General features: G+C 44.9%; 23 non-coding genes across 23 annotated transcripts; all 23 read left to right on the top strand.

Annotated features, from left to right (window-relative positions):
• The first annotated feature begins 21,762 nt into the window (after positions 1 to 21,762).
• Positions 21,763 to 21,835, top strand: trnak-uuu (transfer RNA lysine (anticodon UUU)). Its single transcript has one exon. It is a non-coding gene; the product is annotated as a tRNA-Lys (tRNA).
• A 7,604-nt stretch (positions 21,836 to 29,439) lies between these two features.
• On the top strand, positions 29,440 to 29,513 carry trnat-ugu (transfer RNA threonine (anticodon UGU)). The gene has a single exon. It is a non-coding gene; the product is annotated as a tRNA-Thr (tRNA).
• Positions 29,514 to 30,587: 1,074 nt separating this feature from the next.
• trnak-uuu (transfer RNA lysine (anticodon UUU)) lies at positions 30,588 to 30,660 on the top strand. The gene has a single exon. It is a non-coding gene; the product is annotated as a tRNA-Lys (tRNA).
• A 443-nt stretch (positions 30,661 to 31,103) lies between these two features.
• trnat-ugu (transfer RNA threonine (anticodon UGU)) lies at positions 31,104 to 31,177 on the top strand. Its single transcript has one exon. It is a non-coding gene; the product is annotated as a tRNA-Thr (tRNA).
• A 1,056-nt stretch (positions 31,178 to 32,233) lies between these two features.
• trnai-uau (transfer RNA isoleucine (anticodon UAU)) lies at positions 32,234 to 32,306 on the top strand. The gene has a single exon. It is a non-coding gene; the product is annotated as a tRNA-Ile (tRNA).
• A 444-nt stretch (positions 32,307 to 32,750) lies between these two features.
• Positions 32,751 to 32,824, top strand: trnat-ugu (transfer RNA threonine (anticodon UGU)). Its single transcript has one exon. It is a non-coding gene; the product is annotated as a tRNA-Thr (tRNA).
• Positions 32,825 to 34,413: 1,589 nt separating this feature from the next.
• trnar-ucu (transfer RNA arginine (anticodon UCU)) lies at positions 34,414 to 34,487 on the top strand. The gene has a single exon. It is a non-coding gene; the product is annotated as a tRNA-Arg (tRNA).
• A 1,075-nt stretch (positions 34,488 to 35,562) lies between these two features.
• Positions 35,563 to 35,635, top strand: trnai-uau (transfer RNA isoleucine (anticodon UAU)). Its single transcript has one exon. It is a non-coding gene; the product is annotated as a tRNA-Ile (tRNA).
• Positions 35,636 to 36,079: 444 nt separating this feature from the next.
• Positions 36,080 to 36,153, top strand: trnat-ugu (transfer RNA threonine (anticodon UGU)). Its single transcript has one exon. It is a non-coding gene; the product is annotated as a tRNA-Thr (tRNA).
• Positions 36,154 to 37,743: 1,590 nt separating this feature from the next.
• On the top strand, positions 37,744 to 37,817 carry trnat-ugu (transfer RNA threonine (anticodon UGU)). Its single transcript has one exon. It is a non-coding gene; the product is annotated as a tRNA-Thr (tRNA).
• Positions 37,818 to 39,281: 1,464 nt separating this feature from the next.
• trnat-ugu (transfer RNA threonine (anticodon UGU)) lies at positions 39,282 to 39,355 on the top strand. The gene has a single exon. It is a non-coding gene; the product is annotated as a tRNA-Thr (tRNA).
• A 1,585-nt stretch (positions 39,356 to 40,940) lies between these two features.
• On the top strand, positions 40,941 to 41,014 carry trnat-ugu (transfer RNA threonine (anticodon UGU)). Its single transcript has one exon. It is a non-coding gene; the product is annotated as a tRNA-Thr (tRNA).
• Positions 41,015 to 42,478: 1,464 nt separating this feature from the next.
• On the top strand, positions 42,479 to 42,552 carry trnat-ugu (transfer RNA threonine (anticodon UGU)). The gene has a single exon. It is a non-coding gene; the product is annotated as a tRNA-Thr (tRNA).
• A 1,060-nt stretch (positions 42,553 to 43,612) lies between these two features.
• trnak-uuu (transfer RNA lysine (anticodon UUU)) lies at positions 43,613 to 43,685 on the top strand. The gene has a single exon. It is a non-coding gene; the product is annotated as a tRNA-Lys (tRNA).
• Positions 43,686 to 45,691: 2,006 nt separating this feature from the next.
• On the top strand, positions 45,692 to 45,765 carry trnat-ugu (transfer RNA threonine (anticodon UGU)). Its single transcript has one exon. It is a non-coding gene; the product is annotated as a tRNA-Thr (tRNA).
• A 961-nt stretch (positions 45,766 to 46,726) lies between these two features.
• Positions 46,727 to 46,799, top strand: trnak-uuu (transfer RNA lysine (anticodon UUU)). The gene has a single exon. It is a non-coding gene; the product is annotated as a tRNA-Lys (tRNA).
• A 21,433-nt stretch (positions 46,800 to 68,232) lies between these two features.
• On the top strand, positions 68,233 to 68,305 carry trnak-uuu (transfer RNA lysine (anticodon UUU)). The gene has a single exon. It is a non-coding gene; the product is annotated as a tRNA-Lys (tRNA).
• A 1,601-nt stretch (positions 68,306 to 69,906) lies between these two features.
• On the top strand, positions 69,907 to 69,982 carry trnak-uuu (transfer RNA lysine (anticodon UUU)). The gene has a single exon. It is a non-coding gene; the product is annotated as a tRNA-Lys (tRNA).
• A 1,597-nt stretch (positions 69,983 to 71,579) lies between these two features.
• trnak-uuu (transfer RNA lysine (anticodon UUU)) lies at positions 71,580 to 71,652 on the top strand. Its single transcript has one exon. It is a non-coding gene; the product is annotated as a tRNA-Lys (tRNA).
• Positions 71,653 to 72,106: 454 nt separating this feature from the next.
• trnat-ugu (transfer RNA threonine (anticodon UGU)) lies at positions 72,107 to 72,180 on the top strand. Its single transcript has one exon. It is a non-coding gene; the product is annotated as a tRNA-Thr (tRNA).
• Positions 72,181 to 73,409: 1,229 nt separating this feature from the next.
• trnak-uuu (transfer RNA lysine (anticodon UUU)) lies at positions 73,410 to 73,482 on the top strand. Its single transcript has one exon. It is a non-coding gene; the product is annotated as a tRNA-Lys (tRNA).
• Positions 73,483 to 73,937: 455 nt separating this feature from the next.
• trnat-ugu (transfer RNA threonine (anticodon UGU)) lies at positions 73,938 to 74,011 on the top strand. Its single transcript has one exon. It is a non-coding gene; the product is annotated as a tRNA-Thr (tRNA).
• A 2,229-nt stretch (positions 74,012 to 76,240) lies between these two features.
• trnak-uuu (transfer RNA lysine (anticodon UUU)) lies at positions 76,241 to 76,313 on the top strand. Its single transcript has one exon. It is a non-coding gene; the product is annotated as a tRNA-Lys (tRNA).
• Positions 76,314 to 116,288: the final 39,975 nt, after the last annotated feature.

The raw sequence follows: 116,288 nt of genomic DNA on the forward strand, positions 1-116,288 counted from the left end.
TACTTGCGTTCACACTCTGCCACAACAAACACCAGATGACACCCTTTATTCCCTCTTTTAAAATACAATCTGTATCTCTGTAGCTTCCCACTCATATCTCAGCGAACTAACCTTAATCGTCAATGTCTTGAAGTCCCAGTGCATTGTCCCTGCGCAACAACAGTTGCCACATCGCAGGTCATTGGTAAAGTGCGAGTCCAAGTTGAAGAATTTGGGAAAGGAAACCAAAGGGAGGCTGCCGATCTGCTTGTGACGAATGTGATATAAAATAGTTACTTTAGAGATATTAGTTAATGTAATGTAGAAATAAGCCACTTCGATTCTGGCAAGTAGAGACAAAGGATTTTAGACCGCATGGAAAAAAGCAGGAAGAGGTGTGTCTATGAGAGTGATGCTGCATTGATAGGGGCCGGAGAAAGGGATTGGAAGTGAGCCAATCAGAATAGATCAAACAAGTCAGGAGCGACATAGGATGACCTCTGGGTGTCAAGTATGTGAAACTTGATGCCATTTGAATGTATCAGTACTGATCTCTTTGTCTGGGACATTCACTTAGCTCCCGGGGCTGCAGAGAGCAACATGTTATCTGTATCACTGTGGACTAGGTAGCTTGCAAGCTGAATAAAATAACTAATGTTATACCTGCAAATCCATCTCGACTTTTATTGAGGCCAGACTGACGGATAAAGAAATTTGGGATTCAACATTTGGTGCCGAAAACCGGGATTTCTCAGGGCGATCCTGGTCCAACTGCGAAATCAGAATTTGACTGATATTGAACAGGAGGATGGGGAACGAGGGCCCTCAATGTAGAACTGGAAAATGAACGCGCATTGATTGTTCCGCTCTTCTTATCGTCTGATTAATCTGGTCACTCGCGGTTGGCAGAGAAAGACCGCCTCGACGAAATCACAGGTCAGTCTGGGGATTAGCATTTTAATTGATGGGATTTCATTTGTGAGTTAATTCGGCTGGGGTAGGCTATATTGTTGATGGGACATTTAAAACTATAAATGGTTCAACTTCATTTGTGAGTTAATTCGGCTGGGGAAGGCTATATTGTTGATGGGACATTTAAAACTATAAATGGTTCAACTTCATTTGTGAGTTAATTCGGTTGGGTTAGGTTATGGGAGGTCGATGCGACATTTGAAATTGAAAATGGTTCACCTCCATGTGTGTGTGTGTTAAAAATATAGTTGATTAAGCTAAAATTATCTCCTTGGACTGTAGTGGCGAAAAACGCAGTTCCGAGGACTAGTTGAGATTATGGGGAATTCCTTGGATAGCACAAATGATCCAGGCATGCCACTGCAAATATTATGTGATAAGTATCCGGACAAAGCGAAGGATTTTAGAAAATTGTCAGCACAGTTACGAACTAAAATGGGAGATGAATGGCCACTAGGGGGCAGCAAAGACCTAGAAATGGTTAAGAAAATCCAGGGACAAATTTGGAGAAAAAATCAAAGTATGAAAGCTAAAGAATTAATTGGATTATGGAGGCAATATTGTCAAGAGGAAAGAGATAAGATTATGTTGTCTAGCTGGCAGGACAATGCCCTTGAAATGGGGATTCCAATTAGTGAACAGGGTAACCTAAAAACATTACAGATCTTGAAAAAGGAATGTGCATTTAAAAAAAGAGCAAGTAGAGACAGGAAAGACGCGGGTCAAACAAGAGATGAGGTACGTAGTTCAATGGCTGGCCTTGAATTGACAGAAAAAGAAAAATTCAATAATTTGGAAAAGTCAGTAAAAGTTCTGTCTACACCCGTAGCATGGACTGCGCTCATTCCAGAACCACCAGAGTACAATAATATATACCCAGTCATTGCTCCCCAGATTCCAAATATGCCAGAAACTCAAGCCCTTTTGGATGATAGTGTGGGTGATAGTGTGGGTCCTGATTTACCAACTTCACGACCAGAAGAGCAAAAGAAACTCTGTCCCACAAGCCCAGTTAGCTCTAGGACAAGATCTCGGACAGCGAGAGAGGGGCTTGACCCTCACCAGAAACAATTAAGCATATCACCTAAGTCTCTCCAAACTAAGGAGAAACCACAAGATTCGGGAACAAAGGAAGCTGAAACAACTTCTTTTGAAGAGAAAGAACTCCCCCTAGTGACAGGGAGAGATGTTGAAGTCTTGGAACAGCCAGGGGAAATAGCTAGAGTGCCCCCTGGTGACATTCGGAGACAGTTACCGATTAGGAAGATGCGAAACCCCGACGCAGTGACTGCGGGAGCGAACCCCACGATAGACGTTTACTTCCCATGGACACCCAGTGAGATGATGGCTATTATGGCTACAATCCCAGATAGAAAAAAATCTCCTGCTGCCTTCGTGGATTCCTTGAGAACTACCATCTCAATTTATCAAGCTGATTCAAGGGACCTCTGGGCCCTAGTCCAGCAGATTTTAACCCCAGCAGAGTACCGCAATTATCTTAACCACCTGAATTATGCTAGTCATGCCGCACTTCAGCAGGCCTATGCGTTAGACGACGATGGAAGGACACAGATCTTGAATGCGTTGAATACACATTTCAAAGGCCCATAAATCTTTCTGTTATCTTAGACTTAAAACCTAAGAAGACTGAAGAGCCAGAGGAATTTCTGGAGCGTTTTAATGAAATCTACCGGGGGCAGTCAGGCGATTTGCTGTATCAAAATGGTCAGAATTCCCCTCAATATTGTGCTATGTTAATGCATTGCCTACCACCTTCTGTGGTTACTGCTGTGAAATGTAGTAACATGAATTGGACAGAGAACGACCCTTCCCAGATGGCAAGGGTAGTCAGATTTTATTGGAAGGAGGGTGTAGGCCAAGAAGGTGGCTCAGTTACAAAGCTTAAGACTGAGTATGTAATGAAAAAGGATGATTGGCGATCCCAACAAGCGGCAGAAATGGCAGTTTACCAGCAGGAGCCCCAATATAGTGACTTTGGGTGGGTGGATCAGCGAAGAGGAGGATACCAAACCCACCCAAAGGGACCCTCACCCCCTTTTTATGGCCCACCGAACGAATCAACATCTCTACAACCGCAGCCCCCTCTGAGGGCCCATTGGTCTACTGGAAGAAGAGGACGGGGCAGAAATAGAGGGAGCAATGCATGTTTTAATTGCGGCCATGTAGATCACTGGCAACAGGAATGCCCCTTTAAAAGACAGGCAGTAGAAGGAGATTATCCGACCCAAAGGAGAGGGTACCCACCAAGGGGAGGACAGACGAGATACACTGACTTCTCCCAGGAAAACCCTTTCCCAACACAGGATTGACTAGCTAATTTAGCCATAAGGACTCTCCAATCGGACAGGGAACCTATTATCTCTCTGCAGATAGGAGATCAACATCACTCATTTGTAATCGACACCGGGGCAGCCATGTCTTCTGTGCAATCAGCACTTAAATTACCATTATCCGACCACACGCAGCAATTGTCAGGGTTCCAAGGACAGGTGTGTGAGTATCCTATTTCTGAACCTATGACAGTCACTTACGAGAATAAGTCTGCAGAGCATCAGTTTGTAGTGACTACTGGATTGGACTGTAACTTGTTGGCCCGAGATTTACTGTGTATCTTCCAGCTACAGCTAGAATGCGGAGATGAGGGGGTAACGGTTACATCATGGAGGATGAGACAACAGTGCTATGTTTCTATCACCCCCCAGTGGTGGACGTTAGATGTTGAACAGTCACTGCATCACGTTACCATGGCCTATGACAGAACTGGACGAAACAGGGAGTTGGAGGACAAATACCGGCCATTACTTGAGACCGAATGGCCAGTCAAGGTTACACCCACAGTCACGGGAAAAGAAGGTACAGCCGATTTTGTTACAATATCACCACATTTATGGCCACAGTCAGATTCGGTAAGCCCTCATATTACACGTCAGGTCCATGACCAGTACCATGCCAGGGATATGGGGCGAATGGTCAGGAGGGCGGTGGATCATTCGGATCCAACAGACTACGCACTTCAAGTCATGCCGGACGGCACTACCATAAAATATTTTGAGGTCCCTGAAACGATTAACACTCGACTGCAGCATCACAGGGGACATGATGTGTTGGAATATGTCAATCCACAGGTCTGGGCGGAATACCCATCACAAGTGGGAAAGACAAATGTTACACCTATTAAGGTGATGATTAAGGATCATGTAAAGCTACCTTCCATTCGACTATACCCCCTGAAATCTCAAGCTGCTCCATCAATAGATAAATTAATCCGAGAGCTGTTGAAACAGGGTATTTTGGTCCCTTGCCAATCAGAATGTAACACCCCCATACTTGCTGTGCCTAAACCAGCCAAACCAGACCAGTACCGATTAGTACAGGATTTACGTTCAATTAATGCCATCGTACAGCCGTTACATGCTTTCGTCCCTAACCCTGCCCACATACTGGCTCAAATTCCAGCTCAAGCCCGGGTCTTCGCCGTAATTGACCTTCAGCACGCCTTCTTTGCCCTCCCACTTGCGACTGAAAGTCAATATTTGTTTGCCTTCACTTCCAATGGACAGCAGTATACCTGGACCCGACTGCCACAGGGGTTCGTCAATTCACCTACACTCTTCTCCAGATGTCTGCAGACCCAACTCCAGGCCTTGACATTGGAGCATGGTTCCACTCTGGTGCAGTGTGTACATGACATATTGGTGGCAAGTCCTGACGAGCCCAGTAATAGGGATGATGTGATCCAATTATTGAACCACCTATCCTCGTTGGGTTATGTTGTTTCACAAGCAAAGGTCTTGGTGGCTCAGAGAAAAGTTAAGTTCTTAGGAGTTTTACTTACAGCCACAGAAAGAAGTCTCGAACCCAGTAGGATTGAACCAATATGCCAATTCCCCGCCCCTACAATAGCCAAGGAGGTTCGTCATTGGCTGGGTATGATGAATTATTGTCGGCAGTGGATACCAAACATCGCTGTCTATACAAAGCTGCTGACGCCTTACACTAGTGAAGGGGGGAATTTTACTCTCACCACCGAGGCACTCGAGGCCTTCCGTTGCCTGAAGCAGGCCTTGCTACAAGCACCGGCCCTCGGTAGGCCCCTATACGACCGACCATTCCAGATATACTGTACTGTTCTGGAAGGATGTTCAACAGCGGTACTCACCCAGCAACATGGGGACAAGCACCGGCCCGTAGCATATTACTCTTCCAAACTCGACCCAGTGGCGTTGGGCCACCCTGTTTGCACCCAGATCTTGGCAGCGATATACAATAGTTTTCAGGCTGCTGCCAACATCGCTCTCCAACAGGATATTACGGTGTATAGCTCCCACTCGGTAATCGCACTATTGGGGCAACTGCAGACTCAGCATCTTACCGCAGCTCGTCAGAATAGGTATGAGATATACCTTTTGAACAATCCACGTCTGACATTTAAATACTGTACCACTATCAATCCAGCCTGTTTTCTCAGTGGTCCCCCTGTCAATGAGGACGCGCCTGGTCACGACTGTTTAGCCTTGATTCAGGAAACTACAACAATAAGGGACGATCTGAGTGATATTCCGTTAGAACAACCTGACATGATTATGTATGTTGATGGCAGTGCATTAGTAAGCCCCACTGGCCGGAGACTGTCGGGTTATGCAATCATAGATCAGGATGGTCTGATTCTAGAAGCGGCAGCTTTCCAGACCCCTTACTCAGCACAACAAGTCGAACTTTTTGCCCTCACCCGTGCATGTATACTGGGGGGAGATCGCCGGGTAAATATCTACACTGACTCCCGATATGCTTTTGGGGTAGTTCATGACTTCGGACAACTCTGGAAGAATAGGGGATTCCTTACCTCGGCAGGCACAGAAATATCCAACCGGGGTTTAGTTAATGACCTACTGCAGGCCCTCCTTATGCCCGCGCAGATTTCCGTTATTAAATGCGCTGCCCACACGAATGGTACAACCCCAGTTGACGTTGGTAATGAACGAGCAGATTGTGCAGCGCGAACAGCCGTGCAAATTCAGCAAGTGATGGTGTAGAAGACAGATATGAAAGTGTATAACTGAAAAGTTTCTCCCGGCCATTTTAGGTGAGGTTTGGTTTTAGTGTTTAGTTTAGTCAGTTTTGTCCTTTATAGTCTCCATTTTAGAGATGTCTTTTGGGCGTTCTGTCAGTCTAACAGTCTGTGTCAGTGATGTTAGTCCACTTTTGACTTTGAGTTTGAGTTTAGCTGAAGATTAGCTCTCTCTCTCTCTTCATGTTTCATTGCCAGACTTTGACCTTTAAAAAGTTACTTTCGAGCTGTCTGCCTAAGCAAAGAAAGATAATGTCTGTAATTCTCTGAAAGCTTTGAATTGTTTACGAATTGCCTTTTAAATGACTTTCAAATTGTAATCAAGCGACTACAAATAAAACAATTCTTTTTGGCACCTGAGGAGTTTATACTGCAAATTTCTGCTGAGTTCCAGTATTCGCAAAGTGCTACTGATAACCGAATAGCAGAGATTATATAAATTCCTTCAACTATACACAGTCGAATAATACAAGGAATCGAACAACTTAACACAGTCTACAAATATTATAAATCTTACAACTTGTCGTATTGCGCCAGGACTTGATTCATCAACTAAGCTTCCCCCAAACTTGGCGTAGTTCGACAGGTTAAGAATCTCTATAAATTATAGTTTCCTTTAATTGGCGAGCCAGCCAGGAGTCGAACCTAGAATCTTCTGATTGCAAGTCATTCGTTTTGGCGTAGTCAGGCAGTGGGGGGGAGTACTGAGGACGACCTTCGGAGGCCCAGGTGACGCCGGAAAGCTTCGAAGATAATCGGAGGAGGTCGGGAACCTTCGGGAAGCTTCGGAGACAATCGGAGGAGGCCCAGAAGACAGCCGGAACCCACGGCTAGACTAGGGTAAGAAATATCTTTTTCACCCATTAAAAGTCTTAAAGCCGCATCAATCAGTACTTCGACCCTTGAAAAGAACATTTTTTATAAACTGTGTTAAATAAATCAAGTGCCAGTCGGTCAGACTATCAGACGTGACTGGAAGATGAGTCACTGCAGTAACTAAAATAAAACGGCAGTCAGCGATCAAGAAAAGTTATGGCTGATCCTAATCAAAGTGTAGATTCAGAGACTTTAGAAGGCAGAAAATTACTCCCCACTACATCCAAGGGGGGTGCTGGAATACCAGATGTTTCTGTTGAAGATACGTTGGGGGATTGTAGATCTTTCACTCGTAGATATTTTAACCTATGTGAAACCTCAAAGAAAATTGAATCAAAGTATGATATCCCCAGAGGACAGTGGTCCTTCAATAATATCAAGAGTGCATGGGGAAAATGCACACGATTACACGGTGCAGAACGTGTAAAATGGTCCTTGGTAATTACGGGACAGATACACAGTCAGCAAGAGATCATTGTTAAAAATAAAAGTGATCATCAGCTTCAGTCCACTAAAGACCAACTAAGTGCAGTTCTTGAAGATTTGCAAGATGCAAAATCCAAACTTGAGCATTATGATGAAATTAGAACAGATTTGCAAAATAAAACCTCTGAACTCCAGCAGTTGTCTGTTCAAATCGGAGAATTTCAAAATCAAGTTTTTAAAGTGGAGTCAAAATACCAACAGTTACAATTAAATACTGAACGAAATGATGATAAGTATAGGTCTACTAAAAGGCAACTAATTACAGTTGTTGAAGAATTGCAAGATGCAAAATCCAAACTTGAAAGAGATTTGCAAGATGCAAAATCCAAACTTGAGCATTCTGATGAAATTAAAACAGATTTGCAAGTTGCAAAATCCAAACTTGAGCATTATGATGAAATTAAAACAGATTTGCAAGATGCAAAATCCAAACTTGAAACAGAATTGCAAGTTGCAAAATCCAAACTTGAGCATTATGATGAAATTAAAACAGAATTGCAAGATGCAAAATCCAAACTTGAAACAGAATTGCAAGATGCAAAATCCAAACTTGAGCATTATGATGAAATTAAAACAGAATTGCAAGATGCAAAATCCAAACTTGAAACAGATTTGTAAGATGCAAAATCCAAACTTGAGCATTCTGATGAAATTAAAACAGATTTGCAAGTTGCAAAATCCAAACTTGAGCATTATGATGAAATTAAAACAGATTTGCAAGATGCAAAATCCAAACTTGAAACAGAATTGCAAGTTGCAAAATCCAAACTTGAGCATTCTGATGAAATTAAAACAGATTTGCAAGATGCAAAATCCAAACTTGAAACAGAATTGCAAGATGCAAAATTGAAACTTGAGCATTCTGATGAAATTAAAACAGAATTGCAAGATGCAAAATCCAAACTTGAAACAGATTTGCAAGATGCATAATCCAAACTTGAGCATTCTGATGAAATTAAAATAGGTTTGCAAGTTGCAAAATCCAAACTTGAGCATTATGATGAAATTAAAACAGAATTGCAAGATGCAAAGTCCAAACTTGAGCATTATGATGAAATTAAAATAGATTGCAAGATGCAAAATCCAAACTTGAAACATAATTGCAAGTTGCAAAATCCAAACTTGAGCATTATGATGAAATTAAAACAGAATTGCAAGATGCAAAATCCAAACTTGAAACAGATTTGCAAGATGCAAAATCCAAACTTGAGCATTCTGATGAAATTAAAACAGATTTGCAAGTTGCAAAATCCAAACTTGAGCATTATGATGAAATTAGAACAGATTTGCAAAACAAAACCTCTGAACTCCAGCAATTTCAAATCCAAGTTTTTAAAGTGGAGTCAAAATACCAACAGTTGCAATTAACTACTGAGCGAAGCGATGATGAGTATAGGTCCACTAAAAAGCAACTAATTGCAGTTGTTGAAGAATTGCAAGATGCAAAATCCAAACTTGAGCATTATGATGAAATTAAAACAGATTTGCGAAACAAAACCTCTGAACTCCAGCAGTTATCTTTTCAAATAACAGAATTCCAAAATCAAGTCTTTGAAGTGGAGTCAAAATACCGACAATTGCAATTAAAAACTGAGCGAATTGAACTTGAAAATTGCAAGTTAGTGAAAGAAAGATGTGTTTTAGAAAGGAATATAACCAGCGTGACTGAACATTGCAATTCTTTGACAAACATGCTTTCTGTACAAAAGATTGAACAAACTCAGAAAGCAGTCCAAGCCACCCACCTAGTGGCACAATCGGCAATTGCACAGCCGAGATCAATTGTTAAACATAAATCATTTTCTCTGTCGGATGAATCAGACGAAGATAGTGTTCCTACAATACAAAATACTAAAGCAATTCGACTAGCCCCTTTAAAACACAAACGGGTTAGGGTTGGAAGCAAAAAAATAGAAGAAGATGGTGAAACTATCACTAGAAACATATTTGACCACCAATGGGTTCATGAACAAATTGATCCTTCTAAAATTGACGAATGGTCCAAGGGTCTTCCACACCCTAAAAAGGGTGGTATGACCACATGGGATGGAATTCACAGATTACAAGCCATTTACAGTCTCCACCCACTTGATGGAGTACAAATTCTGACTATCATGCTAGGTACTCGTATAAGTTTAACCCTTAAAAATGAAGTAGAAGTTCCCTTTGGAGACGATTTGCAAAATTTAGAAGCTGGTTGGCAAGCAGTCAAGAATTGGCTATTAAAATTCCGTCCCCCGAGGACCAATTGGTCTAAGATCACAGCTTGCATTCAAAAAAATGATGAAGATATTCAGGATTTTGAGGAAAGATTTTTACATACTTGGATGGAATATTCAGGGATGACACTCGACCAGGAAAATGACACATGGGATGCAAGCACTTTAAGTCCATTAAAAACGGCTTTTATAGCCGGTGTTAAACCTGGAATTTCTGCTGCCTTGAATTTGGTTTTACCAGCTTGGGCCACAGCTGGCACATACCGAGACATAGTTGACCGATGCATTCAGATAGATCGTGGTTTGTACAATCAGGCAACTTTTAACACTGCAGCTGCTCAAATGCAGCCTATTGCTCAAATCCAGCCCATGTTACCTGCTGCTCCAGCGGCGGCTGTTGCAGCACCTGCAGGAATATCAGCAGGAACTACAATTTCACCACCGGCGCCAGGGCAAACATGTACCCTTGCTCCATTAAAATCACGTAAGGAAATACAACAATGTCTTTTCTGTGGTAGAGTAGGACACTGGATGGCAAAATGCTATCAAAAACAACGGATGGATTCAAGAGATGATAATGAAGTAGAAAATATTAATTACAATACATACCCACCTCGTGGTCAATTACGTAACTCACACAAACAAGATGCACCTAGGGTTACGTTCCAACAAGACACACCCAGACTTGCGTACAGGGATTCTAGACCCTCCCAGCCGTACCCACGTAGGGAGGAACCGTACCCACGTAGGGACGAGCTGTACCCACGTAGGGAGGAACCGTACCCACGTAGGGACGAGCTGTACCCACGTAGGAATCTATACGATGATGATAATGCTATGAATGAAATGTTAAACAGCTGTCCTCCAGCTCAAAGAAGTTCTCTGTATGATAATTCAAAAAACTACTAGAACCCACTCTTGATGATTCTCTCCATTTCTCTCTACATGCACTTGTGGAACAAAAAAATGATGGACTATATATTTCATTAAGAGTGGGAGGCATTTATATCGATTTTTTATTCGACACTGGAGCTGAACTTACCTGTGTTACTGAACAGAGTGCTGCTTTCTTTCCCCTAACTGTAGAAACAATTGAAGCTTTTGCTGCAGGAGGAGGCTCGGTCACTCTTCGGAAGACTAAACCACTGCTTTTAGAATTTGGACCACATCAACTGATGACATCAATATGGGTAGGTCCGGTAACACAAGCACTTCTAGGTATGGACATCTTATCACAACTAAATTCTTCACTCAATTTCAATAATGGAAAAATCACCTGGTCCATTAGACACATCAAAAAAGATGAAATACAAAGCCATCCAATTTGGGCAATTGACAAAAATGATTGTGGCCTTTTAAAAATGGAACCAGTCACTTTTATGGGATCCGCTCCACCTTGTGCCAAACAATACCCTATTAATAAAACTTCAATTCAAGGCATTCTACCTATAATAAAACAACTTGAAGAGAGGGGTATTTTAATGCGCATTCACAGTTCATCAAACAGCCCTGTATGGCCTGTAAAAAAGGCTAATGGCACATGGCGCCTCACTATTGACTATAGAAAGGCAAATCAATTCATTGTCAGAAAAGCTCCTTTAGTGGCAGATCCATCTACAATCTTTAACTCTTTAACTCCTGACCTTCAATGGTTTTCAGTTATTGACATGGCAAATGGCTTCTGGTCAGTACCACTGGCTAAACATGTACAACCATGGTTTGCTTTTACAGTCAATCAGCAACAGCACACATGGACTAGACTACCGCAAGGTTTTCATAATAGCCCAACTGTTTACCACATGGCTCTGCAGAATCATCTCAGGCAACTGCCTGATCTGCCTTCCACCATTATTCAGTATGTAGATGATGTTCTAATAGCCTCCATCAATAAAGATGATCATGACAAAGACTTACGGGTGGTCTTGAACCACCTCAGTACAAATGGTCACAAAGCTAGCTTTGCCAAAGCACAAAAGCACAAATTGCCCAGGAAGAAGTTGTTTACTTGGGTCAGAAAATTTCCAAAGGCAAAAGGGAACTTACTCAGAACAGAACAATTGCCATCAAAGCAGCTAAAGAACCCTCAACTGTACAGGAAGTCAGATCTTTCTTGGGCCTCTGTAATTTTAACAGAAATTGGATTGATTCTTATACTCAGTTATGTCAGCCATTAAATGATCTTTTAAAAGGAAACAGAAAATCAAAAGATCAAGTTAAACTCAATTCAGAACAAAAACAATCATTTCTGAATTTGAAAAAGGTCTTGTGTTCGGCACCAGCCTTAGGTATTCCAAACAACGGAAAACCTTTTACCATGTTTGTTCATGAAAGAGATGGTTACATGACTGCATTTCTAGCTCAAGAACATGGTGATCAGTTAAGACCAGTTGGGTACTATTCCCTTAAACTTGACAATGAGGCACTAGCATTTGGCAGTTGTTTACGAGCCATGGAAGCCACATGTCGAGCTGTAATGATGACATCAGGCCTTGTTCTAGACCAAAAATTAACCATTAAATGTCCACACTCAGTCCATTCTCTACTATCCATGAACAGAGTGTCACAAGTTACATCAGCGAGATGGACTAGGTGGACAGCAGTACTGGAAGCTCCCAACCTATGTTTTCACAAAGCTAGTCCTATAAACCCATCATCCTTGCTCCCGCTTCCCGAGGAACAAAAGGGAGAGGAGGGAGAAGGGCATGACTGTGTGAAAATAATAGAGGAAATGGAAGAAGTACGCTTAGTAGAAGAAGAGCCACTACAGAACCCAGATTTAATCCTATTCACTGATGGTTCCTCTTTTATTGACAAGGGTATCAGAAAAGCTGGGTGGGCAGTCACAAGCCCATACGAAGTATTAGCTGAAGGAAGCTTGCCCCCAGGTACATCAGCTCAGCAGGCCGAATTAAAGGCACTAACAGAAGCATGTCATGTGGCAAGAGATAAAACTGCTAACATCTATACTGACTCCAGATATGGTTTTGGAGTAGCACATGATTTTGGCCATCTGTGGAGAAAAAGAGGATTTTTCACAACGGCAGGTACACCTATCCGAAATGGACAGGAAGTACAAAATCTTCTTGAAGCTATGGTTTTACCAAAAGAAGTATCAGTTCTAAAATGCAAAGCCCATACTCATGGGGACTCTATGGAAGCAAGAGGAAATGCTCTTGCTGACCAAGCAGCAAGGGAAGCTGCCTCCCTTTGTGCCTCTCAGTGGCATCAGGAATCCAGTCACATTTACAAATTGGGAGTAACTACCTTATTACATGATTTACGTGAAATGCAGAATGATTGTACAAAGGAAGAAAAATGGACATGGTTAGAATCAGGTATTCAACCAGGTGATGATGATGACATTTGGAGAGAAGTTCAAACTTGTAAACCAGTTGCACCACAATCGCTAATGCCTTTTTTAGCTCAACAAATTCATTCATGGGGACACATATCACCTCAACAAATGATGGATCGATTCCATAGAAGTTGGTGTGGTAAAGGATTCAAAAAACATGCACAATTGGTAGCAAACCGCTGTGTAACCTGTCAAAAGAATAACTTGGGACCCATAACATCAATGCCTCAATTAAGAGCTCCTGCTCCTGCAGGTCCATTCCAGGATATACAGGTAGATTACATCAGCCTTCCTAAATGTCAAAAGTACAATGACGTCCTTGTAATAGTGGATAAATTCTCCAGATGGGTGGAAGCTGCTCCAGCTAGAAGAGGGACAGCTGCCCATACAGCCAAAGTGCTATGCAAAGACTTTATCCCTAGATGGGGAGTTCCAGCTAGCATTGACTCAGACAATGGATCCCACTTCACAGGTGCTGTTTGTAAGGAAGTCGGTAAACTACTGAACATTAACTGGAATTTACACGGTCCTTACATCCACAATCATCGGGACAAGTGGAACGTATGAATCGAACTTTGAAAGAAAGACTGTCTAAGTACAGCCAGGAAGGCATGAACTGGGTCCAAGCTTTGCCAATAGTGTTATGCAGTATTAGAGCTACACCAAACAGAACAACAGGCCTGAGTCCATTTGAAATCATCACAGGCAGACCAATGTCTCTGCCAGGAACTATTGACTTGTGGAAAGCAGACTGTCATTTAATGAGTGATACTTTGTTGTCTTACTGTCAAGATCTAACAAATGCAGTTAGCTCTGCTTCTCAACAGGTGTTAGCTGCTTGGGGAGATCCTCCAGAAGGTGGGCACGACCTGGTGCCTGGTGAAGAAGTGTACGTTAAAAAGCTGCAAAAGGAACCCTTAGGATCAAAGTGGGAAGGTCCTTTCGTAATCCTTCTCACCACCCAATCCGCTGTGAAGTTAAAAGGAAAGAAAAGTTGGATTCACGCATCACACGTGAAGCGCGCATACAAGTAAAATGTTTGCCGCAATTTTAATTTTCAGTTCTGTGATTGGCTTTGTGAACGTTGTATCAGAACTGAATAAGAACACATTCCTTTCCACATCTACGATATATGCTAAAAACTTTAATATTTCCAATTGTTGGGTATGCATTGCAACCCCTACTAACTCAGGGGAGGGTATTCCCTTTCTAACTATTCCCTTTAATGCTTCAGAAACGGCAGAATGGCACATCTATCAAAGTGTCCCTCACTCTGTGGTAATCCGTTCTGGAGCATATTCATGTGAAAAAGGAAGGTTCCAGGTTCGCATCCAAAAATATATTAAACTATGGAAATCTGCAGGTTATCCACTAAATACCTTTTTAGGATGGCACCAACTTAAATATAACCCTAACCAAAAACCTCAACATCTCAACCTCCCAACTAATGGTAAACAAAACTGATCAATTTGCTTCATGAGTAAGAACCCTAAAGGGATACAAATGGGTAATAGTATTTGTACTAATTATGTAGATGTTAACACAGCTTATAAATGTACAAACGATCTCTTACAAAGAGTTCTGCGGTCCTCAAAGATAACAGGCATACCTAATCTCAAAAATAATAAAACATTCGAAGACCGATGGTTCTTAGAAAATATTTACTTATATTCTGCTTATAATGGAACTTATTTTATTTGTGGTAATAAAGCATATCCCTGGCTCCCAACATCCTGGTCAGGATCTTGCTATTTAGGATACATTGTACCGGCCATTCGTCATGTGATTAATCTTCCTCATGCTTCAGAAGCAGTTGCTCGAAGGAACAAACGTTCCATTTTCTTAAAAGATGCAATTTTTGATAGAATGATTCCTTTCTATCAGGAAATGAGGATGGAGAATAAATTGAATAAAATAACAACCATCATACAAAACGTAGCAGATTACACCGCCACTGCCCTAGATAAAATTTCTGACGAAATGCGAGCAATTCGAACCATGGTATTACAAAATCGAATGGCACTTGACTATGTGCTAGCTGAAAAAGGTGGCACCTGCGCCCTGATTGGTGCAGAATGTTGCACTTTCATTCCCGATAACTCGAAAGAAGTTAAAGATTTGGCATTACATATCCAAAGCGAAATCAAAAAACTTGATCCACCCCAATTTATCTCTCTCTGGGATAAAATTTGTGGGTGGCTTGGACCCACTGGAATGTCCACAATAAGAATAATCTCATTCTCCTGTGTAGCTGTATTCACCATTTACATAACATACCAATGTGCTAAGTGCATAAAAAACCTATTCGCTAAACGCAGGGGACCAACTATCAGAATGATTCAAACTAACCCAACGGTACCCGTAATTGATGAACTTGAGCTGAAATACTATTATTGAAATATTACTGATCAATCAACTATTTGACTATTATTAACATATTGTATAATTTATTAATACTGAATCAGTAGGATCAAATTTGATTAATTCATTAATTATAATAATTATTTTGACTGTATTATTAACATTGTATAATTTATTAATACTGAATCAGTAGGGTCAAATTTGATTAATCCATTAATTATAATAATTATTTTGAAATGCCTGTTGTATTTTAAGTGTCAATTTTATTGTTTAAAACTGCAATGATTCTTTGCGCTTTTACCTATCCTATCGCATTAATGATGTATTTTAATCTTTTCTGATATATCTCAATTTTTCGATTTATCAAAGGGCCGACTGTAGAAGCCAGGTATTTCGAATACAACTAGTATAGGTAAAAGATAGCTGTTTAAGCATAAATGTTGAGCCCCAGTTTTAATACCCATTTATACAGCATAATTCACTTTTACTGAAGTCCGTTGTTCTGGCAAATGCATATTTTCAAAGACAGTGTGACATTAAAACAGCAAGATAATTTGACACTGCTTGTGCTAATTGTCAAGGACAGGGACTGAATACACAGCACCATTGTTCACAATGCCGATAACAGTTAGGTCAGAAAAGCTGATGTTGCACATTGAAGATGGACGGCTTGCCATCAAATCAAATGTGTTTGAGTCTAACCCAAACCAATTAGGATTATATTGGGGTGTAATTAGACGACTTAAGACAGATATGAAAGTGTATAACTGAAAAGTTTCTCCCGGCCATTTTAGGTTAGGTTTGGTTTTAGTGTTTAGTTTAGTCAGTTTTGTCCTTTATAGTCTCCATTTTAGAGATGTCTTTTGAGCGTTCTGTCAGTCTAACAGTCTGTGTCAGTGATGTTAGTCCACTTTTGACTTTGAGTTTGAGTTTAGCTGAAGATTAGCTCTCTCTCTCTCTTCATGTTTCATTGCCAGACTTTGACCTTTAAAAAGTTACTTTCGAGCTGTCTGCCTAAGCAAAGAAAGATAATGTCAGTAATTCTCTGAAAGCTTCGAATTGTCTACGAATTGCCTTTTAAATGACTTTCAAATTGTAATCAAGCGACTACAAATAAAACAATTCTTTTTGGCACCTGAGGAGTTTATACTGCAAATTTCTGCTGAGTTCCAGTATTCGCAAAGTGCTACTGATAACCGAATAGCAGAGATGATATAAATTCCTTCAACTATACACAGTCGAATAATACAAGGAATCGAACAACTTAACACAGTCTACAAATAGTACAAATCTTATAACTTGTCGTATTGCGCCAGGACTTGATTCATCAACTAAGCTTCCCCCAAACTTGGCGTGGTTCGACAGGTTAAGATCCTATAAATTAAAGATTCCTTCAGATGTTAAGATGCCTAAGATGTTAAGTCAGACTAAACGATCTACTATAAATATGTCTGCTTCTGACAAGTCAATGCCAACCATCCAAGACGTCATAAGATTACAGGAGGACGCTCCTGAGAGTGATAAACAAATGTGGAAACGGTTAGGTTGTACATATGATTCTGTTTCCTCTTTATGGACCACGCCTGCACATCAGACTTGTATGTCTGATGTGCTGGCTTTATGGGTCATTGAATGTGTACACTTTGCAACTCATTGTGGGGCTCGAGGGACTAGTGATTTGTTGCTGGACACTTGGTGGCACCCTAAAATGCAGGGGTTGGCCCAAAGTATCAGTAATCGGTGTTTGATTTGTCAGCAATATAACACCGGAAAAGGTATCTCTTGTGGGATGGGGCAAACCCCGTTGCCCAGTGGTCCCTTTGAGACGCTCCAAATGGATTACATTGAGTTGGAAAGGTGTCAATGTTATAAATATGTTTTGGTCATTGTGGATGTGTTCAGCAGATGGGTCGAGGCGTATCCGACTATCGATAATAAAGTTGCTACTGTGGTTAAAGTCTTGATGAGGGAATTCATTCCCCGGTACGGTATACCAGCTCAGTTAAGTTCTGATAATGGGCCTCATTTAATTGGACAAATTAACAAGGAGTTTTGCTCACAGTTGGGCATACGCCAGCAGTTACACTGTGCTTATAGACCGCAGGCGGCCGGGTTGGTTGAGAGACACAATCAGACCCTCAAAACTAAATTGGCTAAATTAAGAGCAGACACGGGACTGACATGGCTTAAGTTGCTCCCCGTTGCCCTCTTCCAGCTGCGGGTTACACCTGCGGGACCGGCCCGGCTCTCTCCCGCCGAGATTCTTTATGGCAGGCCTCTTAGAACTCCCTGGAGCCTGCAGGTTCCCAGACTGGTTCAGTTTCATCAGATGACTGAAGAGATGACCACCTATGTTCTAGCCCTCACGCAAGTGCTCAAGGAACTCCATGGCCAGGTCCACGCGGCTCACCAGCCATCGCCCCCAGTACTTAGCTCACTTTCAGTCCAGCCCGGTAGTTATGTCATGGTCAAAAATTGGACTAGGAAGGGATCGGAGCCGCGATGGGACAGGCCCTTCCAAGTTCTCCTTACCACCCCCACAGCAGTTAAAGTGGAGGGGCGAAGTGCTTGGGTCCACCTACATCACTGTAAATTGAGTCCATCTCCACTACTGTAAAAGGTCGGATACTAAACTGCCTCCCTTCTCCAGTGCTATTTTACAGGTGTGGAGCATGATGGAGTGGCTACGCATCGTCTGTATGATATTTGGCCTCACTTCGCTTGGCGTGTTATTGGCGATGGACATGGAAAAGGGGAATATTATGTATCTGTGTAGCCCCAACCAATCTACAAGGTGGTCCATTGTCAGCATTCCGAACCACTGCCTGAGCAAGTCACTCTTCCTTACGATCCGGATTCAGCACCACCGGCTATTTGCCTTCCCCTTCCTCGGGATAATTCCCATTCACAGTACGATAGGCTGCGACGGTGGAGGGATTACATACCTAGCCACTTCACTCCCAATAGGGATTCCCGGTCGTACGAGAATTGCTTCAGCAGTGAAGGATATGGCTGTTTGCTGGTAGAGGTGGACACAAATATAACATGTCTGTTTCCCACCTGTACGGACAGGAGGTGCCATATCACCCAGGCGTCTGGCCAATGCGTTTGTTACAACACCACTTGCGTTCCATTGAACGCCGGCCTCCAGCTCCTTTGTGGCTGGGCGAATGTCTCTCATATCACTGTTGGGACTAGGGCTTTCTGCATTTCTAGGCGGCCCGAATGGGCGTTTCAAAGTTGGATAAACTGTGCTACTGGAGGGTCCTTACGCAACCGATATGCTGATTGTGATGCTAGCCTGCACACGGAGCAAGGATACTACTTTTTATTTAATGGTACAGCGACCAATGTTTTGTCACCCCCATTTCCCCGCCGAATTGCTATAGGGACTCTAGTCCCTACCACAGTCCCCTGCCCTTCGGCGTGGAACCTGCATAATCAGTTAGCACGCCGGGCAGTCTCTGCTGAATTTTGCGAGAACTGGAAAAAACCTCAGGTTCTTGCACCCAACCGGGGCCACTCAGCCGGGTGGGGCATTCTGGGCGTATTGACACTGGGAGGTGTGGGGGGTTCCTTGGCTGTCAGTGATCGGAATTATTTTATTTGCGGCCTTACCATCTTGGGAAATGAAACCTTGGGAGCCCTCGGGGCAATAACCAAGGAGTTGTCTCAGCTACGGTTGTTTGCAATGCAGAACCGGTATGCTCTTGACTATCTTCTGGCCCGTGAGGGTGGGGTATGCGCCATAGTGCAGGGCAAGTGTATCGTGGGAGTTCAAGACTTGACCGCTAACATCACTAAATTTATGGATCGCATACGGGATCACTTGGACGGGATGCAGGATCCTGGCTCTTGGGGTAACTGGGGATTTGGAGGTTGGAAGGACTGGTTGATAAATATGGCCATGTATCGAGTGGTAGCTATCGGCTGCATCTTTGTGGGCCTGGCCATCCTTAAATGTGTGATGGGTAGAATGCGGGGTGCACTGGATCAGATCACCGCCCCAAGAAATTTAACTGTTAAAATCCATGAGGGTGAAGCAGATGAAGGGGGGCTAAGACAGGAATTGGAAATGCAGCGACAGGTCTTTTTAGATGAGGAACCGTAGCTATGGATTGGATAGTTCGGTTATCATGGAATGATAAAAGGAGGGAATGACGAATGTGATGTAAAATAGTTACTTTAGAGATATTAGTTAATGTAATGTAGAAATAAGCCACTTTGATTCTGGCAAGTAGAGACAAAGGATTTTAGACCGCATGGAAAAAAGCAGGAAGAGGTGTGTCTTTGAGAGCGATGTTGAATTGATAGGGGCCGGAGAAAGGGATTGGAAGTGAGCCAATCAGAATAGATCAAACAAGTCAGGAGGGACATAGGATGACCTATGGGTGTCGAGTATGTGAAACTTGATGCCATTTGAATGTATCAGTACTGATCTCTTTGTCTGGGACATTCACTTAGTTCCCGGGGCTGCAGAGAGCAACATGTTATCTGTATCACTGTGGACTAGGTAGCTTGCAAGCTGAATAAAATAACTAATGTTATACCTGCAAATCCATCTCGACTTTTATTGAGGCCAGACTGACGGATAAAGAAATTTGCGATTCAACATTTGGTGCCGAAAACCTGGATTTCTCAGGGCGATCCTGGTTTCAACTGCAAAATCAGAATTAGACTGATTATGAACAGGAGGATGGGGAACGAGTGCCCTCAATGTAGAACTGGAAAATGACCGCACATTGATTGTTCCCCTCTTCTTATCGTCTGATTAGTCTGGTCACTCGCGGTTGGCACAGAAAGACCGCCTCGACGAAATCACAGGTCAGTCTGGGGATTAGCATTTTAATTGATGGGATTTCATTTGTGAGTTAATTCGGCTGGGGTAGGCTATATTGTTGATGGGACATTTAAAACTATAAATGGTTCAACTTCAATTGTGAGTTAATTCGGCTGGGGTAGGCTATATTGTTGATGGGACATTTAAAACTATAAATGGTTCAACTTCATTTGTGAGTTAATTCGGTTGGCTCAAGGCGTTTGCTTCCCAATGAACGGTCGGAAATAAAAATAAAGAATGCAGGATGCTTTATGGAAAGTGGAAGAACCGTGACAACGTCGTGTTTGCCAAATTGCAACAGCCGTCCAGAATTTTCAAGAATTTTTGCTAGATTTTCAGTGAATGTATAAACTCTCTCCTGGTCTTGTCCTGCATTATACCATTGTAGTTTTCTGGCCATGTTTAATCACTTCCCAATTCGTAAAATATTTCCTGTTTGTATACTTCTTTCCTGCAGAACTGCTTTTAAATGAATAACTTTCAGAATAACTGCAATTTTTACAGTTTCAAAAGCCCAGTGCCGATGAATATTTTAATTTGCACTCTCAAAGTCAGAAGGAGAAATCAACAATACTGATGTTTAATCAAAACAATTGAAATCTGTTCTACCCTTGCAAAGCTTCTTTGCAGATTGGTGCTGTGGCTTAGATGGTTAAAGCGCCTGTCTTGTAAACAGGAGAGCCTGAGTTCAAATGGTACCTCAGCAATACCTTAATACATTCAGGTCGAAGTATGTATTCTGTGAAGCATGCTCCTTGTTTAATGGTGAACACAGAAAATGTTGACATCATTTCTGTGGTACTGACCTTCAAAATTGTTTTCGCTTGTTTTATGTCAAACTTGATTCAAACTTCCATATCTCCCATTTTTCACGCAACTTCCATTTTCCCAGTACCAACATTTTGAATGTCTGTCAGCGATGTCTGTGGGCAAAGATTGAATGATTGAATTATTTACTCTGATGAAGTGTGACCCAACTTCGAAACGTTAGCTCGGTTCTCTCTTCACAGATGCTCCCAGACCCACTGAGATTTTCCATCATTTCCTGTTTTAATTCAGATTTCACATCCGCAGTAATTTGCCTTTTTATTGGACGATATATGTTGCTGCATGTTTGCAAGAACGATTTGGGCGGGATAAATTGTTGGGCATTTTCCATGAAGATGTGGCGTTGACAGATCTATTTACACCCTGAAACTTTGCGATTTGCATAATTTGCTACTTTACTCGATGAGCTTACTTGCGTTCACACTCTGCCACAACAAACAACAGATGACACGCTTTATTCCCTCTCTCAAAATACAATCTGTATCTCTGCAGCTTCCCACTGATATCTCAGCGACCTAAACGTAATCTTCAATGTCTTGAAGTCCCAGTGCATGTCCCTGGGTAACAACAGTTGTCACATCACAGGTCATTGGTAAAATGCGAGTACAAGCTGAAGAATTTGAGAAAGAAAGCCGAAGGGAGGCTGCCGGTCTGCTTGTGAGGGAAATGAGCTGGAGAGGCTGAATGACCAGTGAAGGAAATTCAAAAGATACAATATGAGACTTTGAAGTGAGCTCTGAAAACATTTGTGCAATGGGCCCTGGTAGCTCAGTCGGTGGAGCATCAGACTTTTAATCTGAGGGTCCAGGGTTCAAGTTCCTGTCAGGGCTTTGATTTTGGCTCAAGGCGTTTGCTTCCCAATGAACGGAAATAAAAATAAAGAATGCAGGATGCTTTATGGAAAGTGGAAGAACCGTGACAACGTCGTGTTTGCCAAATTGCAAGAGCCGTCCAGAATTTTCAAGAATTTTTGCTAGATTTTCAGTGAATGTAAAAACTCTCTCCTGGTCTTATCCAGCATTATACCACTATAGTTTTCTGGCCATGTTTAATCACTTCCCAATTCGCAAAATATTTTCTGTTTGTATACTTCTTTCCTGCAGAACTGCTTTTAAATTAATAACTTTCAGAAATAACAGCAATTTTTACAGTTTCAAAAGCCCAGTGCCGATGAATATTTTAGTCTGCACTCTGTGGCGCACAAAGACTCCGTGAGACAAATAGAGTGAAGTCGATGAGGCTTTATTAAGCGTGTCTGTTCCCCAGCAGCCCGATAGTAAACTGGCATGCGGGGGAAGGCACCGGCTTCTTATACTTCGCCTTCAGGGCGGAGCTTGAGGTCGACGGCCAACCAGGGCCCGGGATCTGTCAGCCAATGACATTAGGGCTTCCAGTCCCACATGACCCCCAATACAAATTACCACATTCACCCCTTGTCAAAAATGAACCCGGCGGCGTGATGCTTCGTATGGTGGTAAGGGTTTACAGTACTGGTCCTGGGAGGATAGAACAGTTACATGGTAGTACCGTATTGGACAGTATCGTCCTGTTACAACTATTTACAGAGGATATAGGAAAAACAAAATGTTTATTGGACAGTCCATCTTTGTTTTACATCGACGCCACGAGTCGGTCGGGCGGTCTGGTCGTCCGTGTCGATCGCCTCGGCCCCGGCGGTGGTGGTGGTGCTTGTACCAGCGTTGTCGCCTCCGGGAGCCGCACGGTTTCAGCTGTCGGTGCAAAGGGGAGGGGGACTGATCCTCCTGGGAAGGGGGCGGTCGCGGGGTGCAGCGGTGGCAGGAAGGGGGGCGGTTGGGTTGATGGTGCCGGGGGGGTGTGCGTGGTGCCGGCGGGCGCCAGATCCCGCATGGAGACCGTGTCCTGTCGGCCGTCGGGGTACTCCACGTAGGCGTACTGGGGGTTTGCGTGGAGGAGGTGAACCCTTTCGACCAACGGGTCCGCCTTATGTGCCCGCACGTGCTTTCGGAGCAGGATGGGTCCTGTGGCCGCCAGCCAGGTCGGCAGCGACGTTCCAGAGGAGGACCTCCTAGGGAAGACAAGGAGACGCTCGTGAGGCGTTTGATTAGTGCTCGTACATAATAACGACCGGATGGAATGGAGAGCGTCCGGGAGGACCTCCTGCCACCGTGAAACTGGGAGATCCCTGGACCGTAGGGCCAGTAGGACGGCCTTCCAGACCGTGCCGTTCTCCCTTTCTACTTGCCCGTTCCCCCGGGGGTTGTAGCTGGTCGTCCTGCTTGAAGCTATACCCTTGCTGAGCAGGAACTGGCGCAGCTCGTCATTCATGAAAGAGGACTCCCTGTCGCTGTGGACGTATGCGGGGTAACCGAACAGTGTGAATATGCTGTTCAGGGCTTTAATGACTGTGGCCGCGGTCATGTCGGAGCAGGGAATGGCAAAAGGGAAGCGGGAGTATTCGTCCACTACATTAAGGAAATACGCGTTGCGGTCGGTGGAGGGGAGGGGCCCTTTGAAATCGAGACTGAGGCGTTCAAAGGGGCGGGAAGCCTTAATCAGGTGCGCTCCATCTGGCCTGAAAAAATGCGGTTTGCATTCTACGCAGATGTGGCAGTCTCTTGTGACTGTACGGACCTCCTCTAAGGAGTATGGGAGATTGCGGGACTTGATGAAGTGGTAAAACCGAGTGACCCCCGGGTGGCAGAGGTCCTCGTGGAGGGCTTGGAGGCGGTCAATTTGTGCATTGGCACATGTCCCGCGGGATAGGGCATCAGACGGCTCGTTCAGCTTTCCGGGCCGGTACAAGATCTCATAGTTGAAGGTGGAGAGTTCGATCCTCCACCGCAAGATCTTGTCGTTCTTGATCTTGCCCCGCTGTGCATTATCGAACATGAAGGCTACCGACCGTTGGTCAGTGAGGAGAGTGAATCTCCTGCCGGCCAGGTAATGCCTCCAATGTCGCACAGCTTCCACTATGGCTTGGGCTTCCTTTTCCACTGAGGAGTGGCGGATTTCTGAGGCGTGGAGGGTTCGGGAGAAGAAGGCCACGGGTCTGCCCGCTTGGTTAAGGGTAGCCGCTAGAGCTACGTCAGAGGCGTCGCTCTCGACCTGGAAGGGGAGGGACTCGTCAATGGCGCGCATCGTGGCCTTTGCGATGTCCGCTTTGATGCGGCTGAAAGCCTGGCAAGCCTCTGTCGACAGCGGGAAAGTCGTGGTCTGTATTAGGGGGCGGGCCTTGTCTGCGTACTGGGGGACCCACTGGGCGTAGTATGAAAAGAACCCCAGGCAGCGTTTCAGGGCTTTTGGGCAGTGCGGGAGGGGAAATTCCATGAGTGCGCGCATACGTTCGGGGTCGGTGCCTATTATCCCATTGCGCACTATGTAGCCCAGAATGGCTAGCCGATCGGTGCTAAAAACGCACTTGTCCTCGTTGTACGTGAGGTTCAAGGCTTTGGCAGTCTGGAGGAATTTTTGGAGGTTGGCGTCGTGGTCCTGCTGATCGTGGCCGCAGATGGTTACATTGTCGAGGTACGGGAACGTGGCCCGTAACCCATGTTGATCAACCATTCGGTCCATTTCCCGTTGGAAGACCGAGACGCCGTTTGTGACGCCAAAAGGGACCCTTAGGAAGTGGTATAATCGCCCGTCTGCCTCGAAGGCTGTGTACCTGCGGTCACTTGGGCGGATGGGGAGCTGATGGTAGGCGGACTTGAGGTCCACGGTGGAGAAGACTTTATACTGGGCAATCCGATTGACCATGTCGGATATGCGGGGGAGAGGGTACGCGTCTAGTTGTGTGTACCTGTTGATGGTCTGGCTATAGTCAATGACCATCCTTTGTTTCTCCCCTGTCTTCACTACTACCACCTGCGCTCTCCAGGGACTATTGCTGGCCTGGATTATGCCCTCCTTTAGTAGCCGCTGGACTTCGGAGCGAATGAAGGTCCGGTCCTGGGCGCTGTACCGTCTGCTCCTAGTGGCGACGGGTTTGCAATCCGGGGTGAGGTTCGCAAACAAGGACGGGGGTTGCACCTTGAGGGTGGCGAGGCCGCAGATAGTGAGTGGGGGTATGGGGCCGCCGAATTTAAACGTAAGGCTCTGTAGGTTACATTGGAAGTCTAAGCCCAGCAAGGTGGGGACACAGAGTTGGGGAAGGACGTTAAGTTTGTAGTTTTTGAATTCCCTCCCCTGTACCGTTAGGGTAACTATGCAGAATCCCTGGATCTGTACGGAGTGGGATCCTGCAGCTAGGCAAATCTTTTGTGCGCTGGGGAAGGTAGTTAAGGAACAGCGTCTTACCGTGTCGGGATGTATAAAACTTTCCGTGCTCCCGGAGTTGACTAGGCATGGCGTCTCGTGGCCGTTAATTAGGACCGTTGTCGTCATCATCTGGAGAGTCCCGGGCCGAGCCTGATCGAGTGTAACCGAAGCGAGCCGTGGTTGTAGTAGTGGGGTGGGGTCCGTTGTTGCCGTCCAAGATGGCGTCGGGGATGGACAAAATGGCCACCCCCATACCTCGCCCGTAGCTGAGGGGTCACAAGATGGCGTCGGGGTGGACAAAATGGCCGCCCCATGCGTCGTACAGGTCGGGGGCGGTCCAAGATGGCGGGGCCCCTCCTCCCCTCGTGGTGATCGGGACCCAAAATGGCGGCGTCTGCGGGTCGCACATTGAGTGCTGGGGGGGTCTGGGGGGCGCTAGGACCGCGCGGAGTTCCTGCATTGCGAGCGCCCGGGCCGCGGGCGCTAGGACCGCGCGGAGTTCCTTGGCTGCGAGCGCCAGGGCCGCGGGCGCTAGGACCGCGCGGAGCTCCCTCGACGGGGACAGCGGTGGTCGGGGCCAAGGCCGGCGGGTCAGTACTGCGAGCGCTGGGACCGTGAGGAGGTCCCTCGCCGGGGACGGAGATCGGGGTCCAGGTAAGTTGTATTGCCGGCGGGTCAGGCGTGGGGCGCGGGACGGGGGTGAGGGCCCAGGTCGGCGGCGCTGGCGGGTCAGGCGTGGGGCGCGGGACGGGGTGAGGGCCCAGGTCGGCGGCGCTGGTGGGTCAGGCGTGGGGCGCGGGACGGGGGTGAGGGCCCAGGTCGGCGGCGCCGGCGGGTCAGTCGTGGGCCGCGAGCGCTGGCACCGCGCGGAGCTCCCTCGCCGGGGACAGCGGTGGTCGGTGCCCAGGCCGGCGGGTCAGGCGTGGGGCGCGGGACGGGGGTGAGGGCCCAGGTCGGCGGCTCCGGCGGGTCAGTCGTGGGGCGCGGGACGGGCGTGAGGGCCCAGGTCGGCGGCGCCGGCGGGTCAGGCGTGGGGCCGCGAGCGCTGGCACCGCGCGGAGCTCCCTCGCCGGGGACATCGGTGGTCGGGGTCAAGGTAGGTGGCGCCGGCGGGTCAGGCGTGGGGCGCGGGACGGGGGTGAGGGTGGCGTTAGGGATGCGAAAAACCCCCTCCTCTCCGTGGAGAGTGTTGGCCGGCACCCAAATCGGGAGCGCCGGCGGCGGGTCGTACATGGGCTGCGGGGAGGGGGGTTGGGGAGCGTAGGCGGCGTGCAGGGCTCCCAGATCTCCCGGGGCCGCGGTGATCGGGACCCAAAATGGCGGCGCCTGCGGGTCGCACATGGCGTGCTGGGGGGGTTGGGAGGCATAGACTGCCTGTAGGGCTCCCTGTTCTCCCGGGACGGCGGCGACCACGCGGGATCGGCACACCACCGCATACTGGCCCTTTTTCCCGCAGCTTTTGCAGATGGCTGCGCGGGCCGGACAGCGTTGTCGGGGGTGCTTCGCCTGGCCGCAGAAATAACAGCGGGCGCCCCCGGTGCGACTCGGCGTTTGGACTGCGCAAGCCTGTGGGGTGTCCGGGGGGGGGGGTAGGGGGTTTGCCGCGGCGGGTACGTACGGGGCCCAATGGCCTGCCGCGCGGTCGGGGCCGTAGGCGCGGGTATTACGCGCGGCTACGTCCAGCGAGGCTGCCAGGGCCCGTGCCTCTGAGAGTCCTAGTGACTCTTTTTCTAGAAGTCTTTGGCGGATTTGGGAGGATTGCATACCTGCAACAAAAGCATCGCGCATTAACATGTCCATGTGTTCGTTTGCGTTCACCGACGGGCAGCTGCAGGCTCGTCCCAAAATCAGCAGCGCGGCGTAGAACTCGTCCATCGATTCTCCGGGAGCTTGCCGTCTTGTCGCGAGCTGGTAGCGAGCGTAGATTTGGTTAACTGGGCGAACATAGAGACTTCTCAGTGCTGTGAAGGCCGTCTGGAAATCGCGGGTGTCTTCAATGAGGGTGAAAATCTCCGTGCTCACCCTCGAGTGCAGGACCTGCAGTTTTTGTTCGTCTGAGACGCGGCCTGTGGTCGATGTGATGTAGGCCTCAAAGCAAGTCTGCCAGTGTTTGAAGGCTGCTGCCGCATTCACTGCGTGGGGGCAGATCCTCAGGCATTCTGGAATGATCCTGAGCTCCATAGTCCTTTTTAGGCACGCTTAATAAATTGTGGCGCACAAAGACTCCGTGAGACAAATAGAGTGAAGTCGATGAGACTTTATTTAGCGTGTCTGTTCCCCAGCAGCCCGATAGTAAACTGGCCTGCGGGGGAAGGCACCGGCTTCTTATACTTCGCCTTCAGGGCGGAGTATGAGGTCAACGGCCAACCAGGACCCGGGATCTGTCAGCCAATGACATTAGGGCTTCCAGTCCCACATGACCCCCAATACATACTACCACACACTCTCAAAGTCAGCAGGAGAAATCAACAATACTGATGTTTAATCAAAACAATTGAAATCTGTTCTACACATGCAAATGTGTCTTGCAGGTTGGTGCTGTGGCTCAGATGGTTAAAGCGCCTGTCTTATAAACAGGAGATTCTGAGTTCTAATCTCAACTGTACCTTTACCTGTTCAGATGAAAGCATGTAGCCTGTGAAAAATCCAACTCATCTAATGGTGATCACAGAAAATGTTGACAACATTTCTGAGGTACTGACCTTCAAGATTGCTTTCCTTTGCTTTATGTCAAACTTCCATATCTCCCATTATTCACGCAACTTCCATTTTCCTCATCTACTCCATTGCATGTAACCTCGCTTCAGCTCTGAATAAGGATCACACGGATTTGAAACATTAACTTTGTGTCTGGCTCCACAGACATCCTCAAATTTTATGAGCTTTAATCCAATCATTTTTAGTTTGTCATGCACATTCACAACATGTGCAGTATTTTCCTTTGAATGCACGACAGAATTGACCTCAGGAAATCCAGTAGGAACATTTTGAATGTCTGTCAGCGATGTCTGTGAGCAAAGATTGAACGATTAAATGATTTACTCTGATGAAGAGTGACCCAGCCTCGAAGCGTTAGCTCGGTTCTCTCTTCACAGATGCTGCCAGACCCACTGAGATTTTCCATCATTTCCTATTTTAATTCAGATTTCACATCCGCAGTAATTTGCTTTTTTATTGGACGATATATGTTGCTGCATGTTAGCAAGAACGATTCGGGCGGGATAAATTATTGGGCGTTTTCCATGAAGATGAGGCGTTGACATATCTATTTACACCCTGAAACTTTGCGATTTGCATAATTTGCTACTTTACTAGATGAGCTTACTTGCGTTCACTCTCTGCCACAACAAACAACAGATGACACCCTTTATTCCCTCTCTCAAAATACAATCTGTATCTCTGCAGCTTCCCACTGATATCTCAGCGAACTAAACGTAATCTTCAATGTCTTGAAGTCCCAGTGCATGTCCCTGGGTAACAACAGTTGTCACATCACAGGTCATTGGTAAAATGCGAGTCCAAGTTGAAGAATTTGAGAAAGAAAGCCGAAGGGAGGCTGCCGGTCTGCTTGCGAGGGAAATGAGCTGGAGAGGCTGAATTACCAGTGAAGGAAATTCAAAAGATACAATATGAGACCTTGAAGTGAACCATGAGAACATTTTTATATTGGGCCCTGGTACCTCAGTCGGAAGAGCGTCAGCCTTTTAATCTGAGGGTCCAGGGTTCAAGTCCCTCTCAGGGTTTTGATTTTGGCTCAAGGCGTTTGCTTCCCAATGAACGGTAGGAATTAAAAATAAAGAATGCAGGATGCTTTATGGAAAGTGGAAGAACCGTGACAACGTCGTGTTTGCCAAATTGCAACAGCCGTCCAGAATTTTCAAGAATTTTTGCTAGATTTTCAGTGAATGGAGAAGCTCTCTCCTGGTCTTGTCCTGCATTATACCACTGTAGTTTTCTGGCCATGTTTAATCACTTCCCAATTCGCAAAATATTTCCTGTTTGTATGCTCCTTTCCTGCAGAACGTCTTTTAAATTAATAACTTTCAGAAATAACTGCAATTTTTCAGTTTCAAAAGCCCAGTGCCGATGAATATTTTAGTTTGCACACTCAAAGTCAGCAGGAGATATCAACAATACAAAATTTAATCAAAACAATTGAAATCTGTTCTACACTTGCAAAGTTGCTTTGCAGATTGGTGCTGTGGCTTAGATGGTTAAAGCGCCTGTCTTGTAAACAGGAGATCCTGAGTTCAAATCTCAGCAGTACCTTTATACATTCAGGTCAAAGCATGTATCCTGTGAAGAATGCTCCTTGTTTAATGGTGAACACAGATAATGTTGACAACATTTCTATGGTACTGACCTTCAAGATTGTTTTCGCATGTTTTATGTCAAACTTGATTCAAATTTCCATAATCTCCCGTTTTTCATGCAACTACCATTTTCCTCATCTACTCCATTGCATGTAACCTCGCTTCAGCTCTGAATAAGGATCACACGGATTTGAAACATTAACTTTGTGTCTGGCTCCACAGACATCCTCAAATTTTATGAGCTTTAATCCAATCATTTTTAATTTCTCATGCAGATTCACAACATGTGCAGTATTTTCCTTTGAATGCACGACAGGATTGACCTCAGGAAATTCAGTAGGAACATTTTGAATGTCTGTCAGCGATGTCTGTGAGCAAAGATTGAATGATTGAATGATTTACTCTGATGAAGAGTGACCCAGCCTCGAAACGTGAGCTTGGTTCTCTCTTCACAGATGCTGCCAGACCCACTGAGATTTTCCATCATTTCCTGTTTTTTTTCAGATTTCACATCCGCAGTAATTTGCCTTTTTATTGGACGATATATGTTGCTGCGTGTCAGCAAGAACGATTTGGGCGGGATAAAGGATGGGGCGTTTTCCATGAAGATGTGGCATTTGCAGATCTATTTACACCCTGAAAATTTGCGATTTGCATAATTTGTTACTTTACTAGATGAGCTTACTTGCGTTCACTCTCTGCCATAACAAACAACAGATGACACCCTTTATTCCCTCTCTCAAAATACAATCTGTATCTCTGCAGCTTCCCACTGATATCTCAGCGAACTAAACGTAATCTTCAATGTCTTGAAGTCCCAGTGCATGTCCCTGGGTAACAACAGTTGTCACATCACAGGTCATTGGTAAAATGCGAGTCCAAGTTGTTGAATTTGAGAAAGAAAGCCGAAGGGAGGCTGCCGGTCTACTTGCGAGGGAAATGAGCTGGAGAGGCTGAATGACCAGTGAAGGAAATTCAAATGATACAATATGAGACTTTGAAGTGAGCTATGAGAACATTTTTATAATGGGCCCTGGTAGCTCAGTTGGTCGAGCATCAGACTTTTAATCTGAGGGTCCAGGGTTCAAGTCCCTGTCAGGGTTTTGATTTTGGCTCAAGGCGTTTGCTTCCCAATGAACGGTAGGAAATAAAAATAAAGAATTTAATGGAAAGTGGAAGAACCGTGACAACGTCGTGTTTGCCAAATTGCAACAGCCGTCCAGAATTTTCAAGAATTTTTGCTAGATTTTCAGTGAATGTATAAACCCTCTCCTGATCTTGTCCTGCATTATACCATTGTAATTTTCTGGCCATGTTTAATCACTTCCCAATTCGCAAAATACTTCCTGTTTGTATACTTCTTTCCTGCAGAACTGCTTTTAAATTAATAACTTTCAGAATAACTGCAATTTTTCAGTTTCAAAAGCCCAGTGCCGATGAATATTTTAATTTGCACTCTCAAAGTCAGCAGGAGAAATCAACAATACTGATGTTTAATCAAAACAATTGAAATCTGTTCTACACTTGCAAAGCTGCCTTGCAGATTGGTGCTGTGGCTTAGATGGTTAAAGCGCCTGTCTTGTAAACAGGAGATCCTGAGTTCAAATCTCAGCAGTACCTATATACGTTCAGGTCAAAGCATGTAGACTGTGAAGAATGTTTAATGGTGAACACAGAAAATGTTGACAACATTTCTGTGGTACTGACCTTCAAGATTGCTTTCCCTCAAACTTGATTCAAACTTCCATATCTCCCATTTTTCACGCAACTTCCATTTTCCTCATCTACTCCATTGCATCTAACCTCGCTTCAGCTCTGAATAAGGATCACACGGATTTGAAACATTAACTTTGTGTTTGGCTCCACAGACATCCTCAAATTTTATGATCTTTAATCCAATCATTTTTAATTTCTCATGCAGATTCACAACATGTGCAGTATTTTCCTTTGAATGCACGACAGGATTGACCTCAGGAAATCCAGTAGGAACATTTTGAATGTCTGTCAGCGATGTCTGTGAGCAAAGATTGAATGATTAAATGATTTACTCTGATGAAGAGTGACCCAGCCTCGAAACGTTAGCTCGGTTCTCTCTTCACAGATGCTCCCAGACCCACTGAGATTTTCCATCATTTCCTGTTTTTTTTCAGATTTCACATCTGCAGTAATTTGCCTTTTTATTGGACGATATATGTTGCTGCATGTCAGCAAGAACGATTTGGGCGGTATAAAGGATGGGGCGTTTTCCATGAAGATGTGGCATTGACAGATCTATTTACACCCTGAAACTTTGCGATTTGCATAATTTGCTACTTTACTAGATGAGCTTACTTGCGTTCACACTCTGCCGCAACAAACAACAGATGACACGCTTTATTCCCTCTCTGAAAATACAATCTGTATCTCTGCAGCTTCCCACTGATATCTCAGCGAACTAAACGTAATCTTCAATGTCTTGAAGTCCCAGTGCATGTCCCTGGGTAACAACAGTTGTCACATCACAGGTCATTGGTAAAATGCGAGTCCACGTTGAAGAATTTGAGAAAGAAAGCCGAAGGGAGGCTGCCGGTCTGCTTGCGAGGGAAATGAGCTGGAGAGGCTGAATCACCAGTGAAGGAAATTCAAAAGATACAATATGAGACTTTGAAGTGAGCGATGAGAACATTTTTATAATGGGCCCTGGTAGCTCAGTTGGTCGAGCATCAGATTTATAATCTGAGGGTCCAGGATTCAAGTCCCTGTCAGGGTTTTGATTTTGGCTCAAGGCGTTTGCTTCCCAATGAACGGTAGGAAATAAAAATAAAGAATTTAATGGAAAGTGGAAGAACCGTGACAATGTCGTGTTTGCCAAATTGCAACAGCCGTCCAGAATTTTCAAGAAGTTTTGCTAGATTTTCAGTGAATGTATAAACTCTCTCCTGGTCTTGTCCTGCATTATACCACTGTAGTTTTCTGGTCATGTTTAATCACTTCCCAATTCGCAAAATATTTCCTGTTTGTATACTTCTTTCCTGCAGAACTGCTTTTAAATTAACAACTTTCAGAATCACTGCAATTTTTACAGTTTCAAAAGCCCAGTGCCGATGAATATTTTAATTTGCACTCTCAAAGTCAGCAGGAGAAATCAACAATACTGATGTTTAATCAAAACAATTGAAATCTGTTCTACACTTGCAAAGCTGTCGTGCAGATTGGTGCTGTGGCTTAGATGGTTAAAGCGCCTGTCTTGTAAACAGGAGATCCTGAGTTCAAATCTCAGCAGTACCTATATACATTCAGCTCAAAGCATGTAGCCTGTGAAGAATGTTTAATGGTGAACACAGATAATGTTGACAACATTTCTATGGTACTGACCTTCAAGATTGTTTTCGCTTGTTTTATGTCAAACTTGATTCAAATTTCCATAATCTCCCGTTTTTCATGCAACTTCCATTTTCCTCATCTACTCCATTGCATGTAACCTCGCTTCAGCTCTGAATAAGGATCACACGGATTTGAAACATTAACTTTGTGTCTGGCTCCACAGACATCCTCAAATTTTATGAGCTTTAATCCAATCATTTTTAGTTTCTCATGCAGATTCACAACATGTGCAGTATTTTCCTTTGAATGCACGACAGGATTGACCTCAGGAAATTCAGTAGGAACATTTTGAATCTGTCAGCGATGTCTGTGAGCAAAGATTGAATGATTGAATGATTTACTCTGATGAAGAGTGACCCAGCCTCGAAACGTGAGCTCGGTTCTCTCTTCACAGATGCTGCCAGACCCACTGAGATTTTCCATCATTTCCTTTTTTTTTCAGATTTCACATCCGCAGTAATTTGCCTTTTTATTGGACGATATATGTTGCTGCATGTCAGCAAGAACGATTTGGGCGGTATAAAGAATGGGGCGTTTTCCATGAAGATGTGGCATTGACAGATCTATTTACACCCTGAAACTTTGCGATTTGCATAATTTGTTACTTTTCTAGATGAGCTTACTTGCGTTCACTCGCTGCCACAACAAACAACAGATGACACGCTTTATTCCCTCTCTGAAAATACAATCTGTATCTCTGTAGCTTCCCACTGATATCTCAGCGAACTAAACGTAATCTTCAATGTCTTGAAGTCCCAGTGCATGTACCTGGGTAACAACAGTTGTCACATCACAGTTCATTGGTAAAATGCGAGTCCAAGTTGAAGAATTTGAGAAAGAAAGCCGAAGGGAGGCTGCCGGTCTGCTTGCGAGGGAAATGAGCTGGAGAGGCTGAATGACCAGTGAAGGAAATTCAAAAGATACAATATGAGACTTTGAAGTGAGCGATGAGAACATTTTTGTGATGGGCCCTGATAGCTCAGTCGAGAGAACATCAGGCTTTTAATCTGAGTGTCAAGGGTTCAAGTCTCTGCCAACGTTTGATTTTAGCTCAAGGCGTTTGCTTCCCAATGAACGGTAGGAAATAAAAATAAAGAATGCAGGATGCTTTATGGAAAGTGGAAGAACCGTGACAACGTCGTGTTTGCCAAATTGCAACAGCCGTCCAGAATTTTCAAGAATTTTTGCTAGATTTTCAGTGAATGTATAAACTCTCTCCTGGTCTTGTCCTGCATTATACCACTGTAGTTTTCTGGTCATGTTTAATCACTTCCCAATTCGCAAAATATTTCCTGTTTGTATACTTCTTTCCTGCAGAACTGCTTTTAAATTAACAACTTTCAGAATCACTGCAATTTTTACAGTTTCAAAAGCCCAGTGCCGATGAATATTTTAATTTGCACTCTCAAAGTCAGCAGGAGAAATCAACAATACTGATGTTTAATCAAAAGAATTGAAATCTGTTCTACACTTGCAAAGCTGTCTTGCAGATTGGTGCTATGGCTTAGATGGTTAAAGCACCTGTCTTCTAAACAGGAGATCCTGAGTTCAAATCTCAGCAGTACCTTTATACATTCAGGTCAACGCATGTATCCTGTGAAGAATGCTCCTTGTTTAATGGTGAACACAGATAATGTTGACAACATTTCTATGGTACTGACCTTCAAGATTGTTTTCGCTTGTTTTATGTCAAACTTGATTCAAATTTCCATAATCTCCCGTTTTTCATGCAACTTCCATTTTCCTCATCTACTCCATTGCATGTAACCTCGCTTCAGCTCTGAATAAGGATCATACGGATTTGAAACATTAACTTTGTGTCTGGCTCCACAGACATCCTCAAATTTAATGAGCTTTAATCCAATCATTTTTAGTTTCTCATGCAGATTCACAACATGTGCAGTATTTTCCTTTGAATGCACTACAGGATTGACCTCAGGAAATTCAGTAGGAACATTTTGAATGTCTGTCAGCGATGTCTGTGAGCAAAGATTGAATGATTGAATGATTTACTCTGATGAAAAGTGACCCAGCCTCGAAACGTGAGCTCGGTTCTCTCTTCACAGATGCTGCCAGACCCACTGAGATTTTCCATCATTTCCTGTTTTTTTTCAGATTTCACATCCGCAGTAATTTGCCTTTTTATTGGACGATATATGTTGCTGCATGTCAGCAAGAACGATTTGGGCGGGATAAAGGATGGGGCGTTTCCCATGAAGATGTGGCATTTGCAGATCTATTTACACCCTGAAACTTTGCGATTTGCATAATTTGTTACTTTACTCGATGAGCTTACTTGCGTTCACACTCTGCCACAACAAACAACAGATGACACGCTTTATTCCCTCTCTCAAAATACAATCTGTATCTCTGCAGCTTCCCACTGATATCTCAGCGAACTAAACGTAATCTTCAATGTCTTGAAGTCCCAGTGCATGTCCCTGGGTAACAACAGTTGTCACATCACAGGTCATTGGATAAAATGCGAGTCCAAGTTGAAGAATTTGAGAAAGAAAGCCGAATGGAGGCTGCCGGTCTGCTTGCGAGGGAAATGAGCTGGAGAGGCTGAATGACCAGTGAAGGAAATTCAAAAGATACAATATGAGACTTTGAAGTGAGCTATGAGAAGATTTTTATAATGGGCCCTGGTAGCTCAGTTGGTCGAGCATCAGACTTATAATCTGAGGGTCCAGGATTCAAGTCCCTGTCAGGGTTTTGATTTTGGCTCAAGGCGTTTGCTTCCCAATGAACGGTAGGAAATAAAAATAAAGAATTTAATGGAAAGTGGAAGAACCGTGACAATGTCGTGTTTGCCAAATTGCAACAGCCGTCCAGAATTTTCAAGACGTTTTGCTAGATTTTCAGTGAATGTATAAACTCTCTCCTGGTCTTGTCCTGCATTATACCACTGTAGTTTTCTGGTCATGTTTAATCACTTCCCAATTCGCAAAATATTTCCTGTTTGTATACTTCTTTCCTGCAGAACTGCTTTTAAATTAACAACTTTCAGAATCACTGCAATTTTTACAGTTTCAAAAGCCCAGTGCCGATGAATATTTTAATTTGCACTCTCAAAGTCAGCAGGAGAAATCAACAATACTGATGTTTAATCAAAACAATTGAAATCTGTTCTACACTTGCAAAGCTGTCGTGCAGATTGGTGCTGTGGCTTAGATGGTTAAAGCGCCTGTCTTGTAAACAGGAGATACTGAGTTCAAATCTCAGCAGTACCTATATACATTCAGCTCAAAGCATGTAGCCTGTGAAAAATGTTTAATGGTGAACACTGATAATGTTGACAACATTTCTGTGGAACTGACCTTCACGATTGTTTTCGCTTGTTTTATGTCAAACTTGATTCAAACTTCCATATCTCCCATTTTTCACGCAACTTCCATTTTCCTCATCTACTCCATTGCATCTAACCTCGCTTCAGCTCTGAATAAGGATCACACGGATTTGAAACATTAACTTTGTGTCTGGCTCCACAGACATCCTCAAATTTTATGAGCTTTAATCCAATCATTTTTAGTTTCTCATGCAGATTCACAACATGTGCAGTATTTTCCTTTGAATGCACGACAGGATTGACCTCAGGAAATTCAGTAGGAACATTTTGAATGTCTGTCAGCGATGTCTGTGAGCAAAGATTGAATGATTGAATGATTTACTCTGATGAAGAGTGACCCAGCCTCGAAACGTGAGCTCGGTTCTCTCTTCACAGATGCTGCCAGACCCACTGAGATTTTCCATCATTTCCTGTTTTTTTTCAGATTTCACATCTGCAGTAATTTGCCTTTTTATTGGACGATATATGTTGCTGCATGTCAGCAAGAACGATTTGGGCGGTATAAAGGATGGGGCGTTTTCCATGAAGATGTGGCGTTGACAGATCTAATTACACCCTGAAACTTTGCGATTTGCATAATTTGTTACTTTTCTAGATGAGCTTACTTGCGTTCACACTCTGCCACAACAAACAACAGATGACACGCTTTAGTCCCTCTCTGAAAATACAATCTGTATCTCTGTAGCTTCCCACTGATATCTCAGCGAACTAAACGTAATCTTCAATGTCTTGAAGTCCCAGTGCATGTCCCTGGGTAACAACAGTTGTCACATCACAGGTCACTGGTAAAATGCGAGTCCAAGTTGAAGAATTTGAGAAAGAAAGCCGAAGGGAGGCTGCCGGTCTGCTTGCGAGGGAAATGAGCTGGAGAGGCTGAATTACCAGTGAAGGAAATTCAAAAGATACAATATGAGACTTTGAAGTGAGCTATGAGAACATTTTTGTGATGGGCCCTGATAGCTCAGTCGAGAGAACATCAGGCTTTTAATCTGAGTGTCAAAGGTTCAAGTCCCTGCCAACATTTGATTTTAGCTCAAGGCGTTTGCTTCCCAATGAACGGTAGGAAATAAAAATAAAGAATGCAGGATGCTTTATGGAAAGTGGAAGAACCGTGACAACGTCGTGTTTGCCAAATTGCAACAGCCGTCCAGAATTTTCAAGAATTTTTGCTAGGTTTTCAGTGAATGGAATAACTCTCTCCTGGTCTTGTCCTGCATTATACCACTGTAGTTTTCTGGCCATGTTTAATCACTTCCCAATTCGCAAAATATTTCCTGTTTGTATACTTCTTTCCTGCAGAACTGCTTTTAAATTAATAACTTTCAGAATAAATGCAATTTTTCAGTTTCAAAAGCCCAGTGCCGATGAATATTTTAATTTGCACTCTCAAAGTCAGCAGGAGAAATCAACAATACTGATGTTTAATCAAAAGAATTGAAATCTGTTCTACACTTGCAAAGCTGTCTAACAGATTGGTGCTGTGGCTTAGATGGTTAAAGTGCCTGTCTTGTAAACAGGCGATCCTGAGTTCAAATCTCAGCAGTACCTTAATACATTCAGGGCAAAGCATGTAGACTGTGAAGAATGTTTAATGGTGAACACAGAAAATGTTGACAACATTTCTGTGGTACTGACCTTCAAGATTGCTTCCCCTTGATTTATGTCAAACTTCCATATCTCCCATTTTTCACGCAACTTCCATTTTCCTCATCTACTCCATTGCATCTAACCTCGCTTCAGCTCTGAATAAGGATCACACGGATTTGAAACATTAACTTTGTGTCTGGTTCCACAGACGTCCTCAAATTTGATGAGCTTTAATCCAATCATTTTTAGTTTCTCATGCAGATTCACAGATTTACTCTGATGAAGAGTGACCCAGCCTCGAAACGTTAGCTCGGTTCTCTCTTCACAGATGCTGCCAGACCCACTGAGATTTTCCATCATTTCCTGTTTTTTTTCAGATTTCACATCTGCAGTAATTTGCATTATTATTGGACGATATATGTTGCTGCATGTCATCAAGAACGATTTGGGTAGGATAAAGGATGGGGCGTTTTCCATGAAGATGTGGCGTTGACAGATCTATTTACACCCTGAAACTTTGCGATTTGCATAATTTGCTACTTTACTCGATGAGCTTACTTGCGTTCACACTCTGCCACAACAAACAACAGATGACACGCTTTATTCCCTCTCTCAAAATACAATCTGTATCTCTGCAGCTTCCCACTGATATCTCAGTGAACTAAACGTAATCTTCAATGTATTAAAGTCCCAGTGCATGTCCCTGGGTAACAACAGTTGTCACATCACAGGTCATTAGTAAAATGTGAGTCCAAGTTGAAGAATTTGCGAAAGAAAGCCGAAGGGAGGCTGCCGGTCTGCTTGCGAGGGAAATGAGCTGGAGAGGCTGAATGACCAGTGAAGGAAATTCAAAAGATACAATATGAGACTTTGAACTGAGCTGTGAGAAAGTTTTTGAAATGTACCTTGGTAGCTCAGTTGGTAGAGCATCAGACTTTTAATTTGAGGGTCCAGGGTTCAAGTAGCTGTCAGGGCTTTGATTTTGGCTCAAGGCGTTTGCTTCCCAATGAACGGAAATAAAAATAAAGAATGCAGGATGCTTTATGGAAAGTGGAAGAACCGTGACAACGTCGTGTTTGCCAAATTGCAAGAGCCGTCCAGAATTTTCAAGAATTTTTGCTAGATTTTCAGTGAATGGAATAACTCTCTCCTGGTCTTGTCCTGCATTATACCACTGTAGTATTCTGGCCATTTTTAATCACTTCCCAATTCGCAAAATATTTCCTGTTTGTATACTTCTTTCCTGCAGAACTGCTTTTCAATTAATAACTTTCAGAATAACTGCAGTTTTTACAGTTTCAAAAGCCCAGTGCCGATGAATATTTTAATTTGCACTCTCAAAGTCAGCAGGAGAAATCAACAATACTGATGTTTAATCAAAACAATTGAAATCTGTTCCACACTTGCAAAGCTGTTTTGTAGATTGGTGCTGTGGCTTAGATGGTTAAAGTGCTTGTCTTGTGAACAGGAGATCCTGAGTTCAAATCTCAGCAGTACCTTTGTACATTCAGATTTAGCATGTAGCCTGTGAAGAATGCTTCTCATTCAATGGTGGACACAGGAAATGGTGACAACGTTTCTGTGGTGCTGACCTTCAACATTGCTTTCCGTTGATTTATGTCAAACTTCCATATCTCCCACTTTTCACGCAACTTCCATTTTCCTCATCTACTCCATTGCATGTAACCTCGCTTCAGCTCTGAATAAGGATCACACGGATTTGAAACATTAACTTTGTGTCTGGCTCCACAGACATCCTCAAATTTTATGAGCTTTAATCCAATCATTTTTAGTTTCTCATGCACATTCACAACATGTGCAGTATATTCCTTTGAATGCACGACAGGATTGACCTCAGGAAATCCAGTAGGAACATTCTGAATGTCTGTCAGCGATGTCTGTGGGCAAAGATTGAATGATTGAATGATTTACTCTGATGAAGAGTGACCCAGCCTCGAAACGTGAGCTCGGTTCTCTCTTCACAGATGCTGCCAGACCCACTGAGATTTTCCATCATTTCCTGTTTTTTTTCAGATTTCACATCTGCAGTAATTTGCCTTTTTATTGGACGATATATGTTGCTGCATGTCAGCAAGAACGATTTGGGCGGTATAAAGGATGGGGCGTTTTCCATGAAGATGTGGCGTTGACAGATCTAATTACACCCTGAAACTTTGCGATTTGCATAATTTGTTACTTTTCTAGATGAGCTTACTTGCGTTCACACTCTGCCACAACAAACAACAGATGACACGCTTTAGTCCCTCTCTGAAAATACAATCTGTATCTCTGTAGCTTCCCACTGATATCTCAGCGAACTAAACGTAATCTTCAATGTCTTGAAGTCCCAGTGCATGTCCCTGGGTAACAACAGTTGTCACATCACAGGTCACTGGTAAAATGCGAGTCCAAGTTGAAGAATTTGAGAAAGAAAGCCGAAGGGAGGCTGCCGGTCTGCTTGCGAGGGAAATGAGCTGGAGAGGCTGAATGACCAGTGAAGGAAATTCAAAAGATACAATATGAGACTTTGAAGTGAGCTATGAGAACATTTTTGTGATGGGCCCTGATAGCTCAGTCGAGAGAACATCAGGCTTTTAATCTGAGTGTCAAAGGTTCAAGTCCCTGCCAACATTTGATTTTAGCTCAAGGCGTTTGCTTCCCAATGAACGGTAGGAAATAAAAATAAAGAATGCAGGATGCTTTATGGAAAGTGGAAGAACCGTGACAACGTCGTGTTTGCCAAATTGCAACAGCCGTCCAGAATTTTCAAGAATTTTTGCTAGGTTTTCAGTGAATGGAATAACTCTCTCCTGGTCTTGTCCTGCATTATACAACTGTAGTTTTCTGGCCATGTTTAATCACTTCCCAATTCGCAAAATATTTCCTGTTTGTATACTTCTTTCCTGCAGAACTGCTTTTAAATTAATAACTTTCAGAATAAATGCAATTTTTCAGTTTCAAAAGCCCAGTGCCGATGAATATTTTAATTTGCACTCTCAAAGTCAGCAGGAGAAATCAACAATACTGATGTTTAATCAAAAGAATTGAAATCTGTTCTACACTTGCAAAGCTGTCTAACAGATTGGTGCTGTGGCTTAGATGGTTAAAGTGCCTGTCTTGTAAACAGGCGATCCTGAGTTCAAATCTCAGCAGTACCTTAATACATTCAGGACAAAGCATGTAGACTGTGAAGAATGTTTAATGGTGAACACAGAAAATGTTGACAACATTTCTGTGGTACTGACCTTCAAGATTGCTTCCCCTTGATTTATGTCAAACTTCCATATCTCCCATTTTTCACGCAACTTCCATTTTCCTCATCTACTCCATTGCATCTAACCTCGCTTCAGCTCTGAATAAGGATCACACGGATTTGAAACATTAACTTTGTGTCTGGTTCCACAGACGTCCTCAAATTTGATGAGCTTTAATCCAATCATTTTTAGTTTCTCATGCAGATTCACAGATTTACTCTGATGAAGAGTGACCCAGCCTCGAAACGTTAGCTCGGTTCTCTCTTCACAGATGCTGCCAGACCCACTGAGATTTTCCATCATTTCCTGTTTTTTTTCAGATTTCACATCTGCAGTAATTTGCATTATTATTGGACGATATATGTTGCTGCATGTCATCAAGAACGATTTGGGTAGGATAAAGGATGGGGCGTTTTCCATGAAGATGTGGCGTTGACAGATCTATTTACACCCTGAAACTTTGCGATTTGCATAATTTGCTACTTTACTCGATGAGCTTACTTGCGTTCACACTCTGCCACAACAAACAACAGATGACACGCTTTATTCCCTCTCTCAAAATACAATCTGTATCTCTGCAGCTTCCCACTGATATCTCAGTGAACTAAACGTAATCTTCAATGTATTAAAGTCCCAGTGCATGTCCCTGGGTAACAACAGTTGTCACATCACAGGTCATTTGTAAAATGTGAGTCCAAGTTGAAGAATTTGCGAAAGAAAGCCGAAGGGAGGCTGCCGGTCTGCTTGCGAGGGAAATGAGCTGGAGAGGCTGAATGACCAGTGAAGGAAATTCAAAAGATACAATATGAGACTTTGAACTGAGCTGTGAGAAAGTTTTTGAAATGTACCTTGGTAGCTCAGTCGGTAAAGCATCAGACTTTTAATTTGAGGGTCCAGGGTTCAAGTAGCTGTCAGGGCTTTGATTTTGGCTCAAGGCGTTTGCTTCCCAATGAACGGAAATAAAAATAAAGAATGCAGGATGCTTTATGGAAAGTGGAAGAACCGTGACAACGTCGTGTTTGCCAAATTGCAAGAGCCGTCCAGAATTTTCAAGAATTTTTGCTAGATTTTCAGTGAATGGAATAACTCTCTCCTGGTCTTGTCCTGCATTATACCACTGTAGTATTCTGGCCATTTTTAATCACTTCCCAATTCGCAAAATATTTCCTGTTTGTATACTTCTTTCCTGCAGAACTGTTTTTCAATTAATAACTTTCAGAATAACTGCAGTTTTTACAGTTTCAAAAGCCCAGTGCCGATGAATATTTTAATTTGCACTCTCAAAGTCAGCAGGAGAAATCAACAATACTGATGTTTAATCAAAACAATTGAAATCTGTTCCACACTTGCAAAGCTATTTTGTAGATTGGTGCTGTGGCTTAGATGGTTAAAGTGCTTGTCTTGTAAACAGGAGATCCTGAGTTCAAATCTCAGCAGTACCTTTGTACATTCAGATTTAGCATGTAGCCTGTGAAGAATGCTTCTCATTCAATGGTGGACACAGGAAATGGTGACAACGTTTCTGTGGTGCTGACCTTCAACATTGCTTTCCGTTGATTTATGTCAAACTTCCATATCTCCCACTTTTCACGCAACTTCCATTTTCCTCATCTACTCCATTGCATGTAACCTCGCTTCAGCTCTGAATAAGGATCACACGGATTTGAAACATTAACTTTGTGTCTGGCTCCACAGACATCCTCAAATTTTATGAGCTTTAATCCAATCATTTTTAGTTTCTCATGCACATTCACAACATGTGCAGTATATTCCTTTGAATGCACGACAGGATTGACCTCAGGAAATCCAGTAGGAACATTCTGAATGTCTGTCAGCGATGTCTGTGGGCAAAGATTGAATGATTAAATGATTTACTCTGATGAAGAGTGACGCAGCCTCGAAACGTTAGCTCGGTTCTCTCTTCACAGATGCTGCCAGACCCACTGAGATTTTCCATCATTTCCTGTTTTTTTTCAGATTTCACATCTGCAGTGATTTGCCTTTTTATTGGACGATATATGTTGCTGCATGTCAGCAAGAACGATTTGGGCGGTATAAAGGATGGGGAGTTTTCCATGAAGATGTGGCGTTGACAGATCTATTTACACCCTGAAGCTTTGCGATTTGCATAATTTGTTACTTTACTAGATGAGTTTACTTGCGTTCAAATTCTGCCACAAAAGACAACAGATGACACGCTTTATTCCCTCTTTCAAAATACAATCTGTATCTCTGCAGCTTCCCACTGATATCTCAACGAACTAGTGTAATCTTCAATGTCTTGAAGTCCCAGTGCATGTCCCTGGGTAACAACAGTTGTCACATCACAGGTCATTGGTAAAATGCGAGTCCAAGTTGAAGAATTTGAGAAAGAAAGCCGAAGGGAGGCTGCCGGTCTGCTTGCGAGGGAAATGAGCTGGAGAGGCTGAATCACCAGTGAAGGAAATTCAAAAGATACAATATGAGACTTTGAACTGAACTATGAGAACATTTTTGTAATGGGCCCTGGTAGCTCAGTCGGTAGAGCATCAGACTTTTAATCTGAGGGCCCAGGGTTCAAGTCCCTGTCAGGGTTTTGATTTTGGCTCAAGGAGTTTGCTTCCCAATGAACGGAAATAATAATCAAGAATGCAGGATGCTTCAAGGAAAGTGGAAGAACCGTGACAACGTCGTGTTTACCAAATTGCAACAGCCGTCCAGAATTTTCAAGAATTTTTGCTAGGTTTTCAGTGAATGGAATAACTCTCTCCTGGTCTTGTCCAGCATTATACCACTGGAGTTTTCTGGCCATGTTTAATCACTTCCCAATTCACAAAATATTTCCTGTTTGTATACTTCTTTCCTGCAGAACTGCTTTTAAATTAATAACTTTCAGAAATAACTGCAATTTTTACAGTTTCAAAAGGCCAGTGCTGATGAATATTTTAGTTTGCACTCTCAAAGTCAGCAGGAGAAATCAACAATACTGATGTTTAATCAAAACAATTGAAATCTGTTCTACACTTGCAAACTTTCTTTGCAGATTGGTGCTGTGGATTAGATGGTTAAAGCACCTGTCGTGTAAACAGGAGATCCTGAGTTCAAATCTCAGCAGTGCCTTTATACAGTCGGGTCAAAGCATGTAGCTTGTGAAGAATGCTCCTCATTTAATGGTGAACACACAAAATGTTGACATCATTTCTGTGGTACTGACCTTGAAAATTGTTTTCGCTTGTTTTATGTCAAACTTGATTCAAACTTCCATATCTCCCATTTTTCACGCAACTTCCATTTTCCTCATCTACTCCATTGCATGTAACTTCGATTCAGCTCTGAATAAGGATCACACGGATTTGAAACATTAACTTTGTGTCTGGTTCCACAGACGTCCTCAAATTTGATGAGCTTTAATCCAATCATTTTTAGTTTCTCATGCAGATTCACAGATTTACTCTGATGAAGAGTGACCCAGCCTCGAAACGTTAGCTCGGTTCTCTCTTCACAGATGCTGCCAGACCCACTGAGATTTTCCATCATTTCCTGTTTTTTTTCAGATTTCACTTCTGCAGTAATTTGCATTATTATTGGACGATATATGTTGCTGCATGTCAGCAAGAACGATTTGGGCGGGATAAAGGATGGGGCGTTTTCCATGAAGATGTGGCGTTGACAGATCTATTTACACCCTGAAGCTTTGCGATTTTCATAATTTGTTACTTTACTAGATGAGCTTACTTGCGTTCACACTCTGCCACAACAGACAACAGATGACACGCTTTATTCCCTCTCTCAAAATACAATCTGTATCTCTGCAGCTTCCCACTGATATCTCAACGAACTAGTGTAATCTTCAATGTCTTGAAGTCCCAGTGCATGTCCCTGGGTAACAACAGTTGTCACATCACAGGTCATTGGTAAAATGCGAGTCCAAGTTGAAGAATTTGAGAAAGAAAGCCGAAGGGAGGCTGCCGGTCTGCTTGCGAGGGAAATGAGCTGGAGAGGCTGAATGACCAGTGAAGGAAATTCAAAAGATACAATATGAGACTTTGAACTGAACTATGAGAACATTTTTGTAGTGGGTCCTGGTAGCTCAGTCGGTAGAGCATCAGACTTTTAAACTGAGGGTCCAGGGTTCAAGTGCCTGTCAGGGTTTTGATTTTGGCTCAAGGCGTTTGCTTCCCAATGAACGGAAATAAAAATCAAGAATGCAGGATGCTTCAAGGAAAGTGGAAGAACCGTGACAACGTCGTGTTTGCCAAATTGCAACAGCCGTCCAGAATTTTCAAGAATTTTTGCTAGATTTTCAGTGAATGTAAAAACTCTCTCCTGGTCTTATCCAGCATTATACCACTGTAGTTTTCTGGCCATGTTTAATCACTTCCCAATTCGCAAAATATTTCCTGTTTGTATACTTCTTTCCTGCAGAACTGCTTTTAAATTAATAACTTTCAGAAATAACTGCAATTTTTACAGTTTCAAAAGGCCAGTGCTGATGAATATTTTAGTTTGCACTCTCAAAGTCTACAGGAGAAATCAACAATACTGATGTTTAATCAAAACAATTGAAATCTGTTCTACACTTGCAAAGTTTCTTTGCAGATTGGTGCTGTGGCTTAGATGGTTAAAGCACCTGTCTTGTAAACAGGAGATCCTGAGTTCAAATCTCAGCAGTGCCTTTATACATTCAGGTCGAAGCATGTAGCTTGTGAAGAATGCTCCTCATTTAATGGTGAACACAGAAAATGTTGACATCGTTTCTGTGGTACTGACCTTCAAAATTGTTTTCGCTTGTTTTATGTCAAACTTGATTCAAACTTCCATATCTCCCATTTTTCACGCAACTTCCATTTTCCTCATCTACTCCATTGCATGTAACTTCGATTCAGCTCTGAATAAGGATCACACGGATTTGAAACATTAACTTTGTGTCTGGTTCCACAGACGTCCTCAAATTTGATGAGCTTTAATCCAATCATTTTTACTTTCTCATGCAGATTCACAGATTTACTCTGATGAAGAGTGACCCAGCCTCGAAACGTTAGCTTGGTTCTCTCTTCACAGATGCTGCCAGACCCACTGAGATTTTCCATCATTTCCTGTTTTTTTTTCAGATTTCACATCTGCAGTAATTTGCATTATTATTGGACGATATATGTTGCTGCATGTCAGCAAGAACGATTTGGGTGGGATAAAGGATGGGGCATTTTCCATGAAGATGTGGCGTTGACAGATCTATTTACACCCTGAAACTTTGCGATTTGCATAATTTGCTACTTTACTCGATGAGCTTACTTGCGTTCACACTCTGCCACAACAAACAACAGATGACACGCTTTATTCCCTCTCTCAAAATCGAATCTGTATCTCTGCAGCTTCCCACTGATATCTCAGCGAACTAAACGTAATCTTCAATGTCTTGAAGTTCCAGTGCATGTCCCTGGGTAACAACAGTTGTCACATCACAGTTCATTGGTAAAATGCGAGTCCAAGTTGAAGAATTTGAGAAAGAAAGCCGAAGGGAGGCTGCCGGTCTGCTTGCGAGGGAAATGAGCTGGAGAGGCTGAATTCCCAGTGAAGGAAATTCAAAAGGTACAATATGAGACTTTGAAGTGAGCTGTGAGAATGTTTTTGAAATGTGCCTTGGCAGCTCAGTCGGTAGAGCATCAGACTTTTAATCTGAGGGTCCAGGGTTCAAGTCCCTGTCAGGGTTTTGATTTTGGCTTAAGGCGTTTGCTTCCCAATGAACGGAAATAAAAATAAAGAATGCAGGATGCTTTATGGAAAGTTGAAGAACCGTGACAACGTCGTGTTTGCCAAATTGCAACAGCCGTCCAGAATTTTCAAGAATTTTTGCTAGATTTTCAGTGAATGTAAAAACTCTCTCCTGGTCTTATCCAGCATTATACCACTGTAGTTTTCTGGCCATGTTTAATCACTTCCCAATTCGCAAAATATTTCCTGTTTGTATACTTCTTTCCTGCAGAACTGCTTTTCAATTAATAACTTTCAGAATAACTGCAGTTTTTACAGTTTCAAAAGCCCAGTGCCGATGAATATTTTAATTTGCACTCTCAAAGTCAGCAGGAGAAATCAACAATACTGATGTTTAATCAAAACAATTGAAATCTGTTCTAAACTTGCAAAGCTGTCTTGCAGATTGGTGCTGTGGCTTAGATGGTTAAAGAGCCTGTCTTGTAAACAGAAGATCCTGAGTTCAACTCTCAGCAGTACTTTTATACATTCCGGTTTAAGCATGTAGCCTGTGAAGGATGCTCCTCATTTAATGGTGGACACAGGAAATGTTGACAACATTTCTGTGGTATTGACCTTCAACATTGCTTTCCCTTGATTTATGTCAAACTTGATTCAAACTTCCATATCTCCCACTTTTCACGCAACTTCCATTTTCCTCATCTACTCCATTGCATGTAACCTCGCTTCAGCTCTGAATAAGGATCACACGGATTTGAAACATTAACTTTGTGTCTGGCTCCACAGACATCCTCTAATTTTCTGAGCTTTAATCCAATCATATTTAGCTTCTCATGCAGGTTCACAACATCTGCAGTATTTTCCTTTGAATGCACGACAGAATTGACCTCAGGAAATAGAGTAGGAACATTTTGAATGTCTGTCAGCGATGTCTGTGAGCAAAGATTGAATGATCAAATGATTTACTCTGATGAAGAGTGACGCAGCCTCGAAACGTTAGCTCGGTTCTCTCTTCACAGATGCTGCCAGACCCACTGAGATTTTCCATCATTTCCTGTTTTTTTTCAGATTTCACATCTGCAGTCATTTGCATTTTTATTGGACGATATATGTTGCTGCATGCTAGCAAGAACGATTCGGGCGGGATAAAGGATGGGGCGTTTTCCATGAAGATGTGGCGTTGACAGATCTATTTACACCCTGAAATTTGCGATTTGCATAATTTGCTACTTTACTAGATGAGCTTACTTGCGTTCACACTCTGCCACAACAATCACCAGATGACACCCTTTATTCCCTCTCTTAAAATACAATCTGTATCTCTGTAGCTTCCCACTCATATCTCAGAGAACTAACCTTACTCGTCAATGTCTTGAAGTCCCAGTGCATTGTCCCTGCGCAACAACAGTTGCCACATCGCAAGTCATTGGGAAAATGCGAGTCCAAGTTGAAGAATTTGGGAAAGGAAACCAAAGGGATGCTGCCGGTCTGCTTGTGATGAATGTGATTTAAAATAGTTACTTTAGAGATATTAGTTAATGTAATGTAGAAATAAGCCACTTTGATTCTGGCAAGTAGAAACAAAGGATTTTAGACCGCATGGAAAAAAGCAGGAAGAGGTGTGTCTATGAGAGTGATGCTGCATTGATAGGGGCCGGAGAAAGGGATTGGAAGTGAGCCAATCAGAATAGATCAAACAAGTCAGGCGCGACATAGGATGACCTCTGGGTGTCGAGTATGTGAAACTTGATGCCATTTGAATGTGTCAGTACTGATCTCTTTGTGTGGGACATTCACTTAGCTCCCGGGGCTGCAGAGAGCAACATGTTATCTGTATCACTGTGGGCTAGGTAGCTTGCAAGCTGAATAAAATAACTAATGTTATACCTGCAAATCCATCTCGACTTTTATTGAGGCCAGACTGACGGATAAAGAAATTTGGGATTCAACATTTGGTGCCGAAAACCTTGATTTCTCAGGGCGATCCTGGTTTCAACTGCGAAATCAGAATTAGACTGATTATGAACAGGAGGATGGGGAACGAGGGCCCTCAATGTAGAACTGGAAAATGACCGCACATTGATTGTTCCCCTCTTCTTATCGTCTGATTAGTCTGGTCACTCGCGGTTGGCACAGAAAGACCGCCACGACGAAATCACAGGTCAGTCTGGGGATTAGCATTTTAATTGATGGGATTTCATTTGTGAGTTAATTCGGCTGGGGTAGGTTATATTGTTGATGGGATATTTAAAACTATAAATGGTTCAACTTCATTTGTGAGTTAATTCGGCTGGGGAAGGCTATATTGTTGATGGGACATTTAAAACTATAAATGGTTCAACTTCATTTGTGAGTTAATTCGGTTGGGTTAGATTATGGGAGGTCGATGCGACATTTGAAATTGAAAATGGTTCACCTCCATGTGTGTGTGTGTTAAAAATATAGTTGATTCAGCTAAAATTGTCTCCTTCGACTGTAGTGGCGAAAAACGCAGTTCCGAGGACTAGTTGAGATTATGGGGAATTCCTTGGATAGCACAAATGATCCAGGCATGCCACTGCAAATATTATGTGATAAGTATCCGGACAAAGCGAAGGATTTTAGAAAATTGTCAGCACAGTTAAGAACTAAAATGGGAGATGAATGGCCACTAGGGGGCACCAAAGACCTAGAAATGGTTAAGAAAATCCAGGGACAAATTTGGAGAAAAAAATCAAAGTATGAAAGCTAAAGAATTAATTGGATTATGGAGGCAATATTGTCAAGAGGAAAGAGATAAGATTATGTTGTCTAGCTGGCAGGACAATGCCCTTAAAATGGGGATTCCAATTAGTGAACAGGGTAACCTAAAAACATTACAGATCTTGAAAAAGGAATGTGCATTTAAAAAAAGAGCAAGTAGAGACAGGAAAGACGCGGGTCAAACAAGAGATGAGCTACGTAGTTCAATGGCTGGCCTTGAATTGACAGAAAAAGAAAAATTCAATAATTTGGAAAAGTCAGTAAAAGTTCCGTCTGCACCTGTAGCATGGTCTGCGTTCATTCCAGAACCACCAGAGTGCAATAATATATACCCAGTCATTGCTCCCCAGATTCCAAATATGCCAGAAACTCAAGCCCTTTTGGATGATAGTGTGGGTGATAGTGTGGGTCCTGATTTACCAACTTCACGACCAGAAGAGCAAAAGGAACTCTGTCCCACAAGCCCAGTTAGCTCTAGGACAAGATCTCGGACAGCGAGAGAGGGGCTTGACCCTCACCTGAAACAATTAAGCATATCACCTAAGTCTCTCCAAACTAAGGAGAAACCACAAGATTTGGGAACAAAGGAAGCTGAAACAACTTCTTTTGAAGAGAAAGAACTCCCCCTAGTGACAGGGAGAGACGTTGAAGTCTTGGAACAACCAGGGGAAATAGCTAGAGTGCCCCCTGGTGACATTCGGAGACAGTTACCGATTAGGAAGATGCGAAACCCCGACGCAGTGACTGCGGGAGCGAACCCCACGATAGACGTTTACTTCCCATGGACACCCAGTGAGATGATGGCTATTATGGCTACAATCCCAGATAGAAAAAAATCTCCTGCTGCCTTCGTGGATTCCTTGAGAACTACCATCTCAATTTATCAAGCTGATTCAAGGGCCCTCTGGGCCCTAGTCCAGCAGATTTTAACCCCAGCAGAGTACCGCAATTATCTTAACCACCTGAATTATGCTAGTCATGCCGCACTTCAGCAGGCCTATGCGTTAGACAACGATAGAAGGACACAGATCTTGAATGCATTGAATACACATTTCAAAGGCCCATAAATCTTTCTGTTATCTTAGACCTAAAACCTAAGAAGACTGAAGAGCCAGAGGAATTTCTGGAGCGTTTTAATGAAATCTACCGGGGGCAGTCAGGCGATTTGCTGTATCAAAATGGTCAGAATTCCCCTCAATATTGTGCTATGTTAATGCATTGCCTACCACCTTCTGTGGTTACTGCTGTGAAATGTAATAACATGAATTGGACAGAGAACGACCCTTCCCAGATGGCAAGGGTAGTCAGATTTTATTGGAAGGAGGGTGTAGGCCAAGAAGGAGGCTCAGTTACAAAGCTTAAGACTGAGTATGTAATGAAAAAGGATGATTGGCGATCCCAACAAGCGGCAGAAATGGTAGTTTACCAGCAGGAGCCCCAATATAGTGACTTTGGGTGGGTGGATCAGCGAAGAGGAGGATACCAAACCCACCCAAAGGGACCCTCACCCCCTTTTTATGGCCCACCGAACAAATCAACAGCTCTACAACCGCAGCCCCCTCTGAGGGGCCATTGGTCTACTGGAAGAAGAGGACGGGGCAGAAATAGAGGGAGCAATGCATGTTTTAATTGCGGCTGTGTAGATCACTGGCAACAGGGATGCCCCTTTAAAAGACAGGCAGTAGAAGGAGATTATCCGACCCAAAGGAGAGGGTACCCACCAAGGGGAGGACAGACGAGATACACTGACTTCTCCCAGGAAAACCCTTTCCCAACACAGGATTGACTAGCTAATTTAGCCATAAGGACTCTCCAATCGGACAGGGAACCTATTATCTCTCTGCAGATAGGAGATCAACATCACTCATTTGTAATCGACACCGGGGCAGCCATGTCTTCTGTGCAATCAGCACTTAAATTACCATTATCCGACCACACGCAGCAATTGTCAGGGTTCCAAGGACAGGTGTGTGAGTATCCTATTTCTGAACCTGTGACAGTCACTTACGAGAATAAGTCTGCAGAGCATCAGTTTGTAGTGACTACTGGATTGGACTGTAACTTGTTGGCCCGAGATTTACTGTGTATCTTGCAGCTACAGCTAGAATGCGGAGATGAGGGGGTAACGGTTACATCATGGAGGATGAGACAACAGTGCTATATTTGTATCACCCCCCAGTGGTGGACGTTAGACGTTGAACAGTCACTGCATCACGTTACCCTGGCCTATGACAGAACTGGACGAAACAGGGAGTTGGAGGACAAATACCGGCCATTACTTGAGACCGAATGGCCAGTCAAGGTTACAGCCACAGTCACGGGAAAAGAAGGTACAGCCGATTTTGTTACAATATCACCACATTTATGGCCACAGTCAGCTTCGGTAAGCCCTCATATTACACGTCAGGTCCGTGACCAGTACCATGCCAGGGATATGGGGCGAATGGTCAGGAGGGCGGTGGATCATTCGGATCCAACAGACTACGCACTTCAAGTCATGCCGGACGGCACTACCATAAAATATTTTGAGGTCCCTGAAACGATTAACACTCGACTGCAGCATCACAGGGGACATGATGTGTTGGAATATGTCAATCCACAGGTCTGGGCGGAATACCCATCACAAGTGGAAAAGACAAATGTTACACCTATTAAGGTGATGATTAAGGATCATGTAAAGCTACCTTCCATTCGACTATACCCCCTGAAATCTCAAGCTGCTCCATCAATAGATAAATTAATTCAAGAGCTGTTGAAACAGGGTATTTTGGTCCCTTGCCAATCAGAATGTAACACCCCCATACTTGCTGTGCCTAAACCAGCCAAACCAGACCAGTACCGATTAGTACAGGATTTACGTTCAATTAATGCCATCGCACAGCCGTTACATGCTCTCGTCCCTAACCCTGCCCACATACTGGCTCAAATTCCAGCTCAAGCCCGGGTCTTCGCCGTAATTGACCTTCAGCACGCCTTCTTTGCCCTCCCACTTGCGACTGAAAGTCAATATTTGTTTGCCTTCACTTACAATGGACAGCAGTATACCTGGACCCGACTGCCACAGGGGTTCGCCAATTCACCTACACTCTCCTCCAGATGTCTGCAGACCCAACTCCAGGCCTTGACATTGGAGCATGGTTCCACTCTGGTGCAGTATGTAGATGACATATTGGTGGCAAGTCCTGACGAGCCCAGTAATAGGGATGATGTGATCCAATTATTGAACCATCTATCTTCGTTGGGTTATGTTGTTTCACAAGCAAAGGTCTTGGTGGCTCAGAGAAAAGTTAAGTTCTTAGGAGTTTTACTTACAGCCACAGAAAGAGGTCTCGAACCCAGTAGGATTGAACCAATATGCCAATTCCCCGCCCCTACAATAGCCAAGGAGGTTCGTCATTGGCTGGGTATGATGAATTATTGTCGGCAGTGGATACCAAACATCGCTGTCTATACAAAGCTGCTGACGCCTTACACTAGTGAAGGGGGGAATTTTACTCTCACCACCGAGGCACTCGAGGCCTTCCGTTGCCTGAAGCAGGCCTTGCTACAAGCACCGGCCCTCGGTAGGCCCCTATACGACCGACCATTCCAGATATACTGCACTGTTCTGGAAGGATGTTCAACAGCGGTACTCACCCAGCAACATGGGGACAAGCACCGGCCCGTAGCATATTACTCTTCCAAACTCGACCCAGTGGCGTTGGGCCACCCTGTTTGCACCCAGATCTTGGCAGCGATATACAATAGTTTGCAGGCTGCTGCCAACATCACTCTCCAACAGGATATTACGGTGTATAGCTCCCACTCGGTAATCGCACTATTGGGGCAACTGCAGACTCAGCATCTTACCGCAGCTCGTCAGAATAGGTATGAGATATACCTTTTGAACAATCCACGTCTGACATTTAAATACTGTACCACTATCAATCCAGCCTGTTTTCTCAGTGGTCCCCCTGTCAATGAGGACGCGCCTGGTCACGACTGTTTAGCCTTGATTCAGGAAACTACAACAATAAGGGACGATCTGAGTGATATTCCGTTAGAACAACCTGACATGATTATGTATGTTGATGGCAGTGCATTAGTAAGCCCCACTGGCCGGAGACTGTCGGGTTATGCAATCATAGATCAGGATGGTCTGATTCTAGAAGCGGCAGCTTTCCAGACCCCTTACTCAGCACAACAAGCCGAACTTTTTGCCCTCACCCGTGCATGTATACTGGGGGGAGATCGCCGGGTTAATATCTACACTGACTCCCGATATGCTTTCGGGGTAGTTCATGACTTCGGACATCTCTGGAAGAATAGTGGATTCCTTACCTCGGCAGGCACAGAAATATCCAACCGGGGTTTAGTTAATGACCTACTGCAGGCCCTCCTTATGCCCGCGCAGATTTCCGTTATTAAATGCGCTGCCCACACGAATGGTACAACCCCAGTTGACGTTGGTAATGAACGAGCAGATTGTGCAGCGCGAACAGCCGCGCAAATTCAGCAAGTGATGGTGTAGAAGACAGATATGAAAGTGTATAACTGAAAAGGTTCTCCCGGCCATTTTAGGTTAGGTTTGGTTTTAGTGTTTAGTTTAGTCAGTTTTGTCCTTTGCAGTCTCCATTTTAGAGATGTCTTTTGGGCATTCTGTCAGTCTAACAGTCTGTGTCAGTGATGTTAGTCCACTTTTGACTTTGAGTTTGAGTTTAGCTGAAGATTAGCTCTCTCTCTCTCTTCATGTTTCATTGCCAGACTTTGACCTTTAAAAAGTTACTTTCGAGCTGTCTGCCTAAGCAAAGAAAGATAATGTCTGTAATTCTCTGAAAGCTTCGAATTGTCTACGAATTGCCTTTTAAATGACTTTCAAATTGTAATCAAGCGACTACAAATAAAACAATTCTTTTTGGCACCTGAGGAGTTTATACTGCAAATTTCTGCTGAGTTCCAGTATTCGCAAAGTGCTACTGATAACCGAATAGCAGAGATGATATAAATTCCTTCAACTATACACAGTCGAATAATACAAGGAATCGAACAACTTAACACAGTCTACAAATATTATAAATCTTACAACTTGTCGTATTGCGCCAGGACTTGATTCATCAACTAAGCTTCCCCCAAACTTGGCGTAGTTCGACAGGTTAAGAATCTCTATAAATTATAGTTTCCTTTAATTGGCGAGCCAGCCAGGAGTCGAACCTAGAATCTTCTGATTACAAGTCATTCGTTTTGGCGTAGTCAGGCAGTGGGGGGGAGTACTGAGGACGACCTTCGGAGGCCCAGGTGACGACGGAAAGCTTCGAAGATAATCGGAGGAGGTCGGGAACCTTCGGGAAGCTTCGGAGATAATCGGAGGAGGCCCAGAAGACAGCCGGAACCCACGGCTAGACTAGGGTAAGAAATATCTTTTTCACCCATTAAAAGTCTTAAAGCCGCATCAATCAGCACTTCGACCCTTGAAAAGAACATTTTTTATAAACTGTGTTAAATAAATCAAGTGCCAGTCGGTCAGACTATCAGACGTGACTGGAAGATGAGTCACTGCAGTAACTAAAATAAAACGGCAGTCAGCGATCAAGAAAAGTTATGGCTGATCCTAATCAAAGTGTAGATTCAGAGCCTTTAGCAGGCAGAAAATTACTCCCCACTACATCCAAGGGGGGTGCTGGAATACCAGATGTTTCTGTTGAAGATATGTTGGGGGATTGTAGATCTTTCACTCGTAGACATTTTAACCTATGTGAAACCTCAAAGAAAATTGAATCAAAGTATGATATCCCCAGAGGACAGTGGTCCTTCAATAATATCAAGAGAGCATGGGGAAAATGCACACGATTACACGGTGCAGAACGTGTAAAATGGTCCTTGGTAATTACGGGACAGATACACAGTCAGCAAGAGATCATTGTTAAAAATAAAAGTGATCATCAGCTTCAGTCCACTAAAGACCAACTAAGTGCAGTTCTTGAAGATTTGCAAGATGCAAAATCCAAACTTGAGCATTATGATGAAATTAGAACAAAATAAAACCTCTGAACTCCAGCAGTTAAATGTTCAAATCGGAGAATTTCAAAATCAAGTTTTTAAAGTGGTGTCAAAATACCAACAGTTACAATTAAATACTGAACAAAGTGATGATGAGTATAGGACTACTAAAAGGCAACTAATTACAGTTGTTGAAGAATTGCAAGATGCAAAATCCAAACTTGAAACAGATTTGCAAGATGCAAAATCCAAACTTGAGCATTCTGATGAAATTAAAACAGATTTGCAAGTTGCAAAATCCAAACTTGAGCATTATGATGAAATTAGAACAGATTTGCAAGATACAAAATCCAAACTTGAAACAGAATTGCAAGTTGCAAAATCCAAACTTGAAACAGAATTGCAAGATGCAAAATCCAAACTTGAGCATTATGATGAAATTAAAACAGAATTGCAAGATGCAAAATCCAAACTTGAAACAGATTTGCAAGATGCAAAATCCAAACTTGAGCATTCTGATGAAATTAAAACAGGTTTGCAAGTTGCAAAATCCAAACTTGAGCATTATGATGAAATTAAAACAGAATTGCAAGATGCAAAGTCCAAACTTGAGCATTATGATGAAATTAAAATAGATTTGCAAGATGCAAAATCCTTGAAACAGAATTGCAAGTTGCAAAATCCAAACTTGAGCATTATGATGAAATTAAAACAGAATTGCAAGATGCAAAATCCAAACTTGAAACAGATTTGCAAGATGCAAAATCCAAACTTGAGCATTCTGATGAAATTAAAACAGATTTGCAAGTTGCAAAATCCAAACTTGTGCATTATGATGAAATTAGAACAGATTTGCAAAACAAAACCTCTGAACTCCAGCAATTTCAAATCCAAGTTTTTAAAGTGGAGTCAAAATACCAACAGTTGCAATTAACTACTGAGCGAAGCGATGATGAGTATAGGTCCACTAAAAAGCAACTAATTGCAGTTGTTGAAGAATTGCAAGATGCAAAATCCAAACTTGAGCATTCTGATGAAATTAAAACAGATCTGCAAAACAAAACCTCTGAACTCCAGCAGTTATCTTTTCAACTAACAGAATTCCAAAATCAAGTCTTTGAAGTGGAGTCAAAATACCGACAATTGCAATTAAAAACTGAGCGAATTGAACTTGAAAATTGCAAGTTAGTGAAAGAAAGATGTGTTTTAGAAAGGAATATAACCAGCGTGACTGAACATTGCAATTCTTTGACAAACATGCTTTCTGTACAAAAGATTGAACAAACTCAGAAAGCAGTCCAAGCCACCCACCTAGTGGCACAATCGGCAATTGCACAGCTGAGATCAATTGTTAAACATAAATCATTTTCTCTGTCGGATGAATCAGACGAAGATAGTGTTCCTACAATACAAAATGCTAAAGCAATTCGACTAGCCCCTTTAAAACGCAAACGGGTTAGGGTTGGAAGCAAATAAATAGAAGAAGATGGTGAAACTATCACTAGAAACATATTTGACCACCAATGGGTTCATGAACAAATTGATCCTTCTAAAATTGACGAATGGTCCAAGGGTCTTCCACACCCTAAAAAGGGTGGTATGACCACATGGGATGGAATTCACAGATTACAAGCCATTTACAGTCTCCACCCACTTGATGGAGTACAAATTCTGACTATCATGCTAGGTACTCGTATAAGTTTAACCCTTAAAAATGAAGTAGAAGTTCCCTTTGGAGACGATTTGCAAAATTTAGAAGCTGGTTGGCAAGCAGTCAAGAATTGGCTATTAAAATTCCGTCCCCCGACGACCAATTGGTCTAAGATCACAGCTTGCATTCAAAAAAATGATGAAGATATTCAGGATTTTGAGGAAAGATTTTTACATACTTGGATGGAATATTCAGGGATGACACTCGACCAGGAAAATGACACATGGGATGCAAGCACTTTAAGTCCATTAAAAACGGCTTTTATAGCCGGTGTTAAACCTGGAATTTCTGCTGCCTTGAATTTGGTTTTACCAGCTTGGGCCACAGCTGGCACATACCGAGACATAGTTGACCGATGCATTCAGATAGATCGTGGTTTGTACAATCAGGCAACTTTTAACACTGCAGCTGCTCAAATGCAGCCTATTGCTAAAATCCAGCCCATGTTACCTGCTGCTCCAGCGGCGGCTGTTGCAGCACCTGCAGGAATATCAGCAGTAACTACAATTTCACCACCGGCGCCAGGGCAAACATGTACCCTTGCTCCATTAAAATCACGTAAGGAAATACCACAATGTCTTTTCTGTGGTAGAGTAGGACACTGGATGGCAAAATGCTATCAAAAACAACGGATGGATTCAAGAGATGATAATGAAGTAGAAAATATTCATTACAATACATACCCACCTCGTGGTCAATTACATAACTCACACAAACAAGACGCACCTAGGGTTACGTTCCAACAAGACACACCCAGACTTGCGTACAGGGATTCTAGACCCTCCCAGCCGTACCCACGTAGGGAGGAACCGTACCCACGTAGGGACGAGCTGTACCCACGTAGGGAGGAACCGTACCCACGTAGGGACGAGCTGTACCCACGTAGGAATCTATACGATGATGATAATGCTATGAATGAAATGTTAAACAGCTGTCCTCCAGCTCAAAGAAGTTCTCTGTATGATAATTCAAAAAACTACTAGAACCCACTCTTGATGATTCTCTCCATTTCTCTCTACATGCACTTGTGGAACAAAAAAATGATGGACTATATATTTCATTAAGAGTGGGAGGCATTTATATCGATTTTTTATTTGACACTGGAGCTGAACTTACCTGTGTTACTGAACAGAGTGCTGCTTTCTTTCCCCTAACTGTAGAAACAATTGAAGCTTTTGCTGCAGGAGGAGGCTCGGTCACTCTTCGGAAGACTAAACCACTGCTTTTAGAATTTGGACCACATCAACTGATGACATCAATATGGGTAGGTCCGGTAACACAAGCACTTCTAGGTATGGACATCTTATCACAACTAAATTCTTCACTCAATTTCAATAATGGAAAAAATCACCTGGTCCATTAGACACATCAAAAAAGATGAAATACAAAAGCCATCCAATTTGGGCAATTGACAAAAATGATTGTGGTCTTTTAAAAATGGAACCAGTCACTTTTATGGGATCCGCTCCACCTTGTACCAAACAATACCCTATTAATAAAACTTCAATTCAAGGCATTCGACCTATAATAAAACAACTTGAAGAGAGGGGTATTTTAATGCGCATTCACAGTTCATCAAACAGCCCTGTATGGCCTGTAAAAAAGGCTAATGGCACATGGCGCCTCACTATTGACTATAGAAAGGCAAATCAATTCATTGTCAGAAAAGCTCCTTTAGTGGCAGATCCATCTACAATCTTTAACTCTTTAACTCCTGACCTTCAATGGTTTTCAGTTATTGACATGGCAAATGGCTTCTGGTCAGTACCACTGGCTAAACATGTACAACCATGGTTTGCTTTTACAGTCAATCAGCAACAGCACACATGGACTAGACTACCGCAAGGTTTTCATAATAGCCCAACTGTTTACCACATGGCTCTGCAGAATCATCTCAGGCAACTGCCTGATCTGCCTTCCACCATTATTCAGTATGTAGATGATGTTCTAATAGCCTCCATCAATAAAGATGATCATGACAAAGACTTACGGGTGGTCTTGAACCACCTCAGTACAAATGGTCACAAAGCGAGCTTTGCCAAAGCACAAATTGCCCAGGAAGAAGTTGTTTACTTGGGTCAGAAAATTTCCAAAGGCAAAAGGGAACTTACTCAGAACAGAACAATTGCCATCAGAGCAGCTAAAGAACCCTCAACTGTACAGGAAGTCAGATCTTTCTTGGGCCTCTGTAATTTTAACAGAAATTGGATTGATTCTTATACTCAGTTATCCCAGCCATTAAATGATCTTTTAAAAGGAAACAGAAAATCAAAAGATCAAGTTAAACTCAATTCAGAACAAAAACAATCATTTCTGAATTTGAAAAAGGTCTTGTGTTCGGCACCAGCCTTAGGTATTCCAAACAACGGAAAACCTTTTACCATGTTTGTTCATGAAAGAGATGGTTACATGACTGCATTTCTAGCTCAAGAACATGGTGATCAGTTAAGACCAGTTGGGTACTATTCCCTTAAACTTGACAATGTGGCACTGGCATTTGGCAGTTGTTTACGAGCCATGGAAGCCACATGTCGAGCTGTAATGATGACATCAGGCCTTGTTCTAGACCAAAAATTAACCATTAAATGTCCACACTCAGTCCATTCTCTACTATCCATGAACAGAGTGTCACAAGTTACATCAGCTAGATGGACTAGGTGGACAGCAGTACTGGAAGCTCCCAACCTATATTTTCACAAAGCTAGTCCTATAAACCCATCATCCTTGCTCCCGCTTCCCGAGGAACAAAAGGGAGGGGAGGGAGAAGGGCATGACTGTGTGAAAATAATAGAGGAAATGGAAGAAGTACGCTTAGTAGAAGAAGAGCCACTACAGAACCCAGATTTAATCCTATTCACTGATGGTTGCTCTTTTATTGACAAGGGTATCAGAAAAGCTGGGTGGGCAGTCACAAGCCCATACGAAGTATTAGCTGAAGGAAGCTTGCCCCCAGGTACATCAGCTCAGCAGGCCGAATTAAAGGCACTAACAGAAGCATGTCATGTGGCAAGAGATAAAACTGCTAACATCTATACTGACTCCAGATATGGTTTTGGAGTAGCACATGATTTTGGCCATCTGTGGAGAAAAAGAGGATTTTTCACAACGGCAGGTACACCTATCCGAAATGGACAGGAAGTACAAAATCTTCTAGAAGCTATGGTTTTACCAAAAGAAGTATCAGTTCTAAAATGCAAAGCCCATACTCATGGGGACTCTATGGAAGCAAGAGGAAATGCTCTTGCTGACCAAGCAGCAAGGGAAGCTGCCTCCCTTTGTGCCTCTCAGTGGCATCAGGAATCCAGTCACATTTACAAATTGGGAGTAGCTACCTTATTACATGATTTACGTGAAATGCAGAATGATTGTACAAAGGAAGAAAAATGGACATGGTTAGAATCAGGTATTCAACCAGGTGATGATGATGACATTTGGAGAGAAGTTCAAACTTGTAAACCAGTTGCACCACAATCGCCAATGCCTTTTTTAGCTCAACAAATTCATTCATGGGGACACATATCACCTCAACAAATGATGGATCGATTCCATAGAAGTTGGTGTGGTAAAGGATTTAAAAAACATGCACAATTGGTAGCAAACTGCTGTGTAACCTGTCAAAAGAATAACTTGGTACCCATAACATCAATGCCAAAATTAAGAGCTCCTGCTCCTGCAGGTCCATTCCAGGATATACAGGTAGATTACATCAGCCTTCCTAAATGACAAAAGTACAATGACGTCCTTGTAATAGTGGATAAATTCTCCAGATGGGTGGAAGCTGCTCCAGCTAGAAGAGGGACAGCTGCCCATACAGCCAAAGTGCTATGCAAAGACTTTATCCCTAGATGGGGAGTTCCAGCTAGCATTGACTCAGACAATGGATCACACTTCACAGGTGCTGTTTGTAAGGAAGTCTGTAAACTACTAAACATTATCTGGAATTTTCACTGTCCTTACATCCACAATCACCAGGAAAAGTGGAACGTATGAATCGAACTTTGAAAGAAAGACTGTCTAAATACAGCCAGGAAGGCATGAATTGGGTCCAAGCTTTGCCAATAGTGTTATGCAGTATTAGAGCTACACCAAACAGAACAACAGGCCTGAGTCCTTTTGAAATCATCACAGGCAGACCAATGTCTCTGCCAGGATCTATTGACTTGCGGAAAGCAGACTGTCATTTAATGAGTGATACTTTGTTGTCTTACTGTCAAGATCTAACAAATGCAGTTAGCTCTGCTTCTCAACAGGTGTTAGCTGCTTGGGGAGATCCTCCAGAAGGTGGGCACGACCTGGTGCCTGGTGAAGAAGTGTACGTTAAAAAGCTGCAAAAGGAACCCTTAGGATCAAAGTGGGAAAGTTCTTTCGTAATCCTTCTCACCACCCAATCCGCTGTGAAGTTAAAAGGAAAGAAAAGTTGGATTCATGCATCACACGTGAAGCGCGCATACAAGTAAAATGTTTGCCGCAATTTTAATTTTCAGTTCTGTGATTGGCTTTGTGAACGTTGTATCAGAACTGAATAAGAACACATTCCTTTACACATCTACGATATATGCTAAAAACGTTAATATTTCCAATTGTTGGGTATGCATTGCAACCCCTACTAACTCAGGGGAGGGTATTCCCTTTCTAACTATTCCCTTTAATGCTTCAGAAACGGCAGAATGGTACATCTATCAAAGTGTCCCTCACTCTGTGGTGATCCGTTCTGGAGCATATTCATGTGAAAAAGGAAGGTTCCAGGTTCGCATCCAAAAATATATTAAACTATGGAAATCTGCAGGTTATCCACTAAATACCTTTTTAGGATGGCACCAACTTAAATATAACCCTAACCAAAAACCTCAACATCTCAACCTCCCAACTAATGGTAAACAAAACGGATCAATTTGCTTCATGAGTAAGAACCCTAAAGGGATACAAATGGGTAATAGTATTTGTACTAATTATGTAGATGTTAACACAGCTTATAAATGTACAAACAATCTCTTACAAAGAGTTCTGCGGTCCTCAAAGATAACAGGCATACCTAATCTCAAAGATAATAAAACATTCGAAGACCGATGGTTCTTAGAAAATATTTACTTATATTCTGCTTATAATGGAACTTATTTTATTTGTGGTAATAAAGCATATCCCTGGCTCCCAACATCCTGGTCAGGATCTTGCTATTTAGGATACATTGTACCGGCCATTCGTCATGTGATTAATCTTCCTCATGCTTCAGAAGCAGTTGCTCGAAGGAACAAACGTTCCATTTTCTTAAAAGATGCAATTTTTGATAGAATGATTCCTTTCTATCAGGAAATGAGGATGGAGAATAAATTGAATAAAATAACAACCATCCTACAAAACGTAGCAGATTACACCGCCACTGCCCTAGATAAAATTTCTGACGAAATGCGAGCAATTCGAACCATGGTATTACAAAATCGAATGGCACTTGACTATGTGCTAGCTGGAAAATGTGGCACCTGCGCCCTGATTGGTGCAGAATGTTGCACTTTCATTCCCGATAACTCGAAAGAAGTTAAAGATTTGGCATTACATATCCAAAACGAAATCAAAAAACTTGATCCACCCCAATTTATCTCTCTCTGGGATAAAATTTGTGGGTGGCTTGGACCCACTGGAATGTCCACAATAAGAATAATCTCATTCTCCTGTGTAGCTGTATTCACCATTTACATAACATACCAATGTGCTAAGTGCATAAAAAACCTATTCGCTAAACGCAGGGGACCAACTATCAGAATGATTCAAACTAACCCAACGGTACCCGCAATTGATGAACTTGAGCTGAAATACTATTATTGAAATATTACTGATCAATCAACTACTTGACTATTATTAACATATTGTATCATTTATTAATACTGAATCAGTAGGATCAAATTTGATTAATTCATTAATTATAATAATTATTTTGACTGTATTATTAACATTGTATAATTTATTAATACTGAATCAGTAGGGTCAAATTTGATTAATCTATTAATTATAATAATTATTTTGAAATGCCTGTTGTATTTTAAGTGTCAATTTTATTGTTTAAAACTGCAATGATTCTTTGCGCTTTTACCTATCCTATCGCATTAATGATGTATTTTAATCTTTTCTGATATATCTCAATTTTTCGATTTATCAAAGGGCCGACTGTAGAAGCCAGGTATTTCGAATACAACTAGTATAGGTAAAAGATAGCTGTTTAAGCATAAATGTTGAGCCCCAGTTTTAATACCCATTTATACAGCATAATTCACTTTTACTGAAGTCCGTTGTTCTGGCAAATGCATATTTTCAAAGACAGTGTGACATTAAAACAGCAAGATAATTTGACACTGCTTGTGCTAATTGTCAAGGACAGGGACTGAATACACAGCACCATTGTTCACAATGCCGATAACAGTTAGGTCAGAAAAGCTGATGTTGCACATTGAAGATGGACGGCTTGCCATCAAATCAAATGTGTTTGAGTCTAACCCAAACCAATTAGGATTATATTGGGGTGTAATTAGACGACTTAAGACAGATATGAAAGTGTGTAACTGAAAAGTTTCTCCCGGCCATTTTAGGTTAGGTTTGGTTTTAGTGTTTAGTTTAGTCAGTTTTGTCCTTTATCGTCTCCATTTTAGAGATGTCTTTTGGGCGTTCTGTCAGTCTAACAGTCTGTGTCAGTGATGTTAGTCCACTTTTGACTTTGAGTTTGAGTTTAGCTGAAGATTAGCTCTCTCTCACTCTTCATGTTTCATTGCCAGACTTTGACCTTTAAAAAGTTACTTTCGAGCTGTCTGCCTAAGCAAAGAAAGATAATGTCTGTAATTCTCTGAGAGCTTCGAATTGTCTACGAATTGCCTTTTAAATGACTTTCAAATTGTAATCAAGCGACTACAAATAAAACAATTATTTTTGGCACCTGAGGAGTTTATACTGCAAATTTCTGCTGAGTTCCAGTATTCGCAAAGTGCTACTGATAACCGAATAGCAGAGATGATATAAATTCCTTCAACTATACACAGTCGAATAATACAAGGAATCGAACAACTTAACACAGTCTACAAATAGTACAAATCTTATAACTTGTCGTATTGCGCCAGGACTTGATTCATCAACTAAGCTTCCCCCAAACTTGGCGTGGTTCGACAGGTTAAGATCCTATAAATTAAAGATTCCTTCAGATGTTAAGATGCCTAAGATGTTAAGTCAGACTAAACGATCTACTATAAATATGTCTGTTTCTGACAAGTCAATGCCAACCATCCAAGACGTCATAAGGTTACAGGAGGACGCTCCTGAGAGTGATAAACAAATGTGGAAACGGTTAGGTTGTACATATGATTCTGTTTCCTCTTTATGGACCACGCCTGCACATCAGACTTATATGTCTGATGTGCTGGCTTTATGGGTAATTGAATGTGTACACTTTGCAACTCATTGTGGGGCTCGAGGGACTAGTGATTTGTTGCTGGACACTTGGTGGCACCCTAAAATGCAGGGGTTGGCCCAAAGTATCAGTAATCGGTGTTTGATTTGTCAGCAATATAACACCGGAAAAGGTATCTCTTGTGGGATGGGGCAAACCCCGTTGCCCAGTGGTCCCTTTGAGACGCTCCAAATGGATTACATTGAGTTGGAAAGGTGTCAATGTTATAAATATGTTTTGGTCATTGTGGATGTGTTCAGCAGATGGGTCGAGGCGTATCCGACTATCGATAATAAAGTTGCTACTGTGGTTAAAGTCTTGATGAGGGAATTCATTCCCCGGTACGGTATACCAGCTCAGTTAAGTTCTGATAATGGGCCTCATTTAATTGGACAAATTAACAAGGAGTTTTGCTCACAGTTGGGCATACGCCAGCAGTTACACTGTGCTTATAGACCGCAGGCGGCCGGGTTGGTTGAGAGACACAATCAGACCCTCAAAACTAAATTGGCTAAATTAAGAGCAGACACGGGACTGACATGGCTTAAGTTGCTCCCCGTTGCCCTCTTCCAGCTGCGGGTTACACCTGCGGGACCGGCCCGGCTCTCTCCCGCCGAGATTCTTTATGGCAGGCCTCTTAGAACTCCCTGGAGCCTGCAGGTTCCCAGACTGGTTCAGTTTCATCAGATGACTGAAGAGATGACCACCTATGTTCTAGCCCTCACGCAAGTGCTCAAGGAACTCCATGGCCAGGTCCACGCGGCTCACCAGCCATCGCCCCCAGTACTTAGCTCACTTTCAGTCCAGCCCGGTAGTTATGTCATGGTCAAAAATTGGACTAGGAAGGGATCGGAGCCGCGATGGGACAGGCCCTTCCAAGTTCTCCTTACCACCCCCACAGCAGTTAAAGTGGAGGGGCGAAGTGCTTGGGTCCACCTACATCACTGTAAATTGAGTCCATCTCCACTACTGTAAAAGGTCGGATACTAAACTGCCTCCCTTCTCCAGTGCTATTTTACAGGTGTGGAGCATGATGGAGTGGCTACGCATCGTCTGTATGATATTTGGCCTCACTTCGCTTGGCGTGTTATTGGCGATGGACATGGAAAAGGGGAATATTATGTATCTGTGTAGCCCCAACCAATCTACAAGGTTACATCACCTTTGCAATGGTGATGTTCTTCGCTGCCCCCAGAGACGAGGACATGGTATCGGCTCATGGAAGGTCATCAAAGTTAAGGAGAATGCAGGAGTCATGAAGCAGTTGCACCGGTCCCGGGGATGGGAAGGGAACATTATATGGACATTGCCTTGTTTTTGGAATACATGTAAATTCGATTTTGGATGTGTTAAGAGTGGTGCAATAAAGGTAAAATCAGGCCGTCAGGAGAGCGTAGGAAGAGGCTATGAGAAAGTGAAAGGGACTAGAGAGAGGACGGGGCGTATGAGAAGGGAAGTACAGCTAGAACGTAGGTTACCGGGAGATACACTTAAGTTAATTAAAGGCCAAACTGAGGAAAACCCGGGTAGTATGAATCTCTTCTACCAGATTTACCACCGCTTGTATGGCCAGGGACGGGTTGTCTGCTACCCAAACCCCGCAGCGGTGTCTAGGTTATTTTCTGTTTCACCGCTTTGGGGCACTACCCAAACGGTGGTCCATTGTCAGCATTCCGAACCACTGCCCGAGCAAGTCACTCTTCCTTACGATCCGGATTCAGCACCACCGGCTATTTGCCTTCTCTTCCTCGGGATAATTCCCATTCACAGTACGATAGGCTGCGACGGTGGAGGGCGTACATACCTAGCCACTTCACTCCCAATAGGGATTCCTGGTCATACGAGAATTGCTTCAGCAGTGAAGGATATGGCTGTTTGCTGGTAGAGGTGGACACAAATATAGCATGTCTGTTTCCCACCTGTACGGACAGGAGGTGCCATATCACCCAGGCGTCTGCCCAATGCGTTTGTTACAACACCACTTGCGTTCCATTGAACGCCGGCCTCCAGCTCCTTTGTGGCTGGGCGAATGTCTCTCATATCACTGTTGGGACTAGGGCTTTCCGCATTGCTAGGCGGCCCGAATGGGCGTTTCAAAGTTGGATAAACTGGGCTACTGGAGGGTCCTTACGCAACCGATATGCTGATTGTGATGCTAGCCTGCACACGGAGCAAGGATACTACTTTTTATTTAATGGTACAGCGACCAATGTTTTGTCACCCCCATTTCCCCGCCGAATTGCTATAGGGACTCTAGTCCCTACCACAGTCCCCTGCCCTTCGGCGTGGAACCTGCATAATCAGTTAGCACGCCGGGCAGTCTCTGCTGAATTTTGCGAGAACTGGAAAAAACCTCAGGTTCTTGCACCCAACCGGGGCCACTCAGCCGGGTGGGGCATTCTGGGCGTATTGACACTGGGAGGTGTGGGGGGTTCCTTGGCTGTCAGTGATCGGAATTATTTTATTTGCGGCCTTACCATCTTGGGAAATGAAACCTTGGGAGCCCTCGGGGCAATAACCAAGGAGTTGTCTCAGCTACGGTTGTTTGCAATGCAGAACCGGTATGCTCTTGACTATCTTCTGGCCCGTGAGGGTGGGGTATGCGCCATAGTGCAGGGCAAGTGTATCGTGGGAGTTCAAGACTTGACCGCTAACATCACTAAATTTATGGATCGCATACGGGATCACTTGGACGGGATGCAGGATCCTGGCTCTTGGGGTAACTGGGGATTTGGAGGTTGGAAGGACTGGTTGATAAATATGGCCATGTATCGAGTGGTAGCTATCGGCTGCATCTTTGTGGGCCTGGCCATCCTTAAATGTGTGATGGGTAGAATGCGGGGTGCACTGGATCAGATCACCGCCCCAAAAAATTTAACTGTTAAAATCCATGAGGGTGAAGCAGATGAAGGGGGGCTTAGACAGGAATTGGAAATGCAGCGGCAGGTCTTTTTAGATGAGGAACCGTAGCTATGGATTGGATAGTTCGGTTATCATGGAATGATAAAAGGAGTGAATGACGAATGTGATATAAAATAGTTACTTTAGAGATATTAGTTAATGTAATGTAGAAATAAGCCACTTTGATTCTGGCAAGTAGAGACAAAGGATTTTAGACCGCATGGAAAAAAGCAGGAAGAGGTGTGTCTATGAGAGTGATGTTGAATTGATAGGGGCCGGAGAAAGGGATTGGAAGTGAGCCAATCAGAATAGATCAAACAAGTCAGGAGGGACATAGGATGACCTATGGGTGTCGAGTATGTGAAACTTGATGCCATTTGAATGTATCAGTACTGATCTCTTTGTCTGGGACATTCACTTAGTTCCCGGGGCTGCAGAGAGCAACACGTTATCTGTATCACTGTGGACTAGGTAGCTTGCAAGCTGAATAAAATAACTAATGTTATACCTGCAAATCCATCTCGACTTTTATTGAGGCCAGACTGACGGATAAAGAAATTTGAGATTCAACATTTGCGAGGGAAATGAGCTGGAGAGGCTGAATTGCCAGTGAAGGAAATTCAAAAGATACAATATGAGACTTTGACGTGAGTTATGAGAGAACTGTTGAAATGGGCCCTGATAGCTCAGTCGGTTGAGCATCAGACTTTTGATCTGAAGGTTCAGGGTTCAAGTCCCTGTCAGGGTATTGATTTTGGTTCAAGGCGTTTGCTTCCCAATGAACGGTTGGAAATAAAAATAAAGAATGCAGGATGTTTTATGGAAAGTGGAAGAACCGTGACAACGTCGTGTTGGCCAAATTGCAACAGCCGTCCAGAATTTTGAAGAATTTTTGCTAGATTTTCAGTGAATGTAAAAACTCTCTCCTGGTCTTATCCAGCATTATACCACTGTAGTTTTCTGGCCATGTTTAATCACTTCCCAATTCACAAAATATTTCCTGTTTGTATACTTCTTTCCTGCAGAACTGCTTTTAAATTAATAACTTTCAGAAATAACTGCAATTTTTACAGTTTCAAAAGCCCAGTGCCGATGAAGATTTTGGTTTGCACTCTCAAAGTCAGCAGGAGAAATCAACAATACTGATGTTTAATCAAAACAATTGAAATCGGTTCTACACTTGCAAACATGTCATGCAGGTTGGTGCTGTGGCTTAGATGGTTAAAGCGCCTGTCTTGTAAACAGGTGATCCTGAGATCAAATCTCAGCAATACATTTACACTTTCAGGTCAAAGCATGTAGCCTGTGAAAAATGCTTGTCATTTAATGGTGAACACAGAAAATGTTGACAACATTTCTGTCGTGCTGTCCTTCAAGATTGCTTTTCCTTGATTTATGTCAAACTTGATTCAAACTTCCATATCTCCCACTTTTCACGCAACTTCCATTTTCCTCATCTACTCCATTGCATGTAACCTCGCTTCAGCTCTGAATAAGGATCACACGGATTTGAAACATTAACTTTGTGTCTGGCTCCACAGACATCCTCAAATTTTATGAGCTTTAATCTAATCATTTTTAGTTTCTCATGCAGATTCACAACATGTGCAGTATTTTCCTTTGAATGCACGACAGGATTGACCTCAGGAAATCCAGAAGGAACATTTTGAATGTCTGTCAGCGATGTCTGTGAGCAAAGATTGAATGATTAAATGATTTACTCTGATGAAGAGTGACGCAGCCTCGAAACGTTAGCTCGGTTCTCTCTTCACAGATGCTGCCAGACCCACTGAGATTTTCCATCATTTCCTGTTTTTTTTCAGATTTCATAACTGCAGTAATTTGCCTTTTTATTGGACGATATATGTTGCTGCATGTCAGCAAGAACGATTTGGGCGGGATAAAGGATGGGGCGTTTTCTCTGAAGATGTGGCGTTGACAGATCTATTTACACCCTGAAACTTTGCGATTTGCATAATTTGCTACTTTACTAGATGAGCTGACTTGCGTTCACTCTCTGCCACAACAAACAACAGATGACATGCTTTATTACCTCTCTAAAAATACAATCCGTATCTCTGCAGCTTCCCACTGATATCTCAGCGAACTAACCGTAATCTTCAATGTCTTGAAGTCCCAGTGCATGTCCCTGGGTAACAACAGTTGTCACATCACAGGTCATTGGAAAAATGCGAGTCCAAGTTGAAGAATTTGAGAAAGGAAGCCGAAGGGAGGCTGCCGGTCTGCTTGCGAGGGAAATGAGCTGGAGAGGCTGAATGACCAGCGAAGGAAATTCAAAAGATACAATATGAGACTTTGAAGTGAGCTGTGAGAAACTTTTTTAAATGGGGCTTGGTAGCTCAGTCGGTAGAGCATCAGACTTTTAATCTGAGGGTCCAGGGTTCAAGTCCCTGTCAGGGTTTCAATTTTGGCTCAAGGCGTTTGCTTCCCAATGAACGGTAGGAAATGAAAAATAAAGAATACAGGATGCTTTATGGAAAGTGGAAGAACCGTGACAACATCGTGCTTGCCAAATTGCAACAGCCGTCCAGAATTTTCAATAATTGTTGCTAGATTTTCAGTTGATGTTTAAACTCTCTCCTGGACTTATCCTGCATTATATCACTATAGTTTTCTGGCCATGTTTAATCACTTGCCAATTTGCAAAATATTTCCTGTTTGTATACTTCTTTGTTGCAGAACTGCTTTTAAATTAATAACTTTCAGAAATAACTGCAATCTTTACAGTTTCAAAAGCCCAGTGCCGATGAATATTTTAATTTGCACTCTCAAAGTCAGCAGGAGAAATCAACAATACTGATGTTTAATCAAAACAAACGAAATCTGTTCCACACTTGCAAGCCTGTCTTGCAGATTGGTGCTGTGGCTTAGATGGTTAAAGTGCCTGTCTTGTAAACAGTAGATCCTGAGTTAAATCTCAGCAGTACCTTTATACATTCAGGTCAAAGCATGTAGCCTGTGAAGAATGCTCCTCATTTAATGGTGAACACAGAAAATGTTGACAACATTTCTGTGGTACTGACCTTCAAGATTGCTTTCCCTTGTTTTATGTCAAACTTGATTCAAACTTCCCTATCGCCCATTTTTCACGCAACTTCCATTTTTCTCATCTACTCCATTGCATGTAACCTCGCTTCAGCTCTGAATAAGGATCACACGGATTTGAAACATTAACTTTGTGTTTGGCTCCACAGACATCCTCAAATTTTATGAGCTTTAATCCAATTATTTTTGTTTCTCATGCACATTCACAACATGTGCAGTATTTTTCTTTGAATGCACAACAGGATTGACCTCAGGAAATCCAGTAGGAACATTTTGAATGTTTGTCAGCGATGCCTGTGAGCAAAGATTGAACGATTCAATGATTTACTCTGATGAAGAATGACCCTGCCTCGAAACTTTAGCTCGGTTCTCTCTTCACAGATGCTGCCAGACCCACTGAGATTTTCCATAATTTCCTGTTTTTTTTCAGATTTCACATCTGCAGTAATTTGCCTTTTTATTGGACGATATATGTTGCTGCATGTCAGCAAGAACGATTTGGGCGGGATAAAGGATGGGGCGTTTCCCATGAAGATGTGGCATTGACAGATCTATTTACACCCTGAAACTTAGCAATTTGCAGAATTTGCTACTTTACGAGATGAGCTTACTTGCGTTCACACTCTGCCACAACAAACAACAGATGACATGCTTTATTCCCTCTCTCAAAATACAATCTTTATCTCTGCAGCTTCACACTCACATCTCAGCGAACTAAATGTAATCTTCAATGACTTGAAGCCCCAGTGCATGTCCCTGCGTAACAACAGTTGTCACATCACAGGTCATTGGTAAAATGCGAGTCCAAGTTGAAGAATTTGAGAAAGAAAGCCGAAGGGAGGCTGCCGGTCTGCTTGCGAGGGAAATGAGCTGGAGAGGCTGAATGACCAGTGAAGGAAATTCAAAAGATACAATATGAGACTTTGACGTGAGCTATGAGAGAACTGTTGAAATGGGCCCTGATAGCTCAGACGGTTGAGCATCAGGCTTTTAATCTGAAGGTCCAGGGTTCAAGTCCCTGGCAGGGCATTTCTTTTGGTTCAAGGCGTTTGCTTCCCAATGAACGGTTGGAAATAAAAATAAAGCATTCAGGATGTTTTATGGAAAGTGGAAGAACCGTGACAACATCGTGTTGGCCAAATTGCAACAGCCGTCCAGAATTTTGAAGAATTTTTGCTAGATTTTCAGTGAATGTAAAAACTCTCTCCTGGTCTTATCCAGCATTATACCACTCTCGTTTTCTGGCCATGTTTAATCACTTACCAATTCGCAAAATATTTCCTGTTTGTATACTTCTTTCCTGCAGAACTGCTTTTAAATTAATAACTTTCAGAAATAACTGCTATCTTTACAGTTTCCAAAGCCCAGTACCGATGAATATTTTAATTTGCAAACTCAAAATCAGCAGGAGAAATCAACAATACTGATGTTTAATCAAAACAATTGAAATCTGTTCTACACTTTCAAAGCTGTCTTGCAGATTGGTGCTGTGGCTTAGATGGTTAAAGTGCCTGTCTTGTAAACAAGCGATCCTGAGTTCAAATCTCAGCAGTACCTTCATACATTCAGGTCAAAGCATGTAGCATGTGAAGAATGCTCCTTGTTTACTGGTGAACACAAATAATGCTAACAACATTTCTGTAGTACTGACCTTCAAGATTGCTTTCCCTTGACTAATTTCAAACTTCCATTTTTCACGCAATTTCCATTTACCTTTATACATTCAGGTCAAAGCATGTAGCCTGTGAAGAATGCTCCTCATTTAATGATGAACACAGACAATGGTGACAACATTTCTGTGGTACTGACCTTCAAGATTGCTTTCCCCTGTTTTATGTCAAACTTGATTCAAACTTCCATATCTCCCATTTTTCACGCAATTCCATTTTCCTCATCTACTCCATTGCATGCAACCTCGCTTCAGCTCTGAATAAGGATCACACGGATTTGAAACATTAACTTTGTGTCTGGCTCCACAGACATCCTCAAATTTTATGAGCTTTCATCCAAGCATTTTTAGTTTCTCATGCAGATTCACAACATGTGCAGTATTTTCCTTTGAATGCATGACAGGATTGACCTCAGGAAATCCAGTACCAACATTTTGAATGTTTGTCAGCGATGTCTGTGAGCAAAGATTGAATGATTAAATGATTTACTCTGATGAAGAGTGACCCAACTTCGAAACGTTAGCTCGGTTCTCTCTTCACAGATGCTGCCAGACCCACTGAGATTTTCCATCATTTCCTGTTTTAATTCAGATTTCACATCCGCAGTAATTTGCTTTTTTATTGGACGATATATGTTGCTGCATGTTAGCAAGAACGATTCGGGCGGGATAAATTGTTGGGCATTTTCCATGAAGATGTGGTGTTAACAGATCTATTGACACCCTGAAATTTGCGATTTGCATAATTTGTTTTTTTTCTAGATGAGCTTTCTTGCGTTCACACTCTGCCACAACAAACAACAGATGACACCCTTTATTCCCCCTCTTAAAATACAATCTGTATCTCTGTAGCTTCCCACTCATATCTCAGCGAACTAACCGTAATCTTCAATGTCTTGAAGTCCCAGTGCATGTCCGTGGGCAACAACAGTTGCCACATCTCAAGTCATTGGTAAAATGCGAGTCCAAGTTGAAGAATTTGAGAAAGGAAACCAAAGGGAGGCTGCCGGTCTGCTTGCGAGGGAAATGAGCTGGAGAGGCTGAATTACCAGTCAAGGAAATTCAAAAGATACAATATGAGACTTTGAAGTGAGCTATGAGAGCATCTTTACATTGGGCCCTGGTAGCTCAGTTGGTAGAGTATCAGACTTTTAATCTGATGGTCCAGGGTTCAAGTCCCTGTCAGGGCTTTGATTTTAGCTCAAGGCGTTTGCTTCCCAATGAACGGTCGGAAATAAAAATAAAGAATGCAGGATGCTTTATGGAAAGTGGAAGAACCGTGACAACGTCGTGTTTGCCAAATTGCAACAGCCGTCCAGAATTTTCAAGAATTTTTGCTAGATTTTCAGTTGATGTTTAAACTCTCTCCTGGACTTGTCCTGCATTATACCACTGTAGTTTTCTGGTCATGTTTAATCACTTACCAATTCGCAAAATATTTCCTGTTTGTATACTTCTTTCCTGCAGAACTGCTTTTAAATTAATAACACTCAGAAATAACTGCAATCTTTACAGTTTCAAAAGCCCAGTGACGATGAATATTTTAATTTGCACTCTCAAAGTCAGCAGGAGAAATCAACAATACTGATGTTTAATCAAAACAATTGAAATCTGTTCCACAACTTGCAAAACTGTCTGGCAGATTGGTGCTGTGGCTTAGATGGTTAAAGCGCCTGTCTTGTAAACAGGAGATCCTGAGTTCAAATCTCAGCAGTACCTTTGTACATTCAGGTCAAAGCATGTAGCCTGTGAAGAATGATAAACACAGAAAATGTTGACAACAATGCTGTGGTATTGACCTTCAAGATTGCTTTCCCCTGTTTTACGTCAAACTTCCATATCTCCCATTTTTCACGCAACTTCCATTATCCTCATCTACTCCATTGCATGTAACCTCGCTTCAGCTCTGAATAAGGATCACACGGATTTGAAACATTAACTTTGTGTGTGGCTCCACAGACATCCTCAAATTTTATGTGCTTTAATCAAATCATTTTTAGTTTCTCATGCACATTCACAACATGTGCAGTATTTTCCTTTGAATGCACGACAGGATTGACCTCAGGAGATCCAGTAGGAACATGTTGAATGTCTGTCAGCGATGTCTGTGAGCAAAGATTGAATGATTAAATGATTTACTCTGATGAAGAGTGACGCAGCCTCGAAACGTTAGCTCGGTTCTCTCTTCACAGATGCTGCCAGACCCACTGAAATTTTCCATAATTTCCTGTTTTTTTTCAGATTTCACATCTGCAGTAATTTGCCTTTTTATTGGACGATATATGTTGCTGCATGTCAGCAAGAACGATTTGGGCGGGATAAAGGATGGGGCGTTTTCCATGAAGATGTGGCGTTGACAGATCTATTTACACCCTGAAAATTTGCGATTTGCATAATTTGCTACTTTACTAGATGAGCTTACTTGCGTTCACACTCTGCCACAACAAACAAAGATGACACGCTTTATTCCCTCTCTCAAAATACAACCTGTATCTCTGCAGCTTCCCACTCACATCTCAGCGAACTAAACATAATCTTCAATGTCTTGAAGTCCCAGTGCATGTCCCTGGGTAACAACAGTTGTCACATCACAGGTCGTTGGTAAAATGCGAGTCCAAGTTGAAGAATTTGAGAAAGAAAGCCGAAGGGAGGCTGCCGGTCTGCTTGCGAGGGAAATGAGCTGGAGAGGCTGAATGACCAGTGAAGGAAATTCAAAAGATACAATATGAGACTTTGAAGTCAGCTCTGAGAATATTTTCATAATGGGCCCTGGTAGCTCAGTCGGTAGAACATCAGACTTTTAATCTGAGGGTACAGGGTTCAAGTCCCGGTAAGGGGTTTGATTTTGGCTCAAGGCGTTTGCTTCCCAATGAACGGTCAGAAATAAAAATAAAGAATGCAGGATGCTTTATGGAAAGTGGAAGAACCGTGACAACGTCGTGTTTGCCAAATTGCAACAGCCGTCCAGAATTTTCAAGAATTTTTGCTAGATTTTCAGTTGATGTTTAAACTCTCTCCTGGACTTGTCCTGCATGATATCACTATAGTTTTCTGGCCATGTTTAATCACTTACCAATTCGCAAAATATTTCCTGTTTGTATACTTCTTTCTTGCAGAACTGCTTTTAAATTAATAACTTTCAGAATAACTGCAATTTTTACAGTGTCAAAAGCCCAGTGCAGATGAATATTTTAATTTGCACTCTCAAAGTCAGCAGGGGAAATCAACAATACTGATGTTTAATCAAAACAATTGAAATCTGTTCCACACTTGCAAGCCTGTCTTGCAGATTGGTGCTGCACATATTGTGAATCTGCATGAGAAACTAAAAATGCTTGGGTGAAAGCTCATAAAATTTGAGGATGTCTGTGGAGCCAAACACAAAGTTAATGTTTCAAATCTGTGTGATCCTTATTCAGAGCTGAAGCGAGGTTACATGCAATGGAGTAGATGAGGAAAATGGAAGTTGCGTGAAAAATGGGAGATATGGAAGTTTGAATCAAGTTGGACATAAAAGAGGGGAAAGCAATCTTGAAGGTCAGTACCACAGAAATGTTGTCAACATTTTCTGTGTTCACCATTAAATGAGGAGAATTCTTCACAGGCTACATGCTTTGACCTGAATGTATAAAGGTACTGCCGAGATTTGAACTCTGGATCTTCTGTTTACAAAATTGGCACTTTAAACAACTAACCCACAGCACCAATCTGCAAGACAGGCTTGCAAGTGTGGAACAGATTTCAATTGTTTTGATTAAACATCAGTATTGTTGATTTCCCCTGCTGACTTTGAGAGTGCAAATTAAAATTGGTAAGTGATTAAACATGGCCAGAAAACTATAGTGATATCATGCAGGACAAGTCCAGGAGAGAGTTTAAACAGTCAAGGAAATTCAAAAGATACAATATGAGACTTTGAAGTGAGCTATGAAAACATCTTTGCATTGGGCTCTGGTAGCTCAGTTGGTAGAGTATCAGACTTTTAATCTGATGGTCCAGGGTTCAAGTCCCTGTCAGGGCTTTGATTTTGGCTCAAGGCGTTTGCTTCCCAATGAACGGTCGGAAATAAAAATAAAGAATGCAGGATGCTTTATGGAAAGTGAAAGAACCGTGACAACGTCGTGTTTGCCAAATTGCAACAGCCGTCCAGAATTTTCAAGAATTTTTGCTAGATTTTCAGTTGACGTTTAAACTCTCTCCTGGTGTTGTCCTGCATTATATCACTATAGTTTTCTGGCCATGTTTAATCACTTACCAATTCGCAAAATATTTCCTGTTTGTATGCTCCTTTCCTGCAGAACTGCTTTTAAATTATTAACTTTCAGAATAACTGCAATTTTTACAGTGTCAAAAGCCCAGTGGCGATGAATATTTTAATTTGCACTCTCAAAGTCAGCAGGAGAAATCAACAATACTGATGTTTAATCAAAACAATTGAAATCTGTTCTACATTTGCAAAGTTGTCTTGCAGATTGGTGCTGTGGCTTACATGGTTAAAGCGCCTGTCTTGTAAACAGGAGATTGTGAGTTCAAATCTCAGCAATACCTTTATACATTAAGGTTTAAGCATGTAGCCTGTGAAGAATGCTCTTCATTTAATGGTGAACACAGAAAACGTTGACAAAATTTCTGTGGTACTGACCTTCAAGATTGCTTTCCCTTGATTTATGTCAAACTTGATTCAAACTTCCATATCTCCCACTTTTCATGCAACTTCCATTTTCCTCATCTACTCCATTGCATGTAACCTCGCTTCAGCTCGGAATAAGGATCACATGGATTTGAAACATTATCTTTGTTTCTGGCTCCGCAGCCATCCTCAAATTTTATGAGCTTTAATCCAATCATTTTTAGTTTCTCATGCAGATTCACAACATGTGCAGTATTTTCCTTTGAATGCACGACAGGATTGACCTCAGGAAATCCAGTAGGAACATTTTGAATGTTTGTCAGCGATGTCTGTGAGCAAAGATTGAATGATTACATAGAACATAGAACATAGAACGATACAGCGCAGTACAGGCCCTTCGGCCCATGATGTTGCATCTAAACAAAAGCCATCTAACCTACACTATGCCATTATCATACATATGTTTATCCAATAAACTTTTAAATGCCCTCAATGTTGGCGAGTTCACTACTGTAGCAGGTAGGGCATTCCACGGCCTCACTACTCTTTGCGTAAAGAACCTACCTCTGACCTCTGTCCTATATCTATTACCCCTCAGTTTAAAGCTATGTCCCCTCGTGCCAGCCATTTCCATCCGCGGGAGAAGGCTCTCACTGTCCACCCTATCTAACCCCCTGATCATTTTGTATGCCTCTATTAAGTCTCCTCTTAACCTTCTTCTCTCCAACGAAAACAACCTCAAGTCCATCAGCCTTTCCTCATAAGATTTTCCCTCCATACCAGGCAACATCCTGGTAAATCTCCTCTGCACCCGCTCCAAAGCCTCCACGTCCTTCCTATAATGCGGTGACCAGAACTGTACGCAATACTCCAAATGCGGCCGTACCAGAGTTCTGTACAGCTGCAACATGACCTCCTGACTCCGGAACTCAATCCCTCTACCAATAAAGGCCAACACTCCATAGGCCTTCTTCACAACCCTATCAACCTGGGTGGTAACTTTCAGGGATCTATGTACATGGACACCTAGATCCCTCTGCTCATCCACACTTCCCAGAACTTTACCATTAGCCAAATATTCCGCATTCCTGTTATTCCTTCCAAAGTGAATCACCTCATACTTCTCTACATTAAACTCCATTTGCCACCTCTCAGCCCAGCTCTGCAGCTTATTTAAATCCCCCTGTAACCTGCTACATCCTTCCACACTATCGACAACACCACCGACTTTAGTATCGTCTGCAAATTTACTCACCCACCCTTCTGCGCCTTCCTCTAGGTCATTGATAAAAATGACAAACAGCAACGGCCCCAGAACAGATCCTTGTGGTACTCCACTTGTAACTGAACTCCATTCTGAACATTTCCCATCAACCACCACCCTCTGTCTTCTTTCAGCTAGCCAATTTCTGATCCACATCTCTAAATCACCCTCAATCACCAGCCTCTGTATTTTCTGCAATAGCCTACCGTGGGGAACATTATCAAACGCTTTACTGAAATCCATATACACCACATCAACTGCTCTACCCTTGTCTACCTGTTCAGTCACCTTCTCAAAGAACTCGATAAGGTTTGTGAGGCATGACCTACCCTTCACAAAGCCATGCTGACTATCCCTGATCATATTATTCCTATCTAGATGATTATAAATCTTGTCTCTTATAATCCCCTCCAAGACTTTACCCACTACAGACGTGAGGCTCACCGGTCTATAGTTGCCGGGGTTGTCTCTGCTCCCCTTTTTGAACAAAGGGACCACATTTGCTATCCTCCAGTCCTCTGGCACTATTCCTGTAGCCAATGATGACATAAAAATCAAAGCCAAAGGTCCAGCAATCTCTTCCCTGGCCTCCCAGAGAATCCTAGGATAAATCCCATCAGGACCCGGGGACTTATCTATTTTCAGCCTGTCCAGAATTGCCAACACCTCTTCCCTACGTACCTCAATGCCATCTATTCTATTAGCCTGGGTCTCAGCATTCTCCTCCTCAACATTATCTTTTTCCTGAGTGAATGCTGACGAAAAATATTCATTTAGTATCTCACCTATCTCTTCAGACTCCACACACAACTTCCCATCCCTGTCCTTGACTGGTCCTTCTCTTTCCCTAGTCTAAGAGTAGGGAGGGCACTTTCAAGGTTAGTGCCATGGAGATTTTGCCAATAAACTCTGCATTCACCATTAAATTGGGAGCTTTTCATAACAGGTTACTTGTTTTGACCTAAAGGTATAAAGGCACTGCTGAGATTTGAACTTAAAATCTCCTGTTTACTTAGACAGGCGCTTTAACAAGCTAAGCCACAGCACCAACTTAAACCAGTACTGAGCCGACTTCCAGTTGCGGCAGAGATGAGCTAGCCGCACGTTTCGGCGGCTCAAGCTCCGACGGAACTTCGGGCTCTTTTAAGAGCCCCAACGGGAACTTTTACAGCCGAAAAACCCGGTGCGAGGCGCGAGGGAAGGGAGTCCCCCCCGAACGACGGAGGGAAAAACCGGCGGCGGCGGCTGCAGCCCGAAGAATCTGCAGCCAGAAGGTCAGAGGGAGTGGAACAAAATGGCGGCGGAGAAACCACAGGTGACATGGGGGCCTGAGCAGGACGAGGTGGTGAGACGGTGCGTGGACCTGCTGAAGAAGGAGGTAATGACCCCGTTGTTACAGGCAATTGAGGGGCTTAAGGAGACTTTAAAGACCCAGGAGACTGAACTTCGCGTGGTGGAGCAGAAGGTGTCAGGTATTGAGGACGAGGTCCTGGGCCTGGCGGTCAAGACTCAGACGCACGAGGCACTTCATAAAAAGTGTGCTGACAGGATTGAGGCCCTTGAAAATGGAGCGCGAAGGAAGAACCTCAGGATACTAGGTCTCCCGGGGGGTGTGGAAGGAGTGGACTGTGGAGCGTACGCAAGTAAGATGCTGAGCTCACTGATGGGAGCTGAGGCCCCTGCGGGCCCAATGGAGGTGGAGTGGGCAAATCGGATCCCGGCGAGAAGACCAAAAGCGGGAGAGCCACTGAGGGCGATAATCGTGCGATTCTACCGCCTTAAGGACAGAGAAGAGGTCCTGAGATGGGCTAAAAAGGTGCGGAGTAGCAGATGGGAGAATGCGGTGGTAAGGGTCTACCAGGATTGGAGTGCGGAGGTGGCGAGAAGGAGGGCGAGCTTCTACCGAGCCAAAGAGGTTTTGCACAAAAGGAAGGTGAAGTTTGGGATGCTGCAGCCGGCAAGACTATGGGTCACGCATCAGGAGAGACACTATTATTTCGAGACGGCGGAGGAAGCATGGTCCTTCATCAATGAAGAGAAACTGGACCGGAACTGAGGGACTGATGCTGCAGGGAACTGTTATTGTTGTTATTATTGTTTTTGTTAATGGGATGGTGAAAGTTAATCGAGAAGTAAACAGGGAAGGGGGGGGACACTGGGGAAATGTGGGCGCCGGTGAGGGGGGAGAGGCGGGACATAGTCGGAGAATGGGGAAGGAGAGGGGGAGGGGAAAGGGAGCTGCGCCATAAGAGGCGGGTCAGGTAAAGGGATGTTCCCGCGCCAGAAAGGATAAGGCGGGAAAATAGGCGCAAGGCGGATGGGAGTTCCCTCACACCGGGGGGGGGTCGAGGAGCGAGCAGGAGTAGCCGGGGTCAGTTGAAGTCAGCTGACTTACGGAAGTGATATGAGGGGAGCAATCAAGCTAGATAGGGATCTAGCGGGGCGGGGGTTGGGGGGGCGGGGGGGGGGGGGTGGGAGGGGACAACCGGGTTGCTGCTGTGAAATCCAAAAGGAAATGGCTAAAGAGAGGGTGGTCGGGGGCGGAATGCGACGCTGGGGGAGCGAGCGGGAGCGCGGAGGCGGGATATGGGACTGGCCTAGAGAAGGTAATGGCTAGTCGACACGGGAGGGGGGCAGGTAGCCCCCCAGTGAGGCTGATCACATGGAACGTGAGAGGCCTGAATGGACCGATAAAAAGGGCCCGAGTGCTCGCGCATTTGAAAGGACTGAGGGCAGACGTGGCTATGCTCCAAGAGACGCACCTCAAGGTGGCAGACCAAGTTAGGCTAAGGAAAGGATGGGTGGGACAGGTGTTCCACTCAGGACTGGACGCAAAGAACAGTGGGGTGGCCATTTTGGTGGGGAAACGGGTAGCATTTGAAGCAAAGAACATCGTAGCAGATAGTGGAGGTAGATATGTAATGGTGAGTGGTATGCTGGAGGGAATGGAGGTCGTGTTGGTTAATGTGTATGCCCCAAATTGGGACGATGCGGGGTTCATGAGATGGATGCTGGGGTGTATACCGGACCTGGAGGTAGGAAATTTGATTTTAGGAGGGGACTTTAATATGGTGCTGGACCCGGGGCTCGATAGATCCAGCTCAAGGACTGGAAGAAGGCCGGCAGCGGCCAAGGTACTTAAGGGGTTTATGGACCAAATGGGGGGAGTGAATCCATGGCGATTTCTTAGACCCAGGGCTAGGGAGTATTCCTTCTTCTCCCACGTCCATAAAGTGTACTCCCGGATAGATTTTTTTGTTTTAGGAAGGTCGTTGATCTCTAGGGTGGAAGAAGATGAATACTCAGCCATAGCGGTTTCGGATCATGCCCCACATTGGGTGGACCTGGAAGTAGGAGGGGACAGGGAGCAGAGAACACTCTGGCGATTAGATGTGGGACTGATGGCGGATGAGGGAGTGTGTGCAAGTGTGAGGGGGTGTATCGAGAGATACCTGGAGGTCAATGACGACGGCGACGTCCCTGTGGGTGTGGTCTGGAAGCACTAAAAGCGGTGGTCAGAGGAGAGCTGATTTCTATTGGGGCCCACAAAAGGAAAACAGAGGCCAAGGAAAGGGATAGATTACTGGGGGAGATTTTAAGGGTGGACAGGGAATTTGCAGAGACCCCGGAGGAGGAGCTATACAGGGAGAGGAGACGACTCCAGACCGAGTTTGACCTTCTGACCACCAGAAAGGCGGAGGTACTGTGGAGGAAGGCACAGGGGAGGAAGTATGAATATGGGGAAAAGGCTAGTCGCCTGTTGGTGCACCAACTGCGAAAGAGGGCAGCAGCGAGGGAGATAGGAGGAATTAGGGATGAAAGGGGAGACACTGTGCGAAGGGCAGGAAAGATAAATGAGGTGTTTAAGACCTTTTATGAAGAACTGTATAGGTCTCAGCCCCCAGAGGGAGAGGAGGGGATGCGGCAGTTCCTGGACCAGTTGAGGTTCCCGAAAGTGGAGGAGCAGGCGGTGGCAGGCCTGGGGGCGCCGATTGAGGTGGACGAGGTTATTAAGGGACTGGGAAGCATGCAAGCAGGGAAGGCCCCGGGGCCGGACGGGTTCCCGGTGGAATTCTACAGAAAATATGTTGACTTGTTGGCCCTGTTGTTGGCGAGGACGTTCAATGAGGCCAGGGAAGGGGGGACACTACCCCCGACAATTTCGGAGGCGACGATATCGCAAATTTTGAAGAGGGACAAAGATCCGATGCAGTGTGGGTCCTATGGGCCTATTTCACTATTGAACGTGGACGCCAAACTGCTAGCAAAGGTGCTGGCATCGAGGATAGAGGACTGTGTCCCAGGGGTGGTGCACGAAGACCAGACAGGGTTCGTAAAAGGGAGACAATTGAATGTTAACGTGCGACGGCTATTAGGGGTGATAATGATGCCCTCAGTGGAGGGGGAGGCAGAGATAGTGGCGGCAATGGACGCAGAGAAGGCATTTGATAGGGTGGAGTGGGAGTATTTATGGGAAGTGTTAAGGAGGTTTGGGTTTGGGAACGGATTTATTCGCTGGGTTAGACTACTTTATGGGGCACCAACGGCAAGCGTAGTTACAGGTCGACATAGATCGGAGTATTTCCGATTATATAGGGGAACAAGACAGGGATGCCCGCTGTCTCCATTGTTGTTTGAACTGGCAATTGAACCTCTGGCCATGGCGCTGAGAGACTCCAGGAAATAGAGAGGGGTGACTAGAGGGGGAGAAGAACACCGAGTCTCGTTATACGCGGATGACCTATTGCTATACGTGTCGGACCCAGCGGGGGGGATGATAGAGGTTATGCGAATCTTGAGGAGGTTCGGGGAATTTTCGGGGTATAGGTTAAACATGGGGAAGAGTGAATTAATTATATGTGATAAATCCAGGGGACCAGAGTAGAGAGATAGAAGGCTTACCGCTAAGGAAAGTGGAAAGAAACTTCCGATACTTGGGGATTCAGATCGCTAGGAGCTGGGGAACCTTGCACAGACTTAATCTGACACGGCTGGTAGAACAAATGGAGGAGGACTTTAAGAGGTGGGACATGCAGCCTTTATTGCTGGCGGGCAGGGTGCAGGCAATTAAGATGATGGTCCTCCCGAGGTTCTTATTTGTATTTCAATGTCTCCCTATTTTAATCACCAGGACCTTTCTTAATAAAATAGATAGAAGCATTACGAGCTTCGTGTGGGCAGGGAAAGTTCCGAGAGTAAGGAGGGGGTTCCTGCAGCGCAGTAGGGACAGAGGAGGACTGGCACTACCGAACTTGGGAGATTATTATTGGGCCGCCAATGTGGCAATGATACATAGATGGATGATGGAGGGTGAGGGAGCGGCATGGAAAAGGCTGGAGAGAAGGTCTTGTAAAGGGACGAGTCTCGAGGCGCTGGTGACGGCGCCGCTACCGTTCTCACCGAAAAAGTACACCACGAACCCGGTGGTGGCGGCAACACTGAACATATGGGGACAGTGGAGGCGACAGAGAGGGGTGCAGGGAGCCCTGGTGGGGTCCCCTATCAGGAACAACCATAAGTTCGCCCCAGGAAGAATGGATGGAGGATTTCAGAGCTGGTACCAGTTGGGAATTAGGAAGGTGGGAGATTTATTCATAGATGGGACTTTTGCAAGCTTGGGAGCACTGGAGGAAAAGTATAAGTTACCCCGGGGGAATTTCTTGAGATATATGCAGGTGAGGGCGTTTACTAGACAACAGGTGAGGGAATTTCCGCGGCTCCCGACACAGGGGATACAGGACAGGGTGCTTTCAGGGGTGTGGGTCGGAGAGGGCAAGGTGTCAGAGATTTATAGAGAGATGAGGGAAGAGGGGGAGGAGTTGGTGGGCGAACTAAAAAGAAAGTGGGAAGAAGAATTAGGGGAGGAGATAGAGGAGGGTATGTGGGCTGATGCCCTAAGCAGGGTAAATTCCTCTTCCTCATGCGCCAGGCTTAGCCTGATTCAATTTAAGGTGCTACATAGAGCACGCATAACGGGGACAAGATTGAGCAGGTTCTTTGGAGTGGAGGACAAATGTGGGAGGTGTGGCGGGAGCCCGGCAAACCACGCACATATTTTGTGGGCATGCCCGGCACTGGAAGGGTACTGGAAGGGAGTGACGGGAGTGTTTCGCAGGTGGTGAAGGCACGGGTCAAACCAGGCTGGGGGTTAGCTCTATTTGGAGTTGCGGAAGAGCCGGGAGTGCAGGAGGCGAAAGAGGCCGATGTCGTGGCCTTTGCGTCCCTCGTAGCCCGGCGCAGGATCCTACTCATGTGGAAGGAGGCGAAACCCCCCGGACTGGAGGCCTGGGTAAACGATATGGCGGGGTTTATTAAACTGGAGCAGATAAAGTTTGCCCTGAGAGGATCGGCTCAAGGGTTCACCAGGTGGTGGCAGCCATTTCTCGACTACCTAGGGGAACGTTAGAGGGAAGACAGATGACCAGCAGCAGCAACCCAGGGGGAGGGGGGGGGGGGGGGCGGGGAGGGGGGGAGGAGTCTTAGTTGAGTATAGGTCAATAGAGTACGAGCTTTTGTTACTTGTATATTATTATTATTATTATTATTGTTAAAAAGTTTTTTAAAAATTCGTTTCGATTGTTTTGTAAGCGGGAAAAATGTTGCTCAGGGAAAAAAAAATTCAATAAAACCAGTACTGAGCCTCTGACTGTGTGTAAATATCCCCAGTACTGAGCCTCTGACTGTGTGGCACTATCCCCAGTACTGAGCCTCGGACTGTGTGGCTCTATCCCCAGTAGTGAGCCTCTGACTGTGTGACACTATCCCCAGTACTGAGTCTCTGACTGTGTGGCACTATCCCCAGTACTGAGTCTCTGACTGTGTGGCACTATCCCCAGTACTGAGCCCCTGACTGTGTGGCACTATCCCCAGTACGGAGCCTCTGACTGTGTGGCACTATCCCCAGTACTGAGCCTCTGGCTGTGTGGCACTATCCCCAGTCCTGAGCCTCTGACTGTGTGGCTCTATCCCCAGTACTGAGCCTCTGACTGTGTGGCACTATCCCCAGTACTGAGCCTCTGACTGTGTGGCTCTATCCCCAGTACTGAGCCTCTGACTGTGTGGCACTATCCTCAGTACTGAGCCTCTGACTGTGTGGCACTATCCCCAGTACTGAGCCTCTGACTGTGTGGGCTCTATCCCCAGTACTTAGCCTCTGACTGTGTGGCACTGTCCCCAGTACTGAGCATCTGACTGTGTGGCACTATCCCCAGTACTGAGCATCTGACCGTGTGGCACTATCCCCAGTACTGAGCCTCTGACCGTGTGGCACTATCCCCAGTACTGAGCCTCTGACTGTGTGGCACTGTCCCCAGTACTGAGCATCTGACTGTGTGGCACTATCCCCAGTGCTGAGCCTCTGACTGTGTGGCACTATCCCCAGTACTGAGCCTCTGACCGTGTGGCACTATCCTCAGTACTGAGCCTCTGACTGTGTGGCACTATCCCCAGTACAGAACCTCTGACTGTGTGACACTATCCCCAGTACAGAACCTCTGACTGTGTGGCACTATCCCCAGTACTGAGCCTCTGACTGTGTGGCACTATCCCCAGTACTGAGCCTCTGACTGTGTGGCACTATCCCCAGTACTGAGCCTCTGACTGTGTGGCACTATCCCCAGTACTGAGCCTGACTGCGTGGCACTATTCCTGGTACAGAACCTCTGATTGTGTGCCACTATCCCCAGTACTTAGCCTCTGACTGTGTGGCACTATCCCCAGTACTGAGCCTCTGACTGTGTGGCACTATCCTCAGTACAGAACCTCTGACTGTGTGACACTATCCCCAGTACAGAACCTCTGTCTGTGTGGCCCTGTCCCCAGTACTGAGCCTCTGACTGTGTGGCACTATCCCCAGTACTGAGCCTCTGACTGTGTGGCACTATCCCCAGTACTGAGCCTGACTGCGTGGCACTATTCCTGGTACAGAACCTCTGATTGTGTGCCACTATCCCCAGTACTTAGCCTCTGACTGTGTGGCACTATCCCCAGTACTGAGCCTCTGACTGTGTGGCACTATCCCCAGTACTGAGCCTCTGACTGTGTGGCACTATCCCCAGTACTGAGCCTCTGACTGTATGGCACTATCCCCAGTACTGTGTCTCTGACTGTGAGGCACTATCCTCAGTACTGAGCCTCTGACTGTGTGGCACTATCCCCAGTACTGAGCCTCTGACTGTGTGGCACTATCCCCAGTACTGAGCCTCTGACTGTGAGGCACTATCCTCAGTACTGAGCCTCTGACTGTGTGGCACTATCCCCAGTACTGAGCCTCTGACTGTGTGGCACTATCCTCCGTACAGAACCTCTGACTGTGTGACACTATCCCCAGTACTGAACCTTTGTCTGTTTGGCCCTGTCCCCAGTACTGAGCCTCTGACTGTGTGGCACTATCCCCAGTACTGAACCTCTGTCTGTGTGGCACTATCCCCAGTACTGAGCCTCTGATTGTGTGGCACTATCCCCAGTACTGAGCCTCTGACTGTGTGGCACTATCCCCAGCACTGAGCCTCTGTCTGTGTGGCACTATCCCCAGTACTGAGCCTCTGTCTGTGTGACACTATCCCCAGTACTGAGCCTCTGTCTGTGTGGCCCTGTCCCCAGCACTGAGCCTCTGTCTGTGTGGCCCTGTCCCCAGTACTGAGCCTCTGTCTGTGTGGCCCTGACCCCAGCACTGAGCCTCAGACTGTGAGTTGTTATTCACAGCACTAAACCTCTTGTTATGTGGAACTATCCCAAGTCTTACGATCTGACAATGCGGCCGCTCTTCAATGCTGACTTGAACTCACACGGTTCTGATGCTAGAAACGGGCTGTGATGTGCAGATTGATTGGAATAACACAATGGTTAAAATGGCTGAACTGGGAGTATGTACTCCAACGTCGAATATTATCTTCAATAAATTAAAATAAATTAAGAATAATTGGAATCATGAATATAGTAATACACAGGATCAGCAATAGGCGATTCGGCCCATCGAGCAGCGAAACCGTGGATGGCCTGATTGTGATCTTAGTTCCATTTTCCTGACAGTCCCTCTGGTCAGAGCTTCCACTGCTGGCTGGGAAAGGGAATGGAAATACCAGCGACCCTCAGGTTGAACCAATTCCCACTCCACTCCATCTTAAATTTAACCTCGCCCCGCTTTTAATGTTCACGAAGCTCCAGATTACTGAAATGAGAGGAACATCTTCTCCTAATCTTGCCTGCCACGCCTCCTCGGAATGGGACATGTTTCACTAGGATCACCTCTCATTCTTCAAAGATTTAATGAGTATTGCCCAATATGGGCAAAGTCTCCTCCTAACTTTTGTAAGGGCCCCGAAGAATCCAGCACGAGTTTTAAGGATACAAAATAATAAAGTTTATTTACTATAACAATATATACATAGCAGTAGCAGTAACTTCCCTTGCTACCTTCTCCTTCCTCCTGGTTCCTGGACTGGCCAGCTTATTTATAGTAGGAGTTTCTCCGCCCCCCTCATTGGGGAAGTTCATACTCCCATAGGATTGTGGGAAAGTCATTAGTCCCCAGCCAATCGTCAGTAGGCAGGTTATAACATCCCTCCCCCCCAAAGTCCAAGGAATCCACCGTAGGCCCTGGCGAAGGAAGGCGTCAAACTCGTTTGGCCGCAGGCCGGACGCCATTTTCACGCGGCGTTGGATCAGGCGGCGTATTACGAGACGTAGACCGGCGCTTCCTTGATGAACGGCGCGGTTGTACATCCACGGCCTGTGGACCCGAGGATTCCCCCTCTGATTCATCCTGTGTCTCCATCTCGGAGTCAGAGTCTGCTGCCTCCGTCATGTTAGCGTCTCTGTCCCCATTCGGTCCCGTGATGACCTGCGCAGGCTTTGAGTGAGGCACCAGTGGAAGATTTGGAGGACTACCTTCCCTTGTTTCTGGTCTTTGCCGCTGTTGAACTGAGCTCCGGGGGCGGGGAATCTTTTGCGGGGATGATCTTCTGGACCGGACGTGGTCTACATGTTTTCGCTGGAGACGACCCTGGGCTTGCACTTGGTACGATATAGGGCCCGTTTGGCGAAAGATTACCCCAGGAACCCATTGGGCAAAATTCCGAACGAATACTGGGTCACCGGGCGCAAACTGCCGAATCGGACGATGCCGAGACAATCCCGGTCCCTGCCGTTCTTGTGTGCGGCGTACTTTTGCGCCAATGTCCGGGAAGACCATACTAAGGCGGGTGCGAAGTCTCCGGCCCATTAGGAGTTCTGCGGGAGCTACCCCAGTCACTGCATGGGGGGTGGGCCTGTACGTAAACAAAAACCGAGCCAGTCTCGTGTCCATTGATCCGGAAGACTGCTTCTTTAGGCCTCTTTTGAATGTTTGCACTGCACGCTCTGCCAACCCATTTGAAGTTGGGTGGTAAGGGGCAGTGCGGATATGGCGGATGCCGTTCATCTTTGTAAACCTAGCAAACTCCTCACTCGTGAATGGAGTGCCATTATCCGTGACCAGCACCTCGGGGAGGCCATGCATGCTAAATGATAAACGCATTTTTTCAATTGTTGCACAGGACGTTGTCCCCTGCATCTTATGCACCTCCAGCCATTTGGACTGGGCGTCAATTAGTAGAAGGAACATGGATCCCTGAAAAGGGCCTGCGAAATCTGCATGTAAGCGTGCCCAAGGCCGCCCTGGCCATTCCCAGTGATGTAGGGGCGCGGCCGGCGGAAGCTTCTGATGCTCCTGGCAAATGGAGCAGTTTTGGGCCACCTTCTCAATGTCGGTGTCGAGGCCTGGCCACCAGACATATCTCCGGGCCAACATTTTCATCTTGGTCACGCCCGGATGCCCATTGTGCAAGTCTGATAATATCAGCTCCTGGCCTTTTTCCGGGACAACCACACGCGTCCCCCACAAGAGGATGCCGTCTTCCACGCTGAACTTGCCCGTAACTCACCTGGGAGCTGTCTATGCTGCCCACCATACAGGACTATGTGCCGAACCTTTGACAGGACTGACTCCGTCTGGGTCCACTCACGGATCTGTGATGCCGTGACAGGCAAGGTGTCCATAAAATTTAGGGTTGCGACCACCTCACCGGTCGTGGGGGTCGACATGGGGCCGGTCGATAAAGGCAATCGGCTCAGTGCGTCGGCATTTGCTATCTGCGTACCTGGTTTGTGCTCCAGAGAATACTCATATGCAGCAAGCAACAAAGCCCAGCGCTGGATCCGTGCAGAAGCAATGGGCGGTATCGGCTTATCCTCTCTGAAGAGTCCCAGCAGGGGCTTATGATCAGTCACGATAGTGAAATGGCGGCCGTACACATACTGGTGGAAGCGTTTCACCGCGAAAACCACTGCCAGGCCCTCCTTCTCGATCTGCGCGTACTTCTTCTCCGCTGCAGTCAATGTGCGGGAGGCGAAAGCTATCGGTCGCTCGGCCCCGTTCTCCATCTTGTGGGACAGGACAGCCCCAATACCATACGGGGATGCATCACATGTGACGAGCAAAGGCTTTCCCGGATCATAGTGGGTTAGTAACCCAGACGACGACAATTGTTGCTTTACCCGCCGGAAAGCGGTTTCTTGCGGCTGACCCCAAACCCAGGTGTGATTTTTCTTTAGCAGCAGGTGTAAGGGGGCCAGCGTAGTTGCCAGATTGGGGAGGAACTTCCCGTAATAGTTTACGAGACCGAGAAAAGAACGAAGATGCGAAGTGTCAGTCGGGGTGGGGGCATGTTGAATTGCACGCACCTTCTCTGCGACGGGGTGCAGACCCTCGTGGTCCACCCGATAACCTAGGTAGACTACTTCTTTTGCCTGAAATACGCACTTTGTGTGACGTAAACGGACTCCAGCCTCCGAAAGGCGTCTAAGGACAGGCTCCAGATTTTCCAAATGCTCTTGCTCCGACGTCCCTGTAATCAACACGTCATCTAGGTAGACAGCCATACGTGGTAAACCTCTCAAAATGCCCTCCATAACACGGTGAAAAATTGCGCAGGCAGAGGATACTCCAAAGGGCAACCGTGTATATTCATACAGGCCCCGGTGTGTGTTAATTGTTACATATGGTCGGGAGGCAGGGTCCAGCTCCAACTGCAGGTAGGCGTGACTCATATCTAATTTTGTGAATGAGAGTCCACCTGCAAGTTTCGCGTAGAGATCCTCTATGCGAGGCATTGGGTATCGGTCGAGTCGGGAAACTGTATTCACTGTAAGTTTATAGTCGCCACACAAGCGAACTGCGGCATCTGGCTTCATTACTGGCACAATTGGTGCTGCCCAGTCAGCAAAACGGACGGGCCTGATAATACCCAAACTCTCCAAACGAGTGAGCTCCCCTTCTACCTTCTCGAGCAAAGCGTAAGGCACTGGGCGCGCCCGGAAATAGCGCGGTGTGGCTCCTGGTTCAACTTGGATACGGGCTACGGCCCCTTTTATTTTCCCCAGACCAGGCTGGAATACCTCTGTGTATCGTCCTAGCACCTCAGTCAACCCTCCAGAAACTGTTTGGAGGATGTGCTGCCATTGCAACCGCAAATGGCGCAACCAGTTCCGACCCAACAGGCTGGGCCCATGGCCACGCACTACGATAAGTGGGAAACGCCCCTCCTGGCGTCCATAGACAACAGGGGTCATTGTAGTTCCTGCAATGTCCAGTGGTTCCCCCGTGTAGGTGGCCAACCTGGCCTGTGAGTCAGTTAGTGTAAGGGTCTGTATACCCTGCTTGATGCGGTCGAATGTCCTCTGGGCGATCACGGAGACTGCTGCGCCAGTATCCAACTCCATCTCCAGCGGGTGGCCATTGACCCGTACTGTCACCTTAATGGGGGCCACACGGGGAGCTGCCACACAATGCAGCTGCAGGCAGTCGTCCTCCATCTCCACGTCCTCAGGAGTGGTCGCCGCAGGTTCATCCACATGGAAGGTACGGCCTCTGGGCTGGTCCCAGTTACGGCCCCTGGGCTGGTCCCAGTTTCGGTCGGAACGACGGCGCCTCTGGCGTCCCCAGGACCGCCGTCCGCGACGGGGTCGGCGCCTACAAGTCTGACACAGACATGGCTCCTCATCCATTGGCTCTGGAGAAGGCTCCCTTCGGGGAGGAATGTCCGATGGCCACTGGCGTCGGTCTGGTCGTTGCCTCGCCCAAGGTACCGCAGGAGTGCGGGGGGACATTTTTGGGCGGAAAGGGTTTCGCCCCAAGGCATGCACTTCCATTCCCTGTAGCTCCTGTACTCCTCGCTCTGCGCTCTCTCGGGACAAGACTATTTGTATTGCCTGTTGAAAAGTCAATGTTGGCTCCGCTAACAACTTTCTCTGGGTGGCCGCATTGTTAATACCGCAAACCAAACGGTCGCGTAACATTTCTGACAAGGTCTCACCATAGTCACAGTATTCCGCAATCCCGCGTAGCCTGGATAAAAAAATCGGCAAGGGATTCTCCAGGGGTCCTCTCAGCGGTATTAAACCGGTAACGCTGGACTATCGTGGACGGGGTTGGTTTAAAGTGTTGCCCCACTATATTCACAAGTTCGTCAAACGTTTTGGTGTCCGGCGCAGCTGGGTACGTAAGGCTCCTAATCACCCCAAACGTATGCGGCCCGCAGGCGGTGAGCAATATGACCACCTGGCGCTCGTTTTCAGTGATATTGTTTGCCCGGAAATAGTAACGCATCCGTTGCGTGTACTGGTTCCAGCTTTCCAGCGCAGCATCAAAAACATCCAAACGTCCATACAGAGGCATGGTATAATAGAAAACAACTTCCAAGCTGTATCCAACAAAAATCCAGGGAGGTGGCTTCAGCAGTGTAGACAGCTATTCACTTTTACCTTCGTCGCCAGTTTTGTAAGGGCCCCGAAGAACCCAGCACGAGTTTTAAGGATACAAAATAATAAAGTTTATTTACTATAACAATATATACATAGCAGTAGCAGTAACTTCCCTTGCTACCTTCTCCTTCCTCCTGGTTCCTGGACTGGCCAGCTTATTTATAGTAGGAGTTTCTCCGCCCCCCTCATTGGGGAAGTTCATACTCCCATAGGATTGTGGGATAGTCATTAGTCCCCAGCCAATCGTCAGTAGGCAGGTTATAACACTAACCAACACATTCTTACAGGAAAAAGCCAAGTGAAACGATTCTGAGTGTCATCTAATTGGAGCTGACCAACACTGTGTTCTCTCCAATGCCATGTACATCAAGAAATCTCATCTTTTAAATTTGTAATAAAGTTGAGCATCCGATTTGCATTTTGTGAGTCATGTACACTGCAAACATACTGCTCACCCATGTCAATCTAGTTCTGCTCTTCTGCAGTCCCTGTCCAAGTGAGCAACTCTGTGACCCTGTATGTAAGATTCTGTAGGATTTTGTGTATTCTCCTCCTCATCATGACCTCCCCTGTCGCCCCTCCGCTCTGTACAGATATTTGTTGTTCCTCGTCCCACATCTAGGGGTCCACGGCGAGCTTTACTTTGCACAGGTGGTTCCCCTGAACCAGGTTCAAGTGTAGCTGAAAGTGCATGCCTCAAATATCATGTTCATGTGTTCTCCTGTTCACGTGTCACGTGATGTCCCAGCTGAGATTGTGATAAAAATAACATGCAGAAAAGTAAGCCATGACTAAATATATCACAGGTCAGAGAATGCTCCTTAGGTTTTATTGTTATTTATTGGAAGGGGAAGAATTTGGATGGAACGCTGAGTACAAATATGTCCGCAGTGTTGTCATTGAATACTCACGGGATGTATTTACACTCAATTACCCACAGAATAAATCTCCTTCTGCACCGCACTTATCAAATGCCCCCAAACACAGGGTTCGATACAAAGTAAAGCTAGCTCTACAATGTCCCTCCCAGGGAACATGGAGCTAGATACATCCAAAGCTCCCTCGATATTGTCCCTGTCAAGCACTACCATCAAATGGTTCTCTCGAGATTGCAGTCCCCGAAACTGTCCAAAAACGACGTCCTGGGCAGGTGTATCAAGATGTAATTGAAGAGTAAATGCCCCTTTAGATTGTCCCATCAACATTTCCAGGGCAATTAAAGTGCCCATTAGATGCAGAATAAGGGTCTCTACACGTTTTCGTTAGACCCATTCAGGGGCCTGCATTGGAAGAAACGCAATGGGTGTGGACAGATTGCAAGGAAGGGGAGAGACAGAGGGTGAGACTGAGGGAAAGGGGAGCAAGCAGTATGGTTGATAAATAGAGAGTGGGAGAGCGAAATAAAATAAAATGTGTGGAAATGATTATAGGGAGGCGAGAGGGACTGATTATGCTGGAGAGTGAGAAAAGGTAATGGAAGAGGAATTCAGTGTGATGTTGAGTGAGAGATAAAGTAGGAGAGTGAGTATTGAGCAGGAGGCAGAAAGCAAAAGTGGAGCCTGAGGGTTGAAGGTGGGAACAATGGACTGTAAAGAGACATATTGGTGTTGGGCAGTGAGAAGGAGAGTGGTAGATATCTGGTTAGATATGAACAGTCTGCAAACAGGCAGCGCCAGCTGCAGACAGTTCCCTGGAAGAGGGATGGAGTCGTCAAGAAAGCCCCAAGCTAAGTCTAAGGGTTGTCAGTACCGTTTGCCAATCCATTCACTGCCCTCGCATCCCTGACTGTTCTCAGCTCCCCACTGAGGTCCTTATAACCCCCTCCACCCCCCCACCCCCCTCCACCCACTGTCTGTCTATCCAGGGGAGAGGAGGGATAGAAAGAGAGAGAGAGAGTTCGCAATGATCAGGCGGGCGAATGAAAGTGGCACATATAAATAAATAGAATAATAAATAAATAAAATGTATTCACACAAGGTTTCCACAATGGGCAGCCTGTTGTATTTGTGAAAGCTCTATTCTTTCTTCTGAGACGACTGAAGGTGTTGAGAATCGAGACAGAGGAGGTGGAGGAGGCACGGGCCTGCTGTTGTATTTCCTGATGCATCAAGAAGTTCAGGTTAAAGCCCAACAGGTTTGTTTCAAATCAGTAGCTTTCGGAGCGCAGCGCATTCCTCAGGTGAATGAAGAGGTGGGTTCCACATCCACATATACAGACAAAGTCAATGATGCAAGACGATACTTTGAATGCGAGTCTTTGCAGGTAATTATGTCTCTACAGGTTCAGATGGAGCAACTGGAGAGAAGTATCATCGCAGGTTAAACAGGTGTCAATTGTCTCAAGCCAGGACAGTTGGTAGGAGTTTGCAAGCCCAGGCTGTCATGATATTCAAACACACACATCATGATGGACACACCAACAGACAAATCAGAGCACACAACACCACAACCAATCACACACAAGGACAGCAACCACATAAAAGCACGAGCACGACACCTAGTGGACAGTAGGTCTGGGGACAAAGACACGGACAAGATCTGTTACAAGATCACAAACAGGGAATCCCCACGTGCAGAGTATCAAGACAAAACTGTACATAGAAAGTTTAAATAAAATAGCGTTGTACCATATACAACCGTGTTGGCTCATCTGTGTGTCAGAACGCCCAACACCACACAGGCCAGATGGTGGGGGATTAATGTAATGCAACATGAGTCCAAGGTTTCGGTTGAGGCTGTAGTGCAGAACCTGGCTATCAGTTTCTGCTCGGCGATTCTGCATTGTCGTGCATCCTGAAGGCCGCCTTGGAGAACGCTTACCCGAAGATCAAAGGTTAAATACCCTTGACTGCTGAAGTGTTCCCCGACTGGAAGGGAACATTTCTGCCTGGCGATTGTCGCACGATGTCCGATCATTCGTTGTCGCAGCGTCTGCATCGTCTCGCCAATGTGCCACGCTTCGGGACATCCTTTCCTGCAGCGTACGAGGTAGACAACGTTGGCCTGTTTGAGGCTGTGTGGTTGTCTGAAGGCAAGTAGTGGGGTGTGGGGATGGCCTTGTCAAGATGTTCGTCTCCATTGATGGCATGTTAAAGGCTGCGAAGAAGATGTCGTAGTTTCTCTGCCCTGGGGAAGTACTGGACGGCGAACGGTACTCTGTCGGTTGTGTCCCATGTTTGTCTTCTGTGGAGCTTGGTGCGGTTTTTTGCTGTGGCACGTTGGGACTGTTGATCGATGAGTCGTGCACCATATCCTGTTCTTACGAGTGCGTCTTTCAGTGTCTATAGATGTCTGTTACGTTCCTCCTTGACTGGGCAGATCCTGTGCATATGGAGGGCTTGTCCATAGGGGATGGCTTCTTTAATGTGTTTAGGGTGGAAGCTGGAGAAGTGGAGCATCGTGAGATTGTCCTTGGGCTTGCGGGAAGTGCTGAGGTGACCGTCCTTGATGGAGATGCATGTGTCCAAGAATGCAACTGATTCTGGAGAGTAGTCCATGATGAGTCTGATGGTGGGATGGAACTTATTAATGTCATTGTGTTGTCATTTCAGTGATTCATCGCTGTGGGTCCAAAGGAAAAAAATGTCATCAATGTGTCTGATGTTGAAGGTCCTGTGCAGTGAGGAGGTCTTGTTCGAACTTGTGCGTGATGATGTTGGCGTATTGGGATGCAAATCTGATCCCCATGGCTGTTCCGTGAGTCTGGACGAAGAACTTGTTGTCGATGGTGAAGACGTTGTGATCCAGGATGAAGCGGATGAGTTGCAGAATTGCGTCTGGAGATTGGTAGTTGTTGGTGTTGAGGACTCAGGCTGTTGCAGCAATGCCGTCGTCATGGGGGATGCTGGTGTCGAGTGATTTTGTCAATGTATGGGTTGTGGAACCCACCTCTTCACTCACCTGCTGAAGGAGCAGTGCTCTGAAAGCTAGTGATTCGAAACAAACCTGTTGGATTTAACCTGGTGTTGTCAGACTTCTTACTGTGCCCACCCCAATCCAACGCCAGCATCTCCACATCAGTATTTCCTGATATTCAGAGACTGTGCTGTCTGTCCTCCTGGCCCCTTTACAGCCGCTCCTCTGAATGTCAGCGCTTATCCATCGTGGCCCGATCTGTCGTATTCCCTCCTCGGGGGGTTTCCTTCCAGTCCTCCTGCATTCCTCTGTTACCCTTGAGCATTGGGCCATTGAGCTCCTCTCAGTGTTTCTGTTTCTTCATTAATTTAATAATTGACACAGCCGGATATCTCACTAACTTCACAACCTGTTCTCTAAATTTGGACTGAGTCAACACATAAATAAACGCATTGGTGCAGCAATTTAAATTCCGCAGCATGTATGAGACTTTATCAAAGATATAAGAAGAACTATTTTCTAAATATCCATCGACATCAAAAAAATATAAAATATACATAAACCACAGGAATATGAAGCTGCCCGATAGAGTGAAGAGTAAAATCATAGATTTCCTTCTGCTCTCCATCTCTGGGTCACTGACATTCTCTCTCTTCCTCTGACCCCTTAGTGCCTTCCGGGCTCGACTGGCCACTAAAATGTGTCTGACTGTCAGAGCGTTGAGCAGCAGAATTAAACCGAATGGCAGCAAAGGAGTTAAAACCTTATCAAACATTCTGAATCCAATCCAAACCGGGTCAGTAAAGTAGCTTGGCTTATTAGAACATCTGATTTCAACATTATTAACTATCCTGCTGGGTTCAAATCTGAAGTACAGGGGAATGTTTTTTAAACAGAGAAAAATGCCGGTTGTTGCTAGTATCACCTCCGCAGTTGTCTTGGTGCAATATTTAGATTTCAGCTTCTGACAACAAATAAGGACAAATCGATCAAAAGTGAAGGTGGCGGTGAACCATACAGAACAGTCGATGCCTATACGGAGCAGGACATATCGAACCCGACACGCAGGGGTGAATTCCATTAAAACCATTGGGAAATAATAATTATTGATTCGGTTGAGTATGACCTCAGTGATAATTGACAGGAGATCTGCCATTGCCATGGCTACCAGGTAACGAACGGTACCAGCGGAGAGGCCACACTTTCCCTGCGACACGACCACAATTACCATTAAATTCGCTGTCAGAGAAAGAGGGAAAACTGAAAATTACCAATAAACATTCCTGGTTTCTGAGCCCATGTAGTAAGGACTGCTTTTGTCACGCAAACATTGGATTTGGGATTGCTTAAGAGGTAAAAAATCGCAATAATGACCTCACCTTGTCTCCGATCTAAACCTCCAGGCTTAACAGATAAGCAGCTGGGACATGCAGCAGATCACTTGCAGGTGGCAGGGGAAGGGGACGCAGACTGTTACCAGAATAGGGACAGAGTGTATCACAGAAAAACAATCAAGTCAGAGGGAATACAGTGGAGTAAGAGAAGGCTAAATGGCCTCTGCTTTATTAACGGAGTATTACAGGTAAAACGGATGAGTTAAGGGCGAGGATTGACACGTGGAATTATGATATAGTAGCCATCGCGGACACGTGGTTGAGAGAGGGGCAGGATTGGCAGCTTAACCTCCCGGGATACAGAATCTTCAGGACGGACAGGGGAGGGGGCAAAAGAGGGGGAGGAATTGCAATATTAGTTACGAAGACAATTACTGCAGTAAGGAGAGATGAGAGAGAACATACAGTGCAGAAGGAGGCCATTCGGCCCATCGAGTCTGCACTGACCCACGTAAGCCCTCACTTCCACCCTATCCCCGTAACCCAATAACCTCCCGAACCTTTTTTGGTCACTAAGGGCAATTTATCATGGCCAATCCATCCAAGCTGCACGTCTTCGGACTGTGGGAGGAAACCGGAGCAAACCCACACGGACACGGGAAGAAGGTGCAGACTCCGTACAGAAAGTGACCCAGTGGGGAATCGAATCTGGGACCCTGGTGCTGCGAAGCCACAGAGCTATCCACTTCTGATACCGTGCTGCCGAGGGTTGCATCTTGGGGGTTGCATTAATTGAAGCTTTGTGGGTAGAGCTTAGAATAAAAAAGGGACAGCCACATTGCTAGGTGTTTATTATAGACCCTCGAATAGCCAGAGGGAAATTGAGAAGCAAATATGGGCGTAATATGCAGATGTAAAAATAACAGAGTAATTATACGGGGTGAATTCAACTTTCCCAACATTAACTGGCATAGTCATTGTGTTAAGGGCTTAGATGGAGCAGAGTTCATAAAACTTATGTGTGGAGGGTCCAACAAGTGATGTTGCAGTGCTGGACCTAATGCTGGGGAATGAAGCCAGACAGAGTGGTCGACGTAATGGCAGGGGAGCATTTTAGTGATAGCGACCTCAACATGGTGCAATGTCAATTTATTATGTACAAGGAAATAAGCAAATTGCAGAAAATTTTGTTGGATTGGGGAAGAGCAGACTTTAATAAAATAAGGCCGGATCTGGCCAAGGTAGATTGGGAAAAGTACTGGCGGGGAGATCTACGGAAGAGCAGTGGGGCGGGGGGGGGGGGTTCAAAGAGGAAATGGGGAGGGTACAGGCCCAACATGTTCCCTTTAGGGTAACAGGAAGGAGTAACAAGCCCAGAGAAGCATGGATGGCCAGAGATATTCAGGATACAATGAGAAGGAAGAGAGAGGCCCTTAATAAGTACAAGGGAAACAAATCAACATACACATTCGTGCAGTACAGAAAGGGCAGGATTGAGCTTAAGAAAGCAAAGAGGGGATATGAGAAATCTCTAGCTGGTAAAAGTAGGGAAAATCCCAGGATATTCTCTAAGTATATCAAAGGGAAGAGGATAACTAGAGAAACAGTAGGGTCCATTCGGGACCAAGGGGGGAATCTGTGGTGGAGCCAGAGGGATTGGTAGTGTGTTAAATTAATATTTCACATTTATCTTCACCCAGGAGAATGAGGAGGCAGCTATGGAACTCTGGGAGAGAGATTGTGAGGTTATTGAGCAAGTTGTCACAGGGAGGGAAAGTTATCGGAAAGTGTGAGGCGTTACATTTTGGAAGGAGCAAGTTGACAAGGAAATATTCAGTGAATGACACCACACTGGGAAGTCCTGTGGAACAAGGAGACCTTGGCGTGTTTGTAATTAGATCTCTGAAGGCAGAAGGGCAGGTTAATAGGGTGGTGAAAAAGGCATATGGTACACTTGCAATTATCAATCGAGGCATAGATAGTAAAAGCACGGAAGTCATGTTGGAGTTATGTAGAGCATTGGTGATGCCACAGCTGGGATACTGTGTGCAGTTCTAGTCATCGCATTATAGTAAGTATGTGTTTGCACTGGAGCGCCTGAAGAGGCGTTTCAACAGATGTTGCCTGGGATGGGACATTTTAGTTATGAAGAGAGGTTGGATAGGTTTGGATTGTGTTCACTAGAGCAGAGAATACTGAGGGGTGACCTAATCAAGGTGTACAAGATTATGAGGCGCATGGACAGGGTGGATGGAGAACAGCTGTTCCCCGTAGCTGAAGGCTTGGTTACAAGGGGACACAAGTTCAAGGTGAGGAGCAGATGGTTCAGGGAAGGTTTGAGGAAAAACCTTTTTACCCAGAGGGTGATGACGGTCTGGAATGCACTGCCTGGGAGAGTAGTAGAGGCAGGTTGCCTCACATCCTTCAAAACTACCGGGATGAGCACTTGGCATCTCTTAACATTCGAGGCTATGAGCCAAGTGCTGGTAAATGGGATTAGGATGGGCAGACCATGCGGCGGTGCAGACTTGATGGGCCGAAGGGCCTTTACTACACTGTATTTTTCTGTGATTCTGTGAGGCATGTTTAATATTCTAATCATGAAACAAAGAAACTAATCGGTTGGCAAACCCTTCTCTGGACTTCGGTCACTCCCGAGGTTGTAACCCATCCAGGATTCGGATCAGTCCCCGGAATAGGAGACATTCCTCCCTGGCTCAAATCATTCAGTTAGACAGTGGACTCTCATTTGAATCACTGACTATTATTAGGATACCGGGGTTGCAAATTCATCAATTATTGAAATGAAAGCGAGTTTATTTTGATTATGTTAATATGCTCAAAGCACTGGGTGCATGCCTACAAGAAGACCATTAAAAGAAACAAGGTCATATTAGCTTATGTAAAACCAAGGTTATAGCACATTTAGCACAGTATATACGGTTCTAGTCTACAAATCATGTTGAGGCATTGAAGTAGGTGCACACGGTATTTTCAGTAATAATGCCACCATTGGAAATGATAGGTGTGGTGAAATATTGAACCGACTGAGGCACTATTCTAAGGATGGGAGAAGACTGCGTGATGACCCAATAGATTACCCTAAAATTATAGACTGGTTTGAGAGGGGCATATGTAGAAGTTATTTCCACATGTGAGCGTGTCTATTTAGAAAGTAAAGGCAGAACTGTTTGTTCCGAGTGGTGAGAATGGGGAATTCTTGGGAAACGGAATAGTTCAGAATCGAAACATTTAAAGGACGTGAGCTCAGTGCATGAAGGAGCCAGGGATGGAAATGCATTCTGATGGGATTCGATGAGCTGGAACAGAGGAGGCCGGTGCGCAGCACAAAGTCAGATGGAACTCAGTTGGCACAAATGCCACGTTTCTCTGCTGTAACATCTGTAACTTCATAATCATCAGAGTTTTAACTTCATAATATTGAAGTCATTTAAAATTTAATACAGTTCATTCCTGACTCAGCCACTCTCTGGACTGAAGAAGGCAATTATTCAGTTGCAAAAGGTGCTGTCATTAACCCTACCCAGAGTAAGAATAAGATGGTTCCCCACACCGAACGTAATTGAACAATGGAAGATTCTGCAGGAACAATATCCTAACCGTGGTGAGGTGTTACACACCAGTTAGTGATCCACACTCTGTGCTTTGTAACATTGACAGATACTCCCGGCAGCATACACTAACTGCGGTCAGATATTCCACTCTGGTTAATGATCCACACACAGTCCAATTCTACACGGACAGATAGTCCCAATATACATCTTCACTGGAGTCAGGTATTCCACTCTGAATAGCGACAAACACAGTTGAATTATTCCCTGACAGGAACTCCCAGTAATAAAGGGTCACTACTGTCAGGTGTTCATTCTGATTAGTGGCCCACATTCTAGATAGACAGTAAACCTCAGTAATACATCATCACTAGGGTCAGGTCTTCCACTATTACTCATGATTCACAGTCAAGACAATTCTACATCAACAATGGGAAATAGGAAAATATCAAGACATTTCTCTTTATACGTGCACTGCCACACATCACGAGCCAACAGAAAAGCTCATCCTGTTTTTAAACTATTGTATTGGTGAAACACAGATGGAGCTCCATTAATTGGAGAGATATTCTCCAAATAAAGTGTCATTTCAAAATAGGGTCACCGTATTCCACTTGTATTAGTGCCTTACAGTCAGCAAAATTTAGGTGCTCCCAGTAACACATGCTAACTGGGGACCGGTATTACACTATAGTTCGTGTCTCACACTCGGTACAATTCTACACTGACAGCTGCTCCCAGTAACACATGGCAACCGGGGTCATGTAATCCACTCTTGTTCGTGACCCACACTGAGTACAATTCTACACTGACAGGTGAACCCAGAAACATATGGGGTCAGGGAGGCACTGTTGTTAGTGACCCGCAATCTGTACAATTCTGCTCCCAAAAATGGCCACAGTAACACAGGGTCATTGAGATCAGGGGCGTCATTCTCCGACCCCCCAGCGGGTCGGAGAATGGCCGTTGGCCGCCGTGAATCCCGCCCCCGCCGGTTGCCGAAGTCTCCGGTACCGGAGATTGGGCGGGGGCGGGAATCAGGCCGTGCCTGTCGACGGGCCCCCCGCTCGATTCTCCGGCCCGGATGGGCCGAAGTCCCGCCAATAAATTTGCCGCTGACAGTTTCCCGCGCATGCGCAGTGGGGAGAGTCTCTTCCGCCTCCGCCATGGTGGAGACCGTTGCGGAGGCGGAAGGGAAAGAGTGCCCCCAGGCCACAATTTATCGGCGGGACTTCGGCCCATCCGGGCCGGAGACTCCAGCGGGGGGGCTGCCAACCGGCGCGGCCCGATTCCCGCCCCCGCCGAATATCCGATACCGGAGACTTCGGCAACCGGCGGGGGCGGGATTCACGGCGGCCAGCGGCCATTCTCCGACCCGCTGGGGGGTCGGAGAATGACGCCCCTGGTTAGTGACAGAAATCAGTATAATTCTGCATTCACAGATACTCTCAGTATAACACGTTTACAAGGGTGAAATGTTCCACTGCAATAATTCACCCACTGAATCCACAATTCAACAACTATAAATAATCCCAGTAATACTTACAACTCACAGGGTTTCCTGCTTTAAATTTGTTTCAACATTAAAGAATATTTCACTGAATGCAGTTACTTTATACTGTGGAGTGCCTGTGAACTAGAAACAATTGAGACAACAGAATAAAACAGCTCAGGTAATTCAGGTCATTTAATTAACGTTATTATATTACTGAGTGTGTGCCTGTATAACTGTGAGAATTTAATACGCTGGGACATTATCATTCACAGCGTAATAACAGAAATCATTTCAAACAAAGGTTTACACAACTTCATTATTTATAATGTGGAGATGCCGGCGTTGGACTGGGGCCAGCACAGTAAGAAGTCTGACAACACCAGGTTAGAGTCCAACAGGTTTGTTTCGAATCACGAGCTTTTGGAGCACAGCTTCTTCCTCAGGTGAATGCAATTTGTTTATTTAATTATTATTATTTAGAGACACTTACCAGGTGCACCAATTATCGCAAGAATCGTATAGTATATTTTCCTGACCGGTATCATTATACGGTGCATTTTCCTGTGCGTAGGAAATCTTCTCTTCCGTGCAGGAGACAATATCTCTGAAATAAACTCAGGTTAGGCATTACAAGTCCACTTACTTTATACCCCGACGATCCCCACGGGGATATTGAGGTTGAAGAATTATTCCAAATGTGTTTTTTGAAGTTTGCTTAAACAGATGACGACAACTATGTTAATTCCCTGTGGTTGAAATGTAATCAAAGCTGAGAGTTAATTGGAACCTCAAGTCAGGACAAGTCTGATTATGCAGAATAGCAAATCATCTTTGGAAGATGTGCTAAACAACCAAGGAAGTCTTCCTTCAAACATTAGACATCCCATCCCTGGTTCTCATATTGGTCCAGTGAATGGCCTGCACCCTTCATGTTCCTCAGAAATTAAGTTCCTAGTCTTACTGATATTGGTGATGTTCAGTCATACTCATGGACATGATTGCTCTCTTTCACCATGGTAATTTGTTGGGAAACATCAGTGAGACCAAAATATCATAGAATGGTTGCAATCCAGCAGTTGGGTATTGGGACTCGTCTGTCCGTATCGGCGCGCTGCACGAACACCACCTCTCATTTTCAAGTCTCATAATCTCCTTGTTTTATTTTCTCGTCAGTTGCTTATCCAGTTCTCTCCTGATTAAGCCTGGATTCTCCACCCTTTCAGGCAGTTCATTTCAGACCCTAACCATGGACTGTCCAAAGATGAACCAGTCCACAAACGATGGTTGAGATTTAAATTCAAGATCAAGTCTTGAATGGCGGTGGACAATTAAACACTGAACTGGAGGAGGAGGCATCGACAATATCCCCATGCGCTGTGATGTCAGAGCCAGTCATTGCAAAAGACGGTACTGAACCCTTTGCAAAAAAAAATCAAACAAAGGTTTCATGTGAATAATCCAACTCGACCTCCTCCGGGGGTCCCCTTAATCACAGATGCCAGTCCACAGCCCATTCGATTCACTCTGTGTGATATCCAATCAAGGGATACTGCAAAAGTTACGGGCCCTGACACTATTCTGCGCAATTCTTGGTCTCCAGAACTAGTCGCACCACTAGTCACGTTTCTCACGCTACAACCCTGACATCTGCCGAGCATTTTGGGAAATTGCCCAGTTATGCACAGTCCACAGAAACTGGATAAAATCCAAGCAGGCTAATTACGCCTCATTACTCTACTCGCGATCATCAGTTAAGTGATGGAATGTGTCATCGATAATGCCACAATAAGGCACTTACACAGCAATAACTTCCTCCCTGATCCTCAGCTGATCTCAAGGCAGTGTTTGACCATATGTGGCATCAAGGAGCCCGAGCAAACCTGAAGTCAATGAGGGTTATGAGAAACAGCAAACTCCCAGTTGGACCTGTTACAAAGGAAAATGGTGGCAGTGGTTGGACATCAAACCTCTGCGACCCAGTGCTTCACTGCAGGAGAGTCTCACTGTATTGGTCTCAGTCCAACCGCCTTCAGGTGCTTCACCAATGACATTCCCTCAACCATAAGGTCAGAATTGGCATTTTCACTGATAATTGTGCAATGTTCCACATCACCCGCGGCTCCACAGATACTCAAGCAGTGCGTGACCATCTGATGCAATACTTGGACAGTATTCAGCCTTGGGTTGACAAGTACGAACAATATTTTTGTCACCATAGACCATAAGACCATATGACATAGGAGCAGAATTAGGCCACTCGGCCCATCGAGTCTGCTCTGCCATTCAATCATGGCTGATATTTTCTCATCCCCATTCTCCTGCCTTCTCCCCATAATCCCTGATCCCCTTTTTAATCAAGAACCTATCTATCTCTGTCTTAACGAAATTCAGTGAATTGGCCTCCACAGCCTTCTACGGCAAAGAGTTCCATAGATTCATCACCCTCTGGCTGAAGAAATTCCTCCTCATCTCTGTTTCAAAGGATCGTCCCTTTAATCTGAGATGGTGTCCTCTGGTTCTAGTTTTTCCAGCAAGTGGAAACATCCTCTCCATGTCCATTCTATTCAGGCCTTGCAGTATCTTGTACGTTTCAATAAGGTCCCCTCACATCCTTCTAAACTCCCAATGAGTACAGACCCAGAGTCCCCAAACGTTCCTCATACGACAAGTTGTTCATTCCAGGGATCATTCTTGTGAACCTCCTCTGGACCCTTTCCAAGGCCAGCACATCCTTCCTTATATATGGGGTCCAGAACTGCTCACAATACTCTAAATGGGGTCTGATTAGAGCCTTATACAGCCTCAGAAGTACATCCCTGGTCTTGTATTCTAGCCCTCTCAACATGAATGCTAACATTGCATTTGCCTTCTTAACTGCCGACTGAACCTGCACATTAACCTTAAGAGAATCGTGAACAAGGACTCCCAAGTCCCTTTGTGCTTTCCGAAGCTTTTCTCATTTAGAAAATAGTCTATGCCTAGATTCCTCCTTCCAAAGTGCATAACCTCACAATTTTCCACATTGTATTTCATTTGCCACTTCATTGCCCACTCTCCTAGCTTGTCCAAGTCCTTCTGCAGCCCCCTTGCTTCCTCAATACTACCTGTCCCTCTACAGATCTTTGTCTCATCTGCAAACTTAGCAAAAGTGCCTTCAGTACCTTCTTCCAGATCATTAATGTATATTGTAAAAAGTTGTGGTCCCAGCACAGACCCCTGAGGCCCACCACTAGTCACCGGCTGCCACCCTAAAAAAGACCCCTTTATCCCCACTTTTTGCCTTCTGCCAGTCAGCCAATCCTTTATCCATGCCAGGATCTTACCCTGAACACCATGAGCTCTTAACTTATTTAACAGTCTCCTGTGGGGCACCTTGTCAAAGGCCTTCTGGAAATCTAAATATATCACGTCCTCTGGTTCTCCTTTGTCTAACTTCCTTGTTACCACCTCAAAGAACTCTAACAGATTTGTCAGACACGACCTCCCTTTGACGAAGCCGTGCTGACTCAGTCCTATTTTACCATGCACTTCCAACTGCTTCACGGTCTCATCTTTAATAACAGACTCTAAAATCTTACCAATGACCGAAGTCAGGCTAACCAGCCTATAATTTCCCGTCTTCTGCCTCCCTCCCTTCTTAAACAATGACAATGACACAAGTGCTGGGCAATTAGTATACGGAGCGTGAGATAATCTACTCATATTACCTTGACATATAATAACGTTTCCATCGTTGAATATTTCATGGTCAACATAGTTACCATTGAACAAAAACTGAACTGGACTAATGACATAAATATCGAGTCTACAAGAACAGGTTGGATGCTGGGAATTCTGCAGTGAATAACTCACGCCCTGAGTCCCCAAGCTCTGGCCAAAATCTGCAAAGTACTCACCAGGGGTGTCTTGGCACACTCTCCACTTGCCTGGATGAGTGCAGATCCAATAACAATCAAGAAGATTGACACTGCCCAGGAAAAAGCAGCCCGCTGGACTGGCACTCCATTCACCAACTTTAACATCCGGTCCCTCCACCATCAACACTCAGTGGCAGCAGTGTGAACCATTTACAAGATGCACTGCAGAAAATCACCAAGACTCCGTCAACAGCACCGCTACATACCATGCTGTCTTGGATATCTATCGCCATTCCATCATTGTCACTGGATCAATATTCTGGAACTCCTCTGTAACTGGTCTATGGGTGTCCCTGTTACACTTGTACTGCAGAGGTGCAAGAAATTGCTTCCGCACCAATATCTCAACCGCAATTCGGGATGGGCAATAATTGTTGGCCTCCCCTGCGGTGTCCAGATCCTGTGAAAGAATAACTTAGAATATAATTTCCTTAATGTCACTGTTGATTAAAAAATGAAATGAAGTTTGCTTATTGTCACAAGTAGGCTTCAAATCAAGTTACAGTGAAAAGCCCCTAGTCACCCCATTCCAGCACCTGTTCGGGAGGTTGGTACGGGAATTGAACCGTGCGGCTGGCCTGCTTTAAAAGCCAGCTATTTAGCCCTGTGCTAAACCAGCCCCTGGTTACATTGTTTATCATCTGAAAACTGTGTCCTCTGGTTTTTGACGTTTATTCTCTATCTGAGATCAAAGCAAATTACTGCGGCTGCTGGAATCTGAAACAAATACAGAAAATACTGGACAATCAAAAGATTTGACAAAGTGTCATCCCGACTGGAAATGTTAACTCCCTTCTCTCTCCACAGATGCTGCCAGACCTGCTGAGATTGCCCAGTATTTTCTGTTATTCTCTCGCTACCCATTTTAAAGTGAGTCCTCCAACCCCGACCCCATCCTGATTTCCAGCACAATTCAATTTACTCTCAAACTTCCCTTCCCTGAGAAAACAAATGCAGTTTCTCTAATCTATCTGCAAGACGGAAGTTCCTCAAACCTGGAAAAATCTCACGCCCGTTTTGCGACTTTTGAAATGCGTTCACATTGTTCCTCAGGTGTAAATCTCTCTCTATCACTCCGTCTCTGGAATTCTCAGGGTACCTGTTTAACATCTTTATCCTATACAGTGATGACTGCGTTTGTTTCAATTCATTCTTTCATTCTGGTTTCGGAAACCTCATTAATTTTATCTCGAATACAGGCCCAATCAAACCAACTCTCCTCAAAGGACAGTTGCTGCAATCCTGATATCAGTGTACTGAGCCTGTGCTACATGCTCTCCTTGGTAGTTATATCCGTTGTCAGGTAGGGAGACAAAAACTGAACACAGTACTCCAGCTGTGGTCTCACCAAGGCCCTGTGTTACTACACTAAGATATGTGTACTTCTGAGCTCAAATCCTCTTGCGATGAAGGCTAACTTGCCATTTGTCTTTCTAATTGTTTGCTGCATCTGCCTCTTCACTTTTGTTTACAAGGAAAAACTTTGTACATCCACATTTCCCAAAATATCACGATAAAAACAGCGTCTTCAACGCTCACTCTTTTGTAACAGTGTTCATATCAAAGAACTAATAGAACAAAGAACAAAGAACAATACAGCACAGGAACAGGCCCTTCGGCCCTCCAAGACTGCGCCGATCACGTGTCCTATCTAGACCAACCGCCTGTATCCTTCCATACCCCGTCTGTTCATGTGCCTATCCAGATAAGTCTTAAAGGTCACTAACGTATCTGCCTCAACCACCTCACTTGGCAATGCATTGCAGGCCACACCGCCCTCTGTGTAAAAACCTTCCCCCGCACATCACCACCGAACCTATCCCCCCTCACCTTGAACTTGTGTCCCCTTGTAATTTTCAATTGTGCCCTGGGGAAAAGTCTCCAACTGTTCACCCTATCTATACCACTAATAATTTTATAAACTTTTTTCAGGTCACCCCTCAGCCTCCATCTCTCGAGGGAAAACAATCCCAGTTTATTCAATCTCTCCTCATGGCTAATGCCCTCCATACCAGGCAACATCCTGGTAAGCCTTTTTTCTACTCTCGCCAAAGCCTCCACGTCCTTCTGGTAGTGTGGTGATCAAAATTGGACACAGTATTCCAAATGTGGCCTCCCCAATGTTTTGTATAACTGTAACATAATTTTCGAGCTTCCCCAGCCACCACCCTGTAAAACAATGCTAATCTCTGCCTTTGTTGTCATACTCCTGTGATGATACGCTCACTATTATTGAGACTCAAGTTTGTTCCCGATTTATTTCTTTAGTCAAATACATTCCCCCAGCTGGTGGAACATTCACTCCAGGACTCCGAATTATTAACCCAGTAATTTAACCACTGTACTAGCGTTCCAGGTGGACATAAGGAATGTGTCACATCTGAATCATGTTATGTACATGATTTAGACTCTCTGAAGATGAGTTCAGAATATGGGTTGTTACAGTGTCAATTTATTGCATAAAATGTGTCACAGGAGAACGCGAGTGGGCTCTCCTGGCAGCCAAGGTCAGTTTCAGAGTGAAATGACAAGCGATGGAATTGACAGAGGTCATTGATGTATATTTCATCAATCTTTATTCTGATCAGTGGGGAATTTGGAGAAAGGTGTTCACCAGTCAATGATTTATCGACCCGCAGCGACAATTGTGACTGACTGATTACTCATGTAATAACTGTTACATTTCCGTCTCAATCACAGCCAGATAGGGGAGAGATTTCCCATACCCTCTTTTATTGTTTTTTGCCTCGAGTCTTGAGTTTTTCTTTTCCAATTCCACGGTAAGTTTTTCTCTGACATTCTGCACCATCTATTTCTTCTTAAACACTGAATGCCTTCCCCGTCATTTACCTACAAACATTGCATACATCCTATAGTTTAACCTTCTACACAACTCTCCTCTGTCCTATTTCTTACCTAACAATCAATATGTTCCATTAAGTTCCCTTCTTCTCTATTCCTAATTAAACATCACAGCACTTCATTCAAGTTATTTTTATTCTATTCTAATAATAAGTCACTTTGTCCCATTAAATCCACTTTGCTTTGACAAATTACATTATTGTTGCATTCCTCAAAATTCCAATATCCTCCAGTTACAGTTTACGACTTACCAATTTTGAACTTCCTTTATTCCCATTGTAATTAAGCAATTCCCCTCAATTCACTTCCCTCTCTCTTCAAGGAGCTCCTGTATTACCAGCTCCCCTCTGTTTTCTCTGTTTCCGGTCTTAATTCTTTAAGCTCATTAGTGCGAATTCTATCCAACTCGTGACCTCTTAACCCGATTCACCTATTGATCGTTCCGAACTGCAGGCTAGCTGATAATACGAATGGTTTATTATATCCGTCTCCCTTTTCAATTAGCCAAAATCTCGTAGCTCCGACCAAATACACTTTTGGGTCCTGTGGTTCTAATCTACTAGCCCAGCTCCATCCTGCATTCCCTCTCCAGAATCCTTCAATGTTTTCTCGTCTGCCCAAACCTCTCATCTGCCTGAGGTTTCAGTTTTGTGCCTTTGACACAGCAGTGAAATAACCTTTCACAAAGTTTGAAAAAGGCGATGGTGTCATTCATCCTGTCTTTGACATGGTTGGAGCGCGCCTTCCACTCTAAACGCAAGGCTCCAGTTAGCAGGTGGGTGGAACTGCCCTCGCCTGGTCCCACTCTTACCTCTGTGGTCAGATACAGAGAGAATATCCTGGAATGATTCACCATCGAGTGCTGGCACTGCTACCTCCGCCCTTTCCACTGGTTGTCCTGCTCACCTTGTTATTCTTCATTGTCCAGGCTCACCTTGGTGAAGTTATTGAGAAACACCTGATCAGATTTCACATACACATTCCTGACTCTGCCTCGACACCACTTTTCTCGACGCCTCCATTGCCTCTTTGTGGTCAAATTCCTTGAGCATGTTCTGCATGTTCAGAGAACATTTTTTCTGTCATGACATTAAACCAAAAATCGGAACAGATGACTCCAGTGCAGAGAACCTAGAAGTGACTGTATAACACGGTGCACACACTTCCAGTGAGAGTAACATATTACATAGAATTTACAGTGATTTGGCCCGTCGGGTCTGCACCTTGGAAAAAGCACCCTACTTAAGCCCACACCTCCGCCGTATCTCCCTGCGGCCAATCCACCTAACCTGCACATCTTTGGACTTGTGGGAAGAAACCGGAGCACCCGGAGGAAACCCACACAAACACAGAAAGACTGTGCAGCCTCCACGCAGACAATGACCCAAGCCGGGAATTGAACCTGGGACCCTGGAGCTGTGAAGCAACAGTGCTAACCACTGTGCTCCCGTGCTGCCGATTAATCCGGTTCCCACCTAAACTCAGACCCTGGGTCAGTGAGGCGTAGAACAAGCCACAGGTTTCCCATGTGATGTGGCGGGCATGTAAGGTTAGGTTACTAAGGATCAATGTTTTAGACAATACAAATGTGAGGGGCCTTTCATTGTTGCAGTTAAGGGTCCATCAATATGCGAGGGTTTGTGTCTCAAAGATTCATTGTTTGGTCCTCGGCTCCATTTGTGATGTCAGCTGGAGACGGGAATCAGCCCCTAGTTACAATTCATTACCTGGAGTTACTCTGGGCACGGAGTGGAATTACTATCACACCTAAATAAGAGGAGTTATGGCTGGACGAGATGTAGATCCTCACATTATTAATCTGTGTCTGTGCCTATTCCCCAGGTTTAAATGGGCGGAGAAAGGTTTGCAGCCTCGTGATCTTGTCCTTCCGTCCCAGTGACTCCCATGGCTTCCTCCCAGAGATGGAGAGAAGCATTTGTGACTGTCTCCTGCACAAACATTTTAACCGAGGGGAAATAAAGAGGAGGAGACGCAGGGTGCCACCCAGCAGATGCTTGTCTTGGTGGAGGCCCATTTAGAAGTGTGCATGAGGATGAGGCCAGGAACCCTTCCTCTGTAGCTCAGAGGGACTGCCAGCAATGCGATGGAGGCTCAATAAGTAAATAGAGCGATTTTGCACAACAGGAGACTGACAAACTTCAGCCGCAGGTTAGCTCTCCAATCCCCACACGCACTCATTCCAGCCAGGAAGACGACAGCACAGAGAGCGGAAGCCGATTCGTAGATGCAGAGCTCAGGTCCCTGCTGGACGCCATGGAAGAAAGGTGGGACACCCTGTTCCCCAAGGTGGGAAGGAGGATGCCAACTGCCATCATACAATGGGCCTGGGCGCTGGTGGCAGAGGCTGTGAGTGCCGTGGGCCCCACCATCAGGACTGGACAGCAATGCTGGAAGACGCTGCACCAGTTTCTCAGGGCCGTCAGGGTGAGTAGGCAGAATTGTGCCCCTGGCACTAACGCCCATCCAAAACACCTGTAACCCCCCTCCCCCACACCAAACCCCACCCGCCGGCGGTGTGCACGCACCCCGCACTGCAACAAATGTCAACACCCATATCGGCCACCATGGCTGGTGCCCTGACCACGGACGCCACCAGCTGCTCCACCGAGTGTGGCACGGGTCTGACTGCCGAACACTGTCCACTTTCTGTCTCCTCCCTGCCACAGGAGAAGATGGCGAATAACCACAGTGAGAGAGGGGACCGCAGTGGGACCGCTTGACCTCAGCAGTTGCGGAACAGCGGGCACGTGACTTTGTAGGTTGGCTCGGAGAGAGGGTAGTCACCGAGACAGAGATCTGAATCGGGCAACCAAGTGAGCTCCTCGCTGCATGGTGGATTCCCATGGCACGCATGGGCACCACGCCCACCCCACCACCACCCCACCCCACACCCACACCACCCGCAAACCACCTCGCCCCACACCCACACCATCCCTCCCACAACCCCCACACCATCCCAACCCACACTCACACCACCCCCACACCACCCCGGCCCACCCCCACACCACTCCCTCATCACCCCACCCCACCCCCACCCCACCCTACTCTCCCACCACCCCCTCACGATCCTCTCACCACCCCAACACCATCCTCTCACCATCACCCTCCAATCATGGGTTATGAATTGTGTCTTGCAGGATCACCGGGCGATGATGCGGGCCCTTCTGGTGTCCCCAACCCCAACACCAGGAGAGCAGCGAGGAGGATGCAGACACGGGCACGGGTGGGCGCCCTCGACCCGCAGCCAGAGGTACCCCAGAGCACCAGTCTGGGGATGAAATTGACTTCCCATCAGAGCTGTCTCCAACACCCTCCACCATCCCAGAGACACTCACCTGGGCTGGGCAATTCAGTGAAGTGGGCCTTGTGGCAGGATCTGGTGCACATCACTCACGTGGAGCAGTACAGCAGGTGGAGGGAGGATCCCCCGAAGCGGTGGACGGTGGGACGGTGACCCTTTCCCAGGGACCAGCTGCCTTGTGGGCAAGTTTCGGCCTTCAGGAAAGGGCGGTCCCATCTATTGTGGAGATGCAGTCTCAGAGCCAGGGACTACATGAGGGGAGTCGGCAACCACCCATCGCCTGAAGGTGCAGTTAGAGCTGGTGAACCAGCTGTAGGGCAGGAGATGGTGCCGACCATGCGTACTACTGAGGTCAACACCGTACGTGCAGCATCTGCAATGGAGGCCTTGAGGGCGAAGGTTTCGGCCATGGGTCAAGATGTCCAAGGCCTGGGCCACTCTGCACTCTCAGTGGCCAAGGCCCAGGACAGGGCTACCCTCTCACAGGCAGCCATGTGCCAGGGCCACCTGGATTTTGCAGCAGCACTCCTGGGCACGGCCCAGTCACAGGGGGACCATGACTGAGGGCCTCGGCAGCATTGCCCGGGTGCTGGCCGCCGTGCCACAGACCCAGAGGGAGGTGGCACAGTCACTGTCCGATGTAGCACAGACCCAGAATGTGGTGGCCCAGTCCCTGGGTGAAATGGCGCAGTCCTAGAGGGATGAGTTCCACTCCCTGCCCTCCATGGCTGCGAGCATTGCGACCTTGGTCTGGGCGCCTCAAAGAGTTCATGAACCGCCAAGTGCGCCAAGGTAAAGGTGCCGCGCGCACTACCTGGGTTTCGGGTGCAGACGTGAATAATGCCCAGGTTTCGGGTGAAGAGGTGCATGATGCACATCTCATGGTCACACACCAGCTGCACGTTCATCGAGAGGAACCCCTTTCAGTTTGTGAAGACCAGCCTGTCCTATACCGGAGCTCGTAGGGTGACATGCATCCCATCAATCACCGAGCTCTGTGAGATTCCCGACAAGCCCCCACTCAGAGCTTGGAAGTTCCCCGTTTCAGAAAGGATCCGGGCGACCATCACCTTGATGGCCAATGGGAGCGGGTGTACTCGCCCATTCCCCCGGGGTGCCAGATGCACCATGATCTGGTAGATATGTCTTAGACGGCATGCTCGATCCGGCAGGTCCTGGGATCACATGTGCTGCCGGTACACATGAGGCTTTATACGGAACCTCCTTTGCACCTCCTCCCCCTCGGCCTGTTGGGCGACTGCCTTCCATCCTAAGCGACTGACTCCCATGCCTCTGGGACAGGCTTCGCTACTGAAACGTCCTCCTCAATCACCACCAGATAGCACAGCCTGTGCATCCCAGGGCTGCCGTGACTACGCACAAGGCCACCATTCAAGGTTGAATCCCAATGCCCATTGTCTGCAGGGGTGAAGGTCAGACATGTGGCATGGTGCATACCTCTGTGCTCATCCAGATCCAAAGGGATACACGGTGGTTCCGGCCTGCATTGAAGACCCTGCCCCCACATGTCCCCCTCTCCCATCCTGCCCCTCGCAGTCCCACACCGTTAATGACATGGAAACATCGTTTACTGTACATGCGGAGGAGAACGCATTGATGCTGCTGTCGAGGTGCCGGACATTACAAATTGGTGCACGCCCGGCACCCACCATGATTTTGGCTTCACGACCAATTCTCCCCCCAATCTCCTTTCCCGATTTCCCAGTCGGCCTGGGGAGAATCCCGCCAATGATGAGGATAAAGGGGAGTGAGATTAGCTGAACTGATCTTCCAGAGAGTGTGAAAGAGAAACATGTGCCAAATGGCCAACAGCAGCTGTGTGTTTCATAGATTTCATAGAATTTACAGTGCAGAAGGAGGCCATTCGGCCCATCGAGTCTGCACCGGCTCTTGGAAAGAGCACCCTACCCAAGGTCAACACCACCACCCTAGCCCCATAACCCAGTAACCCCACCCAACACTAAGGGCAATTTTGGACACTAAGGGCAATTTATCATGGCTAATCCACCTAACCTGCAGTTCTTTGGACTGTGGGAGGAAACCGGAGCACCCGGAGGAAACCCACGCACACACGGGGAGGATGTGCAGACTCCGCACAGACAGTGACCCAAGCCGGAATCGAACCTGGGACCCTGGAGCTGTGAAGCAATTGTGCTATCCACAAGGCTACCGTGCTGCCCCAATAATATCATAGAATTTACAGTGCAGAAGGAGGCCATTCGGCCCATCGAGTCTGCACCGGCTCTTGGAAAGAGCACCCTACCCATCGATAATCTGCCTTGGACTCGAAGATTTCTCCAATTGAATTTCAACTGGTGAAAGAGAGCAGCCATATGCGAGAGTGTAAAGGAACTGCCCAAACTGGGCACGCTGACGTTAGCATTACTGAATGGTAAATAAAGACAAAGGCCACGCAACAATCACAGATTTGTCCAGAGCAAGATAGACGGAGGGTTTCAAAGCTGGCATAGGGCAGGCATTAAAAGGATGGAGGACCTGTTCATAGACGGGACCTTTCCCAGCCTGAAAGCGCTGGAGGAGAAATTCAGTTTGCCCCCTGGAAACACTTTCAGATACCTTCAGGTACGCGCATTTCTAAAAAAACAGGTGGTGTCATTTCCGCTGCTACCCCCACACAGGATACAGGATAGGGCGGTCTCCGGCACCTGGGTAGGGGAGGGGAAGGTGTCGGACATCTACCAGGAATTTCAGGAGGCGGAGGAAGCCCCAGTGGAGGAACTTAACGGTAAATAGGAGAAGAAGCTAGGTGGGGAGCTAGATGCGGGCCTGTGGACGGATGCCCTAAACAGGGTTAATTCTTCATCATCATGTGCCAGCCTTAGCTTAATCCAGTTTAAGATGGTCCACCGGGTACACATGACGGCAACCAGGATGAGCAAGCTCTTTGGGGTTGAGGATAAATGTGCGAGGTGTGCGGGAAGCCCTGCAGATCATGTCCATATCTTCTGGGCATGGCCGGCTCTTGAGGGTTTCTGGCAGGGTTTTGTTCTGGCAATGTCCAAGATCTTAAACACGCGGGTGGTGCCGAGTCCAGAGATAGCGATCTTTGGTGTGTCAGACGTTCCGGGAGTTCAGGAAGCGAAACAGGCCGTCGTATTGGCCTTTGCCTCCCTGGTAGCCCAGAGACGGATTCTTTTAATGTGGGAGGACTCAAAGCCCCCGAGTGTAGAGACCTGGGTTAGTGACATGGCTGGCTGTCTCAGTCTCGAGAAAATAAAGTTTGCCTTGAGACGGTTCTCTCGGAGGTGGCAGCCATTCCTCGACTTTCTAGGAGAGCAGTAATGTTCAGCAGCAGCGGCATCCCGGGGAGGGGGGGGGAGGAGAATTGTTATGTTGTATTGTTCTTTTCTTTGTATATATGATTAACTTTTACTTCATTTTGTTATGTTAATGGTTGCGCACGGTTATGCAAAAATTATGTATTTGACAAAAATTTTGAATAAAAATAATGTAAAAAATAATAAAGACAAAGGCCATTGGGTGAAATGATATGAAATCTAAATATGGGAATCATGCTGTTTACAGGAACGATTCTAATGCTGGTTAATTCAGCTTCCAATTGTTTTTTATTACATGTGATGGGACTTGTACACTCTTGTGGTAAGGAGGTGGATGGAGTACAATTGCATCACAGAGTTTCGACAAGGGAATTCATTCAGCTGTCGAAACTTGTTTGTGGGAAATTACAAAAAAACAACTTGAACCGTTTTCTAACCTCAGCTTCCCTGGAGAGATCCTGGAGAGTATAAAATGAATGCAGTTTAATTGAGAGACATTGGTTGCTTCTCAACGGAAGAGATTCACTCCACACAGAAAATGCATCGACCAATTCAGATGGTCAGGAAAATATACTACTTGATACTTGCCATAATTGGTGTTCCAGGTAAGGGTTTATAACAAATG

Source organism: Scyliorhinus torazame, chromosome 4, assembly GCF_047496885.1.
Source record: "Scyliorhinus torazame isolate Kashiwa2021f chromosome 4, sScyTor2.1, whole genome shotgun sequence".
Lineage (NCBI taxonomy): Eukaryota > Metazoa > Chordata > Chondrichthyes > Carcharhiniformes > Scyliorhinidae > Scyliorhinus > Scyliorhinus torazame.